At 44.0% G+C, this 130590-nt stretch overlaps 1 protein-coding gene and 2 long non-coding RNA genes across 3 annotated transcripts; 2 read left to right on the top strand and 1 right to left on the bottom strand.

Annotated features, from left to right (window-relative positions):
- Positions 1–10000: 10000 nt before the first annotated feature.
- Positions 10001–74682, top strand: CYRIA (CYFIP related Rac1 interactor A). Its single transcript, XM_083495729.1, is given in 15 exon segments — positions 10001–10262; positions 39103–39153; positions 43349–43384; positions 55501–55580; positions 55759–55770; positions 55773–55838; positions 62588–62709; positions 64357–64462; positions 65809–65945; positions 66075–66152; positions 67046–67162; positions 67287–67366; positions 69051–69177; positions 71021–71091; positions 73071–74682. Coding segments are annotated over 12 exon segments (1050 nt in total). The 5' UTR covers positions 10001–10262; positions 39103–39153; positions 43349–43384; positions 55501–55510; the 3' UTR covers positions 73135–74682.
- Positions 74683–98009: 23327 nt separating this feature from the next.
- Positions 98010–99251, top strand: LOC310703598. Its single transcript, XR_014524272.1, has 2 exons — positions 98010–98777; positions 98912–99251. It is a non-coding gene; the product is annotated as an uncharacterized lncRNA (long non-coding RNA).
- A 1845-nt stretch (positions 99252–101096) lies between these two features.
- Positions 101097–102598, bottom strand: LOC310703597. Its single transcript, XR_014524271.1, has 2 exons — positions 101910–102598; positions 101097–101293 (listed from the first exon to the last, which is right to left on the bottom strand). It is a non-coding gene; the product is annotated as an uncharacterized lncRNA (long non-coding RNA).
- Positions 102599–130590: the final 27992 nt, after the last annotated feature.

Below are 130590 nucleotides of genomic sequence, written 5' to 3'. Positions count from 1 at the left end.
TATTGAATTGGACATCCCTATTTTCACTGGAGAAATGTTGGAGGGCATGAAACAATACTTCATAGTGTTTGTGTGTGTGAGAAGGATTTTTGCTGGTCTCTAAGGTGCTCCTGGACAATTTTTTTTCATTTTTTAAAATATATATATATATTTCAGCTCAGTGGCAGAGCATCTAGGAGCTCTTTCACATTTCAGCTTTCTCCATGCCTAGAAAACAGGGGCAAAACTCGGCTTTATTTCACCTGGGGCAAAGACCCAATTGGCATCCCCTTGCACGCATTTGTGCACACACACACACACACACACACACACACACACACACACACAGAGGCTGGGAGCCTCAGTGGTGTCTCTCTGGAGCTTTCACCCAGGCCAAAAAACCTGGCTAGTCCTCCCATAGCTATGGCTCTGCTAGAGAGCATGTGTACGAGCAGTTTTCCGCCCACCACCTCTCCTGCTACAGTCTTTCCCAGGACTCAGAGAGGACTGCAGAGGGAGGAGCAGAAGCCGGTGACACGCAGGCGCAGTCTTCACCTGCTTGCACGCAGCTTGGGTGAGGGATATAAATAAGCTGAGGTTGGGGGTGGAGCCTCTCTGTTGCGGCCACTGCCTCAATGGGTGCACCCCTAGGAACAGCTGAGACATGTAGGACTGATGCACATGCCCTAACTTGTAAGTGCACTTCTGACTATAAAGAGTTAATTCTTCACTCCAGACATTTCTAGCTTGACTGTGCTGTAACAAAGAGCAAAATGTTGTGCTAATGGAAGAAGGGCATTGAACATCACCCAATGTGTTACAAGCATCCACCAGTTGTTGTTTTTTAGAGGATAGTTAATAAGAAAAAAGAGGGACGCGGGTGGCGCTGTGGGTTAAACCACAGAGCCCAGGATTTGCCTATCAGAAGGTCAGCGGTTCGAATCCCTGCGATGGGGTGAGCTCCCGTTGCTCGGTCCCTGCTCCTGCCAACCTAGCAGTTCGAAAGCACGTCAAAGTGCAAGTAGATAAATAGGTACCGCTCCAGCGGGAATGTAAACGGCGTTTCCGTGCACTGCTCTGGTTCGCCAGAAGCGGCTTTGTGATGCTGGCCACATGACCTGTACGCCGGCTCCCTCGGCCAATAAAGCGAGATGAGCGCCGCAACCCCAGAGTCATCCGCGACTGGACTTAATGGTCAGGGGTCCCTTTACCTTTACCTTTAATAAGAAAAAAGAGCATTTTTATATGGTATTTGCTGCTAAATATTTTTACCATATCACCCTGCCCTAACCACCTTTACTTGAAATGGTGTTGCGTTTATTTAAATTGAACTTCTTTTTTTGGAAAGTGACAATAGCAACTGAGCTGAAAAAGCAACATCTCTCCAATATTGAAGTTGCATTTTAATCATTTTACTGCACCAACCACCACCCAAATCTGAGTCACAGTGAAATAAGCAGGGAAGTTTATTTCGTGCCAGGATTTCAGCACGTGACTTTTAAACCTTCTCTTTTGCATCGCTTGCCTCTGAAAATACTTTGGTGCCTGACCAAACAGAAAACAAAACAAAACAAAACAAAGCAAAACAAAAAAGCCTAGTTAATGAAGTTTAACAAAGGGCAAAGTGATTTACAAATCCTATCATTTCCACCAGATGGCGCTATTTGCCATGCACCTAAATTTAACCCCAATTTTGGATGAAACAAGATGATTGCTACCTTGCTGCTGCCTTTTCTAAAGGTCATAGAGGAGTCTGAACAATTTACCCGTATCTATGCAATGTGAATAAGAATGCATATATGGTAAGAGGCCAATTAGCATCAGAGCTTGCTTGCTTTAGTATTAGACTTGAAGAGAGAAAGAGAGAGAAAATTCAGGCATATTTTGCATGTTCCTCCCCCCCCCCTTTTTTCTTTTTTTGGTGTGGGTTAAAATGTGCACATCTAGTGCATCCAGATTCACAGTTTGCATGTGAAGAGAGCTTCAGCCTATATTTATACCTTGTATAAGACTGCTGTCTCTCAGCGCCTCCAGACTGTCAGGACTTTGTGGGAGTGATTCAATCGCACACCAGAACATTAGGTTTTGTGCAAAGTGGATCAAGGGACTCTGTGACTGCAGCTCGACAAATCCACTTACAAAACGCACACACCAGACTTTTTGCAGCTAGGAGAGTGACACGGAAAGGGCACAGATAAATTGGGGGCGAAGATGTGTACCAGGAAGATGTGTACCACAAGAAAATCAGAAGCTTCCACCGTGAAAAAATGTATCGCTGAATGTGCATCTCTCTCTCCTCAGCCTTTCTCTGTGATTTGCGGATGCATCATCTTGTCAAAAAACACAATACACACAAGAGTTGGCTGGTTTAATTATTTTTGTTTTGTTAGGATGACAAGAGCACAAGCGCATGTGTTTCCTGGTTGAGGTGAGGTTCACATGGCCAGGATATGGAACGTTAGCATGACAAATGTAATGATTGTGTAGGAGGAAGTTCATTCCGGGAAAGGGGTATCCTATTCTTATTGTACTCTCACTCCTGTTTGATAGACTCTGCCCATTTCAGGGATCAACCACAGCAAATTTGGCGATATAGGAACCCTAACGCAGGAAGTAGAAAGTTTGAGAAAGCAAAGCAAAAAGGAAGACGCAGCTGTGATTAGATTTGCCTTGGAAGGCACCCAGCAACCGACTCTTACCACTGAGTGCAATCATAGACTTGTACAGCTGGAAGGGACCACGAGACTCATCCAGTCCAGCCCCCTGCAATGGAGGAATCTTTCACCCAGAGCGGAACTTGAACCCATGACCGTTAGATTAAGAGTCTCATGTCTCTTCTTGACTTAGAAACAAGTCCCGCTGAGTTCAATGAGACTTATTCCCAGCAGAGATCAGTGCCAGAATTCCTCCTAGCACAACTGGATATCCCCCTCTGCTCCCAGCTCATATGCCCTCCCCAAATCTGCTTGAGATGGTGGGGGAAACCTTCCAAATAGCAAGGTGGTGCCAGAGAGGAGGAAAGGGGAGGTGATTCCATCAGGCAAGTAGAAAGGCTTTGCACTGATGGAATGATCTCCTTCAACTACCGGTATGTCCAATGCAACTCAGTGATTGCAGTCATGGTAGCTTAATTATAACCTACCTATAATTGCTCTGTACCACTTCAAACTGCAGCTGCTGTTGGTGCCTGGGTACATGGAGAAAAACCTCGCTGGGCTTCTTGCACCATCTAGAGAACGCCAGGCAGGAGTGTTCTCCCCCACAAGCGACCCTCGGGATGGTTCATCACTCTTCTTTCCCGATGCGCTTCTGCGACACATATCCGTAATACAAAAGCAGAGTCCAAGCAGAAGCTAGGCATTGGGGGTGTGGATTTCTAAGCTACTTTATTATGTACAAAACAGAGCAAAGGAAATCATGGCTCTTCTCTCCTTCATCTCCGAGAGAGCAGAAAAGCAAAAGTACAACATAACGGAACAGTGTAACTGAACTTCCGTTCTCATGACTCCAACACTATGGAATGTCAACACAGACATGTGAAAACAATCACACATCCTGCAAAGGGAGGAATGAAATCCCAACAGGTGCGATTTTACCTGACTGGATGCTCATCCAAAGAAAATTTAAAAAACACAGCTCACCTAGAAATCTAGTGTCATCCTATTTTCTATGTACTGGGATTTGGGGTGGGGGAAAATGTGTGTGGGAACATTCAAGCCTTTGAATCCTCACCAACAGCCTGAAGTGATATCACTAAAAAAAATGTTATTATCAGCTTTTTCTTGGAATTGGGTCTAAAAGTTCTGGCCTGTGAAAGAATATAACATAGCATAATTTTTTTTTCCTGAGCAAAACTATATTATTTGTTATTTGTATCTTGTGTGTGTATAATTAATTTTCATTTTTCTGCAGTATTGTTTCCCCTTTATTTGTATTTCAATATGTCATTAAACTATATGTTTATGATTGAATAAGCAAAAAAGAGGTTTTTTTAAGCTTCTGATGATAACCGCGATAATTATTTCATTATATTGTAATTTTATTTTTCCTGTTTTTAAGTACAGATATGGGTAGAAATTACACACATATTTTAAAAACACCGTGAAAATGCTTTTTAAAACCCCCGTTTTTAAAAAGGCATTGAATTTCACATAGCTCACTGCCACCATCTAGTGTCACATTTGTATGTTGCAGTTTTATAACACATTTAAAACGCTTTATTTGCAGCTGTGTAGCTGAGTCCATGGTGAACCTACAGGATCAGCAGCTGGCAGCCATCAGCCCGTTGTACCTTTCTTAATCGGAACTAACGCTTAATTAAAGGGGGAATTAAAAAAGAAAGGAAATGTTTTTAAAAAGGGTGTTTTTAGACCTATAACACTAAATGGAAGATAAAGAGATTAATCAAGACATCTTTTGCCATAGTTCTTGCCCTCTTAGTCCAAAACTTAGCACCTACTGCATCTGATTACGAGTCTACCACTCTTAACCACTACACCACAGGCTGAAAATCTGTCTGGTTTACTTACTGAGGTACTTCTATTCATGGGCGTGAGAGATGATGTCAGAAAGTATGGGAGAATTTTATATATATACTCTGGGAGTGGAAGTTTATTCTTTCCTTTCCTGTTTTGTGTATCTGTGTGTTTACAGGCCAGGGGAGGTAAGCTGCAGTTAAAGAACCAAGCCAGAACATACATAGGTTTTGTACTCATCCTTGGAATAAAGATCCTAAAATTTCGGCAAACATTTTACCCTACCTTCCCAGACATTTTCGGGGTTTTTTTTGCTATGATAGATATAGCCACGTTACGGCAATGTTTCCCACCATCAAATTCTCCAGGTCCTCTGCTGATATCAGTTACACTGAAGTGAATTCAGGCATTGCAATGTGGAGGTTTTGAGCTGCTATAAGTGGCGCAGATGTTTGCAATCCATGTGGAAATTCTGGCCCTGACCCAGCTTGACGGAAGAACAACATATGGCCTATATATGAGTCCCCAGCTGCATCAGAAGATGTGCTATCCTGCCAATTCCATGGTACTTGAATAAACATTGCAGTGCAGTTCTTGACAGCACCTGTATCAATTGCAGGACCAGAAGCTGCTACCACCTGTCTCAGTTAGGGTATCCGTTACTGAAAGGGTCTTTTCCATTGAAGCTGACACCAGGCAGGTGCTCAGAAATATAATAGAGCTATTTTCTGCCTTTCCCCTCATTTGCTTGGTAACTTATGAACGTTCACCAGTGATTGAACCTCACTTTGCTACCTGTGAGAAGCCTGTAGGTTGATTGCCTGCAAGGAGGCAAAACTCAAATTACTTTGTTGTTGCAACATCTAAAGAACAAGTTATGTTACTGCATAACTCAAACTTTCCAAAATTCTCCATCTTTGGCTAATGTTTTCCGTCAAGTATGTCTCTCAAAGGTAGAAAACATCGTTCCAGCAAACCCTTTTAATCTATTGTGCTAGGATTAAAAGCATGCAAAATGTTCCTTTAAAAATATAAAATGGAATCAGAAATAGACACAGAGTTCTTCTTTCAAAAGCACACATGGCGTATAGATTATCTGTTGTTGTAAGGCAAGGTAGCCAAGATATTATTAAATCATTTTGGGCAGCTACTTTTCAAAAGGTGCTGCTCTTCTCCCTGCCATTGTTTCATTGTGGCATTGTGGTGCGATGTCAGATCAGCACACCCTAAATCAATGCTCCTCTTCCCCCAGTGCAAGACGGCAGACGTACAATCCCACCAGAGATCATTCTACTGCAGTGTTGGCTATCAGCTGGAATATGCATGGCTCTGATGTTGTGGTCACATTGTGTTTCTAACAAAGGCATACATTTTCAAACTTCCATAGGTTAAGAAAAGGATCTGCATGCTCACATACTAATTTTATACTTCTATTAATTCTACAGACGATTCTCTGAATAAAGCACTGACACGCTTTTTTGCAACTACCAGTGTAACAATATGAATAATAATAAATAAATTGTGATGATGATGATCCCCTGCCCATTTGGCTGGGTTGCTAGACGGGATCTAAATTATCTGTTGCTTGGGTGTCCCGTATTTGAAAAAAAGGTACGGTAAGCAGTAAATATTCACATTTATTCCTGTTCAAATAGAGAATAACTTGTTAAAGTGACCTGATTTTTAATGGGTATGTAAGATATGTATATATGTGTGCAGGAATGCACACAAACAAATCCCATTAAAAATATTCATATGTCTAAAGTAAATTTTAGCCATGCGCTCAAATCTCTGATCTTATATTTGTGGCCCAGAGCTAGCATCTTGAAATCACTTGATTACAATAAACAGAATACATTGTTAGGGATCCAAAAATATAATACTGTTGCCAAGGTTACCATGCAACTGAAAATGCGTTTCCACCAAGAAGCTGAAATCATTTTGGTAGCCTAGTAATATTAACAGGATCTGAGTAAATATGAGATCTCGGCAACTGGCGATCGTATTAAGAATGTGAAGGTTGTTGCCCAGTTTTTGTGAAATCTCTTTTACCTGTAACCAAATATATTTTGTGAAATGTCAAAATGCCCAGGACGGCTGTCCTTATCATTGCATTGCATAACTGTATTTTTGGTCAAGTGCAATTTACTTATACAATAGAGATTCTGTCGTTGCTTAATGTGGGATATATAGAAATAGCCCTTCGTAGGGCACAATTATTTCCCGTGGTTCCAATGTGGAAGGTTCCGATAGGCAATATTTTTAGCTCCTTCTCTGTTTGTTTGTGAAGGCATCTTGTTTTAGTCTCTGTTATTTCCCATAGGTATATTCCATGGCATCTGTGGGGTTTGATGTTATATTTCTGCAAACAGGTTTGCTGTGATCACTTCATGGTGCCTGGTAATGGTTTTGTGTGGGAGACGAGATGCTTAAACAAACGCTGTTGCCAACAGCTATCTGCTGCAAGTGTGCAACCTACTGTGCTGACGGCTGGGAAATGTTACGTCATGGACTTGTTGGACGCAGAGGAATGGTTGAAGGCATCATCTGGGGAACTCCCAAAGGAAGAAGGCTCGGAGCCCAGGGGGTGGGACGACAATGAATGGTCAGAGGGAGAAGACTGAGAGGGGGAGGTATCTGAAGCTGAAGAGGTGACAGGGTTTAGTGAGCAGGGAGAGTTTGTGCTAGAGAGAAGTCCAGAATCAGAAACGGAAGCGGGAGAGAAGGGATGCCCAGAGGCTGATGAAGAAGCACAGGGGGGACTCCCCCTTCTGCTACGACAAGCTCCCCTCCTCTCTCCCAGAGGAATGAAGGGAGAGGAGCACAGGCAGGTAGGCATGCTGGCACAGTCTCAGATTGCTTGGGGAAAACCCTGGAGAGGAGGAGATTTAGGCATTTTTGGGAAGGCGGGGACCTTTAGTCTCTGCCTCACCGGGGCAAGACCTACCAAAGAGAGTTGCTGTGTTTGTTAGACCTGGTTATCTGAGCAGATCCTGGGGTTGGTTTTTTTTTTCTAATAAAGAGTTGCCTTTGCCTACTCTGTGAAGTTTACAGAGAGCTCACTTCTGACATGTTAATAGGGGAGAGCGGATCAGCCAGAACTGCAGGCATGCAAGACTTGCCAAAGGGCCAAATGTATGGGAATCGTGATGCTGTATAAGGAATTCCTGGCCAAGGAAATCCAGGGGAAATCCACACCAGGCAAAGAAGAATACAGAATGAGGAACTCGGGGGAAACCCAGGCTGAGAAACCCGGGAGAAACCCCCAGAACCAAATGAGGAAAACTTTGCTGATGTGTGGAGAACTGGAACTTCCTTTCACGGGTGATTAATGCAGATGCTAATGGCAGGGAAATGGTTTCTGCAAGCACCCACCACTTGCCTCACTTCTTTAGGCCTCTTAGGCTGCTGATGTTCTGCAAACAGGCTGAGGGGGGTCCGTCCCCCCACATGTGGTGGACTTGCAAGAAAGCAAGGGTATTTTTAGAAATGATACATGACGAGACCAAAAAAAGAAAAGAAAGAAAGATGTTTAAAATGAGTACAGTGGTACCTCAGGTTACAGACGCTTCAGGTTATAGACTCCGCTAACCCAGAAATAGTGCTTCAGGTTAAGAACTTTGCTTCAGGATGAGAACAGAAATCGTGCTCCGGCGGCACGGCAGCAGCGGGAGGCCCCATTAGCTAAAGTGGTACCGCAGGTTAAGAACAGTTTCAGGTTAAGTACAGACCTCCAGAACGAATTAAGTACTTAACCCGAGGTACCACTGTATATCAAAAGGGCCCGAAGTACTTCTGTTAGGGATTATAGGGGCAGAACTTATTTATTTATTTAAAATCAAAAGTTGTTTATGTATGTAACAGCACCAGCTAGGATTCTATATGCACAGAAATGGGAGGAATAAGAAGTTCCAACCAAAGAAGAATGCACAGGTAAAATAATAGACAACACAGAACTGGTTTGTTAAGTATTTTTATTTGTTTACTTGATCAGGGAGGGAGGGGGGGCAGCTGCTACGCCCAGGGTTGAAACTTAACAAAATATAATTGGGGAGAAAAGGCTGGTGATGTTCAGACACTCATATGCTGGTTCCCGGCTCCTGTTCCTAATGCAGCACACCAATCCCACATCCCAAATCAGCCGAGTTGCGCTTCTTCTGCCCCATTCTTCTTCTGATCTTAGGCTGTATAAGGAGATTATGTTGAGCTGCGTAATCATCTCCGAGCTAGATGGCATTTGGCTCTGGGCCCATTGTATGCTGGAGGCTGCCCCTCTTATCTCACATATTACAAGCCTAGTCCTTCCCAGCGAAACCATGTGGTGAGGGGTTTGTAAACAGCTGGCAGACTTGCTTTCAACCGTCGGGCAGCCAGAACTATATGACAATCTAAGGGGGTCAATATTGACAATCGGCATTCTATTCACTGGTCACATCTTCCCTTTCATTGAAATGTTGACTAGACGTCATGTGGCCCCCGAGCCATCTGAAGGCAGCCCTGTATAGGGAAGGGGTTTTTATGTTTAATTAGGGTTGCCATATTTCAAAAACTGAAAATCTGGACAGAAAAGTTCTTTACCTTTTTTTTTTTTTTTTTTTGCAAAACCGGACGTTTTTGGGCTGATTTTGAAGATTTTTGCCCAGGCGCTGCTTGCAGCTTCAGCATCTCCATTAAATTCCTGACATTTGCAACCCTAAGTTTTAGTATGTTTTATATATGTTGGAAGTCGCCCAGAGTGGTTGGGGCTACCCAGCCAGATGGCTGGGGTATTATTATTATTATTATTATTATTATTATTATTATTATTATTATTATTATTATTAATATTATTATTATTGAATAGGACTCCCTATTTGCATCAGAGAAATGTTGGAGGGTATAAAATGCGCACATGGGTGGTGCCAAAATGGGTCTTTGTCCTGGGTGAAATAAAGCCTAGTTTTGGCCCTGCTTTGTGTGGTGAACCACCCCGAGCCCCACGGGTATAGGGCGGTATACAAATTTAATGTGGGGGATGCTGTGGTCTAAACCACTGAGCCTCTTGGGCTTGCTGGTGGATAGGTCAGCGGGTCGAATCCCCTGTGACGGTGGTGAGCTCCCATTGCTTTGTCCCAGCTCCTGCCAACCTAGCAGTTCAAAAGCACATCAGCACAAGTAGACAAATAGGTACCACTGTGGCAGGAAGGTAAACGGCGTTTCCGTGCACTCTGGCACCGTCAGGTATCCCGTTGCACCAGAAGCGGTTTAGTCGTGCTGTCCACATGACCCGGAAAGCTGTCTGTGAACAAACACTGGCTGAGCGCTGCACCTTTGACTGGACTTAGTCCGGGGGTCCTTTACCTTTACCTACCTACACATTTAATAAATTGAATGTTAATTAAATTAATCCCATGGAGTTCGCCGCCTTGCGCCTTTCTGTTGCCAAGAAATCCGGACACCAGGTGGGGGAGGGGGTGTTAGCTGTCCGTATTTGTGCGTGAGGGAGTGAGAGTGAGAGAACGGAAACATCGCCTGCCGAGGAGGAGAAGCCCACTCTGCCTTGGCAACGGGCTGCGGCGGCGCTCCATCGCTGACAGGCAATCCGGAGCGCCTCCCCTCGCCGACGAGCGCGCCGGAGGACGAGGAGAAGCGGCTCGCGGGGAGTGTCCCGCCCGCCTCTCCTCCCTCTTTCGGCCGCCTCCTCTTCCCTTTTCTCCCTGGCGGAGCTGGGTGGGCTCCTCTTTCCGAGGAGCCTGGCTGGGCACGGCTGCTGAGTGCTCCGCTGACTGCTGCGGTGTCGTGGAGGAGCGCGGAAAGCGCCAGGAGCCGGTGAGGGCGCGCGGGGCGCACAGCGCAGCGAGGTTTGGCGCGGGGAGGCGCACCCGGAGCCACCGCTTTCCGGACTGGGAATCAAGCGCTGCGTTGGATGGAAGGAAGGGAGGAAGAAAGGGAGGGAGGGAGGAAGGAAGGAAGGGGCCCGGCCTGCGGCGGAGCTGCGCTGGAAGGCGGGCTGAGGGGAGCGCGCACTGGGGTGCCACCGGCCAGCAGGGTAGCTCTTGCCTCGAGCGGGGTTTGGGCATCTCCCAACGTCTCTCCCTTTCCTCCCGGGCTTGTTTTTGTTTCTATCCTTTTTCGCCTTGCTCGTTCCTTCTCTGGGATCGTAGGAACTAAGTCCTAGGGGCCGAGGGCCCTTTGCCCCCCCCATAAAATTTGGGTCCCCAAATGGTGTGGGTAGTGCTCCCCGTCATGTGATCGATGGCGCGATGTTTCCTTCCATTTTTTATTCAAGTTGGCACCCCGGGGGTTATTTAGTTGCCCCGCGCCCCGCCCGTGAATCCCAAGCGCGACCGTGTTTACTCGCGAGTAAGCCCCCATTGCGTTCCTCCAAAACGAAACGCGCGCAGGGCGGTGGGGGGTTGCTGAGCCCGGGTGGCGAAAGGCACCTGCTGCCGCGTCTCCTTCCTTCCTCCGTGACCTCGGCTTGAACTGTGATTTGGACGGAAGGCTTGCTAAAGGGATTAAAGAGATGGCGATGCCTTCTCACGTGCCTTTCCGGCAACCCACCCGCTCCTAGTTTTAAGCCAAGTTCCTGCGTTGCAGGGGGTTGGACTAGGTGAGCCATAGGACTCTTCCAGCTCTACAATTCTATGAGTCTATGATATGGGACTGGGGGTCCATGCCTGTTGTGGATCTTGGGGAAGACGGACTTAAAGTGTTTTGCCTCTGATACTCCTTCCTTACCACCCCCCACCCTGTTGAGGGTGGATTGGCCTTTTATCGGTTAAAATCTGGTTTCTGTTCTGCCTGGTTCTCTCCCCTCATGTGCAGCATAGGATGCCCTCTTGCTGGTATCGATTCTCATTTTTGTTATCCTTCTCACCGCGACATAAGGAGGTCATATATCGGTTGGATAGCTTTTTTGACGGCATCTGATTGTGTGGACTGGTGGTATCCAGCAGCTTTGACCCTGCTGATGTTCTTTGTGGAGATATTTCAGGCCTGGCAAAATAAATAAATAAACGGCATGCATTTGAAACTGCGTTCAGATCATTGCAATCAAGCTATGGTTGTTGGCCACCCAATGCGTCTCTTTCTGTGTGCAGTCAGTTGAATAGCACTCTTTTGAGTGGCAGCCATGTGGCTCCTGTGTTAACCCCGCGTAATGATGCCACCAAACTCTGGGGAGGACCTACCATGGAAAAGGGGTGGATTGCATAGGTGTTCATAAATGTCTTTGCTTAGAAATTATGTAAACAAAGATAAAACATAGCTGAAATCCACGAACCCGTCAAAAACAAATATATATAAAACCATCATCGTGAAGAAACAAATAGCAAATCAGTGGAAAAAACTGAAGCCAATTTAGGTAGCTAAATGCGTGTGTTCCTGAACCTGCTTCCCAAACAGCAAAGTGTTCGTCAGCAGGTGCCTAAAGCAATATCGTGAGGGGCAGTAGGTAAGAGAGAATGCCAAGGTAACACAAAAGGAATGGACGTACAAAGCTTGGGGAAGAAGAACCAGTTCTTGTATTTAGGAAGGGCGAATAGTGCAGTCCTCTCAGAATGAGTACATGGTACAGTCCTCTCAGGAAGATGTTCCATCTGTATTCTGATGACAGACCTGCCGTCTGCCGGAATGAGTATTCTTGAAACACTCATTGGGAAAAGATAAATACAGCTTGAGCATTAACACAAAGAAAAGTATTTGTTGAGGGTGAGGATAAAAAAAATAGATAGCAGTTTGAAAATGGTCAAAAGTGCACCTTGCGTCCAGAGCAAGGGACTTGCAGCTCACATCAGCACCAGCCAGCATGCCTAGTGGTCAGAGATGTTCCAAGTCTTAGTCCAACTGCATCTGAAAGGCCACTTGTGGTAAATCCATGATTCCTGATACATTTTTGTTTCTACTTTAAATCAGCTGCAGGGGTGTGTGCATGCAAGTTCAGTTTGGACGGTGGTGGCTGGCGAGGAGGCGGAGCTTTGTTTCTGTCATCCAAACCTTTCCCCGCCTGGAGCTGGTTGGAACCGCCTTGTATTCTGTACCAACAGCACTGCTCCAACTCAGCTGCAAGATTGGATACTGTGATTGGGCCTACTTCACATGACATTTTTTAATGCATATGGAAAGATCTAGGTCAGGCATCCCCAACCTGCCGCCCTCCAGATGTTTTGGCCTACAACTCCCATGATCCCTAGCTAACAAGACCAGTGGTCAGGGATGGTGGGAATTGTAGTCCAAAACATCTGGAGGGCTGAACGTTGGGGATGCCTGATCTAGGTATAAGTTGAATATTTGCACTTGCTGTACATTTTGTGCCCCCCCCCCATTCTCAGTTTTGGAATTCGGATGTTTTGCACGTGAAATTAAGCTGCACACAGTAGATGGTTTCTTGAGCTTGCCGGTTGAATTGGGAAAGGGTGTGTTTGTGTACATAGCGATTTGTGTTAACTTTCAGTGGTTCTGTCCTCTATTCAAAGTGTTGGTCAGGTTTTGGATGAGAGCAGTGTATGGCTGTCATTACACTAAGGCTGTAGCAAAAATTTCAGAAGCACCTGAAACTACTGTGTAGGCTTGTATGCACGACACATTTCCCATTGCTCTTGCTCACTGTATGGAGCAAATTGCCACTAATTACAGCATTACTCCAAATTATGGCTATGTTTTAGAAGCTCCGATGGATTTAAAAGCGTTTTCTGAAAATTATTTTTAGAAAGACGGAAGCTGGCAGAGTTAATTCTGCCTCCATATAACCTGCATTCTCCCTTTTAGTCATGCGGGTTAAAATCGCCTTAGCTTTCAAAACAAGGTTTGATTCGGCAGTTAAGACTTCACAGAAGTTTTCAAATACAAAAAGAGGCTGCCCCCCCCCCAAGGAAGGGGTGTCATGAGCTGGTAATGTGCCTGGGATCCTTCCTAATGGTTGCTATTTATTTGGGTCATGGTATTGCTTTGCGGTGCCAACAAGGGCTCTTGTGTTCCAGGATCTTCATTAATATATTGGCAAAGCGCTGGAAAAATCCATTTCCCAGACAGCTTACTGTCTTGTGTCAGGCCATACTAGAGGGACAAGGCAAACAGAGAATGGTCGAGCAATGCAATCAAATCCTGCACAATTAGAATCGCTTCACTTTAAAAGAGAGTCATTGCCAGCTTCAAGCACTGGGTCTTCTTTCCTCTTGTGTCCTCAGTAGGAGGACCCAAACTCTTGTTGGGTGTGTCGACTTTCAGTTTTCTTCATGTATATGGATTCTGTTCATGTTATATGGATCTCGTGTGCTTCAGTAAGATTTCAGTATTTTTGCTGTGTTTCACTTTCCTCCTGGAAGGAGGAGAAATCTCACTAGCTGTGTACTGTACCCACTTTTCTTTAAAAATGTACAGCTGTATCTTAGTCTGACTCCTAGTCCCCCCCCCTCTCTCTTTGGGCAGCTGTTAGAATTTAGCTGTGGGCACAAACCAACCTCTCCTTGTCCTGAAGCACAACGGTGGGCAGCGATTCGCAGGGAGGAATCTTGACTTCCAGCTGTTTAGCAAGAGCAGCAACAAAATGGCACGTATAGTATACATGTGATTAGCTCTGTTCTGCTAGTACCCCATATTCCTGCCCTTACATTTATATATTTTATACTGGACTGTCGTCGTACTTGAACAGTGGCGTAGCGTGGGTTGTCAGCACCTGGGGCAAGGCAAGTAGTTTGCGCCCCCTAACCTGTGGATTTGCGCCCCCTAACCCATGGATTTGCGCCCCCTAACCCGTGGATTTGCCTAACCCCCCGATGTTGCGCCTGGTGCGGCCGGCCCCCCCTGCACCCCCCACGCTACGCCACTGTACTTGAAGTTGACTTTTAGCATTATTTTTCTAATTGCCCAAGTTAGTTTTACGCATCCCACTCCCGTGTTGTTAAGAGAGTGCTTTTCTGTGTACCCCCCATTGTTGTACAGTGAGAATAAGTGTGAGTGCAAAAAATCACCTCTGCATGGAGCCACATGTAAAAAAGGAAAATAACATTTCCTATTTTTGTGTCTCCTTTTTTTGTGTCGCTCCCTGCCCCTTTCCCCTTTTTCACATGCTCCCACCTTCTTCCTCAGAAACAAAAGTTGGTGGTAAACCCCTCCCACCTGCTGCAGAAAAAAAGCTGTTAATACATTTCACACCAGCGTGTCTCTTTTTACATACACCTTTGGTGTCATAGCAGGAGAAAGACAAACCCCCTCATGAACTTGTTAACCTCATACTCTCCTTCCCTGTGTTACTATGAAATTCCATTTTGTGTTTCCTTTTGTGATGGGCTACACTTGTGTCAGGGACGCGGGTGGCGCTGTGGGTAAAACCTCAGCACCTAGGACTTGCCGATCGTCAGGTCGGCGGTTCAAATCCCCGCAGCGGGGTGCGCTCCCGTTGCCCGGTCCCAGCGCCTGCCAACCTAGCAGTTCGAAAGCACCCCCGGGTGCAAGTAGATAAATAGGGACCGCTTACTAACGGGAAGGTAAACGGCATTTCCGTGTGCTGTGCTGGCTCGCCAGATGCAGCTTGTCACGCTGGCCACGTGACCCGGAAGTGTCTTCGGACAGCGCTGGCCCCCGGCCTCTTAAGTGAGATGGGCGCACAACCCCAGAGTCGGACACGACTGGCCCCTACGGGCAGGGGTACCTTTACCTTTACCTTTACACTTGTGTCTCTGAAGTATAAAACAGGTCAGGTCAAAATAAAATTTCTCTCATGTGTTTACCCTGTGATTCTTGTTTAGCTTAAGTAAATCGAGGTTTGTAAACTTGGCCTAACATTAAGAACTGCATTCTCCAAGATTAAAAAGTAATTTTTAGAAAGCCACATTTTCCCTGTTCTTTGGGCTCTGTTTTCACTTTTCTGCATGCATAACATGCACACAGTTTCAGAAATACCCAATTGTTTTGCTCACTTGCACTGCCATTCAGATAATGACTGGCGCGGCTGTCTATGTTAATTGTTGACCATGTGAAAGCAGAGGATCATGGGCACAAACCGCTCCATAGGCAATTGTGGGCAAGTCCTGCCAGTCCTGGTAGTATTCATTGTATTTTTCATAGAAACATATAATTTGTAGAGTTGGAAGGTACTCCAAGAGTCATTGAGTCCAACCCCCTGCAATGCAGGAATCTCAGCTAAAGCATCCATGACAGGTGTCCATCCAACCTCTGCTTAGAAACCTCCCAGGAAGGAGAGTCCACATCTCCTGAGGGAGAGCGTTCTACTGACCATCAGCTCTTACCGTCAGAAAGTTTTTCCTGATGTTTAGTCGGAATCTTCTTTCTTGTAACTTGAAGCCATTGGTTCGAGTCCTACCTTCCAGAGCAGAAGAAAACAAGCTTGCTCCATCTTCCCAGCCTTTGAGATATTTGAAGATGGCTATCACCTCTCCTCTCAGTCTACTCTTTACCAGGCTGAACATAGGAAATTCCCTCAACTGTTCCTATACCAGCTGCACTGGCTCCCGGTGGAGTGCAGGATCAGGTTTAAGGTGCTGGTTTAAAGCCCTATACGGCCTAGGACCTTCGTACCTACGGGACCGCCTCTCCTGGTTCGTCCTACGGAGGACCTTACGGTCTTCAAACAAAAGCATCTTGGAGGTCCCGGACCACAAGGAGGTTAGGCTGGCCTCAACCAGAGCTAGGGCTTTTTCGGCTGTGGCTCTGATCTGGTGGAACGCTCTGTCACAAAAGACTAGGGCCCTGTGGGACTTGACATCTTTCCGCAGGGCCTGCAAGACAGAGCTGTTCCACCAGGCCTTTGGCCAGGGCACAGCCTGACTCCCTCCTTTGGTAATCCTCACTGAACTCTGGCCCAATGGTTGCTATTAATTTGGTTTGAACTGTATAATGAATTGATTTTAGACTGGTGTATTATTTTACTGTTGTTAGCCGCTCTGAGCCCGGCTTTGGCTAGGGAGGGCGGGATATAAATAAAATTTATTATTATTGTTGTTGCTATTGTTATTATTAGGCTTGGTTTCCAGACCCTTGGTCCTCATGGTTGCCCTCCTCTGCACACGTTCCAGCTTGTCAACCCCCTTCTTAAACTGTGGTGCCCAGAATTGGACACAGCACTCCAAGTGTGATCTGACCAAGGCAGAATTGAGTTACTTCCCTTGATCCGGACACTAGAATCCTGTTGATGCAGCCTAGAATAGCCTTAGCTTCATTTGCTGTTGCATCACACTGTCAATGTGGTTTACATAATAGGTGTGCTTTAAATATTTGGGCTGAATCTGACTTGCAGTGGCCCTACTCATTTGCAGTTGCTGAGCTGGTACGAAGTCTCCTAGCATCTCTTGTAGGAGAGGACCTCTGCTGTGTGAACTCCGCCCTTGAAGGCTTCTCACACACAGGCAGGCACCATTTGGTCTTTTAAAGCCTTGCCAATGCCTCATTATGACATCATGGCACTGGGTGGGTGCAGCTGGTCACTGAAACCCTGAATATTAAAAAGAAAATGATGGAGGGTTTGGTTTTTGACTTCCATGGAACAAATTTATCCTCCAAACTTGTGGTCAGTTGTGTGCAAAAAAAAATCCATGTTGTAATTTTTACTGAGACTTTCGCTGCTTTTGCTCCTTCTTTCCCATCTGCCTTTTGTAAATCACATTTCTCTGCCACTTGCTTGAATTTGCCTACTTATGGTAGAATATAAGAATTATTTGGAGCCCTGTTTGAAGAGGCTTACCCAATGGTTATTAGCGCAGTAGCTGAGCCAGGATGGATTGAGGTGTGTTCAGAGGGACAAGACGCACCTAAAACGTGGCTTTCCTGCTGCCAGGCTCTGTGCTCAAAATATATTTTCTCCAAATTTGCATGCTTGCAAAACCGTATGTTCTGTTACCCAAATGTTATGCAAAGTGGTTGCTAAAAATAAATATTCAGAGAACCAGGCTACACAGTACATAAACGTGGTTTTCCTTGCATCTTAATATTGTGCTTGTTTTTTTTAAGGTGTGGATGAACAACTAGCCTGAGAAGAGTAGCTCTTTTTTTAAGGTGCGGATGAACAACTAGCTCTTTTTATCAATCACAATCTGCATTCGCATCTAAATATTCAGCTGCCATTGTTGATGCAAATAATGAATAGTTGAAGGCAAGTGATTCTTTTGGAAACTCTGGATGAAAAAAGCACCACCGCAAAAACCAATTCTTTATACTGATACATACTGATAATCAGTTTCCTTTTTCACATCTTTTCGTTTCCCTTGCTTTGGTTTCTCTCTTGCAGGCATTTGCGTGCTTGCCATCTTGCTGATCAAAGTTATCAGTGCCTCTTTTAATGTGACCCAATTTCTTCCATGATTTCCACTCTCTCTGATGAACTTAGGGCCATTACATTAATCATACTTGGTATAACTGTTGGATGTTAAAGGTAAAGGGATCCCTGACCATTAGGTCCAGTCGTGACAGACTCTGGGGTTGCGGTGCTCATCTCGCTTTACTGGCCGAGGGAGCCGGCGTTTGTCCGCAGACAGCTTCTGGGTCATGTGGCCAGCATGACTAAGCCGCGTCTGGTGAACCAGAGCAGCGCACGGAAACGCCGTTTACCTTTCCGCCAGAGCGGTACCTATTTATCTACTTGCACTTGGACGTGCTTTCGAACTGCTAGGTTGGCAGAAGCTGGGACTGAGCAACGGGAGCTCACCCTGTCGTGGGGATTTGAACCGCCAAGCTTCTGATCGGCAAGTCCTAGGATCTGTGGTTTAACCCACAGCGCCACCCGCGTCTCTAACTGTTGGATGTTGCACCACTCTTATTAATAAGAGTATAGGTTCAAGTGAATTGTGGCCATTGGCCAAATTTGCTGGTGCTGATGGGAGTTGTAGTTCAGCAACATCTGGAGGGTCAAAGCTTCCCCATACCTGTTCTACGGCAAATGTAGAAAGCATATTAAAATGCCTGGGTTACAATTAACTACTGTGTAATGTTAGAATAGGAGGGCAAATCCATGTGTGAATAAAGCTTGAAAGACAAGTTATAAATCTGGGATGGGCTGTTTTACTTTGTTATAAAATTAAATAGCATTGGGGATCCACCTTTCTCTCAGCTTTTGTGAATCAAAGCAAGTTGCCCTCAGGGTCCAACACAAATGGTGACTTGGAAATAAATAGAATTTGTTTCTGCATATTTTTTTAATAGCATACTTAAGACTCTAGTCTTTGAATTTGAGGTAGGACGGCTTTTCTGTGAGCTTGTGCAGGGCCACAGTACAGCTGTTGCACCCTTGAACTGTGCTAGCATAGTAATAATCATTGTGGAACTGAGATGCGGTTTTGATTGTAAGAGGGCAACATCAGCTGATGCCATAAAGGGGGAAAAAGGTTGAATCACAAGACTGCTTTTACCTTGTGGTGGCTGCTTAGAAATGTATCTGGTGTGCTTTTCCAATGCTTTTCCAATGTCAATATCACGATAGGCAACGGCACTTTAAACTTTGCATTCTATATGTTTCCAGCTATAATAATAATAATAATAATAATAATAATAATAATAATAATAATAATAATAAATAATTTTATTTATACCCCGCCCTCCCCAGCCAAGGCTAAGCTCAGGGCAGCTAACAAGCAATAATAAAAACAAGTTGAATGAATACAACTTAAAAACAAGATTAAAATACAACATTAAAACATTAAAATACAGCCTCATCACAGGCTATGTGGACAATGATCTCTGTATAAAAACATGAAGCTGCCCCAAAAGTCGGGACACACATTTTCTTTTTAAACACATTTCCCTCCTTTTGCTATGCACATCTTTAGACTGCCTAGCCTAGCATCCGTAGCACACTGGTGCTGCACTTAAGCAAACTGAGCTCAGATGACTGATGCACCTCTAAGCTTTCCAATGGAAAAGTATTGAGCAGATAAATAGAAGTGAATTCTAGTGAAGTCTCGCCTTCTATGGCATGTATAGCTTTAGGGCTGTATTGGCTCTCTTGTTTTTCTCTGGAAGCAGGTTGCCTTAGAAATGTTTTAACGATTGGAAATTGCATCAGTTTGAAGTTAATGGTGATGGGTCCATAGCAACACTTACAGGGTCATAGTACTGTAATTTCCCTGTATTCCTTAATGCAGCGAGTGTTCTAACTAGGTTGTACTCTGCTTACAAGCTAGTATGGAAACTATGATCGTCTCCAGAAAAGTTCATGGCTACAATTTGGAGGGGACAGGGTATGCTGGAGCTGTGGCTGCTTAAAATCTGAACAGAGTATTGTAAAAATGGCAAAGGTTACAGAGTTCATTCAGTTATGGGATGGCGGGGGGGAAATGGTTTGTATGACAATGATATGATTGATAAACTTTAAGAGGAATATATATGGATTAGATATTCACTGTAAAATTAATTCAGAATGGTATCGAGCTATTATTATGTGTAATGGTTAGATTTATAATCTTAAACAATATTGCACTTTATTGTATTTACATTATCATTGAAGTATATTTGATGGTATGTGGTGCTATTGATTTTAATATATGTGAACGTGAAAACAATCTCTCTCTCTCTCTGTGTGTGTGTGTGTGCTAGGCTTTGCTCTGGTTTTGTTTTGAAGTTAACTTTAGTCATGAGAGGTGATCTTTAGAAAAACCACAATATTTTCCTTGAGAATTTTCTCAGAGAGTTAACCTGCTTCGCTCAAAGTTACTTTTTGTTCCAAGCGTGGTGGCTCATGTTATGGAACCATAAACTTTTAGGCTTATTCATTAGTTGGCATCCATCACTCTCTTGAGACATGGGGAAATGTGCCATCAGGGTTAAAGTCAAACCGTTGGAGAGTTACAGCGCCTGCTGTACCTGTAGAGACCAGTACAGGAGAGACATGCTTTATTGCAGCTGGGGCAGATGAAGGCATCCGGTTTCTTTGTTACAGATGCACTAGGATGTTTCTTCTGTTTGTGCTCCTTCCAGCAGTTATTTCTCCTCTGGTGACTGCTGGTACAATCTCACTGTCTCCAGGCACAACCTGACTGTCTCCAGGCACTGCAGTCATCTGCAAGGGATTCTCACATGGTGGGGTTGATGTTGCCAGGCTCCATGTCACATCTTTATAGTGTTTTTTAATTACAGTATATTTATGTATCATGCTATAAAATGTCTACCTCACTTTTCACCTCCCCAAAAAGACTACAATAATTTTATACACTGTCTCTGTTCATGGAGACTTTTAGGTCATTGGATATTCATGGTACAAGAGTGATCATTAAACATGAGAGAGTTGAGAGTCATGCTAGCTACTGCTCCTTTTGCTCTGAAGCATCTGTAACTGTGGTAATTTGTGTGTGTGTGTGTGGGGGGGGAGTCTTCTCACTAATGGACTGGTAAGTACGGACTAATTGTTTTGCCACCGCTTCCATTTTGCCAGCAGTCAAAAATGTAGTCCAGCATGTCAGATTAATCAAAAGCTTTTAAAGAGGGTGGGCCGTGAGGAGAGGGAACCATCTCTCTAATGAATGCTCTGGGTTGTTGCTTGGTTGCTGTTCATTTCTGCGGTTTCTGAGCTTACACTTCACTGAAGCCAACCTCTTCTGACAGGCTCTGTTTTCTAAAACTGTGGTCGCATGGTCCGTATGGCTGAGGGCTAAGGCTCCCCCTATCAAGCATCGTTGATAATGTGAATATACTAAGGGTGCACATCAGGGTTATTTGGAGATTATTTGGAGACTGCAAGGTCACCCACACTCACACCCAGACAAGTCAGCTTAGGGCCTCCACAAAGCCTTGTGGCACTCTGTTGTTTCTGTAATTGTGAGCACTGTGTAGCTCTGTTTCTCCTATATTTCTACGTTTCTCTGGCTCCAGGTGCTTTCCAAGAAATAAGGCTACCCAAAATGTTGCTGGGGAGCACTGCAAGAGCTGTCAATTTGTTCATTGTTCAACCACAGCAGCAAATGACTTTCTAACATGTTAAAAGCTTAGTTGTGTTTGTGTGTGTGGTTGTTGTTTTTTTAAAAAAAACTTTCTGTGTTGCTCTGCTTTAATAAAAACACAAAACCCAGATCTCTTCAGAACTTCGCAGGCAGAGTTCTAGACAGTCTCATATTTTAAGGACTTATTTGAGGCCTGTAAAGTCTAATTCTGAGAACACAAGCGACCACTGGAAAGGCTATAAAAATGGGCAGTCAAAAATACACACCACTTGTTGCCTCTTGTTTATTTTAAGGTGAGAAAGAGCAAGAGAGGAGCCTCTCCTCCCTTCCCTGTAAAGGATTACGGTGGAAAATAAGTGCCTTTTACTTCTCCCACAAAAAGCCCCTGGACCTGTTAGTTTGCAGGATACTAGCAGGATAATCCACAGGTGGGCGGGGCTCACATGCCTGTAAATTTAATCTGCTTTGGCTAAAAGAGAAAAAAGTTACAGTCCTTTTTTTAGATTTCCCATTATAGTGAAAAGGAAGCACATTTTATCCATTTTATACTGAGCAGCTTGGAACCCAGATTACAGATGGAAGTGAAGAAAGCACAGAACAGCTCAGAAACAGATTAGGATTTATTTATTTTTTAATGCACAGATAGAAGCCAAATCTGGTAGCTTGAATATCCCAGCAGTACTAATCGTAGTATGCTGAGAGATAGATTGCGGTGGGATTCATCGTTGCTTCAGCACATCGAAACCATGTTTTAATTAGTTCAGAATTCCTCGATTTCTAAAGCTCCCTTTGTATTTTCTGAAGAGTACCTGCGGTTATAGTTCCTCAGCTTTTAATGTCTTGTTGAGTGCTTTCCAGTGAACATCGCTTCAGACCAGCAATGTCTTTGCAAGAATATTTCTCCTTAGAAGCAAGTTTGTGCATCTATTCACACAATCGTGAAATAGATGGCAATCTGCTAGCAGGAGCAGCCGGTGGGGGTCAGACCGCAGAACTGCCCTATCATCAAGCCTTATAGGAGTATGATGGCTTAGTCCTAAGTAGCGAAGTCTTCATTATGTGGAATGGAAAGGATGTTGAATATATTAGGCAGACTTCCTTCTTGATGTATCTGCTATATTTTGCCCTAAAACCCCCAAATCTATTGTTCAGAGCCAAGTTTAAAAGACATCCAATTAGAATTAAAGAACGGGGTGCCTTGAGGCACATTCAGAACCTAGGAATTTGTTTTCAGATCCAGAACTGAATTGAGCCCACGGGGCCTTTGCACAAAAGTCCTCTTCTGGTTAGCTTTCTTCTTTGCAGCAGCCCAATTTAGGTGCAAAAAGGCATTTTGCTGTTGCTAAACAGTTGGGTGTCAAACCCTCGGTCTACCACAAATCACCCAGGGCTTTACATGCAGAGCCCAGTGTGCCTGTTGTTCGCTCCTGGATTAAACAGTGGTGAGAATTTCTGATTTGGGAAGAGCAGAGGCATTATCCCCCAACCCTTGAAAATAACTAAATGTGGTTGGTGAAAAATGAAATATTTTCTTTTCCGGGGGGGACGGGGACATTTGAGCATCCTAGGACATACATAGACTGTTACAGAATGATTCCATTGAGCCAGGCTAGCAGCGAAACTGACAAATCTGCAACGTTTTATCCATTGGGAAAGTTTCATTTTATCAAGTGGCTTACAAATTCTACAAACAAACAAGCAAGCGCATTGGAAAGCATGGACCATACCAAGCTCAGAAAACTGGATACAAGACTTCCTGCAATTAGCAGGCAGCAAAAATTCTGCTTCCTAAACATAAAAAGACAACTTCCAGGAGACCTGGGGTGTTGTTGTTTTTTTGGAACTCTTTGCTGAGTAATATCCACAACCAAAAGTTTAATAGCCAAAAGTTTAATATGGATTAATAGCTAACTTGACAAGGGTTTAATTCCCCACCGCTGGGTTGGCATGCCACAGGAAGCTGTGTTCAAGAACTGAATCTTGATTTGTTGAGCCACCCATCATTCTATGAGGATGATATTGGTTGTCACTTTGATAATATTGAATGGTAGCTTCAGTTGCATAGACTCCATGTGTTTATTCCACTTAACAGAAAATCTAAGACTTACCGTATTTTTTGCACCATAACACTCACTTTTTTCCTCCTAAAAAGTAAGGGGAAATGTCTGTGCGTGTTAAGGTGGGAATGCCTACGGGTGGCATGCCTACGGATTTTCCTCCTCTAAAAACTATGTGCGTGTTATGGTCGGGTGCGTGTTATAGAGGGGAAAATACGGTATGTCTACTGCAACAGCCATGCAGCTCCGAGATTTTGGTGAAGCTGGAACTAAACACAGGGTTAGACACCATACCTAAATAATGCATCTGTTAAAAGAGTTGCCCTTAGGTTAACTTCCCAGCATTTTGGAGCCTGTGTGAACTGGAAATCCCTTAATACAACATGTTAAAGCAAAAGGTTTTTTTTGTTAATTGAATGCTATTTTAATCCAACATATGCTATCAGCTACAGCTGGGCTCACCAACCTGGTGCCCACGGGCACCACTTCTCCCATCACAGCTTCCAGTGGTGCCCCTGAGCAGGTGCTCTGAGCTTTCATTACACACACACACACACACACACACACACACACCCTTCTAGAGAGAAAGTTATGGGCCAAAATGTCCCTTGTAAGCATTATCTGTCAAATGAGAGTTCATTCACACATGCAAGTCATCTCTCGGGATGCTGCAGGGATCTAGTCATGAACATGTTCTGTCAATCCACCCATAGTTCTTCGTGTTCATGAGTAGATGACTGCAGGGTCGCGAGAAAGATGACTCGCAAGTGTGAACAAAGCTTCTCATCTTGAACACTGTAGGCAGACCTTGCAGCAGCTGCGTTTGGCTCAAGATAGTAAATGTATTCAGTGGTTAAGTCATCCAAATATGAGATGAGGAGGGTAGCACATCCCTGGGTGAATCAGCGCTGAGGACCAGAGAGGGGACTGGTCATTTTGCAGCATCCCAAGCATGTTGTCATTAGGTTGTGAAGCTGCCTTGAGCTTAAAAGGATGGGTCATCCTTTAAATTAGCCGGTGACTCAAGTAATAATGTGGGCTTAAATGTTCCCATCCCCTTTCATCTTGCTCAGCATGTTAGCATGTGTAGACATTTAAGCTGGCATTATCACTGTAGTAAATAGACTTTTAAACAATTCTGGCCTGTGATGCATTGTGAGCAAGACGATCCAGTAGCACTTCTGCCTCTGGGAATGAAGCATTTTAAAATAAGGAGGTGAGGAAATGGCAAGACTCCTGTGACCCCTGACTCCTTGCTGCAGAGCGAACCGTTTCCCTCCTCTCTTCCCCTCTTTAAGGGCAACCATGCTGGGGCTTTTTTTTTAGCATTGTATATTTTAAGACATGTGCATTTTTACATGTTACCTTTTAAAGAAATGGATTGATTTTTCAAAGGGATGGATCTTACTAGTGGATGGTTGAGGACCAGAGAGCTGGGGGATGGGAGGAAGATGAGAAGAAAATCACATCTTTTTGGAGTGAATACATGGTGCTCCTTGAGGGCTGTATTTGCTCAGGGAGAAGTGGTTGTGGGCTCCAAACTGATGGTGGGTGTGCATGGATGTAGCCAGGATTTATGTTGGGAGGGCAGGACCCCCCCCCCCGTTGTCATCCTCTGCATAGTTCTGTCAAACAGATTCGGAATGAAATGTCTTAACAACGGTTGTTGGGGGAGGGGGGGATCTGTCAACATCTTCAGTCATTTGAAAACCAGGAAGTTAAATTAAAAAGAAATATGAAATATGAAAGCTAGGAGCTAAATGGCACCTTAAACCTAGGTTATGGACGCAGCAACATAATGTCTAGGCACACTTTTTTAATAACAGGAATACAAAGCTGAAAAAGAATGAACAGCTAAAATATTATGTTCATTTTTCACAGGGTCTAGTCCTTCCCCTGCCCACTCCCCCTAATATTCTTAAGAGGGTCTCTTCTCCAGTTTTCAGAGAGTAGCTGGAAGTGGGGAGGCAGAAAAAGGTCCTCTTTTCCTTCCACTCTGCAGTTTTAATCTGAAATCTCAGGCGCAGTTCTGTGCCCATAAGCTCAGAAACTGCTCATGCTAAGGAAATCCCCTATTGCAAAATGCACCTGGAACAATTGGATTTTCAACACTGCTCAGCTGGCATACCAGATGGAGCTGGTAAACAGCTGCCCTGGACACAGAATTGACCTGCGCCTCTATGGACAGCTGTGAGTCCCAAATGACTTACTGGCTGTGCACCTAGTCCTTCGGGGGCACAGTTACTCCATTCAGGGACAGGGAATCCTCCAACCCCACCAGCCCCCTGTCGCCCCATCCCAAAAAGTACTTCTGTCTTGTTGGGATTCAACTTCAATCCGTATGTGTGCTTCTCCAGCCCATGCTGCTTTCATCTCCTCGTCCGCCGATTTTTCTGCAGTTCCTCAGGGCATGTTCCTTTGGTCCTGGGTTTCGTAACATCTGAATTGTATCATGAGTGTCAGCTTGGCTCCAAGAAGCATGGTTAGCAGCCCACTTACCAGACTGCTGTTTTGTGCTGTCATTCTTGCAACAGGTGGAAATTGTGGGTGCAGTGTGTGACATGAAAATTACAGTGCAGACCATGGCATCTTGGCTGTGGGCTTATTGGCAGCTGAGCCAGCAGTGCCATTTTAGCTCTGTGGGGGTGGGAGTGGGACTAACAGGGTGACCCAGATTGGATACTCTCCCCCATCAGTCCATGCCACCAGTTAAAATGACAAAAGGGTCCGATCTAGGCAGACAGACTGTATATGTTTTAGGGATTCTTATGGGTTTCATTGAGTCTGCGCAAACCAACCTGATTCACCCTAACTGAACGAATATGCGGATCAAAACATCACAGATCCTTCCGTTCTTGGCTTAATAAACGTGCCCAAATGCATATTAAAAGTGCCTTTTTAGGGTAAAAATGTCTACAGGTGCATCTTGAAGTAAATTTCATATTTCGGTGAAAAAAGACATTAAAAATAATGCACTTTTCTTTTACTTTTTTTTTAAAGCAAAGTGAATAGAAACAGAATGGAGCAAACTTGTGAATGAACATGCTTGGATCTGCCACAAACCAGAAATAGACTTATCTGTTCGTCCCTGATGTGTTTTGGCTAACCTAACTACCCACTCACTCTTTACTTCCGGTTTAGTAAGAGTGCGTCTCTTTCTTTGCTGAGTTCTTTGGTTATCAGTTAATGGAGCTAGGATGAAGTTTTATCAAGCCTTCAGACTGGCACAATCAGGCTTAGAGTTATTGCCTTCTTCATAGCAAAGCGGCTTTTCTTAAAGCGGGTTGAAGTTATTATGCTGTTTTACTTTTTCAGTGTTGTGCTGCCAGTGGGCTAGGCTAGTCCCCTAAATGTTCCCAATAAATTGGGAGCCCGGTGCCTCCTTCCCAAAACCCAGGAAGCTTCTGCCCGGCTTAGGGAGGGAAGCACGATGCTCATGCGCACAACATCAGGACGTCGCGATATCACAGGTGCGATGTTGCCCCCCTTGCAAGCTGGTGACTGTGACCCTAACTGTTTCCCTATGAAGAATTTCACCGCACGCTGCTGGACTCTTCGTGATTAATGTTCATAAGCCGGTATGGTGTCATGATTACAGTGCTGGACTAAAACTCCTAGGAGGCCAGAGTTTGAAGCTCATTCAGCCATGAAACTCACTGGGTGACCTTGGGCCAGTCAACATCTCTCGGCCTAACCCACCTCACAGGGTTGTTGTGGGGGTTCGTGGAGGAGGCTGTGAGTCCTGGAAGACCTGCTCCCTGCCTTGCAGGTCTTTTCCCACCTGGCCTGGGAGGGCAGGGCCCTGACTGACTCCAGCTGCAAAAGCTGAGGCTGCTGAACAGACATTTGGGCTGGGGTGTTGTTGCGGGGTGGTTGCTGCTGCTGTTGGGTTTTTGTGTTTTTTGTTTTTGTATCTTTACTATAGATCTTTTTCTGCTTTATGTGGAAATTGTTCAGTTTGGTTGTGCATTTTTTAAAAAAACATTTTATTTATTGCTCACGACTGCTTTTGTTACGCTGCAGTTATGTACCATATTTTTCCATGTTGCGAGCTGCCTTGAGCATGGTTTGAACTGTGGAAAGGCAGCATACTAATAAAATTGTGTGTGTGTGTGTGTGTGTGTGTGTGTGTGTGTGTGTGTGTATGTATGCACAGGGTGTCTTGCCAGCCTAGCAGTTTGAAAGCACGTCAAAGTGCAAGTAGATAAATAGGTACCGTTCCGGCGGGAAGGTAAACGGCATTTCCGTGCTGTGTTCTGGTTCTCCAGAAGCGGCTTAGTCCTGCTGGCCACATGACCCGGAAGCTGTACTCCGGCTTCCTTGGCCAATAAAGTGAGATGAGCACAGCAACCCCAGAGTCGGACACGACTGGACCTAATGGTCAGGGGTCCCTTTATCTTTATGTACAGGGTGAGTCTTTTCAAGGGCCTCTTTTAAAGGACTCACACTGTATGAACTGATGCTTTAGAAACCCTATGGGAGAGTCTCTTAAAAGAATGCTGGGTTTGGATGCCATAAGCTAGGGTTGCCGTATTTCAAAAGGTAAAAACCAGGATACATTTGTACCTTTGTTCTCAAACAGAATGTGTTCTGGGAGTCCATTCGACTCACAAAACCATTCAAAAACCAAGGCGCTGGAAGTTTGGCTTCCAAAAATCATTCGAAAACTGGAACACTCACTTCAATCGTTCGGGTGCCGATTTGTTCGGGAGCCAAGGCGTTTGAGATCCAAGGTACAACTGTACCCCGAAAGTTGTTAAGCTTTTTATAGGAAGACACCAAAATTGTTAAGCTTTATTTTTAAAGAAAAAAATGTTCGGCTGACTTGGCTAAGATCCAGGACAAAGCGTCAATTCTGCCTTTGAAATGTATGGCAGCCCTACCATAAGCTAATCTAACATGGATACTTAGGACAATGTATACCTTTAAAAGTTGTACAGTGGTGCCTCGGGTTACATACACATTCAGGATACAGACGCTTCAGGTTACAGACTCCGCTAACCCAGAAATAGTACCTCAGGTTAAGAACTTTGCTTCAGGATGAGAACAGAAATCATGCTCCGGCAGCGTGGCGGCAGCAGGAGGCCCCATTAGCTAAAGTGGTGCTTCAGGTTAAGAACTTTGCTTCAAGATGAGAACAGAAATCGTTCAGCAGCGGCACGGCAGCAGCGGGAGGCCCCATTAGTTAAAGTGGTGCTTCAGGTTAAGAACAGTTTCAGGTTAAGAACGGACCTCCGGAACAAATTAAGTACTTAACCGGAGGTACCACTGTATAGAAGAGGAATGAGATAAAGAGCCCAGTTGGTAGAGCACAAGCCTCTTAATTTCAGGGTCGTGGGTTCAAGCCCTGCATTGGGCAAAATATTCCTGAGTTGTAGGAAGATGACCCTCATGGTCCCTTCCAATTCTATGTTTCTATGAATTATTTCAGGAGGTGTAGCTTGTATCTTTTGCCACCATTTGAGGACTGGCTTCCAGCCACATATTTGGCTGGTGGATACAGGTACCTGAGCTGCTCATATCATCTGTTCCCCTGTCAGCTTTACGCAGTGCATGAGATGGATCAGTCTCTCCTGCCTCTAGGCAGGCTGGCGGCGGCAGCGTTGCAGCGTCCCAACTTATTTTACGCCAAATTAGTGAGAAAGCTATCAGCGTCAAAACTGTGTCCTATTTTTCCACTTGGTTTAGAGAGCCTGCCTCGTCCTTTTCCTCCTTTCGGGTCCCCCTGCACGATGCAGATTTTGAAGCTTGCACCAAAAAGTCTCTTTTGCCACCAATTTAAGCGTTAAGAGCAAGCTCCTTCTGACATGGAGAATAATGAAGGTTTGTGTAAGTCAGCCCTCGATTGAAGCACTGCAGAACACCAACTGCACGAATAAAAACGCTGAGTGAATCATTAGTTGAATTTATTTCCCACTTAGCTGTTCAGCTGCTGAACAGGCTTGGAGAGTTAGAGGCAGGCCGTCTGAAAAGGTGGCCGCGGAGAAGTGCTTAATACCAGAGGATTTGGAGAGGATTCTTACCTTTGGTGAGCAGGGATTACTTTCAAGCAAGAAGGCAGGGGAGCTTTGCAACAACAAAAAAGGGTGTTTCTTTTGTTTTGGACCTCAGGTAGCTAATGTGCTGCACAAACTTGTGTAGGTGGGCTTTGAAAGGCAAAGTCACAGCCTTTATGGAAACTCCAGGAGTCATAGAATCATTGAATGGTTTGTTTAAAGACTCCCTTTCATCTTCAAGTGGCTTTTTGTCATCCATTTTTTTATGGGGGGGATTGTTTAGTTTTCCATTCCTATGCTGTTTTGTCCATATAGCAGATACTATTAAATGTTCAAGGAACGCGGGTGGTGCTGTGGTCTAAACCACAGAGCCTAGGGCTTGCCAATCGGAAGGACAGCAGTTCGAATCCCTGTGACAGGGTGAGCTCCTGTTGCTCGGTCCCTGCTCCTGCCCACCTAGCAGTTCAAAAGCACATCAAAGTGCAGTTAGATAAATAGGTACCACTCCGGCGGGAAAGTAAACGGCTTTCCGTGCGCTACTCTGGTTCGCCAGAAGCGGCTTAGTCATGCTGGCCACATGACCCGGAAGCTGTACGCCGGTTCCCTCGGCCAATGAAACGAGATGAGCGCTGCAACCCCAGAGTCGTTCGAAACTGAACCTAAGGTCAGGGGTCCCTTTACCTTTATTAAATGTTCAAGGTCTCAGCTATACAGTTGCAAATAAAACGTTTAAAGTGTGTTTTAAGTGCAATATACAATCTGACACTAGATGGCAAGCCTTATGGAAATTTCGATGTATTTTTTAAACCCCTTTTTAAAAAAACCATTTTCAGAACGGTTTTTATATGTGTGTAGATTCCACCCAGGTGTTCCTTATACGGTTACATTGATCTTTTTTTGTGATGTAATGCATTGCTATTTTTGTAGGGGGAAAAAAACCAGAACTCACCATGAACGCCTCTCTTGTTGTCTTATAAAGGCAATGGTGCCCATCTGAGAGGTGCCAGGGCTGAGCTCTGGCAAGTTGCGCCTGAAAAAAAGCCCTGAATGTAACTGAGTTGATTAATAAGTATATTTATAGGCTGCCTCAGCTGGATTCCCCCACCTTTTTTAGCTAGGCTACTAGTACAGGGGTCCCTACAGACCAGGGGGTTTTGACCTGAGACGCCCCCTAGGACGGGTTTCAGGGGGTGAACCAGGTGCAAAAAAAATGTAATTCCCTCCCTCATTCAGTTTCCTTCCTGTTGCTTTGAAACGTATATTTGTGAAGGGAGAAAATACTGGGAATGGGGCCCAAAGATTTCAGCAGATTCTCAGAGGGGTTTGTGACCCCCCAAAATGTTAAGAATCGCTGTTTTAGAGACATAGGCTATCTTTCCCCATTACCTGTGTGGGGCAGGAGCAGCAGATTCAGTTGCTTCAGTGCTATTGGACGGTTTCCAGGGATATCAGACAGGAATTGATATATTGCACAGAGCAGTTCTTCTTTGTCCTTCATCCAGCACCTTTTGCCCTCAAGACAGTCTTGAAGTGCTGCCTCCATCTTACTCTAGGGGATCTGCAAGCATGCAAGTGTTTGAGACTTAGGGTGGATCTACACACAGGGGGGAAACGCTATAAATAAGTCAGAAATTAGATGGTTATAATGAAAGAAAAAATCCCTACTGAAAATCGCGTATAAAAATTTGCTGCTCTCTGACGCCATCTGGTGTGGCATGTTGATAGTGCTTTCAAATTGCTGTTTTATTCCTAATGTAGTGGAGTCCGTAATTTATGACTCAGTGGAGAGAAGCGATGGCCAAATCCAGCGACATTTGAAGTGGGTAAAGAAAACTCTTTAGAAATAAATCGTTGCTGTCTGCTCCAAAATGAATGGTCCTTTGGTGCCACTGAACCTTGCGTGATCAAATCCAACATCACAGTATTCAGTCACCAGGCAAATGCAGCAACCTGCAAAGTCGCCGTCTTGCCATCCAATGAACATAATACTTTCAATTCTGTCATGCACCATGCACATTTAAAAATAAATTAAAAGTCCTCCTTGGGTTAACTAGGAGACCAGAAGGAATGGGATCAAGCTACTTATGTGGGTATGATGTTTGTGTTTTTTAAAAAAATACCAAATCAGTAAGAAACTTCCTTTTGAGTAAATTGTCTTGTACTATGGGCTGCATAGGGATTTCTGCTATCTTTTATTGAGATTAATTTTTCTGCAAGCCAAACCTTGCTTCCCGAATGGCTCTGTTTTGGAACATTTCAGCTCCTGAACGCTGAAAACCTGGAAGTAAATGCTCCGGTTTCTGAACGTTTTTCAGAAGCCAAACATCTGACGTGGCTTCTGCTTGAGTGCAGGAAGTTTCAGCCAATCAGAAGCTGCGCCTCGGTTGCCGAAATTTCGGAAGACGAATGGGCTTCTGGAACAGATTACTGTACGTTCAACCACTGAGGTTTGACGGTATATGTAATAAAAGCTGAGGATCATAATAAGATGGTGTGGATTATACATCACAAACTTACCAAGGTCATTCTTACATCATTTTTGTTTTAAATTTCTTTTTTGCATTTCACTTGTTTTTAATATTTTATTGTACAGTCAAATCAAATCAAATCAAATATCTTTAATACGGTCAATGACCAGGAAAATTTTATTGTTTGTTTTTGTGTGTTTTTTAATGTTGTTGTAAACCCACCACAATAGATACCTTTTTGATACAGCAGTACACAAATCTTTTTTAAAAATAAAATAAAATCCCAGGCAGTCTAAAATACATATCCTTGGACAGCTTGGAAGAATGGTAGCTTTTTAGCAAGATGTCCAGCTATTATCCAGTTGCGCTGAGCTACTTTTTCTTTTTTAAAAAAGCAGGAAAACAAAATTTAACCAACCAGTAGTAGGAGGCAGATGCTGAAACTTAAGGCATCTGTAGAAAACCGATGGAAATGTAAATGTCATATTATGCAAGCATGTGTTTTTTGGTTGCTGCTCTGTGAAACTCGGCAGGGTGGGGGGAAACGAGGCCAGTGATATAAGCAGCGATCATCACATTTGCTCGACAATGAATTTAAAAGAAGGCACATGCATATATCAGCACCGAATGTGTCACTTGTGGGTTGTTTTGTTTTTAAAGAAAACCTGTTTTACGCTTCAGATGATGAATATCGATTTGTAGCTTGCTCACATTTGAGAAGACAAGCAAAGGAGTTTGCTTTTCGTTTCAGGGTGTGTGTGTGTGTGTGTGTGTGTGTGTGTGTGTGTGTGTGTGTTTTCACACACCGAGGTGCGAAAGGGTGACTTGCATTACAACTTGCCGTGTTTCTAATTCATGCGGCTAAAAGTGAAGTGAGCCTCCAACCCCCCCCCCCAACTGAACTGCACTGGCTTTCTTCTGCTTTTTTGCCCATAAAAGGAGAAAAGCAGTACCATGTGACTTGCAGAGTGCGTGGAAGAAAGAAAAAAAAGTCACAAGATCAAAACCCTGTCTTATTTCAGAAGGCATTGATGCTGGCGTTTAGGAGCTGTTGCTCTTGGTTTTTGTGCTAGTCTCTGAGGGTATGTTGTCACTCGGAGATGTTTCTCCAGCTTTGTTAGCCTTCCTCACACGGCCTTTCTGTTTCTATCATAAGCGATGGTTTTGCTCCGACTGTTTTGATGTGATATTTTATTGGTACTGTAGCAGAGGGCTCCACTGAGTTGCCATAATAACCAACAGTCCTGAGTAACCTTCAGTTCTGGGAAAGACATCTTGATGCGGAAGCATAATGAAATAATTTCGTGTTTCTGGAATTATTTAAGACCACTGGTGGGTGAGGGTGGGACCCTTTATTTAGCCTGCTTGCATGTGTATTTAAGTCACAGGGGCAGGCTGGCCCGATTTGGTAGGTCTAGTCAGCTAATTTGCAAGCAGGTTTTGTTACTTATCCTGAGTCCAGGCAAATATCTGCTGCATGCAAAAATTAGACCGTGTTCTATGCCGAATCAGACCATTGGTCCATCTAGCTGCCATTGGTTTTAGACAGACATCTCTGGGTTTTAAACCACCCTCTCTGTGTAGATGGCGAGGATTGAACTGAGGCTTTCTGTATGCCACGCAGAATCTCTACCACTGAGCTATAGCCTAGGAGCAGGGTTAGAAACTGAGATATGAAAGCTAGGCGCTAAACAGCACCTTAAACCGAGGTTATGGGCGCAACAACAGAATGTCTTGGTGAGCTTTTTAATGACAAGAATACAAAGCTGAAAATGAATGAACTACAGCTAAAAGCTTATGTTCCTTTTTCACATGCTCTAGTCCTTCCCCTGCCCAGCCCCCTAATATTCTTAAGAGGGTCTCTTCACCAGTCTTCGGAGAGTAGCTGGAAGTGGGGAGGCAGAAAAAGGTCCTCCTTTCCTTCCACCTTGCAGTTTTAATCTGAAATCTTAGGTGAACTCAGAAACTGCTTGCGCTAATTATGAAATTCCCTGTTGCAAAATGCCCCTAGAACAAGGGGAGTTTCGAATACTGCCTAGGAGGTGTTCAGATTTAGGGAGTAGTTTAGGGTGCAGGGGGATGAGGCAAAGCCAAAACTTTTCTTTCCTTTTTTACATGGGAGACGTTCCTCCTGGAATTATGATTGGGATGACTGCTGAGATTGTTTTGGAACACTAGTGAATTACTGTGATAGTGGAGTCGGTAGAGCATGAGACTCTTTAATCTCAGGGTTGTGGGCTGGAGCCCCATGTTGGGCAAAAGAGCCCTGCATTGCTAGATTGCCCTCATGGTTCCTTCCAACGCCACAGTTCTGTGATTCTATACTATTGGCAGAAATTCAGGAAGATGATTTCAGCTGAGGCCTTTGCTTCATGACATTTCACTTCATTTTTAAAATTTCATGACGACATGAAAACGCCCAAGGAGCTGTCAATCAATTTTTCAGGTCTTCTACTTTGAAACATTGCTAGGGATCTTCAGCCTAGAATGCAGTGGTGGACGGCTTGGCGAGGTTGATGTGGTGCAAACACATTGACAGAAACGCCAGGTTGGTTCCGCTGATGCGTTTGCCCCTCTCCCTCCCAGTAAACAGCAACTATGCAACAGGTTGAAGGTCAGGTGAGCCTTGGCAGCCTACCATGACATCTGCTGCTGTGTGTTTGTTGTTGTCTAGTCGTTTAGTCGTGTCCAACTCTTTGTGACCCCATGGACCAGAGCACGCCAGGCACTCCTGTCTTCTGCTGCCTCCCACAGTTTGATCAAACTCATGCTGGTAGCTTCGAGAACACTGTCCAACCATCTCGTCCTCTGTCGTCCCCTTCTCCTTGTGCCCTCCATCTTTCCCAACATCAGGGTCTTTTCCAGGGAGTCTTCTCTTCTCATGAGGTGGCCAAAGTATTGGAGCCTCAGCTTCAGGATCTGTCCTTCCAGTGAGCACTCAGGGCTGATTTCCTTCAGAATGGATAGGTTTGATCTTCTTGCAGTCCATGGGACTCTCAAGAGTCTCCTCCAGCACCATAATTCAAAAGCATCAATTCTTCGGTGATCAACCTTCTTTATGGCCCAGAATTTATTCATTGTGAACCGGGTAGCTCAGTTGCTTAGAGAGTGGTGCTGATAATGCCAAGGTTGTAGGTTCGATCCCCTTATGGGACAGCTGCATATTCCTGCGTTGCAGGGCGTTGGACTAGATGATCGCCAGGGTCCCTTCCAACTCTACCATTCTTTGATCTAGGTCTGTAGATCTCCCTTCATCCTTCACCATTAAGTTCAGGTTGCCCAAAATGAGAGGATAGAATGAGATTGCAGAGTTGTCTGGCAGCATCACTTTTGATTGGAATTTTTTAATAGGAATAATTTAGAAATCCTGCATGTAGAAAACCAGGACATTAAGGAAACTAGGTTAGGGCAGCTCTCTTCCCCTGATGTTCTGGTTTCCTGCATGTAGGGGCTTCATACACAGCACCTGACTCCTCCAAAGAAGCTTGGGAACTGTGATTTACTCCCCACAGAGCTGCGATTCCCAGCACCCTTAACAAAGTGCAGTTTCCAGAATTCTTTGAGGAAAGCCATGTGCTTTAAGTCCATGGTATGCAGTCTATGAGTACAATGGTACCTGGGGTTACATACGCTTCAGGTTACAGACTCCGCTAACCCAGAAATAATACCTTGGGTTAAGAACTTTGCTTCAGGATGAGAACAGAAATCGTGCTCTGGCGGCACGGGAGTAGCGGGAGGCCTCATTAGCTAAAGTGGTGCTTCAGGTTAAGAACAGTTTCAGGTTAAGAATGGACCTCTGGAACGAATTAAGTACTTAACCTGAGGTACCACTGTATTTTCTGTGGGTTGCCTTCAGGAACGAAAAGTGCCTACTGACCTGCAGTCTGAATAAGCACAGCTCAGCGTTCTACAGGGTGATCTTGCATAACATTTTGCAAATCACCCAAGTCTCAACACTGTAATTGCTAGACCATGTGGGCCTCCAGTGTCAGCTAAAGGTTCCCGGATGCTTCTCCTCTGTGCAGCCAGTGTTGCAATTTCCTCATGAGACGTGAGCAGTGGTCAGTACATTTAGAAGACCCATTTGCATGATGATTATGTTCTGCCTTCCACCGTTCAGCATGTCATCATAACAATTAAAGGGTAGAATAGCGAAGGACCGGATTTTTTAAAAAAGAGAAAAGTCACTGGAGCCTTTTATCTTGCTAGTCCGTGGTCGATGTTGTTTTTAACCATGCTGTTACGCAGTTCTTCCCACTCCCATGACTTAATTTTTAATGCAAGCTGGAAGACTGATCATATGGCCTTCATTATTTTTTCCTCAGCAGGAAACTTCCAAAGCGAGCAGCTGTGTATTGCCTTAAGTTAAATTGACTGTAAAGTGTGATTGCTCAAACTTGGCATGTGTGATAAGCTTCTCTCCCAGAACATACAATTGGGCAGTTGAGTTATAGGTACTGAACTAGCTTCCTTAAAAAGAAGAAGTGTGCTTTATCTATGGCTAAAACAATTTTGTTAGAGGGCTCCTAAACTGTAACGTATATAATTCTCTTTGCTTTACTGGAATATATTGACTAGGAACCAAAAGCTATGCATCTGAGTGGGGCTGTGCATTTCTCAGCACCAAGCCTCTCTCTCTTATTACACTGCCGAACACTTTTGAAATCCTAGGGAATTTCAAAAGCAATTTGTAAGGTGGTGTAATTTTAAAAATTCTCTGGGCATGACTAAAGTACATGTTTGGATACCAGCACTCAGTAATGTCTGCTGTCTCCAGCACCCAATAATTCACCTGTACTTGAAAAATAATTTTTTTTTCCTAGTGGAAAGCTTTCTTCTTCTTGCTCCATTCTTTTGTAGTTGGGGATACTAAGAACCAGGGTTTATGAATGTTACTAAGGTTAGGATTTTGTGGAGGTCATATGGAGAACTGAATCCACGTAGAAGCTAGAGTGAAGCCAGAAGACTGCTACATAGTGTGGCTTCTTGGTCATGCAGTCCATGTGGCTCTTGGACTTCAAGATTATGTCATTTTATACATAAGAGAAGAAACAGCGTTCAAAATTTGCCAGCCGCATTTTGCACCTGGCTATTGGCCGCTTGCACCTGATGTCTCCTCCATCTGGAGGTGCATGCCTGGGGATCCTTGTATCCTGACTGTTTTCACACAGTAGCAACACATCCTGTAGAGTTCTATCCACTATATTTTATCTGCACGATCAGAATGTATTTCAGGAACCCAAAAGTCATACTGAAAAAATACGACTTCTGAGCTGCCTGGCCCCAAAATGGCAACTTGGCATTCTGTTTGGGTGACTGTAACCCTGATTGAAGGAGCTGTTTGGTGCCTGGCTTTGTATATGTGAGTTTCTATCGCTGAGAAGAAATATTTAAGAAAGAGATGGCTCTCTGTTTGACTGTGTACAGTTATGAGGATGGTAAACAAAACTCTAAATGTAGTTGAAGGCTGTATGGACAGAATCTTCCAAAAGCAAAAGCGGCAGGGGGAGTCGGTATTCCTCCATGAGATGGAAAACAAAGGTCTGTCTTCTTGGCCCGGAAGTCATACATATTTAGCAGGCTGTATGTAGACGATGAAAACGTGACTCCAAGACTATCTAGGTGGCTTCAGTGAATGATCGTTGGGAGCTTCCACATGGGAGTTTATTGTGGACTCCATGCTGCTCAGGCCTGCAGCTTTTTCACTGCTTCTCCACGATGTTGTCCTCCTCAAAATGCCATCCCAGATCGCCCCACCCAAGTTTAATCTGGCTTTACCGCTTCCACTTAAAAAAAATACATACATCAAGTTTTCCCTGCTCCAAAGGAAAATCCTGTGTACCCATGGTGTACGTGCTTCATGCCATGGCTGGCCCCAAAGGTCAGATAACTCTCCTCACGAGAAAGAAACCTTGTGAGGAGGAACCTTTTACTTCATGTTTTTGAATCAACGTGGCTGTGTTCAATTTGGGATTTAAGCCAGGCTGTTTTGCAAAAGAGACAGTATTCAAAAATATCCCGTTTCTGAACCTATTGGGCATGCTTTGGTTCATCCATGGCTCTCATAGGTGTGGCATTGATGAAGGGGGGACATCATCTCTCAAGAACAGTGTTTCTCAACCTGTGGGTCCCCAGATGTTGTTGGATTACAACTCCCATCATCCCTGAGCTCTGGCCTTACTAGTTAGGGATGATGGGAGTTGTAGTTCGACAACATCTTGGGACCCAAGCTTGAGAAAGGCTGATCAAGAATGTAACCAAGCAGGACAAAGGAGGAACCTGGCTGTTTCAATTCAGCTATGTGGATATGAAAGGTGACAACCCATTTGCGGTCACAGCTGAAGCACTGGTACCCTTCTGAGGGAGAAGTGGTGCTGCCCGAGGCAGTGGCTTCACCCTGTCTAGTGGCTGGGCCCAGCCCTGCTGAGGTTCCCTGATCAGGATACATATCAATCATTTGAGGAGCAGAGAGGGGGCAGTCATTTCTCCTCAGCTGAGGAAAAGAGGGTGGGCTGTCTGTAACTCGAACCAAGGATTGCAAACTGCCTTGCAGCCTTGTCTTCAAACTCTGGTGTAAAGCTAACTATGAAGAGCATTAATCTGGTGCAGGTGCAAATGCATACCATGGTTCATGATGAAAAGAGACACAGCAGAGAGTTCGCATGAGAGGGACCCCCATGGGGGGTTCTGGCCTCTTCGTCAGCCCGCCTTTGCATGGAAAAACAGAAACGTCAAACATACGTTTCCGAGCACAATTCAAAGTGTTAGTGATGACCTTTAAAGCCCTAAACGGCCTCGGTCCTGTATACTTGAAGGAGCGTCTCCACCCCATTGTTCAACCTGGACACTGAGGTCCAGCGCTGAGGGCCTTCTGGCGGTTCCCTCACTGTGAGAAGTGAGGTTACAGGGAACCAGGCAGAGGGCCTTCTCGGTAGTGGCACCCATCCTGTGGAACGGCCCTCCCATCAGATGTGAAGGAAATGAGCAGCTATCTTATCTTTAAAAGACATCTGAAGGCAGCCCTGTTTAGGGAAGTTTTTAATATTTAATGCTGTATTGTTTTTAACACTTGATTGGGAGCCGCCTAGAGTGGCTGGGGAAACTCAGCCAGATGGGCGGGGTATAAATAATAAATTATTATTATTATTATTATTATTATTATTAGTAGTAGTAGTAGTAGTAGTAGTACATGACAGGTTATTTGAGCTGCATTCCACTTACAGTGCAATTATTTAATAACAATGTTCTGGATTTAAAATTGGCAGGTTTCGCTCTTCGCTTAGATCTCTAGGAGACTTTGGAGAATTCCTGAAGAGGTAAGATCACATCTGTCATCTGTCTGTCTGTGTATATCTATCTATCATCTATCTAATCTATCATCATCTCTCTATTTTTGTTGGTTGCTTACTTCAGTACCTAGAAAGCTTTTGACCTCCACCACTTGGTTTAACTGGAATAGTTAGTCATCACTATTTTGGAATCCCTGCTCTGGGAACTTTGAAAGTGCACAAAGACGTGAAAACTTTGATTTCTTGCTCCCTTCCTCGCCCCAGTTCTCTATTTCTCATGCTTTGCTTCCAGCTACTTTCACAGATTCCGTTCCGACTCGCTTCGTAGGGAATGCTGATGGGCAGGCTCAAACTGGGGTAGCAGTCATAAAGAAATTCACGCTTCCTCTTTCTGGCAGGAGGGGGAAACTGCTTCATTTTTGAGAAGTGGGAGGAAAAAAATAACGTACAGTGAAGTCATCCTTAAAATTGGCATCGTAGTCAGTGGCTTACTTAAGGGCATCACTTGCCACATGCCTTGGGAAGATGTTGCCACAGCAGAGGCTGATGACTTTTGGTAACCTGAGGGGACGTAGAATCCTTTGATACTTGCAAAAAAAGCATACCATGTGCATGGTTAATCGTGCGCACAATTGGAACTGAGCTTCCATTGGACACCTTGCAAAACCGGAGTGGGGAAAGGGATCTGGCTGGTGGGCCCGATCCATATCTCCACCCCCCTCCCATGGGCCAGTGCTGTCAATCATCTGATGTTGCAATGATGTCAGGTTTTTTTTTCACCTGTGCAGCACTTCGTGAGCGCTTGGGGTTGACCGACTGTCTGCGCTGGGGAAGCCCTAGGGACAGTGCTTTTCCACCTTTATCACCTGATAGCTGGCAGTTCTGGAAGTTCTGCTCCAGGGGCAGCCACTCAGAAGCATCTGAAAAGCCCCTTTCATCCAAGCCCCGCCCTTACCTGCCCCACACCTGACATCCTAGATGATGCCTGGTGTAAGGCAGATGGGCATGGCTTGGGGCAGATCTGGTGAACCTAATTGCACCTGTGGGCTGGAGATTCCTCATCCCTGTTGTAGGAAGATCAGTCTGAGTCTCTTAAATGGCGTTTTATATAAAGTAATTGTTTTATTGATGATTATTTGTTGATTATTTCATATGATTTGTGCTGCAATTGTGATGTTCTGTTAAGTATTTGTTATTTATTGCTTGTAAGCTGCTTTGGGATTCATTTGAATAAAAAGCAGCTAAGGGCTGGGCGATATCTGGCTTTCTACATCATGATATATCAGTAGCTAAATACCTCGATATACTGATATATCACGATGTCTGAAATGTATCCTGGCTGCTTCCTCCACCGTAGAGGAGGAAGCAGCCGAGATACATTGCCCAGCCCTATAGTGAGCAAGCCCTGATACCTCTCCAGTTCACTGAGGGGCATTGGAGTTTTTGTTGTACTCTTCAGCTGGGGGGCAAGAAGCCTCCTGCCCCTCAGCTGAGTGAGCCCCCATACCGCTCTGGCTCATATGAGCTGGAGGGTTGGGGGGCTCCCTCAAAGGCGCAGGCAGATAGGGAGGCAGGTGGAGCCTGAAAGGTCCACACCCAGAACCTTCTCAGACTCCATCTGCAGGCAATTTGACCACTCAGGTGGTCTGAAACAGTATCGCGATCTGAATGCCATTTAAGCAATTTATCGCCATATCTCCCAGCTCTGAAAGCAGCACAGCGATACCATCAGTCAAATCAAATCAAATTGTAAGTCTGAGGTTAGTGCTCCGTTAACGTTCTGCAAGGGAAAGCAGGGAGCATCAAGGGCCTTCTCTGTAGTGGCACCCAGAATGTGGAAAACTTTCCTGAAAGAGGTTTGGCTGGTGCCCTCTCTCTTCAGTTTTAGGAGAGGCAGCGAAGACTTTGTTTATTCCACTGTTCTGTTAGGTTAAAATCCTGTACTCGCTTAGCTGTAGGTAGGCTCATTGACTTCAGTGGCGCTTCTTTTTTGAGTACGCATGAATAAGATTGCACAGTGAATCCATTTCAACCTCCCTCTTTGACCGTGTGTTTTGAAGCTGACATGGTTAATTTATGCCTCACTCAAACTGCTATGCACTGCAGTCCTAGGCATGTAATTCCCACTGAGTTCAAGGATGCTTTGCTCAGTTAAGACCTGGAGCCTTCACTGATGCATTGAATTTCCCCCCTCATTTATTTTTGTTGGTTTTTGTGTATGTGTTTTAAATATGGGAACTGCCTCGGGGGCTGAAAGAAGAGGCTGAAATGTCCTGAAACTAAATAAATAATATAATCGCAACATTCATCGTACCACCCTAACTGCAGTACTGAGTTTATTCTGCTCCCAAGGGAAGGCTGAGTATAGTGTCTGCATCTGCTCATCTGTGAGGCATCTGACATGCAGAGTATCTGAATTATAGGCTGAATGGTTTGGCCTGGCCTTCGGAAAAGTTGTGGAAATGGCTTTTTATGATTGCTTTTCACACCCACTTACACGCAGATGAGGAGCAGCCTTAAAAAACGCTGGTCATTCAGAGTTATGTGCACAATATATTTACCCCATATAAAATTTTTGATGTCCCTGAGGTCACTCAAACAGAAGGCAGGTTACATGGCAGATTTAAACCCTCTTTTCAACCCCAGACCTTAAAGTGCTCAGAATCATGTAACAATCATGTGTTCTGATTTTTAGAGCAAAATAACACAGGCATCTGCAGATGGATGCCATAAGAGGATGGGTAAGACAAGTTGAACTGAAGTGTCACTTTAAAAGTATCACTGTACTTTGGTTTCTGATTAAATGGGACATGCCTACTGTTGGCAGGCTGTAATTGCTGCTTTAAATGTGTAGCTCTAATTTAATTGACGGGAGTCCCAAAGATGGATATGTACAGTGGTACCTCGGGTTACATACGCTTCAGGTTACAGACTCCGCTAACCCAGAAATAGTGCTTCAGGTTAAGAACTTTGCTTCAGGATGAGAACAGAAATCGTGCTCCGGCAGCGCGGTGGCAGCAGGAGGCCCCATTAGCTAAAGTGGTGCTTCAGGTTAAGAACAGTTTCAGGTTAAGAATGGACCTCCGGAACGAATTAAGTACTTAACCCGAGGTACCACTGTACTTGGTTAGATAGAAATAATACTAAAACCTACATAATGTCGGGGAAGTAGGTACTAAGGGGCATGGTGACTGCAGGTCACTAAACATTGTTACCTGTGAGTAAGTTGCATTGATTCTGGTGCTCTTTACATTGTAGTTGGTTTTGTTTGTTTGTTTGTTTCAAGCAGCTAGGAATATATGTGAGATACTGTGATATGAGATTTAGGTTTTGTGTTCTGTGCCTTGGCCTCTCTCTAAGCCAACATTGTATTTGGGCTGGGCGATATCAACATCGCAGTATATCACCAATAAGGATGGAGCTCTGTAGAGGCATTGGCTGGATTCATGCTTTTTCCCACATTGTCAGTTTTTTGCATAGCACACAGGCATATCGTGATTCACAATATATTGCCAGAACAAAAACTGTGAAGCCTATATCACAATATGGACTTCAAACTGGTTTTGGACAATATATCGATATATCGCCCTGCCCTAGGTAAAGGTAAAGGGACCCCTGAGAGTTCAGTCCAGTCGTGAACAACTCTCGGGTTGCGGCACTCATCTCGCTTTACAGGCCGAGGGAGCCGGTGTTTGTCCGCTTCCACACACAGTTTTTCTGGGTCATGTGGCCAGCATGACTAAGCCGCTTCTGGCGAAGCCAGAGCAGCGCACGGAAACGCTGTTTACCTTCCCGCCGGAGTGGTACATATTTATCTGCTTGCACTGTGTGCTTTTGAACTGCTAGGTTAGCAGGAGCTGGGACCGAACATCGGGAACTCAGCCTGTCACGGCCTTCCGACCTTCTGATCAGCAAGTCCAAGCGGCACAGTGGTTTAAACCACAGCGCCACCTGCATCCCATCACCCTGCCCTATTTGGTGTTAAATGTGAGAATGTTCTTCTGTGCCTTTCTCACTCTCCACCCGTATATGTTTTACTTCCATACGTTCGATGAACGTTGACATTGCAGTCCCTTTTCATTGACTGTTAGCAGTTAGGATTTTAAGAACAAAGAAGAAAGTCTAAACTGTGACGCTATAGGAGAAGTTGCTTGAGCAGGGTTTGTGTATACCTCAAGTATCGCATAAGATGATTACTGACTCCCTGATTCCATTGTTGCAGATTACCGAACCAGATTCAAGACAAACACATTTCCAGGTAAGAAATTACTCGGTGTATCAAATGCTTTCTTACGTAGCATACCGATTAATATTTCTAGGTCTGTTTTGTAAATCTAGCATTGTGTGTTTCATTTATATATAAATACACTTGTCCATGAGCTAAAGTTCTGTAGGGACCTAATCACACAAGGAGCGCTACATAATTATGACTTCAACCAAAGGGAATGCAAGAAGCCATGGTACCCTTTCAGTTTGTTGGAGCCTTGGGTGCTCCTCAGAACCACCAAAAATTCATTTTTAAGTTAGGAGGAGAATGTATATTTACATAACGCATAGCCTATTCAGTATTCTTATAGGGCCATTTTGAGCAGGTTATCTTGGCCCGGGGAAAATTGTAGCTGGTGAAGCAGCAAAAAACCAGTAGAAAGACACTTTCAGCCCCTGAGGCCTCTTGGCCTTCTAGAGATGGGAGTTGCATCCAGGAATATCCTTGGACTATGAAACTGGTGTGAAGACCCATCCAGAACAGGGGACGGATGTATATCCTAGACCTAGCAACACAGGGCTTTTATCTTGCCAGAATTACGTATTTTTCGCTCTATAAGACGCACCAGACCACAAGACACACCTAGTTTTTGGAGGAGGAAAACAAGAAAAAAAATATTCTGAATCCCAGAAGCCAGAACAGCAAGAGGGATCGCTGCGCAGCGAAAGCAGTGATCCCTCTTTCTGTTCTGGCTTCTGGGATAGCTGCGCAGCCTGCATTCGCTCCATAAGATGCACACACATTTCCCCTTACTTTTTAGGAGGTAAAAAGTGAGTCTTATAGAGCAAGAAATATGGTAAGTCTCAATTTATTGGCGCTCATTCATCTGGACCCTGGTCCAGAACTTATAGGGCCACACCTGATTCAGATTTAATGGAGAAATAGACGTAGTTGTAAGACTAGTAACTGGACATTTGTCTCCAATGAGATAACAGTATTATCATGCTGTGCCATCCATAAAAAATAGGTTTTCCCATTTATCCTTATTTTCAAAGGTTATCCCTTATTGTCAGAGCATCAGTCTTCTCGGATATTAGGGGTGCCTCTCATTTCCATATTGTATAATGGCTGCCTTTATCTCGGACAGCGCAGCTTCAAATGGACCCTTATTTGTTGACATTTTGATTTGGCAATGCTCATTGTTTGACTACCACTGCAGTGATGCACAGTGGAGACCCTCGGGCAAAGGGTTCTGTCTGCAGGGAAGCATTTTGCTTGTAGACTGGTGGAGAACTAGCCTATATGGTACATTTAAAGGGGCAGATGAGCCAGAAACCGGTCTGTTTTTCCTGTGTAGCAGGAACAAATCTGGATGCTTACTATTGCAGGACATGTTGCCAGAAATGGACTTGGAGCCACACCCAGGCAAAGTTAAAAAACAGGATGCTGTTCCATAGTGTGCGAACAGCATCTGGAAATAGCATAGACCTGATGCTTCTTTCAGGGGGATGGAGAATAGTTTTGGTTATAAGTAGATAAATGTCCACTGTGGTATTTTTATAAAGGCTCTCTTAATACTGAGGAGTGGACTCTCTTGAATACCGCAGTTATAAAATGTCACTCAGACATTCAGCTAGTGAAAAAAATGACTTTTCCTTCTGTGAATCTCCTCCGCCCCCATGCATAACAGTAAACAATTTTTAGGGTGTGTTTTTTTGGCTGTATACTGTTCCATTTGCACTGGAGACATTTCTGGGTTTTTAGTTTGTGAGCATTTTAGGTGAGCTCTGAAAGCCTTTTGCTAAATAGCAGTGATAATTAAGAAGGTGAAAAGCAGGAATTTAAATGATCTCCATTTCCTATAACTATTAGTAGAAGCAGTTGCCGTCATCATCACAGTTGTTAAAAACCTGAACTGTCAAAGTACAATAACATAACTCTGTATTCTAAAGCCCTTGGCCTCCCTCAAAAAGCTATAGCCGCCAGACCCCTACTTAAATGGTTTTCCACCCACCCAAGAACCCCAGCACTGGGATTTCCAAAGCATGTGTGACACAGCTAACAAATTTTTTGGGTGGAGGCAGCAGAAGAGCGAAAATGATGCTACTCTTTTCTCAAGAAATGTAATGCCAGAGAACAGTGATAGCAAATTATCTGCTGGAACTAATAGGCAGCAGCAAAAAGATTAAGAAAGCCAGAGAGAACTTTGTAAAGTTTGCTATAATTCAAAAATCGAATAAAGCCCAAAAACATGGAAGCAAAAAGTACTTCAGAGGGTTTTAGACAGAACTACAGATTAATGCTGGCAATAAAGATCAGCACTCGGGTCTTAATTTCTTTTAAGCTGCCAGTTTCCTCTGTAGATCTAAAATGATCTCAGGATTTTATGATTTGAGGTGCCCGAGCTTTTATAGTCAGCTCCAACTGTTCATGACATTAGCACTGTGGTTATTTTTGGTTTTTGTTTGCCAGTTGGTGTGAAATGCAGCAGATAAGAAGGGCTATTCATCTACTGCAGCCTTAAAAGCTTGAATGTGTGCCCTGAAAACAAATGCCACACAGATTTAATAAGCTTGTGACTTGTGTGGAGGAACCAGGCATGAGGCAAACATTCTCCCCTTTAGTCGCCAGCTATTTGCTGCTTACTGATTCTTGGGTCATGTCACCTGATGGTAATGGGGGCAGCGTCTTGTGATGCAATCCTGAGCAAAGCATCAAAAGGGCTCCCCCATTATTGGCAAGGGCAGTCATTGGCAGCATCTCTGCATTCATAATGTAAACATGGGAGCTGTGCCCTTAATACCTTGATATCTCCTTGATTCACAGCGACAGATTATTGATTCATTTTGCCGTGCAGTAAAAAGAACCCCAGCACTAACATTTTATCAATTTTTAAAATACTGAATAAAACATGAGAACTAGAAATTCATGTGGACTTGCCATCATCTATCTATCATCTATCATCTCTTTCTATCAATATCTATCTACCTATCTGTCTGTCTATCTATATCTGTCATCTGTCATCTATCTATCTATCATCTATCTATCTATCTATCTATCTATCATCTATCTATCTATCTATCTATCTAACCTATCTATCTATATCTGTCATCTATCTCTATCATCCATCCATCTATCTATCATCTATCTATCTATCTATCTATCTATCTATCTATCTATCTATCTATCATCTATCTATCTATCTATCTATCTATCTATCTATCATCTATCTATCTATCTATCATCTATCTATCTCAATCTATCATTTATCTATTTAAATATCTATCTATCATCTATCTATCTATCTATCTATCATCTATCTATCATCATCATCATCTCTATCTATCAGCTATCTATATCTGTCTGTCATCTATCTATCATCTATCTCTATCATCTATCTATCTATCTATCTATCTATCATCTATCATCTGTCTTCACAACTATTATTCAACCTTCCAATTACACCCATAAGGCCTGGGTTTAAAACATAGTTGCTTCCTCTTTGTCAAAAAGCTCTGGAATTTCCTTTGTGTTGCTGTGCATTATGGAGACTACATTTTTCTCCTTGCCATAACTGAATTAATTCCGGAAGTCTGTGGCTGAGTCTTGCTGATCCTTGTACAAAACACAGCCTGCTATAGATCGCTACCTACAGTGAGAGGTATTGGCTATCCTGCCTACCTACATTTTTGAGAATGCAAGTATCTGCAATGCGCTTTTTGCCCCGCTTCCGTTTTGCTCTTCGGAAGGCAAATACTGCCACTTAGTGGATGACTCCTCTAACTGCAGTATCTTCAAAAGATAAATGGAAGGCCTGTTGCTGATTGGCATGTTTGGACTTGGTTGCCAAAGTTCTTAAATTAAATGGAGACTTTACCCAACATGTCCATATTGAATTTCTATGTGGTTATAAAGAAACTCATAGAATCATAGAGTTGGAAAGGACCGCCAAGGGCCACCTAGTAAAAGGTAGGTCAAGGACCCCTGGACAGTTAAGTCCAATTAAAAGCGGCTATGGGGTTGCAGCGCTCATCTCACTTTCAGGCCGTGGGAGCCAGTTCTTTCCAGGTCATGTGGCCAGCATGACTAAGCCGCTTCTGGCGCAATGGGACACCGTGATGGAAACCAGAGCACACGGAAATGCTGTTTTCCTTCCTACCGCAGTGGTACCTATTTATCTACTTGCGCTGGTATGCTTTCAAACTGGAGCTGGGACAGAGCAATGGGAGCTCACCCCGCCATGGGGATTCGAACCACCGACCTTCTGATTGGCAAGCCCAAGAGGCTCAGTGGTTTAGACCACAGCGCCACCTGTGTCCCTCATCTAGTCCAACGCCCTGCCATGCAGGAATCTCAGCTAAATCTCATGCATGTCTTGACAACATGTCCAACATTAGAACAATACAGTGGTACCCTGGTTTACAACCATAATCTGTTCTGGAGGTCCGGTTGCAAACCAAAGCAGGTTGTAACCCAAGGCGCGCTTTCGCCAATGGGGCCTCCCCCCCCCAAAGTTGTTGTAATCCAAAAAAAGGGACACAAACTTCTGGTTTTGACGTGGTTGTAATCCAAAACGGTTGCAAACCAAGGTACCACTGTCGTATAAAAGCTATAAATGTGTAACAGGGAAGGAAAAAGGATTCCTTATCAAATATAGAAAAATCAAGATTAAGGAGCCTTTTTACTAACATTTTATTAGATCATTAGATTAAGAAATGTTTCAAAGAATAATCATGTAAACATGATTCAGCCGTAGCAATGTAACAAAAAAAGACCCCAACCCTACACACTTTCACCCAACAGCCCCAATAATATACCTAGAGGGGAAAAATACTCCTGTAATAGAATGAATGGGGACCAATGGGATGGAAGCAATGACAACAAAAACCACTTGTAAAATCACTTTCCTGTGAGCATCTAAGATGCACTGCTCCCATCTCTAGACATATGAGAGCGTAGACTGCACAAAACCAAATTTCAGGAGGCAAATCTGAGGTTTTTATTGCCTTTGCTGTAGGGGCCTCCTGATGCCAATATGTGGATGTTTGCAGGGGAGCCTGCCAGTGTGGGAAGATAGGAGGTGCACAGTAAGAGCCCAAGACGTAACTTCATATGCAGCGTTCGAAACTCCCATTGTTCTAGGCGCATTTTGTGACATGGAATTTCATTAGCGCGAGCTGTTTCTGAGCTCTGGGCGCAATATTGCGCCTAAGATTTCAGATTAAAACTGCAGAGCGGAAGGAAAGGAGGACCTTTTTCTGCCTCCCTGCCACTTCCAGCTGCTTTCCAAAGACTGGAAAAGAGACCCTCTTAAGAATATTAGGGAGGTGGGCAGGGGAAGGACTAGAGCATGTGGGAAATGAACATAATATTTTAGCTGCAGTTCATTCATTTTCAGCTTTGTATTCTTGTCATTAAAAAGCGCATCTAGACATTCCGTTGTTGCACCCACAACTAAGCTTTAAGCTGCCATTTAGCTCCTAGCTTTCATATCTCAGTTTCTGACACTGTTCATAAGAGATGCAGGTGAATGCATGGATATATAGGCTAGCATTTGTTTCTGTTGTTTTGCTCTTTACGCACCCTTGGGGAGCTGGGCGTTATTATTACAGCTATTAATACAGGAAAATTTCAACAAGTAGTTTAGTAAATTCCATCCCCCCGCCCCGCCCCCCTCTCTCAAACCCACGTTCTGCCATTCAGGCCCCATTATTTGCAAGATCATAGCTGCCTGAGATGACCTGGCAGCATCCTTTTTGCAACCTGGCTGGTGTCTCTTTGCCTTGCCAGTGCAACTGGTGGCATTCCGCTTCCAAAATCCTTCAGCGGTGGGTGGTAAACAAAACAGAGGACTTGTGCTGGGCTGCTACCTATCAGCGCTGCACAGAATAAGTGGGTGCAAATAGACAACAGGGAACAAATTTCCTCAACGACAGGTGGAGCACGAGACTTAATCTCAGGGTTGCAGGTTTGAGCCCCATGTTGGATGAGAGATTCCTGCATCGCAGTGGGACAGACTAGGTAGCCCGTGTGGTCCTTTCCAACTCTACAAATCTGTGATTCCTTTTGTTCTGTAGGCTACTTTTCTAAAATGGATGTGCCAATTAGCCCACAGCCTCTCACTTTTTTTTTTAGTTTGATGTTTTGCCTGATGGATATTACCATATCTTTCCATGTACAGTGGTACCTCGGGTTACATACACTTCAGGTTACATACGCTTCAGGTTACAGACTCCGCTAACCCAGAAATAGTACCTCGGGTTAAGAACTTTGCTTCAGGATGAGAACAGAAATTGTGGTACCAGAGGTACCACTGTATAAGACACCCCCATGTACGACACGACCCCTATTTTTTTGGACCCCAAATAAATCAATATTTTAAACATCAAACAGAACAACTTTGAGCCCCTGTGCATTCACCATCTGTGTATAAGATGACTCCCAATTTTAGACTACCACACGGAAAAATATGGTACATGAGACTTGTTTGAATTTTGTATTTTCTTCCCTCCCCCCTTCAAATAATCTTTATTAGTTTTTCAATTAGATACTCCACATACACATATTGTACAGTGGTACCTCGAGTTAAGTACTTAATTCGTTCCGGAGGTCCGTACTTAACCTGAAACTATTCTTAACCTGAAGCACTACTTTAGCTAATAGGGCCTCCTGCTGCTGCCGCGCTGCCGGAGCCCAATTTCTGTTCTCATCCTGAAGCAAAGTTCTTAACCTGAAGCACTATTTCTGGGTTAGCGGAGTATGTAACCTGAAGCGTATGTAACCTGAAGCGTATGTAACCTGAGGTACCATTGTATTACGTTTTACATTATACTTGCTCTTCAGAGCTGACTTCCCTCCTTCCTTCTTCTGGTTTTTTATATCACATATAATTTTATCGCATTATTTTCTTCCATTTTATATGTTGTTATTCATTTTCCGTATTTGTCCATAGTGAGAATTTTGTATTTTCATTAGTGATCTGGTTCAAATTCCAACCTTAGTCAATTTGAATTTTTCTATGAAATTGCCAGTGCTACACATCGCTGATGTGGAAGTTACTCAGAAATCATTTCCATTTTTTATTTCTAAGCATGACATGTAAAAGTAATTTCTTGCTGAAATGCAGAATGCTTAACGAAAAGCACTGTGCGCGCTCGCATGCATGCACATTTTTGTGCGAGAGAGACATTTCTCTTTTAGTTGTAGTGTCAAACAGCAGAGGGCACTGCGGGATTAATAAAACCCCTTCTGAGCTTCTGTTTCTCTCCCCCACCCCTTACTTCATGTGAAGCCATGTTGAATGAGCAAATGTCTCTAGACTGGTCTGCGAGTTTTAAATGTCTCCTTTACAGGAAATCCACTGTGTAGCACTGCAGGGTTGTCCAAACAACTGCACAATGTCCACTTCTGTGCATATGTTTAACTTTGCTCACATCGCTGAACAATGTCTGTTTTCTTTGCATAATAGATCACTTTAGTCACGTGCACCTAGTATTATGAAAGGAGCAAATGATATTTGCCATAAAGGGTGTCTCTGTGCGTGATTAATCATCTTGTGGATTTGTCATGGCTTAAAACGAGCAGCTTTTGGACAAACTGGATCTTGAATGTATAAGTGGGACTTTGTATAAACTTAATTGTCTTAACAAGATGTTACTGTATGGGTTTTAGTGCTGGGTCGAGATTAGTTTCTACTTGCTTACTGTTAAATGCACCGCTTTTTAAAATTTTAAAAAGCCCACTATTTACATTTTACAGTTTTTTAAAAACTTGGAATGTGTGTTTGCTTGTATTTGAGAGCATTTTTTTGTTTTTTTATCAGCCGCTGGCCTTTTTTTATTGCAGACTAGCCATTACGTTCACTTTTCTGGGCAATAGGCCCTTGTTCTAAGGCACAATAAGAGTTTTTGCCCTGTAAATTGATTGAGCAGAACTGGCTGATCTTAAGCCTTTCTGTAGTTAAACCCGATTGATGTCTTGCCCAAGTATTTCTACTGTTTCAGCCGGGACATAATGCAGAGGTGATACTTTTTGCTCATTAATATGCGCCCAGCTGTTATGTGATCTGTTCACGATATAAAAAAAAGTACGTGTGGTTTGGATGGCCAGTGGAGAGGACATTTAAACAGAGTGAACGAAAATGTCAGGGGTATTCAGGATGTCCTAGGAGCCCATGGAAGATGGAGGAATTCCCCTTGATCTCAAGTGCACACATGGAGCTTCCTTGGGTCACTTCCGTTTTGGAAGCGCTGTACACAGAACAGGGCTATTCCAGTCCTCACAGCGAATGGAACAATCTATATGCATGTGGAATCTTGGAAGGGAAGTCTTGGAAGATCTGTCCTTTAAAATTAGTCTGTGGGCCTAAGTAGACGAGACATGAAATACCTAATCAGGAGACCTCTGCATTTTCACTTCCAAATGAACAAGATGCAGGTGGGGAAACCCAAAAGCAGGACTCAAGCACAGGAGTGCTGCCCCCTACCCCCCCTTAGAATTGTAGATTTGGAAGGCACCCAGAAGACCATCTCTAGTCCAATGCAGGGATATGCAGCTATCCCCTATGGGGATCGAACCTGCAACCTTGGCGTTATCAGCGCCCTGCTCTAACCAACTGAGCTATATAGGTGGGGCTAAAGAGATGGAATTCAAGGTATATGCCCCTGAATACCAATTGGTAGTAGGGGAAGGCTGTTGCTTTTGTGCCCCGGCAATAGGTTTCCCGGAGGCCTTAAACTGGACTGGACATAGTTGCAAACAGAATGCTGGACCAGACGGACCCTTTGGTGTTATGTTCTGATGGGTGCAGTTCATCTGCTCTAATATTCATTGTGGTTCAGGCTAACCAGGATTTTCCTTAATCTGCAACCACGGCTGAACAACAACGTCCCTTCTGAAAACCTGGTTAAACTTGATGGTGGCTAAACAGCAAGGAAGGGAGAACTTGTTCCCAGTAGGCAGGGGTTGAGGTAAGAGAGCCCACGTTCACAAGGCAGGATCCCAGTTTGCAAACTCACCAAGTACAGGCAGAACTGCAAAAGGTCACATAGTGGAGCATTGAAAGATATATGCAGAGTATATATGGATGTACAGTCGTACCTTGGTTTTCGAGCAGCTTAGTTCTCGAACGTTTTGGCTTCTGAACGCCACAAACCCGGAAGTGACTGTTCCGGTTTGCGAACTAATTTTGGAAGCCGAACGTCCAACCGGGCTTCTGTGGCTTCCAATTGGCCGCAAGAACTTCCTGCAGCCAATCAGAAGCCGCGCTTTGGTTTCCGAATGTTTTGGAAGTTGGATGGACTTCTGGAACAGATTCCGTTTGACTTCCAAGGTACGGCTGTATATTGTGATGGGGGAAATATGGAAAACAGGTTCTATCAAAACCCGGCTGAAGAATCAGCCCAACCGCTCTCTGAAATCTCTTTGTTAAGAAAGGGAGCTCTGAATCCCTGAGTCATAAAGCTATGTTGCTGCGTTAAATGCTAAAGAAAATAAATTGGGCACGACACACAGATTTAGAGGATGGGGGCGAGGAATGTATGTTCCCAGTGGAAGCACAAGGGTCTGTCTCATACATTTTGCAGAAACACTGTTCCCTACGGATCCACCTTCTGGGGAGGCTGCCTTGGGCTGTTAGCAGATTTCTGAGAAAACATCAAATCTGGCATAAACATTGGCACATTTCTTCTTCTTTCTTCAAAATGTAAAAATAAATGCTTTGGGGGGGCAGAGGTTGCTGAGAAATGTAGGGAACTGGAAGTGTGAGGCAACCCCATTTCCTGTTCCTGTATTCCTTAAGTACTCAAGAGCAACTTGAGGCCCTTTTGCACATTAGGTAAAGGTAAAGGGGCCCCTGACCAATAGGTCCATTCGTGACCGACTCTGGGGTTGCAGTGCTCATCTCGCTTTATTGGCCGAGGGAGCCGGCGTTCAGCTTCCGGGTCATGTGGCCAGCATGACTAAGCCGCTTCTGACGAACCAGAGCAGCGCACGAAAACGCTGTTTACCTTCCCGCCAGAGGAAGTATTTATCTACTTGTATTTTGACGTGCTTTCGAACTGCTAGGTTGGCAGGAGCAGGGACTGAGCAACAGGCGCTCACCCCACCGCGGGGATTCAAACTGCCGACCTTCTGATCAGCAAGCCCTAGGCTCTGTGGTTTAACCCACAGCGCCACCCGCACCCTTTTGCGTATTACAATGCAGTAAATCCACTGTTTGCTATCAAGCACTCACTTGAAAGAGAACGACAGCTTTTCCCTGTGGTACAAGTTTTGTTTGAAACATGGGCCATTCAGCTCTGATGCATTTGTCATGTTCGGTGTAGAGAACAGGAATCCCTGCAGGTATATGAATCCCCAAACTTGGGTCTCCGGTTGTTTTTGAACTACAGTTCCCATCATCCCTGACCACTGGTCCTGCTCTCTTGGGATGGTGGGAGTTGTAGTTCAAAAACAGCCGGAGACCCAAGTTTGGGAAACGCTGATTTATGGGATCAGCTTGCTTGCCTTTTCTAATTTTATACCTTGAGAGTAACTAGGGTGGTTTGGAACTAAAATACATTTCGAGATTGTAATCTGATTTCATTTTTATGATGAGGTAAGTTTTTTTTTTTAACTGAAGTCGGAAGCATGTAATCCCTCATTACATTATAATATGAGAGTAATTGTCCTTCAGAATTATTTAGCATGAATGTTGTGTTCTGTGTACTCACCCTTATGCATGACAAGGTTGGTGATAGTGGAATACTATTGATGGTATTGAATATATATATATATATATATATATATATATATATATATATATATAAATATAAAATTTACTGAACCAGGTATAGTTGTGTTTTTAAGGTTAATTTTTTATCCTGATTTATTTTAACCTAGTTGCAACGTATTGCAAACTTCGATTTGAGAAGCAGATGTGATCCTGTTGCCTCCCAACCCTTTACTTTCATAAACCAGTTATGCTTTCCTAAAGTGATGGTGGTCTTGCATGTTTTAATACATTGTATGCAAAATGTCACTAACTGAAAGGGTTTGACATACCTGCTGTTAGAGAGGGAATATGCGGTACGTCCAGCAAGGTTTTCAGGTGCTAGTTTTAAGCCGTGCTGGACTAAAAACACATTGAAAGTGGTAAATTGGTTTTTAAGAAGACTCAGTAAGGCGCTGGACCAGTCGCTAAATTCACCCACAGGTTTGGTCAAGCCTCTTATCATTCACTGCCCTTTGTTTATAATGTGCTCCATTGAATTCTTCTTGGCCATTATTTCATTACTGAAATCTGATTATTTAGGAGGCCATATAACAAATTCTTACATGTAAATTAATTCTCAGTTAAATCAGCTGGACAGATAAGAATCATCATCTCATCATTTTTATTATTTATACCCCGCCCATCTGGATACTCACACAGAAATAATTTTACTAGATCGACTGCCCAGTATTTAATGTAAGCCATTTATGACATACCAGTAGCCTGAAAGGGGCAAAAAACTCCCAACAAGCCAGCCAGCTCTCTTTGCTTGTAAATAAGCTATTGATTATTTGCACTCCCAAGTAATCAAAAGTGAATTTAGAAATAAGGCAAACTGTTTTGTGTCACCGAATAGAAAGGTGGTTAAGAAAGAAACAAAACTCTGCTTGGATATATTTTGTATGGACAAATTGGAACAGTTTTACAGTTCTGCTTTTCTTGGATGAAATGCAACACAGTAACGCTGAAACAAAAAACAAAAAAAAGAGGAAAATATGCCATAATGTTGTACATACATTTTTCATTCACACCTCTGATCAATCACACTTTCCAGGTTTTCTCACTGCACTAAAAACCTGCAAAAGCTTTCTGACCAGAGACAATGCAAGTCTGCCTCTATTGCCCCACTTCAAACTCACGGAAATACTATCTGTCCTCAATCTCAGCAACGAAGGTTGATTTTGGCATCTCTTTTTGTATATTTGGGTTCTCTCTGTTTGGCCGCTGGTTGCTGTGTGAACTGCTCCCAATGAGTCTTCGCCTTTGGCGCTTACTTTCAATGTAGCATTAGAAAACAGACTGTGTTTTCATTGTTTCGATTTGAAATCAGAATAGCAGAGCATGTCAAACCCTTACTTTTTCAACATTCTAATTTTGCATATATAACTCTTTATGATTTTGTTGCATTCACTAGGTTTGCTGGGATGGGTAATCTTCTTAAAGTCCTTACCAGGGAAATTGAAAACTACCCACATTTTTTCCTGGATTTTGAAAGTAAGTTCAAGATTGGAACATCCTTTCCCCCTGACTTAGGAACTGGTTGAGAAGGAATGTTTAAGCCTGATTTGCTTTGACAGATAAACATGTTCAAGCAGTGCAAATGATCTGACTCGATGCTTTCAAGATTTGTTCTCTGAGCCACTTTCCTGTTCCTTTTTTCTCTATTTTTCAGGAACCAAATGGGAAATCTTTTAAAAGTTCTCACTTGCACAGACTTTGATCAAGGGCCAAATTTTTTCCTTGACTTTGAAAGTGAGCAAAACTCCTTGCCTGGCTTGCATTCTTTTCTCCTTCTTATATATAAAATCCTAATCAATTGCATGTATTAATCTACCATACAACTAGTACAGTGTATGGCACTTATACTTTTCCTGATTCATTCTGAAAATCAGATGCTCGGTTCAACCAAAACACCAACAATATATTTTTTTGCAAATGTTAGCATTGCTCGGCTAAAAGAACTGCCATGCATTCTGTCAAACAGCCTCTGTCAAACAACCTTCATTTTAGAAGGTATTCTTATTTTTATTGACAAAGAACAGGGCCCGTTGAGAGAGGTTTTAGTGAATCTTAGCATGGCACTGTTCAGACGTAAATTTCTTCCTTGAGTTATACTTATGGAGAGTGCAGGAGTGAGCCTCAAGGTTGCATGCTTTGTACAAGTTGGTCATTATAAGTGGCTTGTGCTGTATTCAAAGAAACTTGCAAGCAATTCCCCCTTGCCCTTTACACTTTATTAAAATGTGTAGGAGCATAGCACTGTGAAACTCTTAAAATCCCGCTGGGCAGAAAAGTGTCTCAGTATTGCATATGGGAGTAAACACCTCTTTTTCCCTATACAGTGGTACCTTGGCTCTCAAACTTAATCCGTTCCAGAAGTCTGTTCCAAAACCAAAGCGTTCCAAAACCAAGGTGTGCTTTCCCATAGAAAGTAATGCAAAATGGATTAATCCATTCCAGACTTTTAAAAACAACCCCTAAAACAGCAATTGAACATGAATTTTACTATCTAACGAGACCATTGATCCATGAAATGAAAGCAATAAACAATGTACTGCAGTCACACAATCAATCAATCAACCAGTAGCTGAACTGGGTTCCACACAGTCACACACACAAAAAAGAGCCGCAAAAATGAAAAGCAAAATAAATAGCAAAAACAGACAGACCTCAGTGTGACACTCAGTACGGAAGTGTGGCACTCAAATAGGAAGCATAACACTCAAAACAGAGCACGTTCGGCTTCCGAAAAAACGTTCGCAAACCAGAACACTTCTGGGTTTGCAGTGTTTGGATTCCAAATTGTTTGAGTACCAAGGCATTTGAGAACCAAGGTACCACTGTTTGTTTCCAAAGAGCACAAGCAAATTTAAAGTTTTCTGATAGTACCCATTGACCCTTCAACACTTTCTGAAGGACTTAAAACATTTTAAATATATCTGTACTCTAAAGGAAAACACTAATTCATAGTGAATACGACACTTTTCTTGCCTTTGTTCCGTGTGGAATTGCCTTTGTTCACTGTCGAATTAATGTGATTACCTCCATTAATTGCAGAAACAAAATATGGCAATTGAAGTAAACGCTCGATTGCATTCCCCTTAGCCTTGGATCTATCATCTGGTGAAATGTAATCTACTTCACACATTAATTTTCTAACCACATCTTACAGCTAATATAATCCTTCTGCTTACAGGCTAAATGCATGTCGTCTGAGCGTTTCTTTGAAAAGTGATCAGAAAATGCATTAAATCTCCCTTCATCCACTAAAGATACATTTCTGCTCTGCTTGCTGCATAATAGCACTTTAAACACGGACAAGACAGGTGTATGTTGTTGTTTGGCACAGCTTGCTGTGTTTCATAACTAATACGCCATGGGGAAAACTTTCCGAAAGCCACAGTGTCAGTTTCAACCCAGTCCCCCTACTTCCTTTTATAAGTCTTTCTTAATATCTGTATTTTCTCAAAGTTACCTGATAATTATGCATAAGAATACCTGCACTAGATTCCAGCTATTTAGCTCAACATTCAGGGCCTTTCTGTGTCAGCCAGGTTTGTTGCTGAATGTCTTAACTTCATTGCAAAAAAAAAGTGGGGTAGCTGTCAAGAAATTGAAGAGGTAGAATCGTAGAATTGTAAAATTGGAAGGGACCTGAGGATCATTTGGCCCAACCCCTTGCAGTGCAAGAAAATGCAGCTGACCCATATGGGAATTGAACCTGCAACCAGAATCGCAGGCAAGAAAAATGGCCTAGTAAGCAAAAACTGCATTTCCCTGAAGTTCATGGACAACATGCATCAAGAGGGAGTCATTATAGAAATAGGCATTTCCTGATGTTGGGCAATCTATGCCACATTCTAGAATGATGTTGTGTTTGAGAGACTTTGGTTGCATCGCTCAAGAGCACAACCCTTTTTCTGTACATTGTTGAAGAGCACCATTTCTCAAACCGACAAACTGGTCCTGCCCCGCAGCATAATTTTGTGACTAGTGGGCCCCAGTAACTTACAACGCTTTCAAGTAGGCCCTGGAGGTAGAAGGCTTGAGAAGTTCTGGTGAAGAGCATTTCACAAGGGACCGTACCTGCTGAGACAGGACAGCTATTGGCAGCAGAACTGTGAAATGTTGCATTTATGTTGAGGGGCACCGTTCAAGTTGATAAGAAAATGGCAGGGTCCACAAAGGTGGCTGGGAGGTGAGGCAAAAGCATAACCTCAGAATGAGTCAATAGAATACTTCTGGTTGAAGGACTCTCCTTTCCCCCAAAAATACCCCACAACCATTGCTCCAAAGAGTCAGTAGGGAGAGATGAGGAGGAACTGGAGAGTTGCGTATTGAGCAAGAAGTTTTGCATCCCTGGAAACAAGTTGTAGAATGACTTCCAAGCGTGCAAGGCCTCGTATGGTGGAGTCCTCTCAAAGCAGGATCCCACCACAGAATGCGCATGAGAATAAGAGAATTGTAGAGTTGCAAGGGAACAACACGAGGTCCATCTCGCCCAACCCCACCCCCTCAATACAGGAATCTCAACACATCCAATTCGAAACCATTCCACATCCTGCTTAGCTTTGCAAATGTGCCCGCAGTTTTTATTGCCGCACCACTGGAATGAAGGGGATTTGTTTGAAAGCACCCTTCACATCAGAAACTCCTCCCCCATGGGGAAAAAATTACATAGGCAGTATTGAATGTATAGCCTTTAGAGTTCAGACATTAGTCGTTCTGGGATTACTGTGCACTAAAGCTTTGCATTAATTCGATAGTGTTAAAGGCCTGTCAAACTTGATGTGTTGGTAGAGGGTTGCTGAATTTCCCACCAATCAAAAGAAGCGGAGCACCATAGTTCCTCCCACAAGGTGTTTTTCTCTCTAATGGCCGGCCCACTTGTTGTCAGGTTTTTCTCCCGCAGCAGCAATTCCCAAGCGCCGCACTCGAACTTTCCCTGCAGGGATGAGCGGCAGCTATATGATTTTATACGTGGGGGAGAGTGAAGGGATCCACTTTTGGACAGTGTTCGGGGGAAGCTAAGCACACTCCCCAGTCCCTGGTGATCCCAGCCATTGAGCGTCAAGCGGTGCCCTTCTGCATGTCAGCTACGGCTTCTGTTTCTTGGCCACCTTCTCTGCCCAAACAGATGACAGTAGCTTGACCATTTGTCTCATCGTGACAAATACCAGGGAGGATTTTACACACGTCACGTGTGAATGTGTGGCAAGCAGAGGCTGTGCGTCTGAGCACTGGCTGCATATGTAATAGATAGATTTTAGAAACCACGTCATTCTGCCAGCCAAATCCTGATATCCAGGGTTGCTAAAATGAGGAGAGTTCAAAACCTTCGCTCAGTTTGGGTGCTGCAGGCCTGTGTTTCCCTGCCCACCCCCCACCTCTCTCAGGAAGGCTTTTCTTTGCACCTGCAGTGAATTTCACCACAATGCGTCTTATTAAAACTAAGGATCTCTCTAGGCTTTCTTTCTTTTTTTTAAGCCCTTGTACCTGCCTAAATTAATAACCACTGAGCTGAATTTTGAACACTTCGGGCCATTTACAGCAGGCATTTTTCTCATAAAATGTGTCCTGCTAGATTTTACGGCTGCACTAGAAGCTTTTTATTTGATGTGTATGAAGCAAGAGGGAAATCGTATGCAAGAGAAGCCCTTCTAGTCTACAATGTTAACAGGCCCTCTAATTCCTGATTTAGAGAACCCAGAGTGTAACAGAATGATGGGTGTTGTCAGGGAGTGCATGCTCAAAAATGCCTGATGTGGCCACTGCTTTCAGAGGACAACAATGCCGATCTCCTGATCTCCTGTTTAAAATGGAAGGGGGTACCCAGACTGAGCATAGTGTGCACACACTCTCAAAACACCTGATGCACGCACGCATTAACACACAGAGGAAAGGTGGCTGTCCTTTGTACAGCTGGTGGAACCAGCCAACATACTGAAATCCCCCAAACTTTGGTTTCCCTGCATAATAGGTGATAATATTCCACCCTTCCTCTCCTCATACAACATGCAGTTTCTAAGAATACTCCCACTTTTGTCCAGTTCTGTTTAGCTTCAACAGAATTTGCCTACAGATCTCTTCAGTTATTTGTTCTACTGACTTTTAATAATATGGTAGGCCTTCCTGTAGAGACTTAAAAAGTCAACGCAGCATTACACAGCAGCACACTCAGGACTTTGATCTCTTCCTAAACCTCTCTGGACCACGCATCTCTTGCTCAAAATAAATATATCTTGGAACAATTTAATAATCATAATAAAAATTATATTATTATTTATACTCCTCCCATCTGGCTGGGTTTTCCCAGCCACTCTGGGTGGCTTACAGCACATTAAAACATTAGACATTAAACATTTCCAGATACAGGGTTGCCTTCAGATGTCTTCTAAAAGTCAGATAGTTGTTTATTTCCTTGACATCTGATGGGAGGGTGTTTCACAGGGTGGGCACCAGTACTGAGAAGGCCCCTCTGCCTGGTTCCCTGTAACCTCACTTCTCACAGTGAGGGAACTGCCAGAAGGCCCTTGGAGTTGGACCTCAGTGTCTGGGCAGAACGATGGAGGTGGAGACTCTCCTTCAGGTATACTGGGCCAAGGCCGTTTAGGGCTTTAAAGGTCAGCACCAACACTTTGACTTGTGCTCTGAAACGTACTGGGAGCCAATGTAGGTCTCTCAGGACCAGTGTTATATGGTCTTGGCGGCCACTCCCAGTCACCAGTCTAGCTGCCGCATTCAGGATTAGTTGCAGTTTCTGAGTCACCTTCAAAGGTAGCCCCACGTAGAGTGCATTGCAGTAGTCCAATGACAAGTAGGATAACCAGGACAGCATCATGGATTGGCATTGCCAGATACCTCCTGAGACATCTATTCCAGTTGGCCCCATGCTTCGCTGCCAATCCCTGGAACTTCCTGGTCCTTCAGGTCTTATCACAGAATCATAGAGTTGGAAGGGACCCTGTGGGTTATCTAGTCCAACCTCTGCAATGCAGGAACATGCAGCTGTCCCTTATGGGAATCGAACCTGCAACCCTGGCATTATCAGCACCACACTCTAACCAGCTGAGCTATCCAGCAGGACTTCCCGCTTTACTTTTTCTACCAGTTCACCTTCCCCCTTGAAGTGAGCGATCAGTAAGAGGAGTCAGGAGGAGCAACCTCTGCATACCTTTTTGTCTTCTTCTGGGGAGGGATGGATTAGGCCAGGAATAGGCAAACTAACCCCCCAGATGTTTTGGAACTACAACTCCCATCATCCCTAGCTAACAGGACCAGTGGTCAGGAATGATGGGAGTTGTAGTCCCAAAACATCTGGAGGGCCGAGTTTGCCTATGCCTGGATTAGGCCCAGAGTGAAAGGCAAACAAATAGGAAATAGTGGGGGGGGGGGAGAGAGGAGCTGGGCCCATGCAGGGAGAGGGAGCCTCTCTTATCCAAACCCAAGTGAACGATGGTCCGACAAACTTCCTAAGTGTGTCAGCATCAGTTACAGTGAGTGTCATTTCAAAGGCTTTGAAACACACTGTCATTTCTTCCCTCACTGGCTTGGAGATAACTGGACTAGACCGACTTAAAGTGATTTCAATATAATTCACTGAGAGACTAGCACACGACCCCTCTGAATCCATGAATATTTGTGGAATCGTTGGAACGGATCTGGGTCTAACATCTCCCTGAAGAAAGGCTTGGCAGCGATAAAACGCAGAATGTGTGTGCTTTTGTTAAGTTGGAAGGCTTGTAAACAGAGTTTTGAAGAGGACCCAAGCAAAAGTGGCTGTAACGTTTAACTGAAACGATGAGTCCATCGGCAGGTCAAAGACAGAAGGGGTTTGAGTGTCCCTAGCAATGGTTCATCTTCCGCGATAACTTTTCCTGGTGATTCACATATAATTCTAAGATAGGCCAAGGGGGAAGAAACACAGAATTATGGTGTGTTTTAAAACTGGAAAAGAAGGGAAAGAGTCATGATCATTCATGGGTCTTAATATAGCAGGTGAGGATGAAATCAGCTTTTCATTCTGCCAAGCTATACTTCTGCATAGAGGACTAACTCTTTTACGGACTGCTGTCCTCATTTTTTTCTTACTCAGAAATTCCAACTGGGAAGGATTGCAGCAAGATTATTTTTTTTCACAGGTTTTTAAAAAAATGTATCTAACTCATCTTGTCTCAGTGGAGACCGTGATACGTTTTGACACGGAATTTGCTGAAGTCAATATAGTTGGTTTGGGGGTTTGTTGTTTTATTTTAATGTAAGTACATTTTGCATGAGGCATTTTTGATGGTGGGTGGGGCGCAGCAGTTTTAATCCTAGTTACATTGGAGCGAAATACTAAGGCATAGATATGGAAATCAATGAAGCACCGCCTGAATTGTCTGCAACATAATAAAATATGGATCAAAGGGCTGTTGTACTGCAAACCACAGGAGTGCATATGCTAGCTCTATTTGCAGCCAACATTTCTTAAAATAATATTTGCTTTTTATCTCACCTAGATGCTCAGCCTACAGATGGAGAGAGGGAAGTATGGAACCAAGTCAATGCTGTCTTACAGGATTCGGAGAGCATGCTTTCAGACCTGCAATCCTACAAAGGAGCTGGACAGGAAATTAGAGATGTGCGTTAAACCATACTATGGCACACCCCCCCCCAAAAAAAAAATCCGAGGAAGGAAAAATTAAACACTAGTCTGCAATATTTCTTTTCATACCCAAGCAAATACAGTCATACCTCTTGTTACGTTTGCTTCATGATATGTTTTTTCAGGTTGTGTCCCGCGGTGACCCGGAAGTACAGGAAAGTGTTACTTCCGGCTTTCGCCACTTGCGCATACGTAGACGTGCAAAATGACATCATGCACATGCGCAGACGCGGGTTGTGTTCCTTTCAGGTTGCGAACAGGGCTCCTGAACGGTTCCCGTTTGCAACCAGAGATATCACTGTACATACAATATTTCTTTTTTTAAAAAAAATTGGTCATAATTATGTGAAATTAAAACTAAAAATGACAAGAATTTTCCTGTCTATTGAACAAATCTCTTCTGGAGACAAACGGTTACCGATGCAATCAGGCTACTGAACGAAGTCAAGAACCTCATTGAAACTTGTAGCGACACTCCTTAGGATTCCAAATTAAAAACAGATTTTCTAGATGTGCCGTGCACGCATATATCTGCACACAGAACACACGATTATGTGTATCTCCGCATGCATGTGGTGTGGATTATGTTTACCCCTGCATGCGGGCGAGACAAGATTGCAAAGAGCTTTTGCGAAGGCTGTTATTTATTAATGACCCCGAAGATGAATGATGGAGTCTGAGGACTACACGTTGGCTGAAAGCTTTCCAGTGCTAAATGGTGCGACGTCAAAGATGGACTTAAAAGCGGCTCGGCTTTTGGTCTGTGTGTGGCGTTTACAAAACCTCTTGAACGGTTTTGTTCTTAATTTATACGACGCCATCCGTGCATGAAGTGTTACGGAGTAACATGTGCAGAAAATAAACCTCTAAGTAGGTTCCTGCCCTAGCGAGCTTGCAAGCTTCTTTGGGGGCAGTAGGCCCAATCGAAACGGGGCTGAATCAGATGAAATAGTTGGAATATCTTACAGGAACACTGGAAGCTGTTGGGTGATGGATCCATCTTGACTATACTAACTAGCAATGGCTCTTGAGAATTTCAGGCAGGGGACATTCCCAGCCCTACCTGGTAATGTCAGGACTCAAGCATGAAACACTGATGCTCATCCACAGAACTATGTCCCTTCTTCTAACTTAGTTGTTGACATCCGTCTGTCTCGAGAGAATAAGAATGCACCTCTGGGGGTGAAGTCAAACCCCGAAGGGACCTCCCTGGAGCACAGGGGTTCTGGGCTTCCCAGATTGACAAGACCCCCCTCTTGGCCTGATGTGGTCCAAAGGAAAGCAGAGCAATACGTTTGGCACCATCTTGGCTGCAGGAGTTGCCAAAAGGAGATGTACAAGGCGCCACCCAACTGTCTTAGGGACTCTGGATTTGTGTAGGGTTCACTCCTTGGCCTTTTCTTCTGGCAAAGATATCTTGCGAGACAGCAGATCCGAGTTTTCCTTCTGCTAGATGGGCTACCTCCCGAGGTTGACAAGCCCCACCTGCCCCTAACTTTCCGCTCTTGTTATACAAATATCATTTTGAGATATTTTATATTTAAATATAGAGGCAAGCAGAAAGTCCTCCTTTTTGTACTTTGCCAGCCACCTGATGTTGATCGAGGTATCGTTGTTTTCCAGGCAATACAAAACCCCAATGATATCCAACTTCAGGAGAGAGCCTGGAACTCTGTGTGTCCTCTGGTTGTGAGGCTGAAGCGGTTCTATGAGTTTTCTCTCCGGCTAGGTGAGGATCTGCCTATTGTTTCCATAGAATTTGTTCACCTCTGATGTTTGGATGCAGCCTTTCCCAACATGCTGCCCCCAGCCAGGATGATGGCCAGTGGCCAAGGATTATGGGAGCTGTAGTCCCAGCAACATCCCTGGAGGGACCACAAGTCAGGAAAACTTATTTAGTGTGTTGCTGAACAACCCTTTGCTCTGCTGTTTTGACAGTGGTATTTGGTTCCCTCTGCCCTTTGGTGTACATCTTGCACTTAAAGGTAAAGGGACCCTGACCATTAGGTCCAGTCGTGGCCGACTCCGGGGTTGCGGCGCTCATCTTGCTTTATTGGCCGAGGGAGCCGGTGTACAGCTTCCAGGTCATGTGGCCAGCATGACTAAGCCACTTCTGGCGAACCAGAGCAGTGCACGGAAACGCCGTTTACCTTCCCGCCGGAGCAGTACCTATTTATCTACTTGCACTTTGATGTGCTTTTGAACTGCTAGGTTGGCAGGAGCAGGGACCGAGCAACGGGAGCTCACCCCGTCATGGGGATTCGAACCACCAACCTTCTGATCGGCAAGTCCTAGGCTCTGTGGTTTAACCCACAGCGCCACCCACATCCCTGTCTTGCACTTAGAACGAAGCAATTGTGCATTTATCTGCCCTTCATTTAAAGCAATGTTTCCCAAACTTTGGTCTCCAGCTGTAATTCCCATCATCCTCAGCTAGCAGGACCAGGGGTCATGGGTCATGGGTATTGTAGTCCAAAAACACGTTTGGGAAACTCTGACTTTAGAGGCTTATTTTTAACCTGAAAATCCCCTTTGATATTGTTTGTAATGGAGCTGTATTGCCAGACGTCCGTAAGCAAGAGACTGATACCTCTCAATCATCATTTGGTGAGGAAAAAGCAATTAAAGATGCTCATTCCACTAATATCATACCTTTAAAAAAATTAATTTATTCATTACATCTTCATATTGTAGAGTTGGAAGGGACCCCGAGGGACATCTAGCCCAACCCCCTTCTGTGCCCACCGTGGGGCTCGAACGCACAACCCTGAGATTCAGAGTATCGTGCTCTGCCAACTGAGCTATCCCAGCAATCCAACTCTATTAAGATGATTGGCTTTCTTCACCCAGAAGCAACTTTTATTAAGTTTTTCCATGTTTAAAAGATATTTTGCACACTTATGTGGTTTAGGAAAGGCCAAACAGATACGTTTGTAAAAAATATTTATCAATGAGCCTTGTGCTAGTAGAAAAATGGGTTTGCACGTTTGTTTGAAATGCTCTCTTTTCGAAGAAATACGAGACATATATCTGCAATTTCACTTGTTTTTGCTTTCCTCCCTTCTTCGTCTTCAGAGAAAGCGCTGCAGAGTTTACTGGAATCCTTGACCAGCCCTCCCTATGCACCAACTCAGCACTTAGAGCGAGAGCAAGCCCTAGCAAAACAGTTTGCAGAGATCCTGCATTTCACTCTCCGCTTTGACGAACTCAAGGTAAGGACGAGGGCGGGATGGTCAGCTAACACATAAAATGTTTAAGGGGCTTTTTTTGGGTTAAGAGCACTGGAAGCTTATTTTTCTTGATTTTAAAATTTTATTTCCCCCTTTTATTTTCGCACTAAGATGAGAAACCCCGCGATACAGAACGACTTCAGCTATTATAGGAGGACGTTGAATCGCAACAGAATAAACAATATGCACGTAAGTGAAACGTCGTCGTTACTGTTGTTAATTCAATTTTTATACCGCCCTTTATTCAAAGATCCCAGTACATAATTTACGCAGCATGATAATAAAATAATGATAATAACAGTCCCCTCCCCACCCCACATTCAGCAGGCCATGGATTATTTAATGGCCGAAAACCTGGTTTCGTTTTGGGGCTGCTGCTTCACTAGAAGACAGTCTGGCAATGTGGGAAGCTGGTTTATACTAAATACAGTCCATCTACCTCAGTTTTTCTGCACCACCAGGTGCATGAGTGGCCCACTAGGGTTTCAACAGGAGGCTTTCCTTGTTCTGTCTGGAGATAGAAGGGATGATGATGATGTATTTTACTTTGTAAACACATACTTTGCCATGTGTTTTCCTGTTCATTTGCTGTATCTGCAATCAAGGCAGATTTCATTTTTTTGCACAAGAGCTTGGTAACAGCACATCCCTTGTTTCAGGCAACAGGTTGGGCACATGTGGTTTGCATATAAGGCAAAGCCACAGTTGGTTGAGGCAAAGTGGTGTCAACGTCTGAACCTAGCCCAGCAGACGAAGCATGGTTTGTTTGCTTTCCGGCAGCAAGCCACAGCTTGAAGCCATGGGTTTCTTGTTGACATGAAACCGTGGCTTGTTTGAACTATCATTTGGTGTCACGTCTGAACCCAACAGTCTTGCACAACCCATGGTTTGTGTGGCCCCTCCAAGCAACAGAGAGAAGAGGAGCTGGAAAACAAACCAAAGCTGTTGAGAAAGAGAGGGTGCCTTGTTTGCTCATCAAGGAGACAACTCGTGGTTTGTTTACTAAGCTGGGGCTTAGCGTTATGTGCAAACGAACACAGCAAATTCTTTAAAAAATCAGTGTTCCCTTGTGTTTTCATCAGCTCGGCATTGAGAGCGAAGTGAACAACGAGATGGCTAACAGAATGTCCCTGTTTTATGCAGAAGCTACACCAGTGCTGAAAACACTGAGCAATGCCACAACACAGTTTGTTGCAGAAGTGAGTGACGATCTAATATTTCTTTAAAAAACCAAAAACCAATGGCATATTACAGAGAAATATTGAATAACTGACCAATTATTATTTTTTTGTTATTGTTGTTGGTTTGGTTTAACCTCTGCAGAACAAAACCCTACCAATCGAGAATACGACAGATTGTCTAAGTACGATGGCCAGTGTATGTAAAGTCATGCTGGAAACGCCGTAAGTTAGATATGAGCAAGGGAAATAAATGTCTGTTTGTTTGTTTGTTTGTTTGTATAGTTCAAAGAAATCGACAAAAGCTTGTAATTGAATGCTACTTTTATAACCTTTGGGGAAGCTAGAGACAGGTAGCCATTATTTTGGAGATTATGAAAAAGACCATGCCATGTACTTTTACTCCATTGTTGTTTCTGGAAAATTGGTTTTGCATGACTTTAGAATCATGTTTGAGCAGAGACTATAGTGGAACAAAAGAAATGAGTGTATCTTTACATGCTGCTGGTAATGATGTCTGTTGCATATGTGGTAGAACTAAACCAAAAGCAGCAGCTCTGGGTCATCATCTTCTCCCTTGTAATATCTAGGGATAGTCATAGTGTCATGATGTGTCATGGTTTATTTTTTAAAATACAAATCCATCCCGGTTTAGACGAGCTTTTGCACTGTTGGAAAAAGAAGAAGAAAGTCTTTCTTTTCCCCGCTTTCTCTGAGGGCCACAGCGCTCTGGCTTTGTCCTTCTGACAAATATTTAAAGTTGGAGAGGGAAAGAAAGAAGAAAAAAAGTTACGGCAGGACCCAAAAAAAGGGAGGGGTCAAATATCTTTAAAACAGGTCACTTTCCACATGACTTACCCTTTTGGTCAATTGTGTATTTTTACAAGCTTTGATGTTTGAAGATTGGTCATTCTGTCAGGGAAACCTAATGAACCTTGCACTCATCACCCAGGCTGACATGGTTACACATAGACAATGCAAACATATTCAATCATCATCTTTTTCTTAATTTATTTTTAATTGCGCCTTTTGCTGCCTCCTCAGTTGGAATGTGTGGCAGAAGTAATTTTTTGGACAGTCCTTTGATCTTAGGACAGAGGGGTGGGGAGCCTGTGGCCATCTAGAGGTTGCCGGGCTCTTAATTCCCATTTGCCGCTTCCAGCATGGCCAGTTGTCAGGAATCACCAGACGTGGGGAGCACAAGAGAACTCGGAGGGGCACACACAGATTTCCCCCACCTCCGTCTTTGGAGATTCAGCCATGCTTTGAATCTCTTCGTTAAAAGGTCACCTAAGATGTGGACTTTTTACTGCATCCTCGGGTGCCCTTTGTCATTACCTGTGGAACAACAGAGACATCATTATCAGTTGGGAAATGAAGGGAAGGCACTGTTCTGCTACCCTGTCCCCAGTCCTAAGAAAGCTGGCCAAGTCTGGAGCCTGATGTTGGCATCCCCTGAGGCAGTGGGCCTGTCTCCCTTCCAGGCACCTCTTTGCTGGCAGCGGCTACTTCTGAGAGGCACAATGATGGACGAGGTGATGGAAGCCCACCATGCAAGCTGAGACCTCTAACTCTGCCAGTTGGACCTAGGGTCCAGCAATGGAGGAAGTCTCTGTACAGCCATGGGGTGGGGTGCAAGTATTAGAATGGAAAGGCCAGACCCCCACCCTCTTCCAACAGCTACCCCTCATCCCTGTGGGTAGGACAACTGTGCCAGCGTACCATGGAGTCAGGGGCAGTAGATGTGTCAATTTGCCAATGGTCTGTCCTGTCAGCTGTGTTTATTGGCAGTTTTCTTTTAACTTTATTAGATTGTGTCTTGAGGTTCCTTGTGCTGCTTTGAAAGTGAAGGTTTTAATTTGAATTGTGACATAGAGGCAGAATAATAGCATTTTCTCCCCTTTCTCAGAGAATACAGAAGTAGGTTCACCAGCGAAGAAACCCTTATGTTCTGCATGAGAGTGATGGTTGGCGTCATCATTCTCTACGACCACGTCCATCCCGTGGGAGCGTTCTCCAAAGCCTCAAAGATTGATGTAAGAATAATGAATGGCAAGGTGTTGTGATTCCCTGCAAAAGCTTCATGGAGTGTTCTGAAGGAAGCACTTCAATTCATGTTGTCTTCTTCACTCGCGGTTTGAGGCATCAGTCACATGAGCTGTACTTGTAGCCTTAGGAAAATGACTTCTTTTGCGCATTTGCTTTTCAGGATGCAAATTTAACTTGCAATAGAGAGCTTGGCACGTGGTCCTGCACAAATTTCAGTGTAGCCTGCGACATTGAATAAAAGCGTAATACAGTCATACCTCATGTTACGTTTGCTTCATGTTACGTTTTTTCAGGTTGTGTCCCATGGCAACCCGGAAGTACCGGAGTTACTTCTGAGTTTTGCTGCTTGCGCATGTGCAGAAGCGCTAAATTGCGCTTCGTGCCTGCAGAAAAGTGCAAAGCGCTGTGCACCTGCGCAGATACAGCGCTTCGGGTTGCAGGCTTTTCATGTTGCGAACGGGCCTCCGGAACGGATCCCATTTGAAAAGCCTCCAGAACGGATCCCGTTCGCAAACAGAGGTACCAATGTAGCATTGAAATCCAACACACAAACACGCAAATAATTAAAAACATCAGCCTTCTTCCCCAAATGCCTTCTATAGAATATATGTTTCCACCAAAGGTTCACCTATACTCCCCACCCACCCACAATTTGCCCCTGATCCAAATAGGATGCTAGTGTAGGGATAGGAAGGCTATAATCTTTCTTCTGTTTAAAATTGAGGGTCTTGGGCTTGCGATTTTCACTTGGGTGGGGGAAACTCCCATTGAAGTAAACAGGGTTTTCCCCCAGTGCAAATTGCAGGTACAGGGGGGCTGACCAGGATCATGACTGCAGTTGAGGGTACAGGATTAAAGCTCCACCCACAACTTCCCCAAGGAAGGTCCTGATCCAGATCAGGGAGCCCACACTGGCAACTTAGATAAATCAAAGAGTGACTACACTTCAAGGCATGGCTGCATAGCTAACGTAATGTCCAGTTTGGCCATGTAGTTACTGACAGCCAGCACAGATCCCTCGGTTCAGGTGTTAACTTGCAGGTGTGAACATGCTACTCCAGTTTGAATTGTAGGGTCATAGAGTTGGAAGGGACCGCAAGGGTCATCTAGCCCAACCCCTTACAATGCAGGAATCTTTTGCCCAATGTGGGGCTTGAACTCACAACTCTGAAATTAAGAGTCTTGTGCTCTGCCAGCGGAGCCATCCCATCAATCTACAGTAACTGCTGCGTTCTGCACTATCTTCATCTTCTAAAACAAGCCCTGCAGGCAGCGCATTGCAGTAAATAAGTCTCATGATTACCAATGCATGAACAACGGCAATCAAGTTGTCCCCATCTTGGAAACTGCTGAAATGCACTCCTTGAGAAAGACTGTGCCGTCCCATCAGGCATACTAATAGCAAATTCATTCTGTGAGCATGAATTTTGTTGTAGCCCAAACAGCGCCATTTGCACACATGAGCGAGGTATCAGCAGGCTTGGGGGAACTTGAAAGTTCCTCCCCTCCCCAAATCTCAGTGATGACTGTGCGTTCTTAGTTTCTGTGCACAATACAGTGGCTGGTAAATCTTGACTCTGAAGGCACCAAGTTCTGAAGGCAGCAGGTTCAGGTTCTACACATATTATGGGTAGGACTTTCCCATCTGTTCTTTCCCAGCAGGGAAGGTGTTGCTGTGACCTAGCACATTTTTTTGGAACAGCATTCAAGGAAGGTCCACACGTTCTGACCTGTAGAATAACAGCTGTCCGTTCTCTTACGCTTTTTGGGTATTTCATGCATGCATCCAAATAGTAGCCCTTATTCTTCCATGTCTTCTCTTCTTCGCAGATGAAAGGCTGCATAAAGGTTTTAAGGGAAGAGCCAGCAGACACAGTTGAAGGCCTTTTGAATGCTCTCAGGTACCCATTATGTTTGCCTAACTTCATTTTAACCATCTGATCGTCCATCGTGTTTGATTTACCACACCGGAAGTGTAACAAAATAATAAAAGTTGCTGGACTGGACATCAAAGACCATCTCCTGCCTGTTTTCAGAATAAATGTGAGACCTCTTTGCCATGACAGGCGGAGGGGTAACTATACAGAGCAGGGTAGGCTTGCATACCGTTAAATGGGTAGACGAGACCTCTGGGTTTTAGAGCACCGGAATTGGTTATACAGTGGTACCTCAGGTTAAGAACTTAATTTGTTCTGCAGGTCTGTTCTTAACCTGAAACTGTTCTTGACCTGAGGTACCACTTTAGCTAATGGGGCCTCCCGCTGCTACCGCACCACTGGAGCACAATTTCTGTTCCCATCCTGAAGCAAATTTCTTAACCCAAGGTACTATTTCTGGGTTAGCGGAGTCTGTAACCTGAAGCGTCTGTAACCCAAGGTACCACTGTAATCTCCTGGAAGCAGAGGCGGATTGAGGCAGCGCGGCCTGTTCCCCCACACCGGGTGCCAAGCCCAGTGGGGTGCCATAACTATGAGGCAGCGCATTCACAGGACGGAAAGTGAGAGGTGGGTGATGGGTGGATGCCGAATTTTGACCTATCGTAGAGCACCGCTGAAATTTGAAAAGCCAAACTCCGCTGGTAGATTAGTTTATCGAGGGAACAATACGCTTGCAATTCAAGCAGTAGATTTGGAGACTTAAGAAAGGAACATGGCAGGAAGGTAGCAGTAAAGGAAGGGGATGGAGGCAGGGCTGACAGGTAAGGGAGGGAAGGCAGATGTACTTCCGGTGCAGCAAGCATCAGAGTCCTACCATTTCCTTTTTATGTGTAAGCATTTCAATTCACAAATTACCATATTTTTCCGTGTATAAGACTAGGTTCCCCCCCATAAAAATAATGTCCAAAATTTGGGGGTGTCTTCTACATGGGGGCCATCTCCTCCCATTTTCTTAAATCAGAGTCCCCCAAAATAGGGGGTGTCTTATGCATGAGGGCATCTTATAGACAGAAAAATACGGTATTTTGATTACTCGTTACATGCTGTGCTGTATATAAGACAGGGTTAGCCGCTAGGGTGCTTTCCATTTGTTGTTGGACTACAGTTCCCAAAATCCTTAACTAATGGTCATGGTAGCTGGAGATGACAGAAGTTGTAGAACTAACAGCATCTGGAAAAAGGACCATGTTGGCTACCCTTGTTATAGAAACATTACAATAGGCAAGTCTTAGTGGAGGAGTTTTATTTGCTTTTTATTTTTATTTTATTTTGACAAAGTAATAATTATAAATAAATAAATATGTGCACCCCACCCCCCAGACCATCCCATTGTAATTATCCAACCTCCCAAAATTTCAACACCTCTTGCGGTGGTTTGACCCCTTTCCGTTTTTACAGTACAAATTCTACAAACACCTTCCATATTTCCTCAAAATCACTTCTCTGGCATATTCCCCACCTTACCTTAAAGACACATGTCAATTTATCATTAATAACTATATCCCACACCTTTTTATACCATTCTTCTATTTTATATTATGTATTTTTATGCAGGTATGTTCATACATGGGTCTTCCGGTATTTGTTTATTTAATGCCATTTACTTTATTCATTTAATTTGATGAATGCCGTTTCCCTCATTGTTGCTGTTAATCAATGCACTCATTTAACTTCGCTTGCCTTTATTTAATGCCGTTGGGCCTTTCATAGCTTCTGGGACACAATCTTGCTAAGACAACCACAGAGAGCATTAATTTGAATAATCTAAAGCACTTTGCGTGTTCAGAGCTGTGATCCTGAACACAACGGGACTGTTTTGTGTGTGTGTGTGTGTGTGTTTATGTGCATAAGCATTGCTCTGTAAAGTTGCTGCTTTATCAAGGTGCATGACAGAGCCTGAAATTCACAGGATAGTCTTTTGACTCCGTCTTTGTAACTTCCAGGTTCACCACGAAACATCTGAACGACGAGTCTACTTCAAAACAAGTTCGAGCTATGCTTCAGTAGCGCCCTCCTTTTGACAAATGGACTTTTGTATTATTTAGAGAAAAAAAATGTTTGTTTACATAATTTAATAGTGTGTGGTGTTAATACATCTGCCTACTTTAAATAACATAATGGCTGGTTTTATTCTCCTTGATGCACTCCGTGGACTTGTATCGATAACCTGACCGACTGACTCCGTATGGTACAGCGTCCAGTTTATATGCTAGTCTTACCACTTGGCAATTTAAAGAGGTACCTTAATTTGAATATATAAATGACAAAAAAGGGGTCTATGTGCCTTGCTTTTTATGTGTTTATTGGTTGGCTTTTGTCTGTGGATGTATGCAGTAATTCTGTATTGTCGTCTTCGAACCGTTCCACACATGGAAACATGCCAGTGAAGATCTTGGTGTGGAAGCTTCTAGAACAAGGCTGAGGAACCTGCAGCTCTGCGAATGCCGCTGGACTCCAGCTCCCAGAATCCTCCGCCACCATGGCCAATGGCCAAGGATTCTGGGAGGCTCTTCTGCTCTCCCTTCAAACCAGATCTTCATAGCAATTGACTGCAGGCACTGTGGAGTGGTCAACACGTTCCAACCATTGACACTTTCCTCTTGCAGAGAAAGACTCCTGACAGAGTTTTCGCTGGGTTTGCACTGAAACCTGTGCATGCACGTTTAATTTTTAATATTTTTTTTTAGCTGTTTTAAATTTTACGTAGCGTTGCGTCTGCAGTGTGCCTTTGGGCAGATAGTTGGAAATGTAAATTATCGATATAAAAAATATACGGCGCCGTTTGGGTGTATTTATCTCAGCTTATCGAATCAGGATGTTGGCGTGCTCCTGCCTCTTCGCTCCCACCTCCTTGGCATGCCAGAGTTCACAACACTTTTCCTGTGTGGACTTTTAGCTTCCTGTTACATTGAAACCAGAACAAGCTAGGATCTTAAACCGACTTCACACAAGAAGCAAGAAGGGCCAGTGTGAACATGGGAACGCTCGGGCACAAAGCTTGTGCTTTCCTCGGTTTAATAACCTGAGATGTACACTGGAATCGGGACCAATGAGAGACAGGCAATGCTGTTGTATATATATCTTTGCCTAGTTTTATATGCTCTGTATCATACCGATGGCACTGAGAGTGGCTTTGTTGTGTTTAGGGTTCCCTGCTTTTCTCTTAGGGATTTGCTCCGCTGCTCAGAGAATCATGCATGTGATGGGGGGATGCCACTCACTTTTAACAATGCAACACACCAATGTTGCAGTTCGCATTTGTGTCCTTTCCCCCTCCCCACCCCACGAATATGCACAAGTTTAGGGTTTGCTCATCCGGGATATAACCCCCCAGTGGAAGAGATTGGCTAGGTGCTATTATTTTAGACACTGTTTCTTGGATTTATCTTGCATGAACATCACATTATTTCAGGCTCACTTTGAGCTACTTGAATGAGTCCAGCTCAGTAATCTCTTTGTTATCGTTTTGTACATTTTGAATGCTGCACAGCCGCCCTTACAGTTCAGTTTGAGCCATGTGGAAAGTTTCTGAAAATAAATGCAAAATAAATAATAGGCAGCTTTCTGTTTTCTCCGCTAATACACTTGGATTTGACAGGTAAAGTCCCCCTTATATTTATGGCGTAAATTTATGGCTGGCCGAGAAAGTGAACTGGATGGTTGTAGAACCACATAGGAAGCTTGCAAGGAACTGGTTCTCCATATAATTTGCAGGATGTACTGACCACATCCAGTGCTTTTTTTCTGGGGGTACACAGGGATACGCTTACCCCTAAACATTTTGTGAATCTTTGTGCTTTGGTCCATTTACTGTATTTATTTTTCCCGATTTGAACTATCTTTTCTTGAGTCAAAATGAGAGTGCCCCTAAACATTTTTTTTAGAAAAATAAGCATTGACCACATCAGCAAAGGTCTTTTTTGTCATAGCCTGAACTGCTGTGGTTAAATCCTTGGCATAAAGCTCATTGTCAGCAAAAAGCTAATTCGGGGGGAAATAATGTTCACATGAATCCCTTTATCGGCAGAAACTGTGTCACAGGGATAACATAATACGAATTTGACATTCAAACATATTATTAAACAAACAAGGAAGGCCTTTTTCCTGCCATTGTATGTATATGCCTAACAAACAGGGGATCACCATTCACACATGCCAACTCTCTGCATGATGGGGGAAACCGACTGGAAGGAAATACTCCCAGATTGCACATGTGAAAAGCCATACTCTACAAATCCCAAAGTTGTATACAGTTTAGAAAGAAGTTGGGAGCAGGGTCTAGTTGCTAATAATTCTGGATCTTTGGGGGATGTTTCATATTACCCATCTATAATGACATGAGAACCTATCTCTTAACTTACTAGGAGACAAAATACAGTTTTTCTTACACTTGGAAATGACGGGCAGCTTATGTAAGCCAAACTCATTGCACAGCATTGTCTTTTTTGGGGGTTTGCACATTGTTGTGTGCTGTTTTGCCGCACTGAAGTGGAAGGTGCGTAGACATTAATAGAGGGGAAGAAAGCAAGGATTTCACTGTAAGCAAAGAGCCCAGTTGCTTACACAAATGCCACCGAATTCCTTTTACGGTTGTTAGCCACTGTGTGAAACCTGAGAGTTTACGTTATTTTTTCTTGGCTGTCCAGAGTTCCCCCAATGTGACACTTCCAAGAAACAAAGATTCTTCACTGTGAGCTGCATTTGTTTTATTTCCCACTGGAGTCCCAACTCAAGGAATACCGAAAACCTTTTGCCAGTTCCTCTTCTGACTGTGTCTTCTGAGTGATCTGCAGCAGCTGTGAGGTGGTTAGCTTATAAGATTTCAAAAATAACATCCCTTGCTTGTGTATATGGAATATGGTATTCATATATTTAGACCCTGTGCTGCTTGTGCCGCAACGAGTCTCAGTTTTCGTTCGATTGTTTTGTATTTTATTTGTCTGAATTAGACAAGGTTTGTGCATGCTGGCTAGAGTGTGTATGGGTTTAGGGAAATTTTTGGCCCAGAATGGTTCAGAAAGTCTTCTGGGATAATAACTTACTTCCTACAAATCCAGAAACTAAATCTTCTGGAGTAGTTACACTGAAGTTGGTTTGACCACATTAAGTTATTTGGGATCCAGCTTTTTTAGGTGCTTAGGGGCAAGAATAGCTTTCTATTTTTATATCTTTGATAGGATTTAGCACTATGCAGCTTGTTTTAAATAATAATTACTGTCAGTACTTGATGCTGTAGGGTGCAGGTAATGCTTGGGTGCAGAACTCAAAAGTCTTGGCTGCTCTTCAGACCCATTGATCAAACCTCTAATGTTTTGGAACCAATTCTCTTGATTGATTTTATATGTGAGAGTAGACTAATAATAATAATAATAATAGGTGCATACACAAACAGACAGACAAACAGAAATTGCGGCACTTTGCTCCCCTGTAGGGCAAATTCCTGCCTCATTCAAAGGCAACTGTTGCACCACTCAGTGAAGTGGAAACTCAAGTCACCAAATCTCTTGCCCCTTTGCCTATATTTTAGGCAGACCATCCAACTTTCTATTTTTAAAGTGCTGCATGTATGCTTATTAAAGTAAATGTGCATTTGTCTCTCTTTAAAAAAAATGTAGTTGAAAAGTAGTGCATTAAAAAAAATTAAAAAGTTGAAAATGGCTCTGAGGCGGCGAAGGGTGTTTTTGTGTCATCACTGGTTCCAGCCAATAACATTTGTGCACAGCCAGGCTCTGCTGCAAATGTTCTTTTCCTTTTCTCAACCCAGGACAAGATGTGGGCATCACACATCCTAAGCATTGCTCAAATTACATACAAATGTACATACATGCCCAAAGTAACCTATTCCCTATCGGGGGGAAATTGACAGTCTGCCCAGATCTAGACACATGCAGTAGACGTGACAGATTTCCTTAATTTTATTCATGGTTGAGGACTGATTTTAACTGTACTTGGAATTAATGTTTAAACTATGGGGTTCTGTTTATAAAAGCCAAAAGAAGAGAGTTATTTGCCTTCTGTGTAATAAAAAAAAAAGTTCCAAAAACTATTGTGTGATGGTTGCAATTTTATTTCAGAGGTTTGAGCTGAATCTTATATTGTTTCTTAATGAAGAGTTATCTATTTGGAATGTTACTTTATAATATGTAATCCGATGGATGGATAAAACACATGTGACCATTGACCCCACTTTCTTGGGGTAATGATTACATAGATTAAGCCAGTGGTTTTCAACAGTGTGCCGCAGCACCCTGGGGTACCTTGAATGATGGTCAGGGCTGCTGCAGGCAACACTGGCCTCTGCCCCTTTTCCATCCCTCTTCTGATGCCCTCTTGCGTCTCTGCCTCCCAAAGGCTTGTGTGGCTGTTTGTTGCAGTAGCCCTGACCATCATTGGCTCCAAGCCCTGGCTCCAAGCGAATGGTACCTCTGGGGCTGGTCAGGGGGTGCTGGTTGCCAGGAGCTGAGGTGGCCTCGGAGTAAGCAAGCAAGCGGACAAGGGAGCCCAGCCAGACAGCCCTTGCTGTTGGGAATGTACAGACAAGTCCCAGGCCCTTGAGGCACCTCTCTTTGGGGCGGGGGGTGGGCAGCTCAGAGACCCGGGGCAGCAGCTGCTGTTGCCCAGAGGACTCTCAAGGAAAGGAGAGGAGGCTGAGGGAACACTCCACAAGGGAGGGAGTCTGAAAAAGGGTGAGAGGCTGCCAGCTCTGCAGGCAAGGGGTGACAGAACTGGGCTCCTGAGCCCCACAGGGGTGCCGCAGAAAGAATGCAGTTGGTCAAGGGACCCGTGGAACCCCCAAACCTCTGAATTAGGCCTTCACACACTGCACGCTCCAGATCTTTTGTGGGGTCTACCACCTTGTCACTGCCACCATTGCAAGTTGATTTGCAATGCGAGTGGAAGAAACTGTTGTTGTGTTTCCTTGCTCTTGGCAATACTGGCACACTCAGAGTGGGGAAGTGTGAACAGGGAGCAATACCAAGGTAGAGAATCTGTGCTGAAGTGTGAGGTTCTCGGCAGTAGGTGTGTGGGATTCCTGCACACCTTGACCCCGTTTTCATTGTGCACAATATCAGAAGTGTCTAGGTGTGTGATCCTCACTGCATAGTGCAAGGCTCTCCACACAGAAAGATAATCTGGGAGCAGGGACTCCGCTATACAGCTGCAAATAGAACGTTTTAAGTGCGTTTTTAAGGGACGTGGGTAGCATTGTGGGTTAAACCACAGAGCCTAGGGCTTGCCGATCAGAAGGTCGGCGGTTCAAATCCCTGCGACGGGGTGAGCTCCCGTTGCTCGGTCCCTGCTTCTGCCAACCTAGCAGTTCAAAAGCACATCAAAGTGCAAGTAGATAAATAGGTACCGCTCTGGCGGGAAGGTAAACGGCGTTTCTGTGTGCTGCTCTGTTTCGCCAGAAGCAGCTTTGTCATGCTGGCCACATGACCCGGAAACTGTATGCCGGCTCCCTCGGCCAGTAAAGAGAGATGAGCGCCGCAACCCCAGAGTCAGCCACGACTGGACCTAATGGTCAGGGGTCCCTTTACCTTTACCTTTAAGTATACAAATGTGACACTAGATGGTGACAGTGAGCTAAAGGCAATATATATATATATATATATATATATATATATATATATATATATACACACACACACACACACACACACACACACACTTTTTTAAAAAAGCATTTTCACAGCGGTTTATTTTTTAAATATAGGTGTAGATTCAACCCTGGTTTCACATGACATGCATTGTGAAAGGATGTGGTAAGATGTTGATGAAGTGGTCCCATTTCCCCATCAATTTTTATCATCTCCCCCCCCCCCATACACACCCAGTTAGGATTTTTTGCTGCTAACTGCAAAAACTATCTTAACTATCTAACTGGCACGTGTCAAGGCACGGTCATTTTTAGCTGTCATGAAATTAGCACAGATCAGTGGTTTTTAATATAGGGGACGGAAGGTTGTTTACCTTGAAAATGGCTGTATTTTCACCAGCCCACATTTGCCTGCAGAAAAATTCTTACAATGTAAGCCTTCTATATTAGGTACGATCAATATTTTGTCTGGTCTGCGTCAGTTGGCTTGATGCACTTTTATCATGTAGGTTGAGAGTTTGCAATATACATGCTTTTACGAAAAATCTGTTGTTGACGCAGAAGAGCACGATATCCTATTGTATCCTTGTCTCGTGCTATAGCGATTTGTACTCCATAATTTACTGTATGCATAACATGGGTTACTTTTAATCCGTTTTATCCATTTCCCATCAAACATCGGGGAGCGCTTGAGTAGTCGTCCACCTCAAAACATTTCGGCTTTGCATTTCCTAGAAGCTTAGAGCTTCTATCTAAATGGTAACATTTTCAATTCATATATACTTCAAAGTGGAACTTTTGGGGGGGAGGGGGGAGTATGGGCAACATGGAGGAAATCTTTCACTGTTGTTTTGCATTTCAACTCAGGCTTAATGTTTATCTGCTGGGGGCGAAGGAGGAACTGGTTGAAGAAAAAAGGAAAATGTCAAAAATGAATAATAAAATGGTGTTTAAACAGAAGCAGATTTACTGTGATATGTTTTCCCCTGATAAGCCCGATAATGTTTCCCAAATGTGTTGGTTGGATTCAGAGCCAAGATGACTGGTCAGGTTTTATGTGCTATTTTTAATTTGACTGCTTAAGAAACTTGACATCATCCTGGAGGAATTCCCTCCTGCATAGCTGTATCTACTTATTTGTAGGTTAAAATTCATCTCAATATAGATTCATGCGAAACATGTGTTGCCGCAGAAGCAGAGATAGGTGAGTAAAATAACCAAGGGTGGCAAAGAAACCATATTTCTGTTTGGGATAGTTTTCCCTGTGTGTGTCCCTCAGCCCCACCGCTGCCCCAACCAAGAAGGAATATGTTTTCCTTTAAGGTCATCTCTCTGTTTGATATTGTAGACTCTTAAGGTCTCTCTGTTCGGCAAACTTCCTTGCCCTTTATGCAGCAAAATCAGGCTGTGAAATGGGAATACGAGTGACCTAGGAAAGGAAAGCAGTGGAACATTTTTTTGTGAGTTCCAACAAAACTGTCTGGCATGCTGCTGTGATATTGCTTTGACATAATAATTTAGTGTATTATGTGCTGTGTAGAAATAAAGGGTCTTCTATTTTCCTCTCTTTTGCTAAAGTCTACATCAGGGCCTTTTTATTTTTAATGTAGCCATTCTAGAGCCTCCAGATGTTTTTGGACTCCATCCCCTGTCATCATCCCTGACCATTGGCTGTGCTGGCTGGGGTTGATGGGACTTTGAATCCAGCAACATCTAGAGGGCAGAAAGCTTCCCCATCCCTGTTCTGTAGCACCAGGGAGTAAGCTACTCTCAAAAGTTCAAATAATGACAAAAAGGGTGCTGTTCCAGTAAAGAAGGAGACAAGGTAGTGTCGGGTTTAGGGTGGCGCAGATGGTTCCTCTGCACAGGGTGCTGAGCCAAGAGGGTGCAAAATTGAGAAGATCCATGACTGAAGACCATTTTGGGGCACCAAATTTTGGCTTTGTACAGGGTGCCATACTATGAAAGATTACCAAAGTCCACCCTTGGACAAGGTACCAACTTACAGGAAATAAAAGAAAGGGCTATTTAAAAATAAATAAATTATGATTTTCAATTTTATACATTTTAATAATTTTACAATCATTTTAACATTTCCAAACTCGACATCCTTCCCTCTCTTTCTGGGGTCCCTTAAATTTATTTTTTTATATTTTCTGCATATCTCAAATTAACTTAACTTAATCATTTATTAATCTACTTTAAATGATACTCTTATAAAGCTGCAGATTACACTAGCCCAGAGATGGAAAGAAGACCCAGTCCTTAGCGGAGAAGAATGGCAATCTAACCTATTGGACTATGCCGAAATGGCAAAACTAACCAGAAAGTTCAGGAACCAAGAAGACCAAAACTTCAATAAAGAATGGGGAAAATTTTTAATTTACTTGAGAGACCACTGTAAGCAGAAGAGAATATTTTCAGGATTACAATAACACTTGTAAAGTAAAAAACAAAATAAAAAAGTTCCTTCCAGTAGCACTTTAGAGACCAACTAAATTTGTTATTGGTATGAGCTTTTGTGTGCATGCACACTTCTTCAGATAACTGTAATATAGAAGATATTATAGACAAGATGGAGAGACATAAAATTTGGATAATGAAATAATATGCTGTTGAAAAGGTTTATAATGAGACCAATGGAGGGGAAGATGGGAAGCCTAGAGATTCGGAGAAACCTCTAAATTTGGGTATGCATTTTGTATTGTTATAACTCTACACTTGTAAAATCAAATTAAAAATTATTTCAGAAAAATAAAGCTGTAGGTTATTACAATAATCCTGTCAATGTTCTTATCTGTTTGCAGTTTGCTTGTAAAATTATTCAAGAAACCATTTCCATTCTTTCATAAAAAGTTTGTTATCTTGATTTCTTATTTTCCCCGGTAAGCACGTCAGGACTATTTTCAAGGTTTTGCTGAAAATGCAGGGGTGAATTTATCTCGAGTTCTCCCTACATAACTTTGAGCAGGTTTGGAACAGCCACATGCTTCTCCCCTGATGTCAAGGCCATCTTTCATTCCTCTAGGGTCTGATGGAGCTGGGACACAATGCTGTGTCAAAAGTGTTTTGGAACCTGTTTTGGGAAAGCAGACATGGGAATCTTGACAAGATGGTCAGTCATAGCAGTCAGGGGGCTCCCCTAGAAAGCAAGTCTGCCCGCTATGGTCAACCTCATCTTAAAAAATACCAACTCCAGAGACATTGCAGTGGCTATGTTCTGTGCTGCCTTTTCACATAAGTTAAAGACAATAGATCTGGCCACCAGTCCTAAAGGATCTACACTGGCTCCCAGTACTTTTCCAAGCACAATTCAAAGTATTGGTGCTGATCTTTTAAAGCCCTAAATGGCCTCGGCCCAGTGTACCTGAAGGAGCATCTCCACCTTCATCATTCAGCCCGGACACTGAGGTCCTCCTCTGAGGGCCTTCTGGTGGTTCCCTCACTGCAAGAAGTGAAATTACAGGGAACCAGGCAGAGGGCCTTCTCGGTAGTGGTGCCCGCCCTGTCAAGGAAATGTCAAGGTTGACTTCTAAAAGACACTTGAAGTTTTTAAGGGTTAATGTTTTATTGTGTTTTTAATATTTTGTTGGGAGCCGCCCAGAGTGGCTGGGGCAACCCAGGTAGATGGGCGGCATATAAACTATTATTATTATTACTACTATTATTCTTATTATTAGAGCCCTTTGAATCCTTTTCAGTAGGCAGACACTATAATCCTCTGATCATCTCTCCTGAGATCCCATTGCTGTTGCTACACCTGCTTCACCCCTTGGTGTACTCTTCTTTTTTTACCAACAACAATGGAACAAAACTGCTTGTGGTTTGTAGACATTATTGCACCCTAGTTGTCTGCTTGAATAATGCTGCTGACAAAATTTATTTTGTCACCTGATAGGCTATTGCATTGCTTCAAAAGTCCATTCTGTGCCATCTCATTGTTCAATTCCTAGATCACACCTTCCCTGAAGAACCTTAGCCCTATCTTAGCTCCTTTCTCCAATGTTTACAACTCTCTCTCTCTCTCTCTCTCTCTCTCTCTCTCTCTCTCTCTCTCTCTTCATAGCCTTTCTTGGCTACTCATTAATAAGTCCCTGGCCTCTTATCTCTACCTTGTCTGTTCTTTCATGTTCATGGCTTTGCATGCTGAGGCTATGTGAATGATAAATATATTGACACTGCATATTTATAGGGTTACTTTTACAGGTCTCTGTACTAAAACCAAAGACTTGGAGGACTTGGAGGCAAAGACTTGTTGCAAAATCCCTTGGGCTTTCCCCCCCTCAACTGATGCTCAGAAGCAGCACGAGCACATGCAAAGGATTTCTTGAGAGATGTTCATTGCTTGTGGCCTAAACTGCGGGTGCCCTCCTGTGGATGATTCTTCTTCTTCTTCTATCACTCACAGCCGAGTAATATTGTCTTCCACAAATACCATCTTAATAATGTATCTGTAGGCAACTGTGGAGGCCAATTCTGGATAGCTTACACACAGCTCCTTGTTCCCACCAATAGCAAGTTCAGGTAGTAAGCACCAACAAACATGGCAACAAAATGGAGCCACTAATGAATCAGAGTATCAATTTTGCAAAATTACCAACCCGCCCCCCCGCCACACACGAAAAACAAACCACCAAGGTGGAAATGGAGAGAAAATAAATTTGCTTGCTTACGGCAATATTTCGCAAACTTGGGTCCCTAGCTGCTGTTCAACTACAACTCCCATCATCCCTGACCACTGGTCCTGCTAGCTAGGGATGGTGGGATTTCTAGTTCAACAACAGTGGGGGACCCATGCTGGTATCCCAGAGGAAGGCCTGCCTGGCTAGAACCCTGAACAGGAGCACTCAGGGTGTGTGAATATACTGCAACATTTTGTTGAAGGCCCCACATGTGATGTCTAATTGATAGATGTGGTACTCAGTGTCTCGCCCCCTCTTTTAAGCCTTCTACAAATAACAAAACGGGACTATGCAGAATCAAAGAGCTGCATTTCACAGAAGCTCGTTTTCAGAACAGAATCGGTGTGCTCATATTTTGTATCTCTCAGTAGCTAGCTTTAATGTGCTTAATTACTGGCCTTTGTAGCAAATCTGCTTTCACTTAGGAGTTCAGGGATTTTATCATAAAACAAAACAACCCGGCTAACAGCTACAGGGCAAAGAAGGTGACAAATTTTATAGCACGCTTGACAGTCCAGGAAATATTCCACCTTAATGTCTGGCTGTGCTTGAAAGGCTGCTTAATTCATAAACGCTGACACCATCTGCCGCTACTTTGATGAATGGGGAAACGGGAACAGCAGTTTCAGCAGCGGGAAATGTACCTGATTTGGACGCTTGGAGGTAAATGAAGCAAATTTGCATTCCAGACTGTTCTGACCAAATGGCACCTACGCGCTACGGATTTCACAGTCCCCGATGTCGGATACCACAAGCAATGCTTTTGGTATGGAGAAGGGGTGGACAAAGTTCAGGCTTGGCGGATCTAATTGGGAGCTTTTTCTTACTAGAAACCAGGACTTTTTTAAAGCCTGAACTCACTGGAACTCAGTTCCAGCACCTCTCAGGTAGGTGCCATTGACATTCTAAGAAAACGAGGGAGGTGTTCATGGTGAGTTCCGGCACCTCTTCTTCTAGAAAAATTACACTGCTGGAAACCAAAGATCTACCATCCAAGGCATGTTGCAAAAGACACAGGTAGAACTGGAAAAAGAGAGTGCCTCTGAGTACCCTCCAAGCCAGAAAAATTAACTATGATTGGTTCTCAATACCGGAATGCTGTTTGTGAAGTCACACACTCCACTTCTGGTTAAGCCAAGCTCTCTTAATTTCAATACCTAATTGTAATGCCTAATACAGTGGTACCTCGGGTTACATACACTTCAAGTTACATACGCTTCTGGTTACAGACTCCACTAATCCAGAAATATTACCTCGGGTTAAGAACTTTGCTTCAGGATGAGAACAGAAATTGTGCTGTGGCAGCAACGAGAGGCCCCATTAGCTAAAGTGGTACCTAAGGTTAAGAGCAGTTTCAGGTTAAGAAACTGCTCTTAACCTAGCTTGGCAGGGGGTTGGACTCGATGGCCCTTGTGGTCTATTCCAACTCTATGATTCTATGAAGAACAGACCTCCAGAACGAATTAAGTACTTAACCAGAGGTACCACTGTACCTAATACCTAATTTCAATACCTAATTGTTGTTGTTGCCATTGCTGAACAACTGAGGAGTCAGACGCTGTTGCCAATCTTCTGCAAACCATCCAAAGATTTGCTGGTAGATCCCAATCTACTTTCTGCTCAACGTCCGCCCCCCCCCCCCATGGTATATACAGTACTTGTCCCTGGCTATTTCACAACTCTTAAGCAAAACTGAGCTTCTTTGAGGCTAGCAGTTTCAGCTGTTTGGGATCATCTCCTCTGCCCGCTGGGGAAAAAAATGTGTGGGCACTCACAGATGCAAATAGAATAAAGGCATTCTGTCAGCTTGCTCACTCTTAGCATAGGAATGGCCCAGAGAGCCCAAGAAAGCATGGACCAACACACACATAAAATGTAATCGTCTGGCTCCCGCCCAACGGCATCAGCTGCTAGCTGGCAAACCAGATATGCTCTTCACCTGTCCTTGCAGCTGTCGACATTTGACTGGAAAATGAGAGCAATGGTTTAAATGACTGGTACTTGTTGCTATTGGTTTCTCTGGAGGACGTTCAGTGTGACCCATTCTCTTTGTCCAAGCCACACAGCGATACTGTAATACAGGGAGAAGATTGAAAACACTTGGTGTCTTGCCTTAGCAAAGAAGATCCGCTTCATCTGCATAGACCTGAAGTCTAGACCTAGACATCTAGATGCCTATACAGTGGTACCTCGGGTTAAGTATTTAATTCGTTCTGGAGGTCCGTACTTAACCTGAAACTGTTCTTAACCTGAAGCACCACTTTAGCTAATGGGGCCTCCTGCTGTTGCTGTGCCGCCAGAGCATGATTTCAGTTCTCATCCTAAAGCAAAGTGCTTAACCTGAAGCACTATTTCTGGGTTAGCAGAGTCTGATAACCTGAAGCGTATGTAACCTGAAGCATATGTAACCCGAGGTACCACTGTAAGTCCCAAAAAATCACACATAGGTCTGCTTCTTCATAATGATATGTGTTTGGAAACTGCAATCACCCATGTCAGCATCCAAATTTCCCTACATGAAGCTTATCTGGATAGCAAGAGAGGACAACCCCAGGCCCTCCAGATGTCTTTTGGACTCCAAACCCCATCAGCCCCAAGCCTGTCAGGGATGATGGGAGCTGTAGTATAGCAGTGTTTCTCAACCTTGGGTCTCCAGCTGTTGTTGGACAACCCCTAGCAAGGGATGATGGGAGTTGTAGTCCAACAACAGCTGAATAGCAATATGAGGGAGGGTCATCAGTCCCCCGCTTCTAATATGAATGAAAACAGCAGCCCTGAACATTTGAAGTGATAATTCAAATCTCAATGTTTGTGTCAACTATTTCCCTTAACCAGCCAATTCTACACTTTTAAATCCAGCGCTGGCTTCCATGTTCACAGCACCTCCCATGTTACAAGGGCTTGTTTCATAACGAGAGCACTCTTCAGGATAAAGACAATGCAGAAATGGTCAAAGAGTCCAGATTGACATAACAGGCAGAAATAATGACAGCTGAAACTTTCCCCACCACAAAACTGGAGGGAAAGTGTTCGTCATCAGTTAAAAGGCGCATAGAGCCTCCCTCCTGATAAGATTCTGGCAACCCTATTTATGAAGAGCTGTTGCCTTATCAGGAGTAACCTTACTCTCATTTAATTTTGATGTGTTTTGATTGATGGCCACAGGATTGCTCCTGAGCGAAGCCTCGCTGGTTTAATTCCGGCGGATACAAAGGAGATTTCTCATTACAGCTGAAATTATACTTGGGCGTGTATGTGGTACAGTTACCGAGTTGGACTCCGGCCATGTTTTAAGTGTTAACACTCCTGCTCTGAAAAGCGCTCGAGGGAGTTATTTGTGAGCACCACTCATCCATTGCTGCATCTTACACACTGAGCTGGAAAAAAGCACCCACAGGTACTTCAGCTCTTACATCACAAAAGTCATTGCACTGTTTAGAAGGCAACCCTGTTTAGGGAGGTTTTTTCACATTTGGTGCTTTTAATATTCTGTTGGGAGCTGCCCAGTCAGATGAGTGGAATAATAATAATAATAATAATAATAATAATAATAATAATAATAATAAATATCTTTTTACTGGAAGAACAAGTATTAAGAAAGAACTCACAGAAATAACCTAGCAACTCCCAATTGTCAGCTCCTTTTCCCGACATCATCTATTCTTTGTGAAATATATTCCCAACGAAATTACATTGCAAACACTAACAAATGTCCCCTGAAAAATATAATTTATGTGAGATACTGTTTGTTCTTCATGCTCAGTTCCTGTTTCTCCGGGCTCAGCCTTGTCTACATTAAGTGTGCCCCTTAAACCAGGGTTGCTATATTTCAAAAAGTGCTATATTTCAAAAAGTGAAAAAACAAAAGTTGTTGAGCTATTTGTGGGGGGGGGGGGACGGGGACACAAATATAAGTTTCTACCTTTTTTAAAAAGAAAAACTGCCAAAAAAACCCACCCGCCCTCCCTTCTGTTCTGAACAACACGGAGGTGTAAAAAGCTTTGTGTCGTGGTAACTAAAATAGGAGTCTTTTCTCATTGATGAGAGAGTAGATAGGGGTCACCCCCACTTTTTTGTGGCCCTGCCTCTTTTTCTGTGGCAGCCATGTTGTTTTGTTATATGAAAAAACTGCTCCTTTGTCACTTATGGGGTATCCAAGAGCCCATATAGAGTCCTTATGTAGGTTCTCTGTCGGTAGGAGAAAATAACAGAAGCCAACCAGAGAGTATAGTGGTACCTCGGGTTACAGACGTTTCAGGTTACATACGCTTCAGGTTACAGACTCCGCTAACCCAGAAATAGTGCTTCAGGTTAAGAACTTTGCTTCAGGATGAGAACAGAAATCGTGCAGCAGCAGCAGCGCAGTGGCAGCAGGAGGCCCCATTAGCTAAAGTGGTGCTTCAGGTTAAGAACAGTTTCAGGTTAAGAACAGACCTCCAGAATGAATTAAGTTCTTAATCCGAGGTACCACTGTATTGAGAAGCAAAGCAGCTAGTAAGCCTGATCTTTATTAAACTGTTGCAATAGGGTCCCCTGCTCACCCCAAGCAGGGAGGAGAGGGACATCCCAGAACATTGGTGTGCAAACTTTTATATAGAATTTTGAAATTGTCTCCCCTGAAGCTGAAGACCACCCCCGAAAACATCATACATATATATCACAGAAAGAAGCGGTCCCCAGCAGAAATTTGAGTGTGTTGCTTCTCTCCTGTCTGCCAGGATACCTGATAATGCCTTATCTCTTTGCCTTTTCTGGGTAGCCTGGCCATTCCTTTGAGATGGTAAATAGTTTCTGAATCTCTTACTCCTATAGATAGTGTGCTCAACTTAACAAATACTTGGCAGACTGTATTTACAGGGAGGTATAAGCCCCAACAAGGACACGGGTGGCGCTGTGGGTTAAATCACAGAGCCCAGGACTTGCCGATCAGAAGGTCGGCAGTTCGAATCCCCGCGACGGGGTGAGCTCCTGTTGCTCGGTCCCTGCTCCTGCTAACCTAGCAGTTTGAAAGTGCATCAAAAAGTGCAAGTAGATAAATAGGTACCGCTCTGGCGGGAAGGCAAATGGTGTTTCTGTGCACTGCTCTGGTTCGCCAGAAGTGGCTTAGTCATGCTGGCCACATGACCTGGAAGCTGTACGCTGGCTCCCTCGGCCAATAAAGCGAGATGAGCGCCGCAACCCCAGAGTCAGCCACGACTGGACGTAATGGTCAGGGGTCCCTTTACCTTTTATAAGCCCCTACAGTCCAAAGACAATTGGAAAGCTTTTCCCATTTCCTTCCTCCTTGCAGAGAAATATTTGAGGTCAATTTCGGAGAGTCAAAATGGCTTCAGGATTGTTCTCCTGTACTGTTTCAGACACATGGTTTATATGCTTATGTATGTGTTTGCCTTGTACATTTATTTTATATATATAAGACTTTAGAATTCCTATAACAGTGTTATGCCTTGTTTCCGCAGCTCCAGTTTTCTGACTCCTACTTCCAGCACTTTCTGAACATTCCTAATGTGCCCATCCAAAAGCTCACTGCTCCCAGAATAATGTGACAATGGCAAGCGTAGGGGTGAGGTTGTGGTCACATTCTCCTTTGTGGCAGGAAACGAGGCCCGGAAAGTTCTCCAGGTTGTAACGTGGCCAGAGCGCTCATAAAATGTTAAAAATAGGATGAGACGCAAATTAATTTGTTTCGGCCTATGAAGTTCTATAAAGCTTTCAGTTTTCAGCTGCATATGAGGGATGTAATAAAAGCTGATTAGCTCATACTGAGAGACACTTTTTGTGGTACATTATCCAGTTCCTGGCAAGAGTATCGATCTAGATCCCTAAAAATATCTTGCATTATTAATTAATTCAATCACACATGTCTCAGGGCAGAATGCAATAAAATCAGCTAAAAAAAACCAGTTTAAAGCGACGCGGAAAATAACAGTAGGTAAATTTTAATAACAAATAAATGTACAAATATTTTAATGTCTCATTCCTGTTTTGCTCTTACTCTTTATACTCATGTAAGTACCTGGCTTGTTTGCAAACACCTAAACCCTTTCCTGTTTGAATTGTGCCAAAATCCTTTCTCCTGGACACCTACCCCCTTTCCACCCCCCTTTTTTTTGCCAAGCGCTGAATGCGTACAAGTTAGGTGCACTTAAGTTGCAAGCTTCCTGTACTACTAATATTATCTAATATATAATTTGAAGTAAGGCTGCATGAGTAACCCTACTGCTATGCTTCTGAAAGCATAAGGTATCCCACTTTGATTTTCTGGAAGTATGGGGTAGCATTCAACTAAGCTAGGGTCACCAGACATCCCCATTTCCTGGGGACAGTCCCCAGATTTGCGAATAAGTCCCCGGACAAATTCTATCCCTGGATTTCATCTAATGTCCTTGGGAAACACAGCAGTCTCAGCAGCCCGGAGCAGTTGGCTCTGGCTGGCTTCAGGAGCTGCTCGGAAGTCCCCATATGATGGTGGTGCAAGGGCTCTAAGATACAGCTTCCGGGCTGCCTCCACCTTCCCTGACCCCAGCAACTGAGCTGTGAAGGGAGGCTTCATGCTGCCTATCGGAGCAGCCTCCCAACTCCTACTTGGGGGGCAGGGATCTCTCAGCTGTGAAGGGAGGCTTCACGCTGCCTATCAGAGCTTGCATGCAAGCAGGAGGGGGCAGGGATCTATCAGTTAGGCAACAGGAAGCCTCCCTTCCCAGCTGAGGGATCCCCACGCCCTCCTGCTTCCACGCAAGTAGGAATGGGATTGGGACTACTCCGATGGGAAGGAAGGCATCGCGCTGCCCGAGCCTCACCGCCGCAACCGCTCTTGGCCCTCTTTCTTCTGCCTTCCATGCCTGATCCACTGCGTACCACTTTCTCACCTCCACCACCATCAAAGAACCAACAGCTCAGGGGCTGCCCAGGCGCATGGAGAAAGGAGATAGAAGCCTCGGAGGAAGGGGAAACGTGGCAGTTGAGGTCAAGGTGGCGGCCGCCCCTCTGCCACCGCCATCGCTGCAGCATCAACGTCCCAAACGTGTAGTATTTATTTAAAGTGTCCCCGGATTCACTGAAAAAAATCTGGTACTCTTCAACTAATCTTATGTGCTAGTGCAAGGAGATTTCCCCCTCTCCTCTCCCTCTGCATGCTCTGCACTGCCCCCAAATCTCTTCCAGAAGGTTGGGGGGGGGGGACCCCAGAACAGATTTGGAGTGGGAAGGGATGGAAGAAGAGGGGGAGAATGTTCCATTGCACAAAGAGAAAACCTTGCACTGACGGCACATTCAACTTGGCACCATGTTGAATACAACCCACAGCATGGCCACTGAACTCAAAATGCCTTCAGTGCTATGCTCCTTCCACGGATGGCAGTATAGGATGCAAAACCTGAATAATTGCTCCTAAGATTCCCAAGTTGAATATTTTTGTATTTAAAATTTGTTTCTCATTCTTGTAATCATATAGTGCCATATTTCAGAAAGTAAAATACCTGACATCTGCAGAATTGTCAAGTTGTTTTTATATAGAAATCCTTACTACACAGGAATATTTGAGGTCATTGGGAGAGTCAAAATGGTTTCAGGATTGCTCTCCTGTACTATTTCAGCCACATGGTTTATATATTTAGATATGTGTGCATTTATGAATATTTATTCTATATCTGAGACCTTTAAAATATTGTAACATAACACCAACTTCGTTGGACTGCTTGTGTTGTTTGGATGCCTGATTATTGTCTTCCAAAAGCAACTACTCTTTTCCCAACTTAAGAATGGAAAGCATAATGCTGGTGGTCGACAAAAGAGGTATAGACGTTGTCAAGGCAAATCTTTAAAAATGTAGGATAAGCACTGACAAATGGGAAGCACTGGCCTGCGAGCGCTCCAGTTGGAGAACAGCCTTTACCAAAGGTGTCATGGGCTTTGAAGATGCTTGAACTCAGGATGAAAGGGAGAAACGTGCTAAGAGGAAGGCATGCTTGGCAAACCCTCACTGTGATCAATTCCCTCTCGGAAACCTATGTCCCCCACTGTGGAAGGATGCGTGGATCCAGAATTGACCTCCGCAGTCACTTACAGACTCACTGTTCATGGAACACAATCTTACTCGGCTACGAGTGATCGCCAAAGAAGGAGACCCAGATGTGGAGGTTGTAAAAAAAAAATTAAGGTCTTATATATAAATAATAAATGTTCATAAATGTACCAACCAAGCACATATATAGATATGTGGACCACATGTCTGGAGCAGCACAGGAAGACCCGCCCTGAAACCATTTTGACTCCCAAACTGACCAAATGTTTTCTCTGCAAGGAGGGAGGGGGGGGTGAGGGGACCTTCCCATTATCTTAGGAATTGGGTAATCACCATCTCAAAGGAATGGGCAGACTACCAGGAAAGGCAATCAGATAAGGCATTATCAGATAACCTGGCAGACAGGAAAAACATCAACATTCAAATTTCTGTTGTAGACTGCCTTTTGTGATGGGTGGGTGTGGGTGTCTTGGGTTACACCCCTTCTGTGATGTAGGTATGATGTATGGAGGGGTGGTCTTGAGCTCCAGGGCAGGGAATTTAAAATGTCTATATAAGGGCAGGCACACCTTTGTTCTGGGTCCTCCTCTGTCCTCCTGCATGTGAGGGGGGCACCCTGTTGCAACAGCTTTAATAAAGACCAGGCTTACTAGCTGCTTTGCTTCTCAATATTCTCTGGTTGGCCTCTGTTATTTTCTCCTACCAATAGGGAACCCACTTAAGGACTCTATACGGGCTCTTGGATACCCCATAAGAGAAGAAGGGCAGATTTTGTTTACAACAAGGTTCTCCTCCTATAGGCAGCCTGCATTAGCCTGATACCGTTTGTCTTGGCTTTGGTTGAGAACAGCTTCGCCTTTTTCCAGCAGGCATGCCGATCGCCCGTCCAGAGTTACATCCGCTTTTTTATTGATATCTAGCTTGGTGGTGCTGTGTGGCTGCTCTGTGGGGATAAGCCTGCACCATCTGTCCGCTGCAGTATAACTGGCTGGCACCAACAGCTGAAAGCATCAAACTGCATACACACACAGAGAGAGACTGCACACACAGAGCTGAAGACAAAGGAAAGTGCCTCCAGCGACAACATTCGCAAAGGAGGATGCCCCAGCCCCAGCCTCAGTCAGTCGAAACAGCTTTAATCTGGCTCTCTGGCGATTCATCTGCAATGCAGATCCTATCCATTTTCCTGCTGTGACAGCAGCCGGCTAGATGCTGATTAAGGGGATTCTAGCGGCCTTGGAAAGAGGGAGAGAGAGAAGGGTAAACCAAGGAGAAGGAATCCACAGCAAAAGGAAAAGAGTAGGATTAAGGAAGGAAGGCCCTGCAAGAGGCAAAATAATGGCCTCAGTGTGCCTGAAGATAAACCATACAGTGTTTCTATGAAGACATTAGGAAGTTGTGTATTTCTGCTAATCCATCACCTGTCAAGGGGCTGTTTCAACAGGCCTGAGATTAAAGAAAGCAGCATTGTCTATTGTCTTGATTACTGGTCACTCTAGAGCTGTTGCCACTTTGCAGCCTTGAAGTTAATCCCAGTTTAGTAGGGGGGTTGTCAAGGAAAACATTCCTTTTAACTGCTGCAATTTTGTAAAAAGAGAGAGAGAGAAGGAGACGGAGATGCTCAGCTTCTCGACTTAATCTCTTCCCGATCAGCAACAGGGCAGCTGGGGGCATGTGGTCTCTCCCTGTGTCTTCCTTTTGCACCCAGAGCAATGGGGTCATTTAAAAGATGGACTGTGAAAGAACCTCACACAACTTCCTGAGAGGCTACAGGGAGCAGCTCTGAAGTTCCAGAGACACACACAGCAAAAGGTGCCATTAAGCGCAGAGCCAAGGCGGCTTGGAAACATAAGCCATGTTCAGGCTCCGTGACCCGTGGAGTTTTTTCCTCTTCACCTGTATTATTTTAACCCGGGATTTTTCCTAAGCGGCAACTGACACGCATCGTTCCTTCCCCCGCCCGAGGGACTAATACGGTCAACGCTGTATCCTGTATGCCTCAAACTACCAATTTCATTTCATTTTTGAAAGCTTTCTTACCTGCTGTTTTGCGACGGCGTGGTGAGGTTATGTGTCGCTTACTAGCTCACCAATGCAATCCAAAAGCAAACACAGCTTTTCTTATGTTTGTTGAGCATTAAGTTGTTCAAAAGAAGATGCTCAACTATTTCATGGATGTTTTAGATTGCTAACATCTTACCCCCTCTGGCTGCATAAATGCCATACGTTTAAAGCACATTCCCTTGCCTGAACACTGAAATAATCCTGGGAACTGTAGTTTATTCCTTAGCAAACTATAATTCATGGTACCTTCAAACTACATTTCCCAGGATCCTTGGGGGAGGGGATACGTTTAAAGCACATTCCCTTGTCTGTACACCGAAATAATCATGGGAACTGTAGTTTACTCCTCACTGAACTATAATTCACAGTATCTTTAACAAACCACATTTCCCAGGATTCTTGGGGTAGTGGTGGCTTTAAATGTATGGTGTGTACACAGGTTTTGTCTTCTTTCTTAAGGTTCTGAGATTCTGTCACAGTAAATTGTAAGGCCAGTAAACAGAATCTGGAAGCGATGAGGCACCTGAAGGTATGCAGTTCCAAGGAGATGGGATTCTCTGCCTCTCTAGCTTGTTTGAGTGTGACAACACAAGCTTCAAGTAAGTGGTCGTTCAGATGCCACTGGGCTCCAGCCCCCATCACCCCCAGCAAGCATGGCAAATGAGCAAGGATGATGGGAGTTGTAGTTCAACTATGTCTGAAGGCCCACTGTTTAGCCACCCCTGGTTTAGGGGTATCACTGCAGGCATCTTTTTAAAAAACAAAAACTATACCAAATATCCCCTTCCTTCAGTTATCAGAAGCTTTTCTGATTACAGAATTCTCTGCCTAGCAACCCATTCTATTTTCAGAGCAAAGCCATGAGGTTTCCCGCCTCCCAGGAAAGATGGATCTTATTCATCCTTTTGTTCTCCAGTTATCAGTTTTCCTTAAAGCAGCTTGATAATAGCAGCACTTTGCAAAGTAGTGATCCACCTCAGCTCTTGCACTGGGCAGCGAGACCCTCGTACACAAGACGGTGCAATTCACAGATGTATAAGGACCTTTCTCATTTACTGTAGCATTCATTTTAAACACACACCCCACCCCAAATAATAATAAATCCATGTTTTTCTGCTTAGGGTGAAATTGTCTGTTGAACATGATTTATAGAAGGCCAGTGTGGGCAAAGAGAGAGATTTTTGGCTTTTGACCTGGGTGTAAATTGCAGCTCAACCACAGGCTCCCTTGGTGGTTTTGATCTCTCTAGTCACCTTCTCGGCCAATTCTCTTGGCTACTTTGTCTCCCACCAAGTTACTTTCCACAAGCGGTTTGTTTGTTTTTTGCACAGGGTAATGTAGCAGTCTACTTGCTACCTGCTTCCCAGGAAAAGGCTCTCTTTATGCATAGCAGTTGGAAGTCCATCACAACACATTGATAGGGGAGTTGTATATGCAGAGAACAGCTCCACTAGTTGAATTTTAGCCTGCCATGCAACCACTAAGGTTTCCTTGCCAAATATCTGAAAAACAAGTTCACATGTGTTTTAGCTCGCCTATGTTGCTCCCGAAGTTCATCTTTCAATTTGCACCTTGCATGTAAAGATTTCTTTTTTTAAAAAAAATGTTTTATGCATAAAACAGTTCCACAGACAGTGGTGAATCATTTGATGGGCTCCATTAAAGTTAATTTGCATGAAGTGTTCTTGGGTTTGTTGTAAACAAAAAAATCTGCCCTTTTCCCCTCATGGGGTATTCAAGAGCACATATAGAGTCCTTACGTAGGTTCCCTATTGGTAGGAGAAAATAACAGAGTCCAAGCAGAGAATATTGAGAAGCAAAGCAGCTAGTAAGCCTGATCTTTATTGATCTGTTGCAACAGGGTCCTCACCACACGCAGGAGGGAGGAGGAACCCTGAACAATGGTGTAAAAGCCCTTATATAGACTTTTGAAATTGCCACCATGTAGATCATGACCACCCCCAGAAACATCATACATACATCACAGAAGGGGTGTAGTTCAAGACACCCCCCCGAAACATCATACATACATCACAGAAGGGGTGTAGTTCAAGACACACACCCCCCAGAAACATCATACATACATCACAGAAAGGGAGGTCTACAGCAGAAATCTGAGTGCTTTGTTTACCTCCTGTCTGCCAGGTTACCTGTTTAATGGTCACTTGATTGGATTGCCTGGGGAGCCTGGCCAGTCTTTTGTAATGATAAATACTTAGTTCCTGAGCCAGGTCACAGGCTCACACCCTATTCATATCTTAAATATGCCCTTAAGACAGGATTTGTGAAGGAAAAAGACAATGGGGAGGTTTCCCACTTTGACCTTGCAGAGAAATAATTGAGGTAAGTTTGTTCAGGCCTTTTTTCTGTGGGGTTTTCAGACATATGGTTTATATATTTATGTAAATGTTTGCTTGGTATATTTATGAATATTTATTACATATCTAAGACCTTAAAATTCTGTTTAGACCTTATCTAAGACCTTAAAATTCTTTTTAGAAGACATCTGAAGGCAACCCTGTATAGGGAATTTTTAAATGTTTAAGTGTCTTGCTGTGTTTTTATATTTTCTTGGAAGCTGCCCAGAGTGGCTGGGGCAACCCAGTCAGACAGGTAGGATACAAATAATAAAATATTTTTTCATACCCTCCAACATCTATCCAGCGAAAATATGGCCATCCCATTCCATAATGATAATTTTACAATTTATACCCCACACATCTTACCAGGTTGCCCCAGCCACTCTGGGCAGCTTCCAACATATATAATAACATAAAACCTTTTAAAAAACTTCCCTATACAGAATTGCCTTCAGATAACCTACATAGGGACATCCTAAGGAAAAGCGGGACATTCCAGGATCAAATCAGAAACTGGAGCAGCTTCTCTAAATCAGGGATGTTGTTGGAAAATAGGGACACTTGGATGTTCAGATAAAAACTGGTCTGTCACAATCACAACAGATGATTTGTGAAAACAAACAAACCAGAGGGCAATTTGAGGGAAAAGCCGGGCTGCTCCTCTTCCCATTTAGCTCTGACAGACTGATATCATTAGGTCAGGAGGGAAGTGGAGCTCACTCTGGGCACCTTTTTAAGAACAACAAGCTAAGAAAATGTTTTATGACCTAGATTAGCAAAACCTTGCCTGAATTCTAACCTGAGGTGTCAAGAGGAACCCTCTTCATGTCAGCTAAATTGACTGTTTATGGATCTCGGCCAGGAAAGCTTGACGGAAGCAATGTCAGGAATGCTGGAGAGGTCAGCTGTGTGACTAGCGAGCTGACATTTCCTGAAGATGTGAGGCATAATCTGAGAGCTATGTTAACAGTTAAATATTTGTTAGAGGTGGACAGAAAATGATCAGAGAGAGGATTCCCCTCTTTATTTTTCACCTCCCATTGTTGTTTAGCAGTGAGGCATTATCTTAAATAAAAACACCCCCCCCCCCCAAACCTCAGCAAAGAACGAGGATGGAATGCCATTGTGCTTCTTTTGCAAATTCATGGTTTTGTGCAATCTTTGCCAGTGCTTAGGAAGCTGTCTTATACCAAACCACAGGATAGGTCTCTGTAGCTCAGTATTATCTCCCCCCTCCCAATTTTTTGTTTTTATTTTTTATTTCGACAAAGGACTAATCATAAATAAATAAAAATAAAAATGTGCACCCCATCACCAAGACCATTCCATTGTAACTACCCAGCCTCCCAAAACTTCAACACCTCTTATGGTTGTTTGACCCCTTTCTGTTTTAACAGTACAACTTCTACAAACACCCTCCGTATCTCCTCAAAACCATTTCTCCTGCATATTCCCCATCTTACCTTAATGACACATTAATGGTTAATTTACCATTAATAGCTATATCCCACACCACTTTATACCATTCTGCCATTTTATATTCTGCTTGCCCCTTCCACTTCCTAGCTGTCATAATTCGTGCAGCTTTCAATAAATTTGTGAGTCCCTCATAGCCTGCGAAACTTCCACCCCATCGTATATTGATAATAATGCTACCTCTGGACTTTCAGTCAGCTTTAACCCAGTGATTTCTGTTATCTCCTTAAACACCCTTTGCCATAAAAATTGTACAGATTTACACCCCCGCCGCATGTGAGCATAATTCCCATTTTCCTGGCATCCCGTCCAATATAACACCGAACATTCCTCGTTTATTTGTTTTAATCTGACTGGTGTTAAATACCATCTCCAAGCTAATTTATAAAAATTTTCTTTTATTCTTATAGACTCAGTATTATCTATAACAGGGGTTGCCAACTTTTAGATTGAAGACTTCTTCTCAGCCAGGAAGCAGTGGTATGGGGGCATCCACTTGAACACACCTTCCTGGGAGCCCATGTGGTGTAGTGGTTAAGAGTGGTAGACTTGTAATCTGGTGAACCGGGTTTGCTTCCCCGCTCCTCCATATGCAGCTGCTGGGTGACCTCGGGCTAGTTACACTTCTCTGAAGTCTCTCAGCCCCACTCACCTCACAGAGTGTTTATTGTGGGGGAGGAAGGGAGGAAGGGAGAATGTTAGCTGCTTTGAGACTCCTTAGGGTAGTGATAAAGTGGGATATCAAATCCAAACTCTTCCTTCAGGAAAGGCACCTTCTGTACCACATGATGACATCAGTGGCTTGGACCACCCATTACTCCCAGCGAGTGGCTTGGGTTGGTTCACCAGCTATGCCCAGTCCAGGACAGGAATAGCCTTCCCACAGCAGCCCACACACTAGTAACTTCACACCTGGAGTACTGTAATGCATTGCATGTGGGGCTATTCTTGTGCCTGATTTGGAAGCTACAACAAGTGCCAGCCACCCCCCTCCCATGTTTTGGAGTTGCGGGGGGGGGCACTGGAGGGATCTTTGCACCACGGTGCTGGATATGCTTGAGCTATAGCATGCAGAACTCAGCAGTGTGTGAGGCCAAACAAACAGAAGAGTCTCTGATATAGGCTTGGCAGAGTCAGCATGCAATGTTAAGTCTGTTCCAAGGGTTGGGCAAACAACAGTCCACATAGTCAGACCATCCAGCGGTCAGGGAATCCGATGATCATGAAGCCAAAGGTCCAGATGGTGAGCAGGAAGCAACAAGGTAGAACCGGGCACCCCTGGCGTTGTTTCCAGCATCTGACTGCTGCTGGGAGCTCTGCTTAAGAAGGCTGAAGCCAGCTGGTTCTTATCAGTGCCTTCTCCTCTGTGTCCTTGAAGCTGACTAGCTGCAGGTGGAGGTCATTTCACCTTCATGCTGCTGTTCTCCTGGTCCATGACAGGGGAATGTGTATGGCCTAGAGCAGAGATGGCCAAACTTGGCCCTCCAGCTGTTTTGGGACTACAACTCCCATCATCCCTAGCTAACAGGACCAGTGGTCAGGGATGATGGGAATTGTAGTCCCAAAACAGCTGGAGGGCCAGGTTTGGCCATCACTGGCCTAGAGGGTGTCCCAAGGTCCAGCCTTCTGGTCTGAGGTTCCTCGCCTTCCCCACGTTTCACATGCAGTCCCAAGAGAATATTTCCCACCTTGATCACTGAGATCCTCTCACAGGGCACTTCTGGTAGTTCCCACAACCCCTGAGGTTCAGCTGGCCTTCACTAGGGACTGAGCTTTTCTTGTGGCAGGCCATGCCCTCTGGAACTATGCTTTAAAACTATGCTGAAAAGGGGCAGCGGTGATGTTTCAGCTACTAAATCTGGAGCTCATGGTCCATTTCAAGCAGCAAGCATGTCAGTGACCGATTTGACAGAAAAGCTGGTACAAAATGAACAGCTGGTAGCACGACTCAAAGAACTTGTCAGGGAAAAGGATAATGAGTTATGCCTTAAAGAACAACAATTAAAGAAAGAAAAAGAAGCAACTGAAAACCAAGATTTCCAAATTAAAGCTGCAAAACAAAGCCAAATTAATATCCTTAACAACACAGTTAGAGGAACTCAAAAAGCAATTATCAGGAGATGAAATCCAAGAAGGAATATCTAAGCAAAAGAGAGCTGGAAGTCGTGGAAAAATATTGGTACTTAAAAAGAAAGTTGAGGAACTAGAAAAACAGAATGCCCCCCAAAATGAAGAGCTACAGAAAAGGATTGGTGGTGATGGGGAGTTGCTCACTGTCTCACTCTCTCGACAAGAAACAGCCCGTTTCAAAAAGGATCTAGACTAGGGGTAGCCAACCTTTTTATACCTACTGCCCACTAATGTATCTTTCTTGATGGTAAAATTTCCTTACTGCCCACCATTGCTCAATGGAAGGAGGATTCAGCTTATGCCGCCCACCCAGAATCCTGAAACGCCCGCTAGTGAGCGGTAGGGACCAGGTTGACAACCCCTGATCTAAACAGGCAACCGTCTCTCCCTGAGTAATCCAACGGTCTCGGACTCCTCTTCAACGGTCCTTGCCTCCCTAGAGTTCCAGAACCCAAAGTGGGCGGGGCCTGTGACAGAAAGCTTCTGTTTGCTAACCTTGGTCTCTCTGTCTCAGAGGATGCCGGGAAGTGCAGAGAGAGAAGGAAGAGAGTCAGGCAGGGAGTGACGCGCTCATCGCCCCCTTGGTGAGACCCGAGTAGCAGGTGCCTAAGGGGTGCAGGTCTGACATTTTGTGTATACATTGCTTCTCTTTCCTGGAAATGCTCGCTCTCTTTAATCTGAATGCTTTCAAGGTTTTCATTTTGTTCCAGGAGGTGGCTGCATCTTTGTTCTTGGTCTTCAACTTTCTTGATAAGGTTCTGAATCAGAAATTTCATACTCTGCAAGGAAGCCTCCTTTGAGGACTGATCTGCCGGGAACCTGAGGGCCCTGCCCTGCTTCTCTCCACCTGGCTTGGGGGGGGGGGCTGACAGGCTCCATAAAAAACTGCTGCTGCTGCCACTGGGCAGAGAGGGCTCTGATTTTTATTTTTTTAATTGCTTTTATTTATGTAATTTTAAATTGTAATTGATATTAGTTAAGTAATTAATATTCTTAGTTTTAGATCTCGTGATTTATGTGGAAATTGTTTTCCATTTGGTTGCGTACTTTTTGATGTGTTTTATTTATTGCTTATGACTTTTGTTATGTTGGTAATTATGTAAATCTTGCCATGTTGTAAGCCACCTTGAACACTGTTTTAACTATGGAAAGGCGGCATACAAATAAAATGATGATGATGGAACTCCCTGCCAGTAGAGGTTCAGCAGGAACCATCCCTGCCTTTTTTCAGACGTCTCTTGAAAAACGGTACTTTTTAGACAGGCCTTCGCAATATGATTCCCCCCTGCCATTTAGCCAACACGCATCTATTGCTGTTTTACTGATGTTTGAAAATCAGGATTTGCAGATACCTGTTGATGAGTATTTATTCTGTAAGCCACCTCAATATATGTTATGAGGGTCATAAATATTCAAACAAATAAATAAATTATAGATGAACGCTGCATGGCAGACTTTAAATAATCATGGCTGAAGAGGAGTGATGGTGGGCTTGGGAGGGGTAAGAAAAACAACAACAACAACAACAACAACAACAACAACAACAACAACAACAACAACAACATTTGTCCAAGAAAGGGAGGTTATAAAGATGAGACTAAAAGAACCTCATTGCTAAATGGACCTCTCTCTCTCTCTTTTTGCTGTTTGTAGCGTGCTTGTGTTTAGTAATAAGCCTTTAGAAACACGCAGAAGCAAAATCTCAGGTAACAGATGGAGATCGAATAAACAACAGGCAGATGGTGTGTGAGGAAATGAAGAAATGCATCCGTCTCGGAGGCTCCTCCTCAGCTGAACGGTTGTGGCGGGGGGAGCAGAGAGGAGGCACATCTTTCTGTGACACATAAGCCAATAAGAAGACAAAATAAAAATGTAGCCTGCCAGGTGGCCATGTAACCCTCTCCCTACCCCCCCCAACTTCAGTTTCCCCCTTTTCCCGTCGTCTTCTGCTTGTCATATACAGATAGGATGGGATGCAATGTACCTAGAACATCTCAAGCCACAGCACTGCAATGGGCATTCAACTAATTCCATGCTGGCATTGGTCACAGAGCAGGGTCCAGGCAGCTTAGACTTATGGATCCTGTGGCCCTCGGGATGTTGCTGGACTTCACGGGGGCAGCCGTGCCTGTGCGATCTCTGTTGTATACTAATTTCCTAAATAGAACAGCTAACTTTACTTCGAGTCTCCCTTCTGATCTGTTGAGGAACCTGTTCCCCCTGACAGCCCTCTGACATGAACACTCAAATTTCAGTGTGTGGCATTCATACAGAGCCCCTGGTCGTCTCACGGACTATTGACCCGTACACCACTAATCCGCTGCCACCTACCAGGTCCTCCCTGGTAAATCACTTAGTCTCAGTCAGGTTCTTAAGTTAACAAAGAAGAGTGTAGTTTATTGCAGACACAAATAAACTTTAACTGCATTCAAAACGTTGTTACTCTTTACCTTCTTAGTCTTATTTTTATCCTGTCTCTAACTCTTCTACCTCCCCTCACACAAGAACCAACTGTACTAACTGTCTCTCTAATTCCAACTGTCTGCCAACTGCTTTCCCAACTGCCTTTCCCAACCAACCAACCCACTAAAACCAACCAACCCAAACCTCAGGCTAAGCCCTTTTATAAACAGGTAGGCTCCACCTCTGGCTTTCTATTGGTCTACCTATTAACTCTTTATCTCCCTCTGTACAGACATTTTCAAACGAACAGGCAAACGCCACACAGTGACTTTCTGGGATTTCTGACAGAGGCCTCTCCCAGCCCTACGATAAGATTAAACCTGATCTAAGGCTATGTGCAGATTACCATCTTAAAACGCAGTGAGGGTGCTTCTCCCTGGTGCGTTTCAAGATGTATTTGCACGCTGGTGTGCACACCAGAGAGGAGTGGGGCATCTGTTTACCTGGTGTACGTTACCTGTTTCCTTTCCCAGACCAAAAGCTTATCTAGTCCGGCATTCTCACAATGGCCTACCAAATACTGGCGTGAAGTTCACCAGCAGGACATGAGCAGACGAGCACTCACCCCACTTTTGTTCCCCAGCGACTGGCATGCCACCTCTGATACTTGAAAGCCATACCGTATTTTTTGCTTTATAAGACGCACAGTTCCCCCTCCAAAAATTAAGGGGAAATGTGTGTGCGTCTTATGGAGCAAATGCAGGCTCCTTGGCTTCAGCGATAGCAAAGCGAAGCCTCCGAAGCGCAGCGGGAGCGCTCCCACCGTGCTCCGGAGGCTTCGCTTTGCTTTCGCTGAAGCCTGGAGAGCGAGAGGAGTCGGTGCGCACCAACCCCTCTTACTCTCCAGGCTTCAAAGATAGCTGCCTGAAGCCTCCGGAGCACAGCGCGAGCTCCCGCTGCGCTCTGGAGGCTTTGGGTTCCTTTTGCTGAAGGGTAGGTGCCCCTTCAGCTAAGATGCAGCGCCCCTTCAGCTAAGTGGGAGGAGAAATGGAAGGGGCTCCGTTTCTCCTGCTGCTTCTCTGAAGGGGCGCTGCGCAGAGAGGGGGAGATTTTTTTTTCTTGTTCTCCCCCTCTGAAACAAGGTGTGTCCTATGGTCGGGTGCGTCCTATAGAGCGAAAAATACGGTAATTCTTCCATACTGGAAATGCACAGTGATGGTCAAAAGATCTCTATTGTTTTTGCTTGTAAAATCAATTTCCTGATTGCTAGGTGTTCTTTGAACAGTTGTCATCCAATGTTTGCTTGTCTTTTTGTATGTTGGTGGGTAATGATTAAAAACTAGAAGGGACACTCTCAAATCTATTTGTTTAAGCTGTGCCATTCACATCTGGATGCATTCAGTTACCTTAATTCATTAAGTCGTAACCAGCGCTTGCATGAGTACTTGGCAAGGATTTAAAAAAAACCCTTAAACACTGTTTCGTGTTACAAGTTCTAGATGGGAGGAGAATCGTATCCATATTACACTTTTGGAGTGGTTAGAGCCGACAATACACATTTGAATGCAATTGTGCTGCTGAGACTACAAATGAGATTTTGGTTGTCACATTGCGCATTGTTTGAACAAACATCCAAATGAATTCTTGAATCCAGCTGTGTCTGATCCTCCCCAGACTAGATCAATTAATTCCATTTACATGGCAGAGAAATATTTTTTTAATTTACAAGTTAATTTAGTCCACATGAGAGCTACATTGTACCCATGCAGAACAGCTGTATACTACGAAGTCCATGATGCAGTGCAGCTCAAATTGGTCTATGCAGGTGTGCAGGTATCCAATATGCATAATGTTAAAAAAGAAAGAAAGCCAAACATAGCAGTACAGGTGCTCCAAATCTGACAGAGACTGGGCAGGATCTATAAATCCCCCATCCCTAATTTGATAAAATTGTTCTGACTCAGCAGAAGCTCCAAATCCTGACTCAGGGAGAATTTGCCAGCGCTGACCCTGGTTTCATGCTGCATAGCACCTTTTCTTTCAGGACATGGCTCCTAGGCATTGCCAGTTTGGAGGTCAAGTGATGATTTGCATGCGGAAGTTGTGATGCAGAAAAGCCTTGCTGGTAATTCATATGACACAGATCTTACAAAGAAGCCAAACAGGAAAATATAAAAGTGCCTCTGAGAATATGCAAAACGCTTTACTTTCCCACAGTTGATATTTTTTAGTTGCTATTATTAGCACTTAAACCCCACCTTTACACATAGATAAAATCAGCAGCATGTTTATTAAATCAACATTTATATGCCGCTTACTAGAACAAAGGCCTCTAAATGGTTTACAGTAGACAGTCATTAAAATACCATTGGGGGAAAGTAATTCAGGGTTGCCATATCTTGAAGAGTGAAAAAGAGGAAAACCCGAGCTTGAGCCCCAACCCCCTCCCCCCAAAAACCAACCCTGGACATTTCCTTTAAAATGTAAGAATCCTCCCCCGAGAGGCATGTTGGCCCCCCAAAAGAGGACATGTCCTGGTTTTCCCAGACGTATGGCAACCCTAAAACACTAAAGCCACATATCAAGATTGCATGCTATCAAGTAATTATTCAGCAATAGAAGGAATGCAAAATAGCAATAAAATATAATGCCAAAAAATACAGTACGGTAATGAACAACAATAACAAGACAGCAGATGGCAAATAATTAGACTTAAAAAGGCCTCAAAATTCCTTTTTTGTTGTCTGGGGGAAAAAAGCATGGGAAATAGTTGGATCTCTGTCAATTCGACAATTGGAGAATCATCACAAAGTCCTGCTGCAGGTATGACTATCCCATAAGCCAGGCTCATGGGAGGCTATGAGCAGGGCCTTCTCCACCCCCATCACCAATGGAGGACTACAGGTCTTACATGCTACAGTCAATGGCGTTCAGGTAGATGCTTCTCCCTCAGGAGTGATGCCACAGAGCTATCCTCCAGAGAGGAAACCTACCTGGATGCGACAAGGGAAGAGGGAAGATGAGAACAAGGCTGATTTTACATTCATTTTGACATTTCAAAACTTGGCTTCCATCCCCCTCTTTCTGCAGTTCCTTAAATTTTATTTTTAAATTTCTTCTTCTGCATATCCAAATTAACTTAATTTGCTCATTTGTTCATCTTCTTAAAATATATACTCTTATAAAATGGTAGGTTGTTACAATAATACTGCCAATGTTTTTACCCGTTTATCTGTGAATATTCAATGAACCATTTCCATTATTTTATTTTTAAAAAATGTTAACTTGATTTCTTATTCTTCTGGTAAGTTTTGGCATTTCTGCATATTCCATAAGTTTTTGTATGCATTCTTCCTTTACTGGGACTTCTGCTTCTTTCCATTTGGGGGCACAGTACAGTGCTACATTTTTAGGAAGGGGGAGCGACCACCTACCACCAATTAAAAAAGCAGACAAGAAACCATACATGTTCCATTTTTGAAAAAATTTTAACAGTGAACTTTTCCTATTCTGAAAACTTTTATGTTCCTAATCATACCCTCCAACATTTCTCTGATAAAAATATGGATGTCTTATTCAACAACAACAACAACATTTATACCCTATCCTTCTGACTGGGTTGCCCCAGCCAATCTTCTAACATATAAAAAAAATAACAAAACATTAAACTTCCCTATACAGGGCTGCCTTCAGATGTCTTCTAAAGGTTGTATAGTTACTTGTCTCCTTGGCTCAGGGGTCGCATGACTCCATACCTTCCTACATTTCTGCAATGAAAATAGGGACGTCCTAAGGAAAAGCGAGACATTCCGGGATCAAATCAGAAACCGGGATGGCTTCTTAAATCCAGGACTGTCCCTGGAAAATAGGGACACTCGAAGGGTCACATATTTAAAACTCTCCTCTCCCTCCCTCTCCCTCTCCCCCCCTCTCTCTCTTTGTGTGTCCATCCCTTTGATGGGGTAAACCATTGCTCAAGGTAGGACTACCTTGAGATGCTCCGATCCTGCATCATAGCATCCTGGCTCTGAGAGCCTTTAATGCTATAGCATAGTAGAAAACAACAGGTTATGAAGTTGTGGATGTCAGCCCTCAGCCCTCTGAGGTTTCATGGAAGGCTGGTGGCCCAGCGGCACACAGAATGTCCCAATTCAATCTTCAGGACTGGGATGGACCTCTGTCTGAAAAGCTGAAACACTGCTGCCAGTCAATGTGAGCAATGTGAGCCAGTGCGGTGTAGTGGTTAAGAGAGTAGACTCGTAATCTGGTGAACCGGGTTCGTGTCTCTGCTCATCCACATGCAGCTGCTGGGTGACCTTGGGCTAGTCACACTTCTCAGAAGTCTCTTGGCCTCACTCACCTCACAGAGTGTTTGTTGTGGGGGAGGAAGGGAAAGGAGAATGTTAACCACTTTGAGACTCCTTAGGGTTGTGATAAAGCGGGATATCAAATCCAAACTCTTCTTCTTCTTCAATATTGAAGTAGATGGTCTGACTTGGTTCCTAACAGATTTCCAAGGAAGAGCAAATGGGTGGGTGGCTGTGCCAGTTCTCTTGTTCCTTCTCTGTGGCCATCTCTGGAATGTATATGTTGTTGTTCTTTAGTCAATTAGTTGTGTCCGACTCTTCGTGACCCCATGGACCAGAGCACGTCAGGCACTCCTGTCTTCCACTGCCTGCCGCAGTTTGGTCAAACTCATGTTAGTAGCTTCAAGAACACTGTCCAACCATCTCGTCCTCTGTCGTCCCCTTCTCCTTGTGCCCTCAATCTTTCCCAACATCAGGGTCTTTTCCAGGGAGTCTTCTCTTCTCATGAGGTGGCCAAAGGTGAGCCTCAGCTTCAGGATCTGTCCTTCCAGTGAGCACTCAGGGCTGGTTTCCTTAAGAATGGAGAGGTTTGATCTTCCTGCAGTCCATGGGACTCTCAAGAGTCTCCTCCAGCACCACGATTCAAAAGCATCAATTCTCTGGCGATCAGCTTAAAATGCTGCTTTTCCTTGGAGCAGAATGTGAGCACGCATTTGCCCTGATTTTAAAACATACAGCAAAACAAACCCTTGGACCACATAGTGCTGGGTAGTTTGCCTAAAGCCCTCTCTGGAGAATTGGTGGTTCTTTATCTGTCTCTCTTGCTTCTTTTTGCTTGCGAATCTCAAGCAGTCCCCTTCCAAAGTGTAAATATACATTTTAGCCACACAGGCTCCAGGCCCCTGATGGAAAAACCTTAAGACGCAGTGTCTGCTCCACTGTGTATCACCACTGTGTGAGGAAGGCAGTAAGCAACACCACGAACCCACCAGTCTTGTTATTTCCGAAGCAGTGGTTACAGCTTGCTAACTTTCCCCTCCCATTCCTCCATCTGGCCAGGTGGTGGTGGTGTCTGCATTGCTTTCATCGACAAAGGCCATTTTGTTGTTGTTGCGGTAGTAAGATGTGACAATCAATATTCTGCTGATAAGAGAGAGCGGGTGGCTGAGCTGCGTATATCAGGGATAGCGTTTAGTGCTGTCGGGTTGTATTTCCTGCCCAGTTAAAGCTTGGAATTGCTTGTTTTGTTACGCAATCTACACCCACGTACTCTGTATACCTTGAAGGGCATCAGTGAATAGCTGCAGATGCGGAAGCCCTGTGTTTATTCAGGGAGGGAGCAGGGTGGAGGAGATAAAAGGAAAGGGATGGGCAAAAGAAGGGTCACTGTAGAGGTGGAACTGTGGCTTTAACTTCTCCTTTCCATTTTCTTACGGCTTCCTGTTTCTCCTATGTACAAAACAGGCACAGGGAAATGGGAAAATGAGCCAGATTCACAGGGCCCGCTGGATCCTTGCATCGCTCCTTCCCTCGATGCACATGCACAGATGGGTGCATGAACAGGCTGTTTGAGAAACCGCTGCCAGCTCCCAGATTCCAATCCAGACTTCAACTCTGGAGCACTTGGATCAAGTCCGAAGTGGTGAACCTGCCTCTCAGTGGCTCCAGCTATAGGGGGTGGAAGGGGCTTTGGCCCCCTCAATATTTGAGGGCAGGGAGCCAAGCCCCCACCGCAATATTGAGGTGCCCCCAAACAGATTGGCCTCCCGCCTGCAAACACACCCTCCGCGCTCCCCATCCCTCGCTGGCCTGACACACAGGAGGTGAAGATCACCCTCTGCGTTCCCTATCCCCCACCACCAACGCGAAGGGTGATCTTTACTATCTGTGCTCGCCAGCTCCTGCCACTGGCAGGGCGATATAGGGATATCTGTGGGGGTAGCTTGTCTTGCACACATCCCCAATTGCACATGATGTGTATATGACATTACACAACGCTTGGCCCTCTCAATTTGGGGGCAAGTCACCGCCCCTGCTGCCTTTACATATAATACTAATTGGCACGTTGATTATTATTTATCAATGCATTTTTTAAAACAACAATCTTTATTCCTATAGCATCCATTTCTGCTCTTTCCTACCCCTTCACCTAAATGGATTTCCTTTGTTATGATCCCATAATATATTTCTCCTAGCTGCAATAGTGATACAAGATATGAAACTGCCTTTTACTGGGTCTAGCCATTGGTTCATTCAGCTCACATTGATTGGCTGTGACTCTCCAGGATTTCAGATGGAGAACTTACCTTGAGTTACCAGGGGTTGAACCTGCAGAGTTATGGCCCTTCCCCATATAGCTAAAATAGCCCCTGATTTGGAATTGATTTAGTATTTCTAAGTTTTATTAGTGACCATTTGGGAGGGGCATGTGGGGGGAGAAGATCTGTTTCTGAGGTTTCTCTTCGGACTTGTAATGTTGGCGCATGCGCATCGATGATGCTGCATGCACATCGATCATGCTGTATGCATGCACCTGATCCCAGTGCCTCTTGGGGATGGTGGTTCCCAGCAACATCTATGAAAGAGAGGCTGCTTAGAAATGCAGCCATCCCACCATGAGAAAACAAGCACATCCGGGAGCCAGAGAAGCTTTTAGGTGTGGATGAAGAACAGCCGCCACATAAAACATTTACAAGAAGCAATCTGTACTCTGGAGTCCCTCTCCTCGTATATAGTCATCACGTAGAGAACCCTGTCAAGGCTGAGTCATAGGCGGAGGTCTAAGGTGACTAAAGAGTCATACATACAGTGTATTTACATAGAGTTTATTTATTTATTTACAGTCAATTTATTTACATACAGTGGTACCTTGGTTTACGAATTTAATCCGTTCTGGAAGTCCATTCTTAAACAAAAACTGTTCTAGTGGGAGGTGAAATCCCCCAAAAGGATGTTACATTTTTTTCTGTATGCCATAACAGCTGCGAGAATATTACTAGCGAAGAATTGGAAGAAACAAGATTTACCAACTATCGAAGAATGGCAGATGAAGATGATGGACTATATGGAACTTGCCGAACTGACTGGGAGACTTCGAGACCAGAGAGAAGAGACGGTGGAAGAAGATCGGAAGAAGTTTAAAGAATATTTGAAAAAATATGTTAATATTTAAATCTCAGAATAGCTTTGGAAGTGGATATAGGCTGTAGGGTTAGAAGATAGTGTATTTTAAAATAGTATTATTTGTAAGTGATAAAATGTGAAGATTTTTATGGTAAAAGTAAGCGTGATAAAAAAAATGGTTAAAAATTATGATCTATGTAAACTGCTAAAGATGAGGTAAAATGAAAATCAGATGGGGGGACTTGGGGAAGTCCACCTAACAATGTTTAGAAAAAATAAGGATAAGACAAGAACTTGTTTGTATTGTTTGGTTTTCTGTTTGTGTTGTTTAGTTGTGTTATAAAATGAATAATTTTTTGGGGGGGGGAAACAAAACTGTTCTTAAGCCAAGGCATGCTTTCCCTAAGGAGGCCTCTGGCCATCGGTGCCCTTCCACTGTTGGGATTCCATTCTTAGACCAAGGTAAAGTTTGCAAACCGCAACACTACTTCCGGTTTTGCAGACTTTGTAAACCAAATCGTTCGTAAACAGGGCTGTTCTTAAACTGAGGTACCACTGTACTTACTTCTTACCTCGCCAAACCTTTATTAGGCATTGCAAATATAGGCCAACATAAAACATCCATATATGAAATTTTAAAATATATACTAAAACAGTCATGTAAAATATGTAATAATGAGGATTTTCATTGCAGTTTCCTCCCACTAAATAGTGCCATTCGGTGAGCACCGGCACCTTTTTTACTTTTAAAAAAAGCACTGAGTGGATCCATTATAATGCTCTAAGGGCTACAGAAGGGGTGAGCAGAGCAGGTGGGAAAGGCAGGGTCTTTGTCCTCTTTCACAGGAAAGTCAGAGCTAAAAGACAAGCCAAGAGGCAGAACTGGGAATAGGGCATAGGGCGGTATATAAATTCAATCAATCAATCAATCAATCAATCAATAATAGTTTGACAGAAGGATGATCAAAGAGTAATCTGCTAGTTTGCATACCATATATCCCAGGGCAGTTGACTGTAATAATAATAATAATGATGATGATGATAATGATGATAATGATGATAATAATAATAATAATAATAATAATAATAATAATAATAATAATGTATTTATTTATACCCCACCCATCTGGCTGGGTTTCCCCAGCCACTCTTGGTGGCTCCCAACAGAATTAATGATGATAATAATAAAAAGCGATAAAACATCAGACATTAAAAACTTCCCTAAACAGGGCTGCCTTCAGATGTCTTCTAAAAGTCTAAGAGTTAGCTGAAGAAGTGTGCATGCAAATGAAAACTCATACCAATAACAAACTTAGTTGGTCTCTAAGGTGCTACTGGAAGGAATTTTTAAATTTTGTTTCGACTATGGCAGACCAACACAGCTACCTACCTGTTTCTAAAAGTCAGATAGTTGTTTATTTCCTTGACATATGATGGGAGGGCGTTCCACAGGGCGGGCGCCACCACCGAGAAGGCCCTCTGCCTGGTTCCCAGTAACTTTGCTTCTCACAGTGAGGGAACCGCTAGAAGGCCCTCGGCGCTGGACCTCAGTGTCTGGGCAGAACGATGGGAGTGAAGACGCTCCTTCAGGTATACTGGGCCAAGGCTTTAAAGGTCAGCACCAACTCATTGAATTGTGCTTGGAAACATACTGGGAGCCATTGCAGGTCTTTCAGGACCGGTGTAAGCATTTATAGTAAAATAGAATTGCATAAAATCTATCCACGTACATCGCTTTGTGCACGGAGCTCCTTCGCACACACCAGCTGACTGCACAGACAGCAAGGAAGCACGGCTTTTGCAGATGCTCTTGCCATACGGATGCATACTACACATCATATATTTAAAGCAGATTTCAAAGAATCCCAGAAAGGGTTCTGGGAATTGTAGCTCTGTGGGGGGGTGAACTACAGTTCCCTGGATTCTTAGAGGGGTACGTGTGATTTAAATGTGTTTTAAATGCAGGGCATGTATACAGTCTGTGTGTACATTCACATGGCAGAAAGCAGGCCTTTTTTTAACCAACACAGAGATGTAGTCCAATTGTTAACCACATGTATGGAACACAGGAGTAGGCTGGAGAGTCCCTTGCACAGAAAATAAATAAATGCAGTAACGATTTCCTTCGGAAAATATGACCCCGACACAGTCTGTGAAGTGAGTGTCAGCACTCCCAATATATTAATCACTACACACAATCCGAGCTCACTTCTGGAATGAGGTAACTTGTTCACACACATTGTTCAAGTTGTTCCTCTCTGTTGAGCCGGAATTCTTTGCATGTTTGAGCAAGTGCCGCAATATTTCTCTGTTGGCTTTATTTCCTTTTTAACCCGCTGTTCCTCCTCCCGTGCCTGTTAGCTTAGCTTATTGGCAAACAAAGGGAAGATATATAACAACTCAATGCTAGAATGTTCCGCGATTCTGAGGTAACGAGCTAGAGAGCTGAACTGGGCGAAGTGATTTATTCCACCAAAACACGGCTGGTGTATATAGTTTAGTTTAAACATAAAGCAATAATAATATAAAAGAAACCTCAAAAGTGAGCAAAATAAATGGGGAACTAAATTCCCCCTACTCCTTCTTCGTGGTTTTAGGAATTGGTTCATCACTTTCTGTACCACTGTCTGTAGAGTTGCAGTATTTATTTTCAAGACCCGGGGCGGGGGGCGAGATATGTTATAGTGCATGTGGAACTGGCTATAAATCTGGAAGGCAAAAGGAAGAGTTGGAAGACAACATAGGAGCATAGAAAACTACCTAGCCAGATTCACCTGTCAGCAGAGTGCACGGAAACGCCATTTACCTTCCCGCTGCAGCAGTACCTATTTATCTACTGGCACTTTGATGTGCTTTCGAACTACTAGGGAGGCAGAAACCGGGACAGAGCAACGGGAGCTCACCCCGTTGCAGGGATTCGAACCGCCGACCTTCCAATCAGCAAATCCAAGAGGCTCAGTGGTTTAGACCACAGCACCATGTGTGTGAACGAGACCACTGAAGCTATGTACACATTAGTGGCTTGAAATGCAGAGAGGTTTTCCCCCCTACTGCATTTCAAGTCACATTTCAACGTTGCTGTACAGGTGGTGACGGTGGTGGTGGGGATGTCTTTCCCTGATGCACATTACCTGATTTGTTTCCCTGCATTTGCAGCACTACTGAACAGTCAATGGTGCTGTAATCTGCACACGTCCGATGCCTGTCCAAAATGTGCACACCTCAATTGTGCAGAATTGCCAGTGAGTAATGGGTTAGGGATCACAGAGTTCTTAATTGCTAGAGAAGACTCGGATTGGAGAGGGAGGAAGTAAAGATTTCTTTTCCTGTTCTCTCTTTTTCTCTCTTCGCTTTCAACTATGTAACTGAGCAGACGTTTGAGGCTGTTTAAGACTAACTTCAGTATTTTGTAACCAAGAATACAATCCCTGTGTTGTTTCTGTGCATTGGACGGTGCATGAGTGAGAACTCTGATTTCTGTAAGTAAAGCATTTAAACTTACTTAAGGTTGTGGCCTATTTACTCTGAGAGGGGTAGATGTGTGGGGAACACTTAACACTCGGATGTTTAAAGTCTAACAACCTATATTTCCTGCACTTTGCAAATACTGCACACATTTTTAAAACTCTGTTGGGGGCACTTTTGGCTAGAGAGTGAGTCAAGCCATGCTTCTTGAATTCAAACAGTCATCCATTTTTTTCTTTTTGCAGTTTGCCACACACATGGGACTTTGGGATTAACAAGCTTCCCTCAGTTATTTCCCAACAGAATGAAGGACACATCCACTGTTGGCAGCACATAAACTGGAATATATCCATATAAGTCACTTTGGAGAAAATGAGTTTCCCAAAATGAAAAGCAAAATGTTTATCCGGGGTGATTTTTATGCGTTTCTATTTCTGTGCTTTCTGCCCAGTCTCTTAATTCCCATTTCCTATTGTATAATTTTGGCTCAAGAGGTGTACATTTGCAAAGATTAGAGGGGAATTGAAATCTGCATTGTCAGGAAATCCTTGGCACGTTGGGTTTTTCTTTTTTTCTTTTTGCTAGCCATTGGTCTATTTATAGAAATATGCCCTGCTACTTACTAGGAGGTTGAGATATCAAGAAAGTGATATTAAGAGCGGAAGCCAATTTACTCGACAAAAACATCCATTAACTTTATCACCACTGGATGCTGCAAAGTAATCAATTAGCATGCTTCACTTGGGAATGACTAATTGAATTGTTAAATATACAGTCACTGGAGTCACTTGGGTAGGCTAAATATTAATACCTTTAAAAGGCAGGAAATGTGTTTTAGATAAATTGCAGCTCCTTATGGCTTGAGTCCCAGGACCCTTTACGTTTGTCCTATAAGCTCACAGATCAAAATCCTTCCTGTTGTCAGGGTGGGTTTTTTATGTTTTAAAAGAACCTTGTTTGATTTGATTCAGTGTCATATCTTGGCATCGGCAGATCTCTGGTGTATGATAGTGAGATTAGTCTCAGGTGAATAGTCATTACAAATAATCACCATAGATAGATAGATAGATAGATAGATAGATAGATAGATAGATAGATAGATAGATATGAATGAAATATACCAGTACAACTGGCTGAAATCTCCACAGGCTCATCCACACTTCCCTTCTTCCCACAAATTATTTTGCTTGACCCATGATTCTTAGGCATGGGTCTGAGAGGTTTTTTCCCCCTTTTCCTTCCACTTTCACTGGGAAAACTTGCTGTTTACTGTTGAATCCGAACAAACATCAATCAGGTTTTCTGAGGATTTGAAGATTTGCAGTTACAGCAAAGTGCAAGAGTAATCAAAATGAAAAACAGAAATTATTTGCTCATTGCTACTGATATATGTGAAGAACGCACATGCATTTCTGCTCTTTCTGTTGCAGCTTAAAGCCAGATGTGTTATGAGGCATAATGAACTTGCCCCCTGCTCCATTTTCTCTGAAGAGGCTCTGGGAATGAATTTGCTCCTGTTGGAAAACTGGCCCAACCTCATGTTTGTCCTTTCCCCCCTAAGCAAACATGATTTCCTCCGATGCAGTGGAAGGCCCCATTCAGTTGCCTGTCCAATCGGCTTCTGTACATAGCATGGGAGGGACCACCATCTTGTCCTTTGTCTCAGGCGGCAAAATGAACTGAGCCAACTGTTCAAAGACCTGTAACAGCCCTAGGACAACCCCGCAACCAAAGCAATTCTCTCAATTACAGCCAAGACAGTTTGCAAGAATCAGAATGGCAAAGGAGGAGTGCTTCATTTGAGGCTAGAAGGTTTTTTAAAAAAATTGTTAAATTTCACACACACACACACACACAAATGGCCAAAGCAAGAACAATGCAGCTTAAGCAATTCAGCCAGGAATGACCTAATTAGAACAGTCAAAGATGATGTTGAGGGATTAATAGAAGCTTCATGTCATTCTAGACCTGAAAACTCAGGAGAAGACTAAGTTTAATTCAGTTTTAGTCACTGTACTATGAAGAGAAATGTACAGGTTTTTTTGTTTTTTGTTTTTTAAAAAGAAGAAGAATCCTGCTCATTTAATAATGAGTGCATTTGCGTTTTTAGTTGACATCTCAGTAAAATAAAACCTCCCTGTTTGTCCCGTGAGCTACTGCCACAGAGACAGTATCTTCTCGCTACGTCCCACGAAGAGACTTTAATAACACAAACATTTCAAACAAGGTCTTAAGTCTGGGTTTAAAATGTGACCCTTCAGGCCTCAGGACTCTCCCCAAGTCACACCTCTCACTGGTCCCTGCTCTGCAACCTCCTTGAGTACTTGGCTAACATGTCTTCCTGAACTGTGATTACACCTCTTGCTTTCCTGGATGGAGTGGCGGGTGTGTGTGTGTGTGTGTGTGTGTGTGTGTGTGTGTGTGTGTAAACCTCCAATTAGGCCTAGTGTGCAAAGGTCAGAGTCACATGCACCCATTGTTCCACCCACATTTGCCTCTGACCCATCCACCCTCCAGATGGCTACCAATGAGGCATCATGGTCCTTGCGTTAAAAACTCATGACCCTGGTCCAAAAAAGAATTCCTTTGTGGCAGTGGGGATGCAGGTCCCTTTCCATACTGTTCTTCCTTGGTTTTCAATCCCCTTCCCTGCTCCACCACATGTTGAGCTTTTTTTAGGCAATCAACCTCCCGGACATTTTACCAGTTTTTCAAAATCCGCCTGCCCACCTGCCCAGACACTAAATACCAGACATGTCCTGGAAATTTCAGACGTATGCAACCCTGCCTTAAATCTTTACTTGCCAAGTTGGCAACAACTGAACAACAAGTATGATAGATATATATGGATGAGTGCAATGCATTTCTCTCTCTTGAGCCCAACAGAGGGTTTAGTCCTTTTGCTTTCAAAATGTAGCAGTGCATAAGTTATTAATCTATCGTTTGCCTGTCCTCACAAACATCTCTGGACGGCATCTGCATGAAGTCACCACCACATTCTCAGTCAAAGAATAAACTGACAGAATAACCAACCAACTGCCAATTGCCAACTCCTTTCCCAAATACCATTTATGCATTTACAATGCAAGTGCAATATGAAAACTAAGAGAGGTTAGTGGCTTTTTCCAGCAAAACAACAACAACAAAAACTGCTTTATATGGGTTGCACATAGCAAGAATTGCTTTACTCTTCCAGTTCCAAGAGTTATCTGAAGAAGACGGATGTATGCACTCGAAGGAATAAAACCCTTTCACATGCACTGCCACAAGACATTTCTGGAGTAGTAGGTTTTGTGCCTGCCCAACACTTCAGTGTTATCTCATAGGATGATTCATGACTATGAGTGGAAGGAGAGCACCTTTCTTTCTTTAACAAGATTTATAAAGCACTCATTAAGAAAACAACCGCCTCTAAGTGGTCTGCATAGAACAAAACATGCTTAAGAAATTACAAATGAAATGAACCTTAAGAATGTGTGGACATAATTAAATGTTATCAAAATAAAGATTACATATAGAAGACATAGGGATGCGTGTGGTGCTGTGGGTTAAACCACAGAGCCTAGGACTTGCCGATCGGAAGGTCGGCGGTTCGAATCCTCGCGACAGGGTGAGCTCCCGTTGCTCGGTCCTTGCTCCTGCCAACCTAGCAGTTCGAAAGCACGTCAAAGTGCAAGTAGATAAATAGGTACCGCTCTAGCGGGAAGGTAAACGACGTTTCCGTGCGCTGCTCTGGTTCGCCAGAAGCGGCTTAGTCATGCTGCCCACATGACCCGGAAGCTGTACGTTGGCTCCCTCGGCCAGTAAAGCGAGATGAGCGCCGCAACCCCAGAGTCGGTCACGACTGGACCTAATGGTCAGGGGTCCCTTTACCCTTTACCTTTATAGAAGACATGCTTGGGTACAGAGCACATGCTGCTGATCTCAGTTACTTCAGGGGGATCATTTTTTCAAGTGGTAGACTGAGGGCTCAACTAGACACAGCTGATGCTGCTGTTACATATCACCTTCCCTCTCTTCCTCATAAACAAAATGTTATTTGGCACGCCCCCTCCCTCTGCCTGGCCTCATAGCTTTGGCAGTCAGCAGTGGCAGACCCTCAAAGTGGCCCTATTTTTCCAGGGACAGTCCCGGATTTACAGAAGCTGTTCCAGTTTCTGATTTGATCCCAGAGGACCCTGCTTTTCCTTAGGACATTCCTGTTTTCATTGGAGAAATTTTGGAGGGTATAGAATAGGACGTCACCAGGGTATTTCTCCCTGGAACTCAGTTCCAGCACCTCTTTTCCTAGAAAAATAGCACTGAATGCCCCTATTTTCATCGTAGAAATGTTGGAGGGAATGCCTTGGAAGATGGGCAATATGTCAAGTGATGACATGCACACCAGGCTTTCTCAGTGCAATGGATGTAGGGCTTTGCCCCAGTGCTCACTTGCCTGTCCCTGCCAGAGTTCTCACTCAAGTAGGCAGTAGCACTTTTGAACAGTTCCTCAGCTTCCATCCCCTTAATTTGGTGGCCATTTTATAACCCCCCAATGTGTTGACTGAAATTATGAGAGTCTCAAGCAGGGCAGCCCCAAATGCAGCGTGAGGGCCTTTTTTTGGGTGGCCCTCAGCAACGTTTGACACCTCCCCTACCCCGGCGGCCATTGTACTGCCTTCCCAAAGCCCAGTGGTTGAGGTAACAGGCAGAGGAATGGCAAGGCCCTCATGGAGTGTAATGCCGTGAACTTCTCCATCACAGTCTCAGATGGGAAAAAAAAGATATGTAAATAAACCGTATATCATAAAGACACCACCATCTCCGCTGTGCCTCGTTTTCCAAAAGGAAACACAGACCCTGGGTAAAGCACGCCTGGAACCCCAGGAATCTCACACTGCTGTGGATGTAGCAAAATTTTTGGCAAACTACTATGCATTTGTGACTTACCACTACATAGGACTGTGAGGAGCAACTCAAGACTGATTTTGTGTAGCAACCACAATATGTACATTTGTTCTTATGTTACTCAAACTTGTAGGGAATTTTACAGAGATATAGCATTATAAAAAGTTGCTTTTATTAATATATGTATAGCATTCATTTTCAGTGATCAGCACTGAAATTGTGTAAACCCATGGCTTCCCCCCCCCAGGTGGAACTTGCTGGAAATCAGGCGAGCGCCATTGCCATTCTAAGAGAATGAGGGAAGCATTCACAGTGAGTTCCGGCACCTCTTTTTCTGGAAAAATAGCAGTGCCATCCCACCGTTAAATTTGAGTTTAAATCTATTATAATGATAAGATATCATAGTGAGAATTTGCATCGGGCAAAGATGATGAAGACACAAGACTAACGTGGTGAGAAAAATAGCAAGATTTAAAATAGCAGGAAGGGGAGGAAGGAAAGACCGCCGTGCGGTATGAGTTCTGTGAGCATTGGGGGGGGGGGAGAGAAAGAATTGACTCAGTCTCAACCATCCCAAATCCTATCTGCTCATCTGTTCATCCTGAGCCTTCAATTAATTAATTGATTAATTAAAACTGAGCATTTAATCTGTGAATTTACATGCCTCGGCTCCCGTTTGAAAGCATTGTCCGTGGGCACTCATCAGAAGAATCCACCCTTTTCCAATCACCATTGGCTCCCAAACATATTACTTTGTAAACAGGAAATGACAGTGTTGGCTCCATGCCCTCGTATTGTAGCAACACTGCCATATGCCAGTATCATGCTAAATTCAGTAAAGATGCAACAATATAATTATTGGGGACATCTGTCAGCAGCCTAGGCCTACATCTGGCATTAGTATTTACAAAGATCCATGTCACAAGGGGGGTGTGGGGACACAAGAAGCATAGTCATAGTTTTGCTGACTGGGTTTTACAGGCCTTGTGCCTAATACTACCTTTTAACCAGCTCCACCTGGTTATAAATGAGGCTGTGTCGAAATCATAAAAGCTAAATGCTTTTGGGAAAACAAGCAGCTGAGAATCCCCTCCAAGAGTTATGATCCCTAGTGCCAAGCTGCAACAATAATTCTTAATTTGATTCAGTAGCCGATAGTAGAGTAGAGTTGCATCTCCTGCCAGGTGGGTCACTGCTTCTAAGAGGGAGGAACAAGGTATTGGGAGTGTCAGCGCTGTGCAAACACATTGGCAGAAGCCCTGCATTGGCTCAGTGAGCACATTTGCACAGTGCTGGTGGTCACAACACCTTTCCCCTTGCATTCTCCTTCCTGGTATGCAGCAGTGCAGACCTTCCAAGTGTCCCTGTTTTTCAGGGACAGTTCTGGTTTTACAGAAGCTGTCGTGGTTTCTGATTTGATCCTGGAATGTCCCGCTTTTCCTTAGGACACCCCTATTTTCATCAAAGAAATGTTGGAGGGTATACTAGAATGTCCCTATTTCATCAGTGAAATGTTGGAGGGTATGGAGTTATGTGACCGCCGAGCCAAGGAGATAAGTAACCTTTAGTAAACATCTGAAGGCAGCTCTGTATAGGGAAATTTTTAAAAAATGTTTAATGTTTTATTATGTTTTTATATATGTTGGAAGCTGCCCAGAATGTCTGGGACAACCCAGTCAGAGGAGGGGTGTAAATGATGATGATGGTGATGAAATAGGACATCCCTATTTTCATCAGAGAAATGCTGGAGGGTATGGCAGTGACCCACCTGCAGGGAGGTCTGGTAAGCACCCTCCATCACAAATACACTTTCTGTTACTGGATTCAAATGGATTTATTGAGGGCCATCATGTTAACCTGTGGTGAGTCCCCAACATTTTAAAGGAATGTCTCTAAAATCAGTGCCAGTTTTGCTGATCAGGTCAAAGGAAATCTTGGCACTTTCTGATGTGTTTGAGGACATGTGGCATTGGACTTATCCGGCCTTTTAATTTGTCCCCAAACAGAAAGGCTAAGGCCTTAATGCTGAACTTCCTGCCTTATTAAAAGTCCAGCTGAGGCCCTTGATGTTGTGTCGGTCCAGATTGTGGACTATAATACAATACAGTCCCAGTATAAAGGCGACTTCAAAGGAGCTACTACATGCTACTATTAACTGAATCCTCGTACAGGCAGATGAATGCTTAGGAGGAACCATTCTGAGGGTTTTATGGGTGTTCTACACCATTTCTGAAATATGGCCAAAAGAAAACAAAAGAGAATGAAATATCCATGTGTAGGACATGGAGGTTCTGAAAAAAGCAACATTCGCAGCAACAAAAAAATTAAGAAATTACATCTGGCCGAGCAAATTATGCTGAAGCTCATAAGAAAGGGACTCATAATGAGTTCTGAGATTTTCATAAAAGAAAAATCTGTATTGAGACAGAGTGTTCAGCCTGGCTAATCTCTGCTATTAATATTTCAAAGTGCCACACTGTGTACATTTGGTGGGGAATGAAAGTTGTAAAGCACGACGAGGGTGCTTGGAAGACTGACTGGGAGCAAAACTTAATTTGCTAGCTGATTGAGACCAGGGCGTGATTTAAAAAATAACCAAAAACAAGCACATGCATAATTATAAGCATTCTTAATTTTTATGGCAACATACTGACTTCAGACCAGATTCCTCTCATTATTGCCACATTTTTCACTAAAAGCCTGTCATGAGCAAGGGGAGTGGGTGGCGCTGTGGTCTAAACCACCGGGCCTCTTGGGCTTGCTGATCGGAAGGTTGGCGGTTTAAATCTGCGTGATGGAGTGAGCTCCCGTTGCGCCAGAAGCGGTTTAGTCATGACCACATGACCTGGAAAGCTGTCTGTGGACAAATGCTGGCTCCCTCGGCCTGAAAGTGAGATGAACACTGAAACCCCATACAGTGGTACCTCAGGTTAAGTACTTAATTCGTTCTGGAGGTCTGTACTTAACCTGAAACTGTTCTTAACCTGAAGCACCACTTTAGCTAATGGGGCCTCCTGCTGCTGCCGCACCGCCGGAGCACAATTTCTGTTCTCATCCTGAAGCAAAGTTCTTAAGCTGAAGCACTTTTTCTAGGTTAGCGGAGTCTGTAACCTGAAGCCTATGTAACCTGAACCATATGTAACCCAAGGTACCACTGTAGTTGCCTTTTTCTGGACTTAACAGTCCAGGGGTCCTTTTTCACCTCTCATGAGCACTCCCCCCACCATGCCTAAATCTGCTTTGAATCTCGGACTTTCTCTCATTTTATTGTCACAAGATGCTATAGACCAGGGTTGGAGAACCCATTCCACTCCCAGTTCTTGATCTGCAAATTTTGCTGGAGCATGCAAAATTCTGTAGTGTCGCCGCTGTCTTCTGTAGGTTCTTGCTACATCCCCAGAGTCTTCCTTCTCTTGGTTGCAGGGGCAGTGGTGACAGGAAGGGGAAACACACGTAAAGGAAGTCTTTCTCCCCTTCCTGTCTTGTGCAGACTTTTTTTCTTTTGGTGGCCTGTAGGTTTGTGTCCCATCCCATGGCCCACAGCTTCTCACCTTCTTCTTCTGGGACAGGCCTTTCTACAACTGCCCACCATTTCTAAATAAGCAGAAGGAGGTGGGTAAGCTTTAGCCAGCCATGCCATGCTGTTGTCAGGGCTTGGCTCCTGTTTTATGCTCCTGCTGGTCCAGCAGAAATATAAAAGAGAGTCAGGCCTTGGCATACCCCCGACATTTCTCTGATGAAAATAGGAGCATTCTATTCCATACCCCCTGACATTTCTCTGATGAAAATAGGGGAATTCTATTCCATCGCCCCCGACATTTCTCTGATGAAAATAGGAGCATTCTATTCCATACCCCCCGACATTTCTCTGATGAAAATAGGGGCATTCTATTCCATACCCCCTGACATTTCTCTGATGAAAATAGGGGCATTCTATTCCATACCCCCCCCGACATTGATGAAAATAGGAGCATTCTATTCCATACCCCCCAACATTTCTCTGATGAAAATAAGGGAATTCTATTCCATACCCCCTGACATTTCTCTGATGAAAATAGGGGCATTCTATTCCATACCCCCCAACATTTCTCTGTTGAAAACAGGGACGTCCTAAGGAAAAGTGGGACATTCTGGGATCAAATCAGAAACTGGGACAGCTTCTGTAAATCTGGGACTGTTCCTGAAAAATCAGGACACTTGGAGGGTCTGCCCTGGCAATGATGGGAGAGAAAGGTTGCTCCCTATGTTCCAGCTAGGTTCTGCTTTTTTGAAGAGGTGGGTGACCATGCCCCTAACCTGGGGCACACGTCCCCACTTGTCCCCACTCAGGCCTGTCCCCACCAGGTGTTGTTGGACTACAAACCCCATCATCCTTGAAATCCCGCTATACTAGCTAGGGATGATGGGTGTTGTAATCCAACAATGTATGGAGAGACACAGGTTCTCCGTCCTTGTTGCAGAGGTTTAAAAGTGAGTATAGCTCTGCAAGTTGACTTCTCATAGTTACTGAAGGCGGTGAAGGTCCTGTGTGAGTGTCTGGAGGCGGTTGGAGGATGGATGACGGCTAACAGATTGAGGTTGAATCCTGACAAGACAGAAGTACTGTTTTGGGGGGACAGGAGGCGGGCAGGTGTGGAGGATTCCCTGGTCCTGAATGGGGTAACTGTGCCCCTGAAGGACCAGGTGCGCAGCCTGGGAGTCATTTTGGACTCACAGCTGTCCATGGAGGCACAGGTCAAATCTGTATCCAGGGCAGCTGTTTACCAGCTCCATCTGGTACGTAGGCTGAGATCCTATCTGCCTGCAGACTGTCTTGCCAGAGTGATGCATGCTCTGGTTATCTGCCGCTTGGACTACTGCAATGCGCTCTACGTGGGGCTACCTTTGAAGGTGACCCGGAAACTACAACTAATCCAGAACGCGGCAGCTAGACTGGTGACTGGGAGCGGCCGCCGAGACCATATAACACCGGTCTTGAAAGACCTACATTGGCTCCCAGTACGTTTCCGAACACAATTCAAAGTATTGGTGCTGACCTTTAAAGCCCTAAACGGCCTCGGTCCAGTATATCTGAGGGAGCGTCTCCTCCCCCATCATTCTGCCTGGACACTGAGGTCCAGCTCCGAGGGCCTTCTGGCGGTTCCCTCACTCCGAGAGGCCAAGTTACAGGGAACCAGGCAGAGGGCCTTCTCGGTAGTGGCGCCCGCCCTGTGGAACGCCCTCCCATCAGATGTCAAAGCGATAAACAACTACCTGACATTCAGAAGACATCTGAAGGCTGTTCAGGGAAGTTTTTAATAAGTGACATTTTAGTGTATTTTTCATCTTTGTTGGAAGCCACCCAGAGTGGCTGGGGAAACCCAGCCAGGTGGGCGGGGTACAAATAATAAATTATTATTATTATTATTATTATTATTATTATTATTATTATTATTATTCTGAACAATTGCAGTTTCATCTGCAGCATCCCACAAATGACAGCAAAAAGCAGCAGGCGCGTAGGAAGGAGGGTGGGGGTGGGGCGTGGGTTGACCCAGGTGCCATCATGGAGGGGGGTGACAAATTATCAAAGAACAATTACTGCCCTACTAGGGCGGTTCATAAAAAACCTTTTTTTAAAAAAATGCCTGCTCCAAAGGTCTTACCTTACTACACTAGGGATTATATCTCTATATATGAAATTTCATGCATACCAGTTAATATCTTGACCCTCCTCCACGAAAATACCGGTAGCTGTTTACTTGGCCTTCCTATGTCATGAAGGCTGAAATTTCAGTTCATTGGAGCAGGGTCAAGATATTAACTGATATGTTTTTTGTTTTGGTAAACCACTTTGCAGGTTTTATTTAATTTTATTAAATAAATAAACAATAAATGAATATAAATAAAACAACACAAGCCAAAACACAATCCATCCTGTAGATTTAAGTATCTGCCCACAGTCGCCTACTTGTTATCAGAGGCCCAGAATCCACATTCCTTTGTAAGAAAATATGAAAAAATGTGAAACCATTTTTGCAGGGGCGGGGGAATCAATTGGGGGGGGGGACAAGAAATTTTCCACACCGGGTACCACCTGATCTTCCTACACCTCTGAGAAGCAGTTCCAACATTGTTTTGGAAATGTATCATACCTGCGTCCAAAAAGAAGCTCCTCACAAGCAGTTTCAGCTCCAAGGACAACACAATTTGCCAACTGAAAACACAACTCTTGCAGCATGTTCTCATGGAGGGCGGCTGGACTGCCTGACCACACTTGGATCGTTATTGATATTATTTTATCTGCTTCTTTTATCTTTCTGTTTATAACTGTGTATCACATTACTATGAAGAGCATATTAGCAATATGTTAAATAAATTATTAAATAAATTAAGCAACGCCATTCAGGCTGCATAAAATATCTATTTCCTATAAAATATTCCTTTCCTATAAAGGTTAGCAAACATTTGTTATTGGCACAAATTTGAAAACGTTTCTCCATTAATGAAATCCCTCCTTCACAACCCATATACCACTAGCATTCAAGGCTAGTGATTTCTCAAAGCAGCCTGGCCTCACCTGGGATTATTTTGGCAGGACGCGGTTGGCACTGTGGTCTAAACCACTGAACCCCTTGGACTTGCCAATCAAAAGGTTGACGGTTCAAATCCGCACAATGGGTTGAACTCCTGTTGCTCTGACCAGCTCCTGCCAACCTAGCAGCTCAAAAGCATACCAGTGCGAGTAGTTAAATAGGTACCGCTGTGGCGGGAAGGTAAACAGCATTTCTGTGCACTCTGGCTTCCGTCACAGTGTTCCATTGAGCCAGAAGCAGTTTAGTCATGCTGGCCACATGACCCAGAAAGCTGTCGGTGGACAAATGCTGGCTCCCTCAGCCTGAAAAGCGAGATGAGTGCCGTACCCCATAGTCACCTTTGACTGGACTTTCAGTAACTGTCCAGGGGTCCTTTACCTTTACCTATTTGGGGCAGCCTCGACTTGGATGAACCCCAGATTCCTCTGAATTGGCTCGATTCAGTTTCGGATTCAGGCTATGGCTGAATCTGGTGTGCGGCCCCAGAATTCCACTGGAACCAAGGAATTAAGTGTGTTCAAGAATGTTTCCTAACTTTTTGGTCTCTAGATAGTGTCGTCACTTCCCAAAATAATGGGCATGGGGACTGGTCACAAGAGACAGAGACGTTAAGCAGAGGCCCTTGCATTTTGGTACATGATGTAGACACCCCTGGATTTTCACACTCATGCACTGTACTGTCAGTCCTCCCACTGAAAAAAGGGGGAGAAATTGGGGAGGCTGGAAAAATCATAATTATACCAGATGACTCACATAGGCTTCTGTCGCCACTCAGCTCCTATTTTAAACAACATCCCATTGAGGTTTGTAATCAAATACTTACATATTTCCCCCCTAAATGGTATTAGTAAGCAATGATCCTTTTGTCTGCCCTCCTTAAATAAGATAAAGCGAACTGTTGTTCCTCCATGTTGCCTTGCATATAGGTAGAGAGGCCTTTGTTTATTCTTGTCCTGGTAGTTATGACTAATTCTCTGAGTTCACTGCAGCTACATTTACATTGGCAAGTTGAGAGGTTGCTGTTTGCCAAGAGAACATGCATATTGGTGGGGTGGGGTGGGGGGACATATTTCACATCCACATAGCCAATGAATACATTTGATAAAATGAATTGGACATTCTTCCACCCCGTTTCCAATGTTGGGTATGAGGAGTAGCTGCTCCTGCTGTGGAAAATTGGGAACGTCAATCCCAGAGAGCAGGTATGGGAAGAGCGAGGCATACAGTGGGCACCTCCTGGGTCACCTACTAAGTTTAGTCAACATTTCTCAGTGACAACAGCTCACTCATAGGAACATAAGAACCAAACTGACTGGACAACACAATAATAAACCGAGCATGAACTGACCGTTGACAGTTGACAGTTGAAAGTACATTCACTTACTTGCCATTAGAATGTTTGTCTACCAACGCTTATACGATTGGTTAGAACGCGCCTCGTAACATAAAATGTGTTAAACCCAATACATAACACTCCTCCACCCAACTTCCTAACAAAAGGAACAAACATAGTCATCAAGGTGTGCCGGCCTTTTCCGCTCCTGCTGGGACCGTCACGGTTCCTGTGCCAGGAGGTTCCTACAGTACCCGCAGTCTGAGTGGGGCGGTCAGCGCGGCCGGCTCCGAAGGAGTCACTGCTGATGGAGCCACTGAGGATTCTGGCCTGAAGTCGCCCTGCTGGAGTAACTCAGTCACTGGCAACCCATCTGGTTCCCACTCTGGCCTGGGCACAGAATCTCCCAAAGTACCCATTTCTCTGTCCTCTGGTTCTGCTTGAAGTTCTGTGTTTGGAGGTGCCCTGGCTCTGATCTGGTCAAGGTGTCCCTTCCAAACCAGTCCCCCCTCCAACCCTTCCTTGTAGGAAACCGGATCTGTACAGTGGGCAATGATACCAGGGACCCAACCCCATCTGTGCCCATAGTTTCAGACGTACACAGTGTCCCCCGCAGAGAACCCTCTTGGAGCCCCCCACACCACAGTGGGTGGCCGTTGCTCAAGAGCCCGGTCGGGGTGCATACGATCAAGGAGGGTAGTGAGCCTCCTCCCCATAAGCAACTCCGTCGGGCTCTGGCCGGTCACTGCGTTTGGGGTGATGTGTTGGACCAATAAGAACTCCACTAACCGGAGAGCCCAGTCTCCATGCACTATGCGCCTAAGCACATCTTTGGTAGTATGGACCATGTGTTCAGCTTGGTCCTTAGTGGCCAGGTGAAAAGGAGCGGAACGAATGTGTTGGATTCCATTCTTGGTTACAAATTCTTTGAATTAACACTAAGCTTCTCCTCTTTGGGGGCCTGGGCAGGCCGGGTCGTCCTCTTTTATACCTGCTGGGATTGACAAGGCATCTGACCCTCACCTGAATCTCATCATTCTCCTGTAGCTGCTTCTGATTGGTTATCATTTAACTCTTGGGGGGAAATAATTAGCATCTCGCTGCTCCTGCTGTGGAAAATTGGGAACGTCAATCCCAGAGAGCAGGTATGGGAAGAGCAAGGCATACAATCGGCACCACCAGTGAAAAGGCCCTGCTCTGTGTAACTCCTGCCCTGTCAGTTGATAGAGTGCCCACTTGCCCTCCTTCTTGACATGGAATGCTCTTTATTGGCGTCTCCAGGTCCAGTACAAAGACCATAAGAAGGGAGAGCAGGGACTTTGAAGTTCCCAACAGCTGTTAATCAACCAAGCAAGCATGTACACAGGTCACCTCTGTCACAGTCAGGACGCCTATGTCCTGGCCAGGCCTGCACCCAATCTTGTTTTTGTACAATCTTGTTTGTCCTTGGTAACCAAAATTATATTATCAACATATACAACCAGAAAAGTTGTTTTCCTTCATTTGCAAGGAATCGTACAAAACAAAGTGGCACTAATAAAGAAAAGTTGCATGGTGGCAACAGAAAGCAAACTAAAAATGTTTTGTTCATCAAAACTATCCAGCAATACCAGGTTATAGGAAAACTAGTGCTTTTAACACTAATTCTTCTAGTTGGTTAATTGGTTCGACAACTTCCATGCAGATGATGTGTGATGTTAATTATTTTTTAACTCAAACGTATCTAAATATCTTGCACTTTTTCCTTTCTTTGAAATACGAAAAAGGCATAATCACATGATTTTTAAGTCCCTCTGGCCATAGATATTTTATGCAGCCAGTGGGCCTGGAGACTCCAATAAACAGCATTCCATGTCAAGAAGGAGGGCAAATTGGCACTCTATCAACTGACAGGGAAAGAGCTACACAGAGCAGGGATTTTTCACTGGTGGTGTCCATTGTATGCCTCGCTCTTCCCAGACCTGCTCTCTTTTGGCCTGTATTTTGGAGCTTTATCATTTAGGAAGACTTTGGAAGAACTGGTTGATAAGTCTTATCAGTCGCTGACGTATGAGCGGATTTTATTTGCTGCTATTCTGTGCTTCTGGTGCACCAGGGTTTACACCAGCATAATAGAGTTGGCCAGAATGCCAGAAAGGATACAATTTATGAGCTTTCTCCATTATCTGCACAGCAGGGGGTGTTCAGTCAACAGTGCAAAGGCTGAGCTGAAGCATTCCCTGCTGGTTACCTGCTTTCAGCAATAGGGGTCGCTGTTTGGTAGTACCCAATTGGTTAGCTATCAGATTCTAGAGCTCCCTATTGGTGGCTCTTAGGTAATTCACAAAATACAGAATCCATTCATAAAACACAGTTTTCATTCATAAAGCAGTAATATAAATCTCCATTGCTACATATTTCTACATATTGGGTGTATATTTAAGTGGTTGAACAAGTTTATGGCCATGCTGTAGTGTAGTGCTTATGTGACTGTGAATAAAAGGTCGCTGGGCTCATTGTCTCAGGGTTTCGGGGGGGGGGGGGAAAGAGGTGACAAACTGTTTTCCAATAAGTGCCCCCCTTCTTTCCATAACAAGTCCTTGAGTCTGTACTCTGAATGGTGACACCTGTTGTTTTGCAAGCCCCCTCCACAGAGGCTGGCCCCTCTCACTGTCCTCGGAGCTTGCATACTGGTAACCTCCTCTGGCTGATATCTCAGACAGACCAGGGAGATTTTGATAGGCGACATTTTCACAAGAGTGGGTAAAAATGCACACCCCCTCCTCCTGCTTCCACAGGGGAAAGAAAAGTAGTCAGAAATCTATTTACATGATATTTATTCCTGACATTACAGCACTACAGAAAAACATGTCCTTTCAGTTCAGTTCTTCCAGCACGTCTGACAAACTTCCTGAACATGCGCAAATGGAAGGTTTCAAATTACACTCTTCACAGAGACTTTTCCAGCCTGTGAACTTCCTGGGAAATTCTTCTTTCCCACAGATAGACGCATCATGTGATGTCAACAAACTGGCTGTCTGCAGCGGCGATGTTTCCATATACTGACATCACACCAGGGACCTAGAAGGTGCAGGGCTTGTCAGTCCAACCCCTGCACAGTCTCATCAGGGCTGACCTGAAGGCAGTTGGAGCACTTGGGCCAAATTGAGCCCCACATCCCACATCCCACTTTTCCTTAGGATGTCCCTATTTTCATCTGAGAAATGTTGAATGGTATGGAGTTATGTGACCTATGAGCCAAGGAGGTAAGTAACTATACAACCTTTAGAAGACATCTGGCGACAGCCCTGTATAGGGAAGGATTTTTTTTAATGTTTAATGTTTTGTTTTTATCTATGTTGGAAGCCACCCAGAGTGTCTGGGGCAACCCAATCAGATGGGTGGGGTGTTGTGTTGTTGTTGTTGAATAGAACATTCCTACTTTCATCAGAGAAATGTTGGAAGGTGTGGAAATAAGGCTGCAATTCTATGCATCCTTACCTAGGAGCAAGCCCTATGGAACTCAGTGGGACTAATTTATTGGTCGACATGTATAGGATTGCATTGCAAGTCCTGTTAAGTTCCATGTGGCTTACTCTCACCCCAAGAGTCACAGCAGGATAGGTACAGCCCCTGATATGCAATGGAGAACCTCCTCACAACCTCAAAGCAAAATGAAATAAAACAAAACAAAACCCCTACTGTTATCCAAGCATTGCTCAGCAGGGTATTCATGAAGTGTAGTAGTGCCCATTATAAGCCATGTGTAACTATGAGATACATATCTGAATAACCCCTTGACTCTCTTAGCTGAATAAGGTCCTTAGCATAATTGAACTCCTGCATGCATAATGCCTTGCAGATCAGTGCGCTGTCTGAGAATGCTCTTGTGATTCCTCATTAGTGAGCATGTCTGCCTTCTGCCACTAACAGACTTAAGTTCTTTTCATCTGTTACATACCTAATTGAATTATAGATCAGTACTAAGGGAGCCTGATAAGTACTCTGCAGCAGCAACAGGCAAGTCTTTAAGGTGATATAATACGGAATAATTTATTTCAGGATGCGATGAAATGGGCAGAACTCTTTCTAATGGAATGGCTAATTTTACAGGACGAATGGGCCGCAAGCATCCATAACACGAGACACCCAACAATGTGCAGAAGGTGGTCCCGCTGCTGCGCAAAACTTGGCAACCACTCAATGCAACGGGGACAACACTGTCAACAGTATGAGAGTATCTAGACAGGCTCATCACAGGCAAATTATTCTCTCATTGTTAGTCAAAGCCAAAGCACCAGTAAAACAGGGGAAAGCATATTAAAGGGTGCGACACGGCTAAACTTGCAGGACACTTCACAGTACTGTATTAATTTGTGCCTGCTAAAGAGAAGCATGACAAACCTGTGTCTTCTGAGCACTCTGTAAGACCAACAGAATCTGGATGGCGAAATATCTTGTTTTTAACTCTGATTTTTGACACACACACACACACACGAAAGAGAGAGAGAGACAGAGACAGACAGAGAGAGAGAGAGAGAGAGAGAGAGAGATTAATTTTTTTTTCAACCTATCATTGTGCAAATTAATGAGACTGACATGGGAGCAGCCAACATGTGATGAAAGCTTCCGCTAACAAGGTCAGCATGCAATGACTACAGAGGTGCTACTTTTAAAAGCACAAGGCACCACCCAGCTAAAGTTGGGGTGGGGCAGAGCAGAGCATTTTTATTTGCATGAGTTTGTTGTTTGTTGTTTGTTTGTTGAAAGAAAGAAAGAAAGGAAGGAAGGAAGGAAGGAAGGAAGGAAGGAAGGAAGGAAGGAAGAAAGAGAAAGAAAGAAAGACAAACCTTTTCATTTACATCCAGTGTACTCCAATCATAAGCTCAACTCTTTTCAGGTAACAATTCTATAACTGTCTGTTTCCGAAAAGACATATGGAAACATGTTAGGTGATCATGTTGAATCTCTCTCTCTCTCTCTCTCTCTCTCTCTCTCTCTGTGTGTGTGTGTGTGTGTGTGTATGAGAGAGAAGACCTTCTGAGACTGAATTGCATCT

Source organism: Podarcis liolepis (assembly GCF_965112155.1).
Source record: "Podarcis liolepis genome assembly, chromosome: 3".
NCBI lineage: Eukaryota > Metazoa > Chordata > Lepidosauria > Squamata > Lacertidae > Podarcis > Podarcis liolepis.
The sequence above is the reverse complement of the archived record's forward strand: the minus strand, read 5'-3'. Positions and strand labels throughout refer to the sequence as shown.